Source organism: Gymnodraco acuticeps, unplaced genomic scaffold (genome assembly GCF_902827175.1).
Source record: "Gymnodraco acuticeps unplaced genomic scaffold, fGymAcu1.1, whole genome shotgun sequence".
In the NCBI taxonomy this organism is placed as follows: Eukaryota; Metazoa; Chordata; class Actinopteri; order Perciformes; family Bathydraconidae; genus Gymnodraco; species Gymnodraco acuticeps.
In genome coordinates this window covers 299,622-443,800 of record NW_022991578.1, presented here as the reverse complement: position 1 = coordinate 443,800, position 144,179 = coordinate 299,622, and the positions used below count along the sequence as shown (strand labels likewise).

The following is a 144,179-nucleotide window of genomic DNA, read 5'->3' as shown; positions in this document are numbered from 1 at the left end:
TCTAAACAAATGACATCAGAAATATTTGTAATTGTCCCTATAATCACATTGACCTTCTAAATGTTTTAAAACGGAATATGTAGAATGTATATAATTGAAGGTCTCGTTTTTTCACCTTGTTTGTATCTCATGTATGTTCAGTTAGTGACATTTGGCATCATGACCAATAATCATGTTTCCAATCAACCGAGCCCACATTTAATAATGTTTTCCATTGTTGGAATCAGTGTTAATAAATGAAGAATGTATTTAATTATCCTGTCACACATTGAACCCTCTGCAAAAAATGCCCTATCCATCAGATTGTTTAGTCAGCAGAATGTGCATACAGCGAGGTTCTGTCAATCCGTCTGTTTGACCTCTGACCCCCCAGAGTCACTGCCAGGTCCTCGATTAGCCTCTATTGGCTCATTGGACTATCAGGGAGCGCAGCCCAGAAAACAAGCCCGGCTGCCTGGATGGGGAGGCCGCTGCTGAGCGGGGCCCTCTGTCACCGGGCAGAGAATGATGGTCTATCTGCTGTTTGTCTCTGGCACCATTTTGTTTTCCAAGTGTGCTGTGGCTACAGGTCAGCGGAGCCCCAGCATCAGACACGCTCTGTCTCTGTCGCCCAGATCTATTTGTAAAATAAATAAAGGGGAAGGGCTTAGGCCTGGGTCGTGTTTTGACTTCATCATTTATATTTTGTTCATTTTCTACCCCCACACCACAACCATGTTCTGCTGGAGTGGCTGAGTGTTTGTGGATAAAAGAAGATCATGCTTCAATCACTGGGTGTTTAGTGAGGACTAGAATAAAGGACTGTACAACGGGGGCTGTCTGGCTGCTTAACATTTTAAAACATGGACGCAAACCTCTTTCTATACTTTAGGTAGCTTGATCAACAGTACACAAAATGTTTGCATACATGGATGTCACTTGGGCGTGCTACTTCTACAACTGCCTGTTCTGCTGTTTAACCTTCTGTAGTGTTCGGGACCACTTTACTACTTTGATCAATCATAAATATTGGGTTTTACATTTGATTGCCTCAAAGCCCTATGATATCCTCCACATGGCCTTTGAACATATAACATTGCTGATCCCCACTTTCATTGCATTTTTAGTGTTTAGTCAACTTTGTAACACCTATGGTGTTCCTGGTCTAAAATGGCCACCATAGAAATGTAATGGGTAACCCTAGATTATGTTCACCCATCAGAACACACCCAAACCAAGAACCATGTTCATTTTGGAATACATGTTCAGTGTCTTTTCACTGCAGGTATTCATGTTAACGAGTAGTTTGAGATATTGTTAAAAGAGTGTGAAATACAATTTGGTGAGGATTCATGTATTTTGTGTTAAAGTAGTTAAAACAGACCATAAGGAAGAAGAAGGGGGTGGGGGGACTAACACGACAGGAGGATTAAAGGCAGTTTCATGGTCTGGCCCTCCCTACGCTTAATGAATTCATCAAACAAAACCAAAACTCATCAACCAGAGCTACTGCCAGAGGGGATTGTAAAATACCTTATAGAACAAGTGCCTATGAGCAGTCAGCCTTTTCCTATGGAGCACTATTCCCACAGAACTAGGGAACATAGTGGAGAAAGGGTCATATCATTGTTTTACTTATTGGCTGTGCTTGTTAGCTTTAATCTGTGCTTATGTGTGTGCTTTTGTGTCTGTTGAATGTTAATAAGTTTGTATATAAGGGCTTTTAGTTGTGCATATGAGCTGTCATAGGTGCTGTCATTGTGCTCCTGTGTTTCTGTCTGTGCTTACGTGCCTATATATTGTTGCACGCATTCTTCATGCCATCAGCTTGGCGGTCTGCTGGATTGTAATTGGGCACATTTACATGATGGACTCAAGTGCTCATGTTAGTTAGTATGCATTTTCCCTCCATGTTAATAAATACAAATACATTAATGCAGTGTAACTTATTTGCATGTTAACAATGCACCCACTAATACAACAAGGTGTAGAGAGTCTGGCAAACATATTCACTAGTTTAGTTAAATCACCAGCTAAAAGGTTGAAGAAATAATAAGTAATACAACAATAAGTATAAAATGACTGATTGCAGGCATGATATGACTTACAGGTCTCAAGGACACACACAGTGTTTCTCCTCTCTTACACCCTTCACTAATTTCTAGGGCTGCTCGATTATGGCAAAAATCTTAATCACGATTATTTTTTGGTCAATATTGATATCACGATTATTAAATACGAGTATTCATTAACTTCAAAAACATCTGTTTATTGAACTTTAACAAATAAATAAATTATAATTTGAACAGTATCTTTTTAACAGTTGATTACCCCGAACTTTAAGTATAATTCAACTGCAAAGTATTCAGCTAAAGCCACATATTTTTCAACTTCCCCACGGCATTTGTCATATAGGGCAGGCAGTGCAGATCTGGTAAAATGATGCCGAGATGGCATCGTGTAACGCTTGTCCATAGTGTTAATCAGTTGTCCAATGTGTTAACCAGTTGTCCATAGTGTTAACCAGTTGTCCATAGTGTTAACCAGTTGTCCATAGTGTTAACCAGTTGTCCAATGTGTTAACCAGTTGTCCATAGTGTTAACCAGTTGTCCAATGTGTTAACCAGTTGTCCATAGTGTTAACCAGTTGTCCATAGTGTTAACCAGTTGTCCATAGTGTTAACCAGTTGTCCATAGTGTTAACCAGTTGTCTATAGTGTTAACCAGTTGTCCAATGTGTTAACCAGTTGTCCATAGTGTTAACCAGTTGTCCATAGTGTTAACCAGTTGTCCAATGTGTTAACCAGTTGTCCATAGTGTTAACCAGTTGTCCATAGTGTTAACCAGTTGTCCAATGTGTTAACCAGTTGTCCAATGTGTTAACCAGTTGTCCATAGTGTTAACCAGTTGTCCAATGTGTTAACCAGTTGTCCATAGTGTTAACCAGTTGTCCAATGTGTTAACCAGTTGTCCAATGTGTTAACCAGTTGTCCAATGTGTTAATCAGTTGTCCAATGTGTTAACCAGTTGTCCAATGTGTTAATCAGTTGTCCAATGTATCAGTTGTCCAATGTGTTAATCAGTTGTCCAATGTGTTAACCAGTTGCTTAAACCCCTGGTTGCTAACCGTGCTAACTGGGCACATGTCTTTAGCTACTGTATGTAGAATGTGATGGCATCTGTTATATCTTTGTGTCTTTGCGAGCTGGTTGAATCGGCTGTTGCACTGCAAAGCGCGTCCTTAATTGATGACTGTGATGTGGTGGATGAAGTCGAGGGGGCACGCTCGTGAACTGTCAATGGGGGGGAGCCTCTCTGCGGGGAAACTGTGGACCTCTGTCGCCTGTCAGCGCAAATGAAATGATGACGTTTAAAAGAAGCGGGCCGAGCCGGCCGTCTGTGATTCTCCAGAACAGAACGATGGTCCAGCCCCTGCTGCACTTCTTTTTGTTCCACCTCGGACTCCTTAAACTCAAAGTATTTCCAAAGAGCAGAATTAGTTTTACCTTTCTTGTTCACGAGGTGCTCTTGTTCTGCCATCTTCGCTCGTGCTGAACTCACACAACTATTGTCACTCACAACCTGGCTGAGAGGGCTTTTAGGGAGGGGCGTGTCATGGTTTTGGATTTATGTTTTCCACCTTTGTTTTGAAATGTTTTCCTCTTTGTATCTTGTCTGGTCCCTCTCCCTGTGTTTGCCTTCCTGTCGTTAGTTTCCCTGGTGTGTCTGATTGTGTCTCATTGTGTTCACCTGTTGCCCTTGTGTTTCTGCCTCCCCTGCCCAGCTGTGTCTTGTCCTGTGATTAACCTTCTGTGTATTTAGTCTTGTCTTCCCCTGTGCTCCGTCTGTTCGTCGTCATTTCATGTCCCTGCTACCTGTTGTCTATGCTTGTCCATGTCTCCTGCCTGTTCCCGTCTGTAAGTTTGTTCCTGTCTGTCGTGCTCCCCGGTTTTGTTTCTGTTAATTAGTTTCTTGTTTTTTCATGCCTTCGGCTTTTTATAATAAAGCTCGCTTTTTGATAACGAACCTTTTTTGTATTTTTTAACTGCACTTGGGTCCTATTTTCCCCAAACCTGACAGGGCGAAAGCGCACGCAGCAAAATAATTTTTTTATTGCGATTACGTCGTTTTCGTAATCACTGCAAGCAAAAATCATAATCGATATTAAAATACGATTAATTGCACAGCCCCACTCTTTTCACTCTCCCTCAACTCTAGGTGTCCACCTCCCCCCGGCTCTAAGTGTCCAGCACACTCTGATAATCATAGCCGATAGACAGGCTTTGGTACAGCCGCCTGAAGTAGAAATAGCTATTTGCACCTAGTTACCCTCTCTGTGGGGTATGTTAGAAGCGTGGCCCGTTGTTGAGAATGTCTGTGAGGACAACCGAGCCAGCCACAGGCCTGGTGTAGATCTTTTTAAATTACAGTCTGCATCGTGTGTTCCCTGACCTCTCACCTGATCAGCGTGACTTTAACATTGGGGTCTACCAGCATGACTTTAGCCGCGTTCACACCGCAGTAATTTTCCCACTTTAGTTCCGATATAGTTCCGAAATGTCGCGTTCACACTAAAAAGAGCCGAAACTAAAATTAGTTCATGAGAACCTTTTCACCCCCTTTTCCGTCCCTGCTAGAGAGCAGGTACTTTCGTGGGGGAAAAAGGTTCCTATTTCTGATTGGCTGGAAGGATTGCAAACCACGCCCCGTAAAACTCCCAAAAAGTTTTGTGAAGCCGCCATTTTATTATCCTCGCATTAGCATTATTAGCATTAGCATTAGCCCAGCGCAGAAATGCAGTGAGACTAACTTATGGCAACACAAAATAAAACATGGTGGAGTGATGAGGAGGTGTCGGCGTTCTGGCGATTTACTCGGAAGGCTTCTACTGAAGCCAGTCCCCAACTCCGGGGACTTCCGGCCGGGGACTTCGGGTGGCAGTATACGCCCTGAAGTTGTTTGCGGCCTGCCAGTAAACCCAAAGCAGAAGAAGTGACGTCAGCGGCTTCATTTGCGTAATCCTCCCTCAGGGACTTATTCCGGTGTGAATGCGATCTGTACTTAGTTCATGAGAACTAAAGAGTTCTCATGAACCTTTGTGGGAAAAGTACTGCGGTGTGAAAGCGCCTTTTGACTTTATCCTCGTAAGGTGGTCTACCGACTTGGCAAGCCCACCAGAAATGGCATGCCATCCGAGGGTATCTCCTCTTCTGCTGAGGAGCTCACTGATCAGATAAACCACATGAGAAGGGGATCAGTCTCGGTGCAAGGTGAGCTGGCTGATCTTCATAGTGAGATATAGTTGTTTACCTGTACACTTACAAAACTGAAACGTTGACTTTAATCAAATGTAATATTTCAACAGAATGCACCTAACTGTGTTAGGTTAGTAGTTGAAAGCGATAATATTAAGTTTAAATAAAAAACAATAGGTTCAACTTAATATTATTGCTTTCAACTAACCTGATACAGTAATGTGAAATGTGTTGAGATAAGTAATTAAAGTCAAGTTTAGTGCAGCTGCTCAAAGAGACTTTTAGGTGCTACACTGGATTGCACTGGAAGTCAATCACCAGGTAGATCTTGCCATGATTGTCATCTGTGACGAAGGTAACTTTGTCACTGATGGCTTCGGGCCTTGCATATGTGCACATGTGTATACAGTTTATATTATTGATTGATGTAGTGTTTATTGTATTTTATTTTGAAATGTGTTCCCCTTTCCCATGTCTGTTGCCATTGATTGTGTGCACCTGGTGCTCTGTGGTGTCTCCTCCCCCCTCACCTGTGTCCTGTTGGGTTGATTGGGTTGGGCATTTAGGCTCTGGGGTTTTGCTGTTTGGGAGAGAGAGTGTGTGAGATCCTTGTGGCTGCAGGCTGTGGTCAGGGACAAACAGCAGGATTGAGGCTGTGTGTCATGTGTTCCTGACTTAATAAATGCCCACACCGGGTTGTATTTCGGACATTCTGCCTCTGCCTCCTTGCTTGGTCGGGCCGCTCAATTGTCAGCTTCACAATTGGTGTCAGAAGTGGGATTGACCAAGTGAGGAGGTGAAAATGCTGGAGGGGAATAATCACAAGTTTGAGGAACTAACGGAGATGATGATGTTACTCATGCAGTCTCAGGCAGCCGGAGAGCAGCAGTTTTTACGGATACAGCAACAGGTATCTGAGATAGAAGAGGAACTGAGACTCCGGAGGCAAGACGGCAGATTGGCTGAGGAGCTCGACCGCATCAACGTCCGGTATGGGGACTGGACCCAAAGAGGGGAAAAAGTGATGCAGCAGATTAAAGAGTACCGCATGGAGCTTTGGGAGCAGGACCGTAGAAAACAACAGTAGGAAGAAACATATAAGCGGGAGGAACTGGTAAAAATCCTGGAGGAGAATAACCGCCAGATGGAGAGGGAATTTGAGCGAGCGGCCGCTAAGAAGCTGGAGAAGGTGAACATCAGCCTGCAGCGTCACCTGCAGCGCAGCACGGAGGAGAAGGAGGAGCGCGAGAGGGAGCTCATCCAGATGAAGCAGCAGATAGCCTTTCTGATGCAACTGCAGCGGTCCCGGGCGGATCCCGTTCAGCTAGAGAGGCCGCAGTCCCGGCTCTCTAAGAAGAAACTGGCAGAGGAGGAGCGGGTGAAAATGGCTGAGAAAATCCGTCAGGAGAGAGAGCGCGTCATGCAGCAGAAACAGCAGGAGCGCCGGGAGAGGAAGAATCAGATCCCGAAGAGGAAGAAAGGGAAGCTTCCTGTCGACTTCACGGCCCCCCTCTGAGAAAACCCTGCTGCACAAGGGGAAGCAGGTTGTTGCCGTGGGGATAGACGCCCCAAAGGTAACCATTTCAGACGCTGAAGCAGACAGTACAGCTGAGACAGAGAAGCTCCTGGTTGATGAGCGTGTCGGGAAGGGGTACGATGAGGATCCGGTGCAGAGGCCGCTGAGGCTGGAGATGGTCAGAGCCACTCAGCAGCACATAGAGGAGTCCAGGAAACACCAGGCGGAGTGGAGACCCATGGAGGAAAGCAAAATGGCCAAGGCCAGAGAGAGATGCAACCATGCGCATCGCGCGGTGGTCCCTTGCCTTGTAGCCATCCAACTTTGCGGTTAAGTACCGGCCAGGGAAGTAAAACCGGGTGGCTGACTGGTTGTCCCGAAGCCGAGACTGTTAAGACACTGTGCTTCCTGGGGAGAGGGGTAAGGAAATGTGACGAAGGTAACTTTGTCACTGATGGCTTCGGGCCTTGCATATGTGCACATGTGTATACAGTTTATATTATTTATTGATGTAGTGTTTATTGTATTTTATTTTGAAATGTGTTCCCCTTTCCCATGTCTGTTGCCATTGATTGTGTGCACCTGGTGCTCTGTGGTGTCTCCTCCCCCCTCACCTGTGTCCTGTTGGGTTGATTGGGTTGGGCATTTAGGCTCTGGGGTTTTGCTGTTTGGGAGAGAGTGTGTGTGAGATCCTTGTGGCTGCAGGCTGTGGTCAGGGAGAAACAGCAGGATTGAGGCTGTGTGTCATGTGTTCATGACTTAATAAATGCCCACCCCGGGTTGTATTTTGGACATTCTGCCTCCTTGCTTGGTCGGGCCGCTCAATTGTCAGCTTCACATCATCTGTTCCTAACTATGCTACAGCATGCCTTTTCATTTTAAGGCGGTGCAGAATATTTGGACCTAATGTGTGACGCCGGCACCGGCCACTTCATGTGGGTCAGGCTGATGGACGATAGGACCTGAAGTTCTCCTGTCCTCTCCTACCGGCTCTTGGAAGCTTCTGTGGGAGGAGGGGAGCGCACCATTCCCTGTTTTGGTCCCAGGGGGCTAGAATCTTGGTTCTAGATGGCATGATCCCATGGTTGGCAATCCTCACTCCACAGGCCAGTCTGAGCCCGGTGCGATGCACAAATTATGGAAAACAATAGGTGCATGTTCTGGACATGTTTAATACTATTTGATGTTATGCTGCATTTCTACCACACATGAGGATAGTTCTTCAGCTGTGATGCACTTCACAACTGAGAACAGGTGTACAGTCACAGTCTGAGACATTGCTGCTGATGAGCAGCATTTTATTTAAATGTTTATGGATAATTGATAACAAGCACGAGTAACACTGGTGGTTCCAACATGTATGAGAAAGCTCCCCCCACCTCAGTAATCATTGCCAATAGACAGCCTTCTGCACCCTGGATGAAAACTACTGGAAAATGCTGTGAAGAATTTGACCAGAAGTGAAATGTGTTTAAGTTATACAAACAGAAAATGCTGTTTCCCAAAAGGCCATCTGAGGCTCCAAAGTGGTTTCATCTTGTGTAAGGTATGATAATAAAAAAAAAAAGACAAAGGAAGACAAAACCAAAAAATAACATAAAATGTAAAAACCTATTAAAAGAAAATAAATAATACAAGTGCAAACCTATAAACAAAACAATATGAAAATAAAGATTAAAAGGCTACCTAAAAGTGGGTTGTTGTTAATAAAAGTGAATCTAAAAAGATGTCTGTCTTTTTTTTTTGCTGTCATTGCAAAATGTGCACTGAGTTGGCCTCTGATGGCCAGAGCCTGGTACGAATTTTTTTTATAAAACCTATAAGTCACGTCCAAAAAAAGTTGAGTTGAAAATGATACATTTCTAATAAAGTTGACATGTAGAGTAAAAGTGAGGGGGGAAAAACACTTATATACATGCAATATACAGTAGAGTCATTGTCCAATAATACAAAAATACTACAGTATTTAAAGTTCAGTTTTTTCCAATCACCGTCATCACAATAGAATGGACCCTAAAATAAAAATGGAATGCATTACTCAGCAGTTACAATATATCAAAGCTCAGTCACAGTCCCAAATGCCCACAATGTTCATATTTAGACAATGTTGTAGCCATTTATAAAACCTGCCTGCCACACATGTCAGAAAAAAAACAAATTAAGGTAAAGGAAAAAAAAGAAGATCAGAAACTACACTTTTTCAAGGACATATTTTTCTGATACCGCAAAAACACAGCTGTATACATATTGTTTATTTTATTGAAATGTTTGTTATTAAAATCTTAAAAATGAAACGTAAAGATAATACTAAGTGTAGTGCCGTCCTGTTTGACCTGCTGTCTATTCAGCATGATCCTGAGGCTTTCTCCTCTGCCAGGCATACTGTACATCATACAGTATCTGACCCCCAAGGCTGAGTATCAGCTCTACAAAAAGAAGTTATGTGGCGGAATTGTTTTGGTCACAGTGCTTTTACCCATTTTGAACAAAGCTTGTATTATGAATCTGACCTTCTGTTCTTTTGATGAAAGAGTAACTTATGATTTTGTCTATAGTGGCCCAATACATTTTTCACACAAACAACCTTTGAAATGAGCACTTCATGTAATTGAGAACTCTATCAAATACCACTGATCCGTAATGGGGCCTACTAATGCAATCTTCAACAAAGATTTGTTTACTAAATATATTTCAAACTTGTATACATTTGTTAATCCATACTACAGTAAAGAGCTGTTAACGAATGAGAGTGACCGGGCATCATGTTCCATAATAAGAAGGAGGAATAGTGAGATGTTGTGCTAAAACAGCATTCAGCATCCTCAATTCTGTCCTTGACTAAACCGCAGTGCAACCACAACAAACCACTTAGAAAAGGGAAATTAAATATAATGACCACAATGGCATGGTGAAAAAGCAGACATGGCAGGGGTTTTCCTCAGTATCATCCTACAAGGTCAGGAAAAAAAATACCTTATCTATCTCTCTGATATGTATATAACACACAGCTTCTCAAGAAAATGTATTCAGTCTATGAACTGACCTGTCCTAGCAATTCACTGAGTGATGGATGATTGAGGAGGATAATAAGTCATAGTTGTTCACTTGTCTTATTGACTAATGCCCCCTGCTGGTATACTTTAACCACTGACTAACACTGGTGTCTTACAAGAGAGATCAGACAATGTTCAAACATATAAACACCATGTAAAGACAGAAGTAAGTACAACTTATTAAAGGTAGGGAGGTAAAAATGGAGAAACCAGCTCGAGTGCGCTAGAATTTGAAAATACACAACCGGAGAAAATCTGCCTCTTCCTTCAGACTTCCTTACAGAGCCCCTCCTCCAACACACAAGAACGCGCACAAGGCCAATGGGGGCACGAGATAAGTTTGTGCACAGATGGAAGGCTGACAGGCAGGTAGGCCATCCAGTTACTTTAGCCGGGCCGGCTCAGATGATTGGTCGTGCTTTTTACAGCGCCTCGGCTTCCACAGATGACATTGTGTAATGTATTTATTGTCAAAGCATTTAATGTATTCATTGGTATCGGGACGTTAAGAGCATTCCATGGAATATAACAAAAGGTGTTTCTGAAGTGAATTACCTACCATACCTTTAACAGGACAAACAAAGTAAATTGCCAGGGTGGGTATATTACGAAGCAGGATTTTCGCTTAGGGAAAACTCGGGGTTTCCGGTCCTACGAAGCTGGTTCTCTTTTTAGCAGGCTAGATCGCATGGTAACTTATGCTTAGCGGCTAACCTGGTCGGGACCAGGTTAGGTTGCAGGCTAACGGCCCGTCTACACTACAGGCGTCAAAAAATGCTTTCAACGCTTCGCCCATTCATTTGAATGGGGTGACGTAGGATATTTTCAAACTTCGCCGAACTGCATTGTGGGTAGCATGGCAAGGCGTTGCAAGCATCGCGAGCGTCTATCGGCGTCAAAAGTTGAACAATGTTCAACTTTTGAGGCTCGAAGCTGGCGTCAGCCAATCAAATCCCGTTTTTGCAATTCCCGCCAGTACAAGCGCTAGCCAATCAAACCGCGTGCAAGCTGGGAGAGCCAGACCGCAGTTCATTTCCTCATATTCCAAACGAGAAATTACGGTAGCAAATCACCCGGTTCTTTCCGACCAGAACTATTTACCGGGATACAAACCGGAGGAACCAGGCATGGAGGGAGGTGGCAGAGACAGTGGGTGAAACTGGTAGGTTTTCGCCTGTTTGGGGATTTTATATCCAGTTTACTTCGTTTTAACATTGCTATTGCTTTGTATGTCGGGGGCGGGAGATTCATGTGATTGGTTGTTGGTGGCGTTGCTCGCAAAAAATCGCCAAGCTTCAGACACGCCCAGCTTCAAGATTTGTTGATGCCTGTAGTGTAGACGGGACGTAAGAGATCAACTCAGTGAAAGCACTGCCTGCTGACCAATCAGAGCTCAGTGTGCGGAGTTTAAAGCGATCAAGTCATATTACAGGAGAAAGGAAATACAGAAAAACTGCTGTTGCAGGAAAGACGGCCGGCAAAAATCACCGACTGTGTGAACGTGAACATGAATAGAATATCACCTCCCATCTTCAGAACAATCTGACTATTATAACATTAGCGTTAAGAAAGCTTACTTAAATATCTGCCACAACATAAGTAACCGGATCAGAGTCACATTAAGTACAGTCCGCGGCATATCACATCATAATGTATTATATATCTCCTGATCTGAGTCAGCTGAGCCGTATCTGGCCGTGCAACACTCACAGTGTCACATACTGTATGCAGAAGTATTATTTGAAGCAACACATTAAGTTGACGAAACACTCGAGTCAAATGTAATGAAAGTCAGATCGTGTCTTAGACGGGGCAGTGATATCATAAACCTGTTAATGTACGCATTCAAACACTTGTTCTGTTACCAGCTGTATTCACCTTGCAGGTGCAGCTATGTGGCTTTGATCCTGGATCAAGTGTTTAAGTCATGGATGTTTAAAGTTTAACTTCTTCATATGTCTAATATTATAGTTTACTTTTCATTCAGGAAGTATGACGCTGCGCTGTCAGTACGCTTCTCCATGTTTGTGATTGGTCGAATGCTCCAAATACCACCTCTTTCATGTGAACGCGCACCTAACTAGATAGGACACGGCTGGCTTGAGCGATCCACTTGATAACCAGCGTCGTAGGACCGCTTAGCGAGAGCGCGTATGTTTTGGATTAGGCCAACCGGCTAATTCAAACATATCCAGGTTAGGTTGAACCAGCTTCGTAGTACAGGCCTCAGGTGCCAGAAAGCCGGTATAATGGTCGGTAGAAAAAGTAGAAAGGACTATCCTAAGCTTGTGCTGTCTGGCTAGTTCTGGTTCCAAACGTCACTCCAGGTGTGTTTGTTAAAAAACAATTACAATTTCTCTTGAATTGAGAATGAAGCTACACATGGAACAAGGGCAACTGGGCAATAACTATCTAATCAACAGCTACATGCAATTTTGCTAGCAGGAGCCTAGCAACGTATGCTAACTAATTTCATGGAAAGCACCAGCTTACTCTGTCAGGACTGTTAAGGACGCACACATCGTCAACCACTGCTCTATTTCCTCTTGACTCCGGGCAATCCTTTGGTAATCAAGGCCAATAGACAGCCATCCTGTAACAACAGTAGCTTTTTGCACCTATAAATACCTAGATGGATAGTATTTAATAAAGCGTGACCGAAAGTGATCTGTAAAGATCTGAGAGTGTCTCCACCTGTGTCTTTTAGGAGCTTTGTAAAGGTCTTCCCCCTAAATGAGAGCATCCTGAGCACTTATTCAGCCTGACCGCCCACAGTCTTTATTAAGTCCTCTCCCTGACTCCAAGATGGTGGTGCAGCAGGTGGGTTTAATAGAAAGCTAATCTTTTTGTTGGCAATGCTCTTTTTTCAACTTTGGGGACAGCACAGCAAAGGCCTCTCATAGCTCCCTTTTTCTCCTCGGAAATGTGTACTAGAACAACTTAGCAGGACAGTGAACCTTCTCAGGGCCTTCAGAGGGAGTTAGTGAGTTGGACTTGGTGAGTAAATTGGTACAGGTGGTGATAATGTAGGTGTTTTCTGGTGTTCTCTATTCTTTAGACATCGCCCCATCTTGACCTGAGATGGTTAGCTTGAATTGAGGCACAAACCCCAGTTTCTGGCCATTGATCCTAGGTGATTGCCAACTTCCTGTGGGATCATCAACATTTCTGTTGCTGCCGTTAGACAGGTTAGATCCTCTGTGACTCCTGCAGGGTATACTAGGAAGCAAGGTCAACAGAAACAGGGTTGCTTTACTACCCCTAATACGAGATAACAAGTATCACAAAGGTGGTTAGCAACTGTCTTTGTTAACTGAGGACTTTTTCCGAATTCTCATAAAAGTGGGCGTTTGGAGCGTCATTTGACTCATGTACTGCGCAAAAGGGATTGATCTATTTCTGCCATAGAATTTTGGAAAATGTCAAGGCATATGGCACCCTGTTGCTGCCAATCATATAATAAAATGAAATAAATCTACGTATGTGACTCAAGTAATATATTTAATTTACAACCCATAACGTGCGCCCGCAGTTTTGCACATACTCTGGAAACAAGTGAAGAAAATATATAAATCGACATATTGTGTAATTATCAGACCATTGCAGTTAACTGTGCTGTGTTACACCATTTAAACTCTTATGTTTGCTTACACAATTCTTAGTCAGTGCAGTAATGCTAAGTGCAGTGTGTTCAATAGTATCATCACTTTTCACAATGCAATCAGAAGGCAAAAGTCAGTGTGATGTTTGTGACTGAATGCTGTCTGCGAGGGCTCTGAAGTCTGGCTCCAGTCAGCCGTCTGTGGGGCTTCTGTCAGTAAGGCAGCACCTGTACTTTCATTTGATTGTTTTCGTCTGTGTAAATTCCAGTTGGATGTTGTAAGTTAATCGAAAGTAGGCACTCACTCTTAGGGTGCATTCACACCAGCCTTTTATAGTCCGGTTGAATCGAACCCTGGTGCGTTTAGCCGCTTGGTGCGGTTTGTTTGGGTCGGTGTGAACACAGTCCGAGACCTCTTAGTGAACTAAACAACCAGACTCTGGTCCGCTAAAATAGGTGGTCTTGGAGCGCTTGCTTGCAAACTCTGGAGCGGTTCATCGCTGGTGTGAACGCAGTCCGCACCAAAACATAGGAAGCGTAGTATTTACGTGTCACAAGAACGCGAACGCCCCTCCTTACGGCAGAACGTCTCTCATTATATGTGCTATAATGTTTTTTAACGGACGTTGTCTGATTATATAATCATATGCGCGGGCCGCTAGTGTCTGTTGATCTCCAGATTAACAGCAGCATGAGAATAACCTGCCGAAAGTGCCGATGCTCCATGGCGGAGGCTCCGGTAGAAATTGCCGGGATTTGCGTTTTTACCCCCTTAATGTCTGACCAATGGTTGAACACAGGGACGTGCACAGGTACGGGCTAATGTTGCCCGGGCAACGGCCCTTTTGCAATTTTTGTCTGACCTGCCCCTCTGGAGAGAGCACGAGGTTTATCTTTTTTCTGTTGTGGCCGAATAAACATGATAAGCCCACAATTAGTATTGTAGCGTCTCGCTGCGATAAAACTCACCTTGTCAGCGCTGTCATCTGTCCCCAGTCACGTGACTTTGTTTACAATCTGATAGCTGAAAGCAAAGGACAGCCCTCCGGCCTCATATGGCTATGGTGATCATACCAAATGCCCACCTGGCTTTGGTGGCAAATCCCCGGGTAAATCTGTTCCCGGAAATGTCCCCGTTTTTAAATAAGCTTAAATTGATTTTGAGTTTTCTCATGGCAGTTAGAGTAAGGGACAAACCAGGGGACTTTACTTCTTCTTGACACCGTCGGTTATTTACACCCACAAATCTAAATAGGCTATACTTGTTATTGTGCTTCTGCAGTGTTCGAATTACCCATTTGCTTTCGGGGGAGCCCTATTTTTCAGCGCACATCCTGCTACTAAATATGTCACACGCACGCTCTGTTGACTGGCGCAGCAGCGCGGATGCGATCAATTGCTATAAAAACACTCTGCAATAACATTTCAGCCTGACTCTTATGGTGCTCATAAATCTTTTTCCGCAGGTTATTCTGTTGATCACAGCTGAGCTGGCTTTTCCCTGAATCTATTCTTGTGAAAGGTGCACTCCGGTGGATCTGCGAGCGGCAGGGAGATCAATATACTTTTGTTTTGCCTCTTTGCAAATCTCACATCCACATTTTTTTTGAAAAGCCATGGATACCTTTCATTCCACTCACTCCATCTTTTCTGTGTCCAGTTAAAAGGCAGGTCATGGGCATCGTCGGGTTCGCTAGCGCAGGCTGCGCCGGCGGCTGTGGCCGTTGTTGAAGCCTCTTCAGGCTCCGCATCGGCAGGCCTCTCCCTCGGTGTGGAGCAGTCAAACTCGACCTAACGGCCCGTCTACACTACAGGCATCGAAAAAGCTTGAAGCTGGGTGTGTCTGAGGCTTGGCGATTTCTCGCGCCCAAGGCGACCAACAACCAATCACATGAATCTCCCGCCCCGACATACAAAGCAATAGCAATGTTAAAACGAAGTAAACTGGATATAAAATCCCCAAACAGGCGAAAACCTACCAGTTTCACCCACTGTCTCTGCCACCTCCCTCCATGCCTGGTTCCTCCGGTTTGTATCCCGGTAAATAGTTCTGGTCGGAAAGAACCGGGTGATTTGCTACCGTAATTTCTCGTTTGGAATATGAGGAAATGAACTGCGGTCTGGCTCTCCCAGCTTGCACGCGGTTTGATTGGCTAGCGCTTGTACTGGCGGGAATTGCAAAAACGGGATTTGATTGGCTGACGCCAGCTTCGAGCAAGCATCGAGCCTCAAAAGTTGAACATTGTTCAACTTTTGACGCCGATAGACGCTCGCGATGCTTGCAACGCCTTGCCATGCTACCCACAATGCAGTTCGGCGAAGTTTGAAAATATCCTACGTCACCCCATTCAAATGAATGGGCGAAGCGTTGAAAGCATTTTTTGACGCCTGTAGTGTAGACGGGCCGTAACACCGCTTACAGCCGGCCAACTAAAAGTTGTTCCGTTCACGTTGTCATTGTTAGACTCCTTCGCTTCTTTGCTTGTGAATCCAAAAGCTGCGAGGCTTGGCTGTTTTTGTTTCGCCATATTTTTTTATTGCAAAGCCAGAGTTAAAAAAATATCAATATGAAAATGTAAAATACCGCGCCTCATCGCCTTACCGCCCCTTTTTCTAGTTTAGAGCAATAGCCCCTCCAAATGTCTGTGCACGTCCCTGGTTGAACAGCATTTCCGTGCACATGACTTGTGTTTAAAGTTTATAGTCCGTTTGAGTTTTGCCCGTGTGAACGCAAACCGAACCTTCTGAAAAATTAAACAATGTAACAAACTGTGGTCTGGTGCGCACCAGAGAAGCAGACTATTAGGTGTGAATGCACCCTTAGTGCACATACGGGGAGAAGAGTCCCCTAAAATCACTCTCATTTGACTGTCAGCAGGTTTTGTGATAAGCCGGACCTCAACTTTCCTAGCACGGATAGCATTCCTTAGCGGTAGCTTGTTTTTGTGGTTGTTGGTGTTGTGGTCCTGCTTTAGATTTCCTCTTATCAACTGTGTTTGTTTGTGATGACACAATTTAGATACACATTTGTCCTTAAGGTAAACATAATCCCTCTTACCATTTTGGATTAAAAATGTTACCTTTTAGTTTTGCTTTCGTGGAGCTTCCGCCATACTAGCTAACTTTAGGTCACATACTACCAGTGCTGTGTTTGATCTTTGCAACAGTTAACAGACCAGTCTTCTTTTATTGAATTAGTTGTGTTAACGGTAGTCTATGTATTTTATATATCTTTTTGGAGGTACAGTCTAAAAGATCTGCCAGTTGTTGAACATTGATCTAGAGGATAATCAAATGTCTTATATGTTTCTAGAAGGTAACTCTTCACTAAAGCTATCGGATAAATAAGGTGAGTATACGGGGTACAATATTTTCCACTCAAAAGTAGGAGACCTAGACTACCTCACTAGAATCCTACTTAAAGGGACTGAAAAACTCTCCTCTTCCGTGGTTCTGAACATATATCCGACAAGCACCAAACTAGTCTTACTACAAATGATGAATAGAACTATATTCAGTCCGACAATATAGGAAACATGTGTTTTTAACTGTTAGCTCTGTCAGCACTGGTGCCATTGTTAGGGCTATTAGAACGGCTGATAGCTCAGTCTGCTGTCAGCGTGGCTAGCACTGCTACTTACATTAGCTAGCTACTGATTGTACAGTACAGTGTGTATTTGGACTTGATTAAATCAATATTTAAATGTTGATTTAAAAAACTTTAAGTTGAATGATATTGACATTTGTATGGAGTTCAACATCTCCAGCCATACTCAACTACTGGCACATATTTTGCACATATTTCACTCTAATTTGAAATGATGTATTTATCTGGGAAGCTGTTACAGCTGGCTGCTAAAAATAAGCATTCTTTTATAAATTGGTAGCAAATAAGGTGGCATTTTTCAGTATTGAGAAATTCATTATCAGGACACTGAATGCCAAATCAATAACAGCACAAAAACATCATCTTGGCATGGACGCTGTCGTATGTGCAACGCAGGGCACTTGTGGAGCTATACAGTGTGGATTCAGGGGGGGGGGGGTTGGGGGGTACGTAACCCATTACACTTCTTCTTGCCCTTGACAAGGTTCCTGAGTTTGAACAGCCTATTGTTGGCAGTATTCCTCACTGAACTTGCCTTTTGTATTCGGTTAACAATAGGAAACTGTTGGCTGAACTCAGTTGCAACCTTGCCCGCTCTTAAATATATCTCCTGTGTAGTAATCCATCACAGTGGGCAGCCGCGAGTGACGGACCCACTTGATTTGGAAGAATTCACATGTGAAACTTTTCCTTATTTCCGCTCAGTGCTCAGTGTTTCATTACTAAATCATGCCTTTCTTAAGCAAAAGTGTCGTAGCCAAGGGAGCGGAAGCAGAATAAAACATAGAGGTTTTAAAAATAGAAAGTAGGCTAACAAGTTATTTAATCCAATGCTTGAATAATCAACATTCAAAAAGCACGAGACAAAATTAGGCTGAAATGAGAATGCAAATATTTACCCAATCACACACATATTCATATTATTGTATTTGCCTTCAGGATCAATTTGGAGTTCAGTAAGTCAATGACACTTCAAAAGGCGGATTGGAGGGACCTGGGGTTCCCATATTGTAAACAAATTGCATAAAAATTCAAATTAAATTAAAATGTCATACTGCTTTCTGACCTCCTACTCTCTATGTGACTCAACACCCAAGACAAGTTATTCCTACCAACAATGATGGCCTGGCCCCGGGGGAAAGTGTCAGCTTTCTTAATGCGCCACCTAATCATTTGGGCTCATCGAAAGGGATCATAAAAAACACACATATTTTGTCCTGATCAGAGCTCCTCTTCAAACAGAGATTCAATGAAGGATATAAGGGATTAACATGAAATGATGTTGCTCCTGACACCTCTGGGTCAGAAGACCTTTTTTATCCAGATCTTAAATTCCTGCTCACTTTCTTTGTTTCAAAACAACAACACAATTTGTGCACTCTTCTTTCTCTTCTGTGGATATACATGTTCTGCAGACTTCTACAGTATTGCCATAATCCATGTCAAACACTCATCTCACCCCTCTTCAAGCAGTCCTTGAATGACACTCCCCTTTCAGAATTTGGAGAGAGATCTTAAACGTTTTTGCATACATTTCATAACAACTGAACATTTGAAATAAAATTGACTCCTTTTGTTTTTCAAATCTCTATTTCTGACCAGATAATTGCTGCTCTTATCACTTTGTTGAACATTAATTTATTGCATTATGAGCATGGTGCGGAGAGATTTTATTATTTGGACACCAGATGTCCTATTCATTTTCAAGGCCACAGCAGGCCTGCTGCTGGTAATAAGCGTTCATAAAAGAAGCCTCTAAAAAACACATGCATGAGACTGTAGAACAAGCAGAACACTAAGGTGAGAAAGACCGTTTTTGATATATTTACAAAACACAGCGAAAAAAGGTGAACTAAATCCGAGTGAAGGAAGTCTGTTTCCTTGTCTGTTAACCAGTTTAACCCTGAGCCTGTTTTTCAGGTCTCAGGCTCGAAAATGACATTCCCAGAACAAATGACCATATCTTCTAAAAGGGTTAAATTAATAATCTTTTTTCTCAAAGTATTGATAAACCTGTGAGTTGTATGTAGAAAAGTCAGAATCAATATAAATGTTTTTTATTTTAAAGAAAATTCAGATTGAACACAGTAAAAAACTGTAAATTATAGTGTCCGTCCAAAAAATATTTTGTACTTATAGTGAAAACTACCCTTGGATTATGGGTTAGTAGACTAAAAGCTTTAGGAATCAAAAGTACAACATATAATAAGTACTCTGTATCAAGATTGATGCAAAACAAGTGAAATCTGACCTTTTTAGAGAGATTTGGCACACAAAAAAAACGTACTTCTGGGGTCATTTGGGTGGATTTTCCATTTCTCTGTCCCCCCTTTGTAGATGTTGCTGATTGACACCTCTTTAGAGCCAATATAATGGAAGGGGAATCTCCCCACACACACACATGGTAAAACAAAAAGGTGGGGGCTTTGCGCATACAGTTTTGCATCAGAGCGAACCTGTCTCGAGCTCTGACATCTGGAAACGGAAAAGCAGGTTTATTGCTCATGGATTATCAGAAATCATTTCAAAAGGACACAGACACATTGGATTAACCTATGGATTAACTTCAGCAGAGTTTTTATCGTTTTAATGCCATTGAAGACCACTTTTGACCAGACTGCCACACAGGTGAGCCATGTTAGCGTTTTTAGCTACCTAGCGCCATATATTTTGATGTCTGTTTTTGTTTATAAAGTCACGAGTTCTAATCATGGAGTGATAATGAGGGTACCCATCGATTCTGTGTCACCTCACGATCAGATCGATGGGTTGGATGTGCAGAAAGGATAAATAATAAGGTTTTATGAGTGAGTTTCGGTGCAGTAAATATGTTAGCATTTTTCGCTCGTTGCTAATTCAGAGGCTCAGCGTTAGCATTGTGGGTTTTATTTTGAAAATAAATAAATAAATGATCAGTTAGATGAGTTTCTTCCCGTTACATGGATATAAAACATTTATAGTTTATTAAATGCTAAGATGCCCTCAGACACTGTTTCCTGTAAGATGTTGCGGGAGGGCCCCGGTACCGGGGTCTCTCAGGCTTAACAGGATAAGGTATAGGGTGGGTGCTGCCCAGTTTTTATGTAGTCATTGAATACATTCACAGTCATGTTACAGGGGTGGTTTCTGTGGACACCTATAACACAGCCATAGCACAGTGAAAGCCCCGATGCCTGCATCGCTGTGAGACGTGAGAGAAGAAACCCTTGGTCAACAAGCAGGTGGAGACTTTTGATAGAGCAAATGTAAAATATTTTATATAAAGTTATTTCATCTGAAATGGTTACGCTTTTGTATGGCTGTATCATGCATTTGTCAGTAACTTAGAGTGGAAGGAGACATCAGGACACAGAGGGAGCTTTCAGGAGCGCCGAGGAAACGGCTGCAGAGGCTTTAGAGAAATGTGAGGAACAAGGTTATCCCTCTCTGGAAGTGTGTCAGTTGGCGAGGGGTGAGGAATGGCGATGCTGTTCTCCAGTTATCAGCGTCTAGGTCACAGCGGATCAGGGTCAAGGGGAACAAGATGAGAGGGAGAGGGGGGTTGGCGCAGGGGGAGGAGGACCACACCTGGTGGAGGCACGCTTCAGGGGAGTGGTGGAGCACACGCTCTGCTAACTCCAGCCAGGAGAAGCCAAAGAGGCAGGGTTTAGGCAGAGCTGCACAGCCAGTTCTAGCCTTGACATGCGTCTGAATGACGTAAATACAGTAGGCCCCAACCAAAGTGTGTACAACTGAGATGAAGGGGGAGCGGGGTCTTCTCAGTACACTCACACTACCCTGCTGAGTAGTGTTGTGAGAGGATGTTTAGCACCATTTGAATCTGGGGTCAGTCTATTTCAGAAAATCCTCAATGTATAATAATATTTGTTTCCCTAAGTTTCAGATAATACATTTCTCAAGTGGAATAATCTATGACTGAAGACAAATTAGTGATTTACATAGGCCTACTGTGTATCTGAAATAAACTTGTACTCCAACAACTGCTTTTTTAAATATCAATCCATGAAGTCCCACAGTTTGCCACAGCTGAACTTCCTGTGTTTCAGTTTCTTTGTTTGGGCTATGAGGTAAATAAATCAAATTGCTGTCATTTGCAATGCTCTTTGAAATAACACCATCTACAGATAATGCAAAGAAAGAATATGAAGAGGCATGAAGTGACATGTAAGAGACAAAGACACCACACACCTCTCCCATTGGAGCAAGACATAGCATTATAGCTGTTTAGTCTTTGTTGTTGTTGTTGTTGTTTTATATCTGTTTGTATTCATTTCGACCAACTCTGTAACTGGTTTATTTTATTTGTAGTTATTTCTTTGACTGTGATGTTTTTTTTGTCATTTTGTGTCTTTTTGTGGTTGTTTAAATGTTTCTTTGTGATCATTTGGAGTCTCTCGTTGTTGGCCTATCTCTCTTTGAGTGACACTTTCTTAGGTGATGTGGAATTCAACATTGTACAAAGATTCCATTTGTTCAAAGTCATCCTTCAGGCATTCTTCTCGGATGCCTCTCATACATGTGCTGAATGATGTTCTCCCCAAATGACATCTCCTGATAGATATAGAACACAACCAGAACAAATATTTAGAACATTGAAATCATGTTTTTTGGACGAATGACATTAAATCAAAGCTTCTGATTTGCAGTTATAACACATAGAACAAAATCTACATTTGGAAAAAAAGACACGACAGTAGACTTTTCTGACTTTCCTCTCGTCTTAATGAATAATCACCCTAACAGTGTTGGCCCTGGTGTATTCATGAAATGCTTCTTAATAGTGTGGTTGGAAGGTTTTCTTCTGTGATTAGCCTTGTTTTTGGTTTGGTTTTGTGCCTTTATGTGTGTGTTATGCTGTCGTGTGTTTGTCGCTACAGTAGTTTGATGCTTCTTATGATGGCAATGCAAACACATCCTAAAGTGTTGATTTGACCCACAACTAATGATACAAATGTGTTAACAAATATTTGTTACGCACATAGATTCCGATATCAAACTTTGTCAGGCTATATTTGCAGAATAATAACTGTATGCATGGTTCAAACCTGATTTACAGCAGGGCTGTCCAAACATTTTTCACTGAGGTCCACATGCAGACAAATAAATGAAGGGCTGGGCCCCTCACTAGAGGTGAGAAGTAAGTCATAAGTTAGCCAATTCAATCAAATATTCTTGACAATAGAATATTCTTAAAGGAAAAAAGGGTTTCATTTAATTAGTTACCAAAAATGTAAGGCGAAATATAAAGTGCATATTGTTAAGTTGTTATGGAAATAAGTTATTGGGCTTTTTTTTATCAACTAAGATTTGTTAGAAAATGTTTTTTTCATTGACTGAATTTATTTGAAAAGTGGGCTTATTAATACATGAATACTAACATATGTTTACATATATAAGGAGTACAATATAAGAAGTTTCAGGTGTGGGCCATATTCAGTTGTACTTTTAGAATTAGCTGCGTGCCAATTCAATATGGACCCCCTGATTTACAGCTTCAGTCCTTCAACATTACACATCAGCTAAACCAGAGTTAAACATAAAGGTATTACATGTTCTATCTTGATATGAGCTGTCCACAGACACACTGTGAGCTGTCCACAGACACACTGTGGTGTATTTATATAATGCCGTACAAAATATTCCATAAACTGACTGAATCAGCTCTTTGTGTTTTTAGACAGTACACAGATTTGATGTCAGAAGTGTTCCGTTGGTGAGATAAGTGACGTAAAACATTTCCTTCACTGACACAAGGTCATTCGCTGAAACAACCAATACATCTCCTCCGTAGTATGTATGCTACGAACTCAAAACATGATAGTAAAAACTTTGTTAAAAGGAAATGTGGTCCTGTTTTACTTCCTCACAATGCAGAAAGTTTAACATTAATACTTTTGCTATTTTTAGAAAAATGTCCATCCAGGATCTGTGCTGCCAGAGAGCTTGGCCTTCACAAGACAAGCCCGGTCTCACTTCTTATACTAACAGTCATGTGGTCAGTATCTAGACATCCTTTAGCATCAAATCTAAACCCTGACCACTATTAGACGGAGGTGGATCTGACGGAGGTGAGGAGGTCAAACAAACACAGGACCCAGGAGACCGCTGTTTGCCACTGGTTCATGTGTATACACGTTAACATTTTGTATACACAAAACCACTCAAATGTGTAGTGCATGGACCGAGAAAGACAAACAAATCAACGTAACACTGTAATATTACAGATGAACAACACAGATACGATTCTCATTTATTCATTTTATTTATATAATTAAATCAAAGTGTTTCAGGGTATTCTCTGAATACCTTGAAGGCCCCGACAGTTCACCACTGACGTTAACCTACTTTTGTTTCATAACTACTAATTATGAAATGTATTTTCGTACCTTGTGTATTTATTCTAACCACTACCACAATGTGACAAAGTAGTTGTCTTGCTTAGATCCCCAACAAGTTGTTGGATTGCGTAAGTAAACCTAAAACCTGTTTATTTTTTAAAGGAAATGCACATAATGACAGGGAACTTTGTGGTTACATAAACCATCATAGTTTAAAGCATAGGGCAACAGACCAACCCATCTGTACTGAACAAGTAAAGAGTGAGATGTTGTTTAATTGTCTTATCTTTGGATATTATTTATATTGATAGCAATAGAAGTGTTCCCACCATTACAGATAACTGCTGAGATCTGGCTAAAACAAGTCAAATGGGTGAACTGTGATCTAATCTCATATTTTCAGATCACCTCATTGATTTGTGTTTACACCACATCCATGATTGTGATCAAAGTCCAGCTCCAGTCTTATCCCTGTGTAGAGACGTAGAGACAGGATGTGGGACTTTAGGAGCAGATAACATAATCTCAGGGGTTGGCATATGTGAAGGGCAGCGTCTGTTTTGTGCCAAGGTGAGACCTGAAACACCAACACACCAGGAAAATAAACACGCTTCACACTGATACTCATTGCAGGTCCTGCCCTTTTATATAATCATGTACAAAATCCATCCTCCGAGCCCCCACTCCCACCCCAGCCCTCAGTGGTGTTGTTGTGCCCAGGGGGATCCGCAGCCTTGACGGGCTCTCTTCTGATTGGTGGCCTTTTCAGGGGGTGGAAGGGTTAGGACGGCCTGTCAAAGTCTCCTCCGTCAGCCTTGAGGAGATGAAGTGATGCCTCCTGGACCTCCGGCCTGCTCCGCACTCATGATGCAATCAGCAGCCCCCCCCCCAATCACGCACTGACAACATCATCTGTGTGTCCCGGCATGTGTGTGTGTGTGTTTAGGCTTGGACAGATGTTTAATTTTAGCACTGCACAGAGCCGATTTTGAACAATATGGGTGTTTAATCAAAGTCACAGGAGAAGGATGGTATTATATGTGTTTGCAGACAGGTAACTTTGTTTAGCACTAAAGATCACTCATTTCAGCGACACACACATACACCACAATTGAGTAAAGGTTTGATTCAGATTATTTCATGGACTCAGGGACTTCTTCACCTGTTGCTGCCATCTGTGCATTTGAATATTTGAGTTGCACTTAGGGATGTGTAGGAACACACATGTGAATCATGTGAATGTCATCGTTTTTTGACAGTTTAGCATAGACCACAATTTACTGAAGGGTTGGTTCTGATTATTTCAGGGACACTTCATATGAAAGTTGGATGGACCTTCTCCAGTAACTCACAATTACCTGAATGTCATCTATCTGTGAAATAGGAGCCCAGCAGCTCATTTCACCCGTGTTTCCAGAACGGTTTGATGTAATGATATGCTATATGTTGCATGCTGAGTGCAGTCCCTGTGTTGCTGGTCAAGAAATGTAAATGAACCTTATCATTTCCTCTACAATCATTAGAGTCAGTTTAAATGAATATTCTAAGCTGAAAGCAAAGGCAGTGATGTTCTCATTAAGCTGTCGGTGTGTGAAGGAAGCGTGAATACATCCTAGCCTTGACCCTGGACTGAGTGAAAGCTGTCTGATGCACCGCCTCATTCATTTCAACAGCTTGCTATATACAGCCTTATTTGACTGTTTGTAGATGTGACATTATCTTCCACATGTTGCTGCGATCTGAAGATGGAATATTTGAGTTGCACTAACCCAGTGGTTCTCAAACCTTTTCTGTCATTCCCCACTTTGAACAGGTGGGCCTTTTCAAGCCCCACCTGTTCCTCGCCGCTCCAATAAAATGGTAGGCCAAGCTTAAAATGGTCAAATGTATCGTTCTATAACAGGGGTCTCCAATCTTTTTTAGGATGAGAGCTACTTTCAAAAAATAAAACAAGTCGTGAGCCACTTTTACTCCTCTTTTTCTGTTTGTTTGCAGTGTATATATTTAGCACATGTTAACATTATTATATGCTTACCTTTAACCTTTGTGTGCTGTTTGGGTCTGTGGGACCCGTTTGCAGTGTTTACTAAAAGAAAATGTTTGCAATTTAATTATTTGAACCTGCTTTATTTGGTGGTGGACGTCACATCCTCTAAGGTCCGGGGGCATGCTCCCCCAGGAAGATTTTTTTAAAATGTTGAAGTTAAATGCATCAATCTGGTGCACTTTGAGCTAGGGCTGCTCAATTAATCGTATTTTAATCGCAATTACGTTTTTGGCTGCAACGATTATGAAAACAACATAATCGAAATAAAAAGATTTTATTTTTTTAAATAGGTTTTTCAGTTGAATTATACTTAAAGTTCAGGGTAATCAACTGTTAAAAACATACTTTTCAAATTATTTTCTTCAATAAATTGATGTTTTCAAAGTAAATGGTTAATCGTTTTTAATAATCGTGATATCAATTATTGACCCAAATAATCGAGATTATGATTTTTGCCATAATCGCGCAGCCCTATTTTGAGCCCAACATGAATTTATGGATACAGCCTCCCGTGAGTTACTACAAACTATAAAAGTAGATTTTTAAAAACGTTTTATAGAATAAAAGCTCACTGCAGGACGTTGTAGAAATGCGTGTGTGAACCACGACAAAGCAGCCTCATTCACTTTACATTGGGGTTGTTTGCGTGGTGCAGACACGTACATGTAGCAAAGTTCGTGACTCCACCACGCATGCCCCTTTCACACCAACGCGTTTTCAGCTCCAGCTCGGAGCTGGAGCCTGAAAAGTACCGGTTTTTCCTGTTCACACCGCAGAGGCTTCCAGCTCCAAAAAATTGTCGGTCTAGAGCATAGACTGTATATATAAATGGACGTAGGGTCCGTGAGGTCACCCATAGGATTCTGCAGAGTTGCCGTGAAGCCCTTAGTAGGCGGAGTCGGCCACTAACGGCTCGACGGTGTCGTCAGAGTCTAACTTCCGCCTTCTCCAAATAAGGGCAAAGAGGCGGAGCTGAGGCGGGACAGGGCGGGACCTGCTGCCAACGAGCGTGATGTTCGAGTCCTAGCTCAGGCTAAGAAGCTAAGCTAACATGCTCTCAGTATCAATCGAATGTAAAACATGATTGATGAAAGTAGTAAATCGGTCAGATTTGACCCGAAGACAACAGGAGGGTTAATGCCATATTCACTTAGTAACGCATGAACAACTTTTACAAATATTTCTATATAGTCTGTGTTGGTAAATGTCATCTAGGTTGCACATTTCCTGCTGAAATACATGCATACCAAGTCACTGCGTGGCACTTTGGTTTTGATAAAACAGTGTAGTTCCACTATATACACGTTACATTCATAATCAAACGAGACAATCTGCAAGATAATTAGCTATTTGGTATTATTCTTAATGCTTGTCATTCACACGTTAATAAAATAAAAATAAGTACCGATACATAGCAGAATAATTGTGGCGGTGTTCAGCTTAATAAGCCTTGCTCAACATCATTTATTTAGCTAATACTACAGCGGGCTGCAGGCGAACCAAGTCCGCGTTACGATGCATTCCTTGATCTCCAGTTATAACGCCGGACTCCGCCGCTGGCCGAAGCTAACGGAGCCCCAGGGTGCTAGCTACGGCCGCCGGGACGCGCTAGCGAGCTAGCACCCTGCAGCCCCGTTAGCTTCGGCGGCGTGGACTCCGGCGGCCCACCCCTTTTAACATTTGCTCCCGTTTAGCATTATGGGCGTCATAGCCATATAGTATAAAAGTCTTACCCAAGGCTGAATCATAAACTAAACTGTATATATGTATAAAGGGTTACGTCCTTAGCTGGCTAATAAGCTACATAATAGGCTAAGCTAACAAGCACACAAACACCTGCTAACGGGGTTAACATGTATAATATTATCATTTTACTCACCGAAAAAAGCTGAAAGTAGACTTCTTGGAAGATCTGTTAGTACATTCAAGCGCACAGCACGACATTTTAATTATCTGGTATTTGTAACAATATTCCCTAACAGGCACGATCACCACGAACACAGCTAAAGGATCAAGTAAAGTAACTACAACTAACTAACGTTGTAGCCTCTATGGTTGTAGCCTAGCAGATTGGACAAGTTGCTGTTAGCTGACAGTGAGGCACGTATCTGTCAATCAAAGTGACCACGCCCTAATGTATGCACAAACTTTAAGACCTCATATAAATATAAAGGGTCGCGTTAGAAAACAATTCACTCACAGATCCATAATCATGAAGGTGGAATCTAACTATATCGATAATAAAATATATGGAGCCAGGGGTAGAAACATGTTTTTTTCTGCTGTAAAATCGGGCATTTTAACATGGGGGCCTATGGAAATTGCTCCTTTCTGCAGCCATCGCCTATCGGCCAATATATGAACTGCAGTGTGTGGCACTTCCGTATTGGCTTCCCGGCTCTACCCCACAGTTTTCCGCTTGGTCTAGAGCAGTACTGGGCATTTTACGGCCAACGGGCCACATCCGGCCCGTTGGTCAGCCCCCGTGAGGTTGATCATAAATAATTAAAAAAACAGCAACCTTTTCAAAATAAAAGCAACACAGCTGTATTGTTTGCATGGCCTAAATACTTTTCTAACTGTGTTGCTTTTATTTTGAAAAGGGTGCTGCTGTTTTTTTATTTTATTTACGTAAACGCACGTGCCGTGAACACGAGTGATGCTGGCCGGCTAGTCCTCGAAATGTCCGCAAACGGCAAAAAAAAGAAAGATCGATACTGAATGCCGCGTTCAACAAGACATGGACCGCTACGTATTTATTTACAGAAGTGAAAGGTAAAGCTGTGTGTTTAGTTTGTGGTGCGCAGGTCGCTGTGTTCAAGGAGTACAATGTGAGTCGCCACTATGCTACCAAACACGCAGATAAATACAAGAACCTGTCTGAGGAAGAGCGGGCAAAGGAGTCGGATGCTTTGCTAGCTAAGCTGCAAAGCCAACAACAACTTTTCACAAAACATTCCACATCCAGAGATGCGGCTGTCAAGACGAGTTATGTCTTATCCCACAAAATTGCAAAAAAAGTAAACCGTTTTCGGATGTTTGTTGGACTCTGCCGCACTAATATGCCCGGAGAAAAAGGAGGCATTTGAGAAAGTGCCCCTCTCTCGACGCACCGTTACGAGGAGGATTGAGGACATCGCGGGAAATCTGGAGCTTCAGCTGCAGAACAGAGCGGTCAACTTTGACTTTTATTCCTTGGCTTTGGATGAGAGCTGCGATGTACGTGACACTGCCCAGCTACTCATCTTCCTACGTGGGATAACTCCGGACTTCAAAATCACGGAGGAGCTGGCAGCCATGCAGTCAATGAAAGGGACAACAACAGGGAGTGATTTGTTCACGGAGGTAAATGCATGTGTGGAAAAGTTGGGACTGAAATGGGACAAGCTGGCACCAGGGCTCTCGACTAGCTTTTTTCCACATCCTCCCGGAACCGTCCCGAAATACAATCTAAGCCGTCCCGAAATTAATGTGGACCGTCCCGAATTTAAAATGTTAGTTTTTCTACATTATCATTAGTTAAAATCATTCAAAGTGACCTTTAACATAAATAAAACATCATACAAATCATTAGATGATAATTCATCAACCTTTTTATTTGAGTAAATCATTCAATCACATAAACAAGGCCAAATATATTTAAACAAACACACAAACGAGAAAATTACTCTAATATTGACTCCAATCAAGTCCCATCCAATTAACAAAACAATCCAACACTGTGTCCTGAAGACAGAACCCAGAGTAACCCCTAACCAGGATGACAGTCTGTAACACAGTCAGGAGACCTTTACAAACGGCCCCGCCCCCTCGCACACAGACGGGAGAGAGAGATCTCGTCTGGATTGGAAAGCTCGAAAATACATCATAGACGCATGTAGTAGTCTTATTGCATATTAGAAACGGAGTTGGCGAAACTAAAACTGCGATATAATGTTTATGTAGCAATAATACATATGACATATATTTTTTAAATGTCTCCAGTACCGATAAAAAGTCCGATAACGTCGGAGCTTAACGTTACCACTGTCTTCAATAATTCCGGCCCGTTTAATACCGGGGCTCGGTACCCATCCCTACATGGGGAGAGGCGCAGCATATTGCTAAGGACTAAATACGATGGAGGGTTCTCATCTCAGCCTTATTACTAGGGATGCACGATAATTATCGGTCCGATAATTATCGGTCCAATAATTATCGGTCCGATAATAGGAATTATGACGTCATCCTGATAAACCCGATACCAGTATTAATAGCCCCGATAATATACAATATATTTTTTGGGTAAAAAAAAAGAAAAAAATACTGCGGCCCATGGTGGTGGTGGGGTTATGGTATGGGCAGGCGTATGTAATGGACGACGAACACAGGCCACTCGATTCACAGCATTATCCTAACCCTAACCCTACCCCTAACCCTTACCCCTCACACCAGATACTGACTGGTTTTCGGACCCCCCCAGACCCCCCAATAAAGCAAAACTGCACGTTTCAGAGTGGCCTTTTATTGTGGCCAGCCTAAGGCACACCTGTGCAATAATCATGCTGTCTAATCAGCATCTTGATATGCCACACCTGTGAGGTGGGATGGATTGTCTCGGCAAAGGAGAAGTGCTCACTATCACAGATTTTTTCAGATTTGTGAACAATATTTGAGAGAAATGATTATTTTGTGTATATAGAAAATGTTTTAGATCTTTGAGTTCATCTCATGAAAAATGGGAGCAAAAACAAAAGTGTTGCGTTTATATTTTTGTTCAGTGTACCTACAGATGTGAACAGACATTCTCAGTGATGAAGTTCAACAAATCCAAAAGATACAGATCCTCTATCACTGATGATCACCTCTCAGCTGTCCTTCGCATATCCACCTCAGACATTGAACCAGATTTCCGTGCACTTGTTCAAGCCCAAGACCGACTGGATTTTTCTCACTGAACAAGTCAAATTAACTGAAAAACAAAAATCAAAAGCACTCATTTATTTTTGTATAAAGCTGATTAATTTCTTATCTTTAACATACTGTAAAACACCTTTTCAGTATTGGTTTGTGAAGATTAACGTGTCAAATGTAATTAAATACTGATTCAATTATTGTTTTTACTGTTTATTACCTCTATAGGAGTATTTTCCTATTTGGCTCACTCCACAATTTCATATATTTATTGTAAGGTAACATTCTTATTATTTTCATTACCAGTAACAGCTCATAAAAATATGTAATATACTGCATTCTATAATGGAAGAAAATGTATATTGAGCAGAATTAAGTTCAACTTATTTTGATTCGGCCCCCCAACACAGCTCGAGTTTCTGAAGTGGCCCCTTGTACAAATAATTGCCCACCCCTGGTCTAGAGGCAAGAGCTTCGGAGCTAAGAGGCGGCGTCGCTTACGTCTCTCTTACGTCGAGGCGGGTTGAAGTAGATGCTGAAGCAGACCCGGCGCCAGAACAAATCTAAAGGGAGGGCATATGATTTTCATGGGAGGGCACACAACACCGTCACGTGCTGCGGGCCTGCGGCACAATATATCAAACAGCAAGGCCAACAGCATTGCGCAAAGACGCACACTTATCGCAAATACATACACAAATAAAGGGCAACATAGAAACCACTTTGAAACATTGTGTGCGTGGCAGCACAAACACTGGTAAATCACGAGCAAGGCACACTGGTTAAGGATGGCAGCTTCCTCATCGCTGCACTCGGAGAGAAATAGACGGAGACGATGAACTGCTGTTAGCTCTATTATGGCATTGTGCATGTCGTGAGAGGTGTATGTTGCTGTGTGGGGAATGCTGTCCATTATTTTGTACTGCAGCGTATACTCAAACAGCAATAGGAAGAGCCCACTGCCTGACTCGGACATGCTGTGGAGTGAATCGTGGTCACCTCTGAGAGGGAGTTGGCTGACACGTAATAACGGTTCCGTGCCAGCTGATCTGCACCAAAGTACTCATATCCTTATTTGTTTCCTCGCGTATCTGTCTCTCTCTCTCCACAAACTCTCACATGAAATGTGTTCTTTTGATGCGGCATGTCTTAGCAGTCCTTTATCAGTCTGTAATGCGTGTTTCCAGTCGCAAAAACCTTTGACAGTAAAAGCTGCATCAGATGAAGACGTATTGACTTTAAACTGTCTACAGGGGAAACAAAAGGCTGCGTCTGCTTTTAACGAATATTCAAGCCATGGTCTGTTGTGTACCATGCAGCGGCAAAAGTGCGCTTCTTTCCTGAAAACAATCTCCCTGGATAACGATCCAGTTTCACCTGGTTGGGTTTATTAACCCCAAGATCATCTGGGGCTGTTGGTCTTTGAGCGGTTGCTGGCCCAATAGTAGCTGTTGATGTGCTGCAAGGTAGCGTCTGTAGTGGAGGCACCGGCACGGAGCAGGAGGAGGAGGATGCTGGCGGGTGTGGTACAGGGTGTGGCAACGCAGGTGGTGACGGTGGGGCACAAGGAGCTGTGCCTCGGAGGACAGCGTTGGTGGCGGCCGCCTTGATGAGTCAGGGCTTGGGCTCGCTAACTCAGCCCCGGGGTTTGCCGAGGTCAAGCTTGTGACATTAAGGCGTGCTGCTGCACCGGCAGGTGCAGGGTCGCCAGCAGCTGCATCGGCTGCAGTTCTTTCATCGCTATTTCGTTTGAATAAATCCTTAGACCTTTTGAGCCAATTTCTGATGTCCATTTTGTAATTCAAACAGAAATGGGAGTCTACAGAATGCACAATCAACAATAAACAAATTCAGAATTGGCGGCAGAGTGTGACGCTGTGATTGGTCTTTAAATGTGGACAAATCACAAATCACAACAGACACATGAATTTATTTGACGTAGCCTGCGATTTTTTTGTTTTAGTTTCTATCTGACATCACATACATCGTAGCATAAAAGTTCACAGTTTATTTATAATAAAAAAAATATATATATTTTTACATTTTTATAAATAATAAAAATCGTGTTTATTGTGGGAGGGCAAGAATGTCCCTCCCACGGCGCCGGGCATGTGCTGAAGACCACAAAGAAGTCTTGCATTTCGCATGTGATGTTTGTAAAGTTCCAAGTAAAGTCGTCCCTTGTAAAGTCGTCCCTTGTAAAGTAGTCCCTTGTAAAGTCGTCCGATGCCTTCCATTTCGTTTCGTACGAGGATAACCAAAGCGAACAGCGCTTCAATACAATCGGCCATTGTTGTTGTTGTCGATGTGAGGGATTTCCGCGCAGTTTGGATTTTATGAAGCATGCACGTAAACAGTGACGTCATGACGCAGCAGCGGCAGCTCTGGGCGGTGTGAACAGAGCGGGAGCAGAAAAGGGAAACCGGAGCTGACCCAGAAAAGCTCCCGCTCGGAGCTAGAAAGGGAAAAGCTCTGGTGTGAAAGGTGCAGCAATGCGGTGTTAAGGGGTCGTGGTGGGGTCACGCATTCTGGTGAGATCAGGTTGCTCTGCGAGGTGAAGACAGGAGCTGATTGGACGTCCAGCTATGAATTCACAGAGGGCCAGCTATAGTAACTCAACGAGAGAGTAATGTGAAATGACAGTACAATTGACCAATCATATCTTCCCTCTAAATGGGTGGGCTTTATTATCGCGGACTTTATGACAAGTTCCGCCCGCTGTGAAACGTTTCTTGTTTCCATAACAACAACTGTCAACAGCGTAAACTCGCCTTCAAACTAAAAGCATGCCAAATTACACTTAAGACATACAACTGCAACGAAAGTAACAAACACAATGCAATATCCTTTTCAATTTCAAAGAACACAAATTGGGTTATTTACAGGTGTTGTTTTGTGTGGTAGAGGGTCGCTTTCATTTCATGGTCGCTTTTTAAAAAAAAATAATATATATATATTTTGTATTTTGCGACCCACCTATCACATCTCTGTGAGACGCCCCACACTTTGAGAAACGCTGCACTAAAGGATGTGTAGGAACACCTAATGCAACTCATTCTCACCCATGTGAATGTAATGGTTTTTGGTTCAGTTATGGAGCTGTAGGGCTTCGAACACACACTGAGGACATGGATACATTTATAGTTCATTTGGGTATTTTGATGGGACTTGACTATGCAAAAATATTAACTATTGCCAGCTTAAATAAAAATGTAAGTATTAAAAAAGCAGCACAAGTTATCTGTGGACAAATTGACCAGTCAACTGTTTCATGTTGGTCAATATGGTATTCTGTATGGACTTTGCATTTGAATATTTATTTTACAACACACACAATGAAATTCAAAGTTGCAAAAGATAAAATATGACCCAGAATGTTGGGAAGATGATTACAATAGTTGGGTGTCATGACGTTACATATCAGTCATTTAGGCTGGCAGCATTTGTGCAAAAGAAATGCAGATACAGTCAAAGATTGGATGGTTGAATGGAAAGTATTTTTATATCAGGGAATGCTACAATTAATGAATAAAATCAGCAAAATATTTGATATACATGTGAATATATCTGCACATCCTTATTGTTAGAAGTTTGAATCTTTATGGTTTTAATTGTAAGTCGTTTTGGGCAAAAGTATGTGTCTTATTGAACTGCAGCTTGTTGTTGTTGCTAGTACAGGAGTTCATTTGGCATGTTTAAAACAGATCACTGCCTCACAGGTGGAAACACACTTTGTGTCTATTTGAATGAGATTATCTTCCCATGAATAACTCATTGTGTTTGCTGAGCAGCGGGTCAGGGACACTCTCCGGACGGCACAACGTGAAGCTCTTAAGCACTGCCTGTAAGGAACCGATAAACATGCTTCGCACAGGTCATCACCTGCTGCTCTCTGCGTATCAAAGTCAAAGATGGACAGAAAAATGGAGGCCAGTCCAAGTACATTTGCATAACGTCCACATTTATTTGGTTTCAAGTTCTAACACATTCTAAACATGCTTTTAATACGTAATGGATCACATTCTTAACAGGTAGTTAAAGTAACAATAGCAGACAAGAGATTTCTGAAGAGAAAAGCATTTCAATTGTCTGTTCACAGGTGATGACGGTGTGTGAATCTCTTTCTTCCCTGAGATATGTCACGATTGTTCTTGACTTCTCCCACCCTCTCTCCTCGTGTGCTGCTGCCCCGCTGGACTCCAGCGGGGCAGGGGGCTCAGACCTGACAGCAGGGTCTGAACAGAGGAGCTTTGGAGCGCATGGTCATAGTAAGAGCTGTGATAGTATGCAGCAACTAAATGCTTGTTGCTGAACATTATGAATGTCATGACTTCGTATCGAAACATTCAACAATGACAAGCTCTTTCTGTAACCGAGTGCTGCAGAGCTCCTCTTCTCAGGTTTCTGACAGTTCTGACGTGGGGGGGCTGGACATGTGGCTTTGCCGAACTGGCCTGTTATAGGACAGCTGGATGATGGGTCCTCCCTGACCTCAGCAGCCAAATAAATTGATTAAAATAATGTACTTGTTTGTTAGGCTGTTGTTGAATTCAGCTCTTACCCTATTTACTTTCATTCATCAAGACTGGCTTTTTCCTTCACAGTGGAGGCATGTGAGAGACTTTCTTCATCAATGCAAGGTAACAGGGGGCGGGTCATTGACAGAGACTGTCATTTTAGGGTTGAAGTATGCCTTTAACGTGCTCCTTTACAACCTGCATCTTATCTTTGCAAAAATGCAAATCTGACCCAGAATGTTGGGAAGATTATTACAATAGTTGGGAGTCATGACGTCACACATCAGTCATTTAGGCTGGCAGCATTTGTTCAAAAGCCATCCATGTCCAACCCCAGAGATAAGACGGTTATCTGTAGTCCCGTGCCGCAGCGAGCGAGGCGCGTAAACACGGTGGATGATCCCGCACTAGCTGCATTGACCGAGTCTGATATGAAACAGCTAGCACTCCATGTTTTTCTTACCAATGAACAATCATGGAGCACAGAGGAATAACAGCCATTCACAGGGTACCAAGGCGTTTTCGGAAAAAGTCAACACAAAATAAAGCACTGGTTGCTGCAACAAGAATGCATTATGCCATGCTTCATCAGAACACTGACAGTCATTCTTTCATCATTGGTATTGGACTTACGATTAACAGGGCTAAAGTGAAATAAAGATGACGCTAATTTGACATGAAATGAATGAAAAAAGAGAGGAGAGGTAGAGGATGAGAGACAGCCAGAGGTCAGAGGAGATAAAGCTGCTGACAGCAGGCCAATCTGAGGTAGAGAGGATTATGAGGCAACATGTTTACACATTACAAAAAATAAACATTAAGAAAACAGGTATCCGAGCGTTTCATTCATCTGAGAGGTCACTGTGTGGACAAAAGAGACAGCAATAATAGAACATTGGTGCAATGAAACCAATAAATAAGACAACAAATGCATCTATTTGAAAGTAAGTAACATGATGACAAATAAAGAGGTAGTTTCAGTAGATAAATTGCAAAGGACATATCCCTCGACTGCAAAAAACAATACAGAAAATAAAAAAGAAGACTTCTTCAGCACGTGTTTCAAAATATGACAGGTAGGAAGTCACAGCTGTACATTAAAGAAAGACCCCCCTCCATATCCTCTTCCACTGTCAGATCTCAGCACTCTGATGGTCAGCATTCCTACAGTTACTTTGAGATGAAGTGACCACCCTGCTACAGCGTGAAGCCACAGTGGCAGCTCTCACAGTCTGACACCAACACCTGATATTTATTTCAACTTTTGAAACTAAACTGAAGCCGTATTCCCAACAGTGGAGGAGGATGTCTGGGGGAGCTGGTTCTGTTTTGAAGATACATCGCATCGCACAGACTTTCTTTTACATAAAGAAGATATCCCTGAGATTATGTGGTTTTTAGGTTCAATTCAACAAAAGACATGGACACTCAAATACTTTCTCACTTACCGGCAGTTTAACCTGGCGGTTAGATTTGGAGGTGTTGGTCTGCCAGTTTCTGCTTCCAGCCCAAAACAAGCTCAATTCCATACACCATCCATTTGTAGAGAAGATGGCAGGTCAAACTAAACCTGAAGGTGAAAACATATTGAATGCGTTGTGTCATTTAGGTGAAATGACCCTTAAACCTCAGAAGCCTGTGTGATGCATGATGCACATTTGACTAAATAGTGAGAGAAATATTGTCCACACCCGTCTTAGCTGCTCTTAGAATCCAGGTGGTAGAACATTAGTGTAATTTAATTCAGGTTTGGAACCACAGATGGCTCCAAAGCATCACTTTTGCATTGTAAAATGATTCAAAATACATAAGATGTCAAGTCCATGTGAGACATGGCTCACATGGCCTGTATATCACCATTTCATAAAATACGGTGGACAAAGGAATCAGTTACTAGAAATCATGTCCAAAAAAAGTTAAGCATTCATTCAAAATTTAGAAAATGACAAGGGCTGTCTTCACTGCCCTGTCCACACAAAAGACAATGAATATGTGAAAAACTACAAAAATCCAAAACATTAACATCATAACTAAAAAGGAACATGACACTGTATAAAAATCAAAAGATGAGAAGGGGCTGCAGGAGGCACCTCTCCGTCCATCACCCACACCCAGAGGAAAACTCCCCCTGCAGGTCTAATCTTCAAACTGCATCCACTGAATGAAGGGGGGGGGGAACACTTTTCTACTTAGGACCTACAATGTCCTGGAACCTACATCTACATCTACTAGAAGTACACCAGCATGGTCACTGAGGAACTCCCGAATGCAATACATAACACTAACTTTACCCTGTTTAGATTCAGGTCTGCAGGGACCTGAGAGAGGAACATGGCATGGCGGGCATGGGCCAGGGTCAAAGGTCAAGGTCTCCGAACCCCACCGTCATGTGCAAAAAAAGAGAGATGCAAAGATGCATTTCAAATTGTTCGTACATCATGAAATGACAAAGAACCCGAGGAGTCAAGGAGACGCCTCAGGCGGCTTGAAATTATCATCTCATACTTCAAAAATAAAAGACCATTTCCTATATGGCTTAAACAATGTGCATATCTGTCACAGAGGGTATGGAAGCCAGAGGAAAGTCACTTCAACTCTGAACCTCGACCCCAGTGAGACACTGCCAGAAGATGCATCCTTTAAACTGATCATCTGCAAACTTTTATTAGACAGTTCATTAAGGTTATTGGTCTTTTGGCCAACCTTAGCCAATAAACAATCGGACCTGAAGCTCAGCTCCACACGTTCTAGGGCTTCTTGGATCTGGATCCGGTCCAACTTTAACTGATTCTGGTCTTGGGTCTGTGCAAAAGTTTGATTGGACCTGACAAGACCCGAAAACAGTCCAAGTTCCTCTAAAACTGCCCAATGAGACTTTTGAACGGACCAGTGGTTTTTAATCTGGGTTTGAAGCTGGATGAGCTAACAGAAGCTAGCATTCTACGCCAAGTGTTTGTTGTCACTTCCATTTTGGTTCTAGTAGGTCAGGTTGACTTATTTGACCCATGAAGATCTCTACCTGTTCAAAACACCAAGCATTGGCTCTCTGACCTTTGCTTTGTTCTGAATAATTAGTCAAATCCAAGATTTCACAAACTTCCCCTTTAACCCAACAGAGAACCCTAAATAGTTTGTCGAGGCTACAATGCATCAAGGTCCTGGCACTGAAGGGAGCAGACGGAAAACAAGCCGTCTGAAAGAATCGGAGGGAAATACAATCTCATCACATCTGCTCTATGCATATATGTGTGCACAAGAATTTGTGCATGTTTAGCAGCATTTAGAATGAAATCCGGCAACACGCTCGTCTGCCCAGCAGGGGGTCTCCCCTCTGACACAGATTGATTCATTTCTTATCCTGATCCTTCATTGATAAGAAATCTTTTTTGTGGAGCTATTAGCCCCCAACCCATCAGTGGGGAAAAAAGCATTGCATAACACTTTGGTCAAAAAGGGAAAACAATACAACTAAAAACAGCAAACCTAACTACAATCCCCTTCCCCACAATAAAGCCTTACATCCCCAGTCTATGATTGTAAAAAATACCCGTATGCTCCTTTTTTCAATAAAGAACCCGCAGATCCAACTGTCACCTTAACCCATGGAATGTTAAACTGACACGACCGCCTCCCATGGAGCAGGATGACTGAGTCCATGCAGATAGAAGCTCAACTTTTGCCTTTTCAGTGAAGCTAAACACTGGTTCAATCTTTGATTATGCAGCTCCCGTGGACACTCAGTATCTGATTGGGGGAATTGGTTTTTGACCAGGGAACTCTTCATCTAACAGAAAGAAAAGGTACCTGAACAACATTTCCCTGAGGTATTCTCAAACACTCGTCACATATGTCTATCCGCCCCCGTCTGAATAAAATAAACTCTTTTAAAGTCTAGCTCTAACAATAGCAACACTGACACATTGAGCAAACTGGATACACACTTGTAAACTCCAAAGACCAATGCATCTACGAGCATTTGTTTTGTACAGAAGCATGTGCACAGTGTAAATCAGCATACATTCAGCTCTGTCGAGTAATAAATATAGAAAGAAAAAAGTTACAAAAAACAAACTAGCTGCTTGTCACATTCACAAGAGGGGAGACCAGTCCCTCGCCTCGGAGGGTCAGGGGGGGGTGTCTAGTTTCCGGAGGAGGCGGTCCCGCAGGGTGGGGGGGCGCTCCTCTAGCTGCTCAGGCTGGATTTGCAGGAGTGCAAGACTGCTTTGAACAGGAGGGGGAGCTGCTCCAGGGGGACGTTCACCAGCTTCCCTGCAAACAACAGAGGGTCAGCCTCACGGACCACAGAGGGTCAGCCTCACGGACCACAGAGGGTCAGCCTCACGGACCACAGTGGGTCAGCCTCACGGACCACAGAGGGCCAGCCTCACGGACCACAGAGGGTCAGCCTCACGGACCACAGAGGGCCAGCCTCACGGACCACAGAGCAGAGACGGCATACTGTTTTCACCAATTTAAAGATATCAACATTTAGTGCATCGTTTGAATGAGCAGGTACGTTTGAATAGGTCCCAAAGCCAACGCATGTTCAGCCTGTTAGCTAACACTCCCTCAGATGCAGGGACACAGAATGGATGAGGTTTGAAGTGAGGACGTGGGAGACCCCTATGCCAGTATAAGCTCCAAACCGTGTGGTGGGGGGGTCACTGTGCAATATACCCTTGCGCAATTCAAGCTGTATTTATTTTCACTCAATTTATTTACAATCGGCAAATAACATGTGCTAGTTTAGCCATTTATTGACTTTGTAATATGTAAGTGTATTATCTTCACTGTATCTGCACTATACTTCTGCTGCTGGAGCACACTTCCTCATTGTGGGACAAATAAAGGAATCACATTGTGACTCCTTTGGCAGTGATGGGTGAGCAGGATCATTCCTTTGGTCATCACAGCTGACAGTTCCATAACACAGAGTTACAGCCTGGTAGCTTTTTTCATCCTGCTTTTCATTTCAATGTTTTTTCGGTTTTCTCTTTTTAAAAACAAAACGGTTTGGAGCTTATACTGGCCCAGGGTTCTCAATGTAATTAGCTTTATAAGCATGACCATAATGACAATGTATTGCCAGAGTTTTGTACAATTGCAACATCTATACAAAAATATTAGGGCCGGGACTCGATTAAAAAAATTAATCTAATTAATTAGAGGCTTTGTAATTAATTAATCGAAATTAATCGCATTTTTAATCGCATATAAATATTTGACCTAAGAACAGTGAGAAGCAATTTTTTTCACATGGATTTTAGTATACCATTAGGCGCATTCACACTGCAGTACTTTTCCCACAAAGGTTCATGTGAATTTAGTTCATGTGAACTCTTTAGTTCGCATGAACTAAATACAGATCGCGTTCACACTGGAATAAATCCCTGAGGGAGGATGACGGCCCGTCCACACAGCGGCGTGCGTTGAAGCTTCCAACGCTTCTGCCCATTCACTTTGAATGGGGTGACGTCACTTTTAGCCGAACTGCATCGGGGGAAGCGACGTGGAGCGTTGCTGGCGTAGCTGGCGTCAAAAGTTGAGCAATGTTCAACTTTTGACGCCTCGACGGAGGAGTCAGCCAATGAAATCCCATTTATGCAAATCTGCCAGTACAAGCGCTAGCCAATCAAACCGCGTGTATGCTGGGAGAGACTACGCAGGTCATTTCCTCATATTAAAAAAAATGGAGGGAAAATTCATTATAGCGGTAGTGAATCACCCGGTGCTGTATGATCAGTCTCTGTTCATCTACCGGGATACAAACCGGAGGAGCGAGGCATGGAGGGAGGTGGCAGAGACAGTGGGTGAAACTGGTAGGGTTTCGCCTGTTTGGGGATTTTATATCCAGTTTACTTCGTTTTAACATTGCTATTGCTTTGTATGTCGGGGGCGGGAGATTCATGTGATTGGTTGTTGGTCGCGTTGCTCGCAAAAAATCCCCAAGCTTCAGATACGCCCACCTCCAAGCGTCAACGCACGCTGCTGTGTGGACGCTCCGTAGGCAAATGAAGCCGCTGACGTCACTTGTTCTTCTTCTGCTTTGGGTTTACTGGCAGGCCGCAAACCACTTCACGCCGTATACTGCCACCCGGAGTCCCCGGCCGGAAGTCCCCGGAGTTGGGGACTGGCTTCAGTAGAAGCTGCTGGGAGTCCCAGCAGCCTTCCGAGTAAATCGCCAGAACGCCGACACCTCCTCATCTCCACCGCTCCCATGTTTTATTTTGTGTTGCCATAAATTAGTCTCTCTGCGTTTCTGCGCTGGGCTAATGCTAATGCTAATAATGCTAATGCGAGGATAATAAAATGGCGGCTTCACAAAACTTTTTGGGAGTTTTACGGGGCGTGGTTTGCAATCCGCCCAGCCAATCAGAAATATAGCTCTTTTCTCACAAGAGAGCCGCACGAAAGTCCCTGCTCTCTAGCAGCTCTCTGCTCTCTAGCAGGGACTTTCGTGGGGGTAAAAAGGTTCTCATGAACTAATTTTAGTACCGGCTCTTTTTGGTGTGAACGCGATAAAAGAGGCTAACGTCCACGCTAGCTGCTATATGTTTTGCATTGAGGTGATACTTGAGGCTTGATGTGCTGCGGTGATATGCGAATTCCTTTTTGAATAATTTGCACACAACCGTGCTCTTATCGACGCTTCCAACCGTCCGTTTTTTAAAACAACATTTCCCACTGTTGTTCACTGTGGTTTGTTGTTGTCTGAAGTCATGAACGTTAGTTGGTGCTCCAGTATAATCGGTACGCCTGAAACTCATCCAGTGAGAAACGTTCCGCGGTGCAAAAATAAGTGCGATTAAAATGCGTTAATTTTTTTAACGCGTTAATTTTTGTGTAATTAATTAATCTTAATTAACGCGTTAAAGTCCCGGCCCTAAAAAATATACATTTGGAATGTTCCGTTATGTTCATAAACATTTTCAACAGATGCAAGAACAACACAGAACAATCACAAAAGATTAGTTATTGATTATTGTGCATGAACGCTCTGATAGTCACTTCATACAATACATTAATAAGACCATAATAATACATACAAAAGTATGAGATGTGTATCTGGTGCAGAAGGTCATTCTGATTCTCTCAGGTCATCTCCCACTACTCATCCAGGACACGCTAGATAACGGGCTGGCCTGCACCTAATGATGTGCTGGGATTGGCCAGGTGATATTCAGATGTACCAGATCATTCAAATTATGCAATTTAGTAAACGCTCATGTCAACTCTTAAGCAAAACACCATAACAAAAATGTATTGCTTTTAAATGAACATAAATCCTTTAAATGTAACTATTTGGCCTCTACGTGGCGCTTTCAGGTCTTCCAGTCCACCATATTAGAGTTAAGGACTATAGAAGCACTGAAGATCTATCCAGCTCTCAGGAGCCTCACCTGCGATGCAGCGGATCTCCGGGAGACACATCATAATCTCGGGGAAGCGTTTGGGCTGGTGCGGGTACTTGTACTCCGTGTAGTCCTGACACACGTACCAGTAGCGCTTGTTGAGCTGCTCCAGCTGCGAGGTGTTGGACAGTCCTCGGATATCTGCGGATAAAAATGTGAGGTCAGCTTTGATTTATTTAGAGGTTTCTACCTCTTTTATTTATTTAAAACTTTTATTAGCTACATTTCCTCTTTAACCTTTGTTATAACTATTACAACGTTTTATTATTATTTTACAGGTTTTTATATTTTACTGTATCTTTTCATTTTGTCTTATGCCTTCCTTCATTTTTCTGAGGGGTCATTATTTATTGAATTGTATTATCATACCTTTTACCCCCTTGTCTCCCAAACTGTTCAAATGTGATATGATGTGTCCATGTTTCCAGAAAGGTCTGTCTGATCTGAGGGGGGTTTCTTCTTCTCTCTTTTAATGTGTAATCTGTGCTATGTTGTTAAAGCACTTTGAACTGCCTGCTGTATGAAAAGTGCTACATAGTTAAAGCTTTATGTTAAGAGTACTGTTAGGGTTAATACAAGCTTGAGCTCTGTCAAATCAGATTGTTACCTTGGTTGAGGAAGTTGATGGCTTTCATGCAGGCATACTCCTCATTACTGATCTTCAGCTGGTGGAACTTGCGGAAGAGATAAATCAACCTCTCCATCACCTCCATCCCGTCCTCGCTGAATCTGAGGAGTCACACACAGACCGGCTCATTATGCTGGGAATACGTAGCGGTGAGGAACATTGATATCAAGATGCTTAGGGTTTGTCCCTCTGGATGAGGAAGATAGACTGGGTTTTAGTAGGATACATAGAATAACCATATCATTCACATTTAAATCCACTGCCAAAACTTTTTAAATCCCTCAAGCCCCATTATCTTAAACTGCTATGCTCCAATGAACACGGAAAGAATAAGGGAGGGAATACGTCAGATCTTCTGAAAGTGCTTAACAAACATCTTGCTAATCCCACAGCTGTTTAAAGGAGTTAGAAAAGGTTCACAAAGTGTAATTCCACTCATCAAAGCCCAATGCCCTGTCTCTCTGCCTCTCACAAACGTGTCTCTGTAAATCAGATATTCCCTCCTAAACTACAGGCGAGTCGACTGCAGCCGCAGAGAAGCACCGTATATTAGCAGAGTGTGTGTCATGAGGTCAGATCATTCTGGTGTGATTTACACAGATGCAAACCCCCACTCATCCTTTTCTGCCCGGCGTGGGACATGCATGTATTTCACATGTTAGACGGTGCTAGCCACAGCCCTGTCCTGAGGAGGCCCCCCCCGTTCACAGACCACTCCACTGGCCCTCAGCCAACTACAATACTTTCCCTGCCGTGATAAGGGAGACATCAAACGCCTGGAGATACTCATAAAGAGGGGAAACTCGCCTTTCACAGGACTGCTTTTTATTATTATCTTTCATCCACCTTTCTTACGAGTGAAATATTGGCTCCCAGAGGCTAAACATAGCAAGTAATACTCTGTTGTGTTATGGTGCACTAGCCACCACAGGCAGGAGACCTGAATCCCTTTACGGAGATATTACCAACACCTATGAATTAGGGACATTGATTCAGTTACTTATCAATATGTTACTGCATGATGGATTTAAAGTTGGCATAATTGAAAATTCTATCAAAATAAGTTATTTTTCATGCAAAAGTAGCAAAGAAAATGTTTTGAGCCTATGAAGGTTTTCTGCTTGTATCATTTAAAAATGAATACCTTGGTGTTATAGACTGACAAGACATTTAAAAGACACCACCTTGGAATTTGAGATTTAAATGTTACTTTTAAAAATGGCTTTTAGGGTAAACAGTAACTTTGTCCACTATTATACTGTGTTGGTTATCACACTCATTCAAACCATGATAACTGGGCTGTCTCCTTTGTGGCAGAGTTATGAGACCTGAGTTTATAGAACATCTATCCACAGCTTCCTGCCACTCACCCCTGCAGCTCGTCGTCAGACGGCGTGTACTTGGCGGTGACGTCGGCCAGGTCTCCAAAGATCTGTGCGCTGTAGATGGTGAGGCAGGAGAGCAGGATGAGCTCCTGCCAGGTGGAGCTCAGCAGGCAGGTGTAGTCCTCTATGGAGAGCTCGCAGAAGAACGGCAGCTTCTTGATCCAGGAGATCTGGCGGAAGAGCAGCTCGTCTGCCAGGCGGCACAGCAGAGCGAACAGCTCCACCTGGGTCACTTTGTACCTGTCAGACACCAGAGGGCAGGTAAGAACTCAGCAAGACAATTCAAAATACTGGTTTGTTGTGGAAAATAGATCCTAGTGGCCCAAGCTTCAGGTGTGGGCCATATTCCATTAGACTATTTGCTGAAGGCCATTTCAAAATGGACGACGGGCCATAGTTTGGAGAACCCTGCTCTAACATGATGCAGGTCATATTGTAAGTCACCACACTAACAACACGTTCTGGATTCCCTGATCTGTGTTGCATTGTAGTGAGGGGGCGAGAGCATGATTTGTTGCGTCTGCGTTGACTCACCCGTCTTCTATGAGCATGGGGGTTGCCAGGGGGGCCAGGTCTTCAGCGGCCACCAGCTGCAGCACCAGGGGGTGGGACTGGGGGTAGAGGCTGCGGGGCTGGGGGGCCAGCAGGCCCGACTGCGCGGCGTAGCTGAACAGGTGGGGCAGAAGCTGGTAGTGTGTGGACATGGAGTTGTTGATGTACTGGTCTCTGAGGGCCGCCGTGTAGCCGTTCATCTCCACAGAGCGGCTGGATGCACACAAAGGTCAGAGGTCAGACACACTTGAAAGGAATAATCGTACATTTTGTGAAATAGCCTTTACCATCCTTCCCTGAGATCGATATGTTTAATCACCCTTTTGTGCTAATTCACGTTAAGAGACCTTTTACATCTCCGTACATTTCAAGCATTAGTGTTGGGATATCAGATGCATTTACCGGCAGTTGGTTTTTATTTTTAACTTCTACTTCATTTATCTAATGGTCTTGTTGAGATATCGCCGACACTACGTACCGGACATACAGACTGACTCTTTAAACTTCCTAAACTTTAACACTTTGGTGGAGCTCCACTCCCTTCAACACTTGAAGACAAAACATTGCATTTCACGTTGTACCTGCATACCAAGCACATGCATTCTGTAATTGTTGTTTATTTCTGCTCAGATTTAATTTGATAATTCAAGAATTCTTCTGAATAGCTCTCAGGCTGTGTGGCTACGGTGATAAACCTTGTGTTTATACTAAAGGAGACTAAAATAAATACAGTCATGCAAGTAGCTAGACAATATCTGTCCTTGATGATTGCAGATAGACAATGCACTCGTACCATAGCAAGAAAAGCAGATAGCAGAAAGTTCTTTGTGTTTGCTATCATCTGTGCGTCGAGGAGCTGCACATTCAGGCATTCTTCAGCTGATTACTTACTTTAACTAAAGTCTGGCTGCGATGGGAAAGAGGTGTTAGACTGTCAGGGCCGGCTCATTATCTCAATAATGGGGTGAGTGCTGGCGCTCGGCGCTGAGAGGACGATATGAGCGACTCACTTGGAGGACAGGGTGGAGGCGGGGGACGGCTGGTTGCCCTCCGACGCTCCGTTGCTGGGCGAGCTGTGGTCACTGTCTCCGTTGTTGCCCCAGGTGTGCTCCGGGACGTCCTCCTTGAACTCCTGCCCCGACATGATCCGCTCTATCTCCTCCTCTGTGATCTGAAACACAAACACACACAAAGAGATGTGAGCTCATGGAGCTTACAGCACATCCTCAAGCAAAGGAAAGCCGTGTCCTAGTTGAATTGATCAGCATTGACTGCTTTTCACTCAAATGTTGAGAAGCAAGGACACAGTGAAACAGGAAGGTAGAAAAGGAAAAAAGAAAGGAAAGAAAGAAAGCAAATTGTGTGTGTGTATCTGATTGATAAACACACAACTAAAATAATATGATCCTTGCCGGTCCATGAAGGGAGAAAATAGACAAAGGCATTTTGAAAGGCATTAGCATGCCAGAAAATGTGGTGTCTTGTATCTGCAGCTGGGGTCGAGACACTTCCATTGCTATCATTCAGCACACAGTGAAACGGCAATTCATTCCATATAAATGACAGAGGTCCTGCTTCCATTAGGACTCGGAGATAAAGCAGTCATTTAATGGAAGCGGGCGTTTTTCAATGCATTCATGGTGAGTGAGCCAACTCTGGGACTGAGCCACAATAACATGTATAGACTGACTCTTAGCCGGCGGAAGGTCAGTGAATGTCACAAAAACAACATTTCTGGTATTCAGTGATGATGTACCTGAACAGGCCCGATGCTTTTGTTCCTCCCTCCTGGCATGCCATCCTCTCTGATTGCTGCATGACAAAAACAAAGAGCAGAAATCTCAATCTACACGTGGTCCATGAACACACCACGGATCAGGGTTAGTGTCAGAGCTCTACCTAGTGGCTGAAACTGATCCCACAGGGCTTTGCTTCATATTTTGTTTTGGTCCTTTTTCACTTTTGTTCCAACTTAACTTTTTGTTTTTGTTCGGCAGGTAGAGAGGTTTTTTTCTTGACATGGGATTGGTTTATTAGAAGCAAGGAGTTAAATGTATTTCAAGTGTCAGGACATGCCTGCTTTCATCACAGTATTTGAAGAATAAATGGTTGAAATTAGGCCATCAGGCTGAAGCAGCACTGAAGGGTTATTTACAACCAGCATCCACAAGGGGGCAGCGTGGTACCTGAGATGAACCCGTCTCTGTCCTGAGAGTCATTCGGGGACTTCCTCTCTTATTGCCCTGCATGCACAAGTTATGTTTGAAGTTTTCTTAACTACACATATTGTTAATTTAGTGTATTTAGAGTTACTGAAAAGATTGATGTAGATTATCAAAAAGCTAATCACAAAGTTATAGTTTTCAAAAATGTAAAATATCAATTGGTTGTCAATTGTAGCAGGAATTACCCCAGAAGAGGACTTGGTCAGGTCTGTTCCTGAACATGACAGGTTGCAGCACATGACCCCTGTTTTACTCACAATTACATTTTGGAACATTGACAGAGACTCAAGCGTTTAATAAATACAACCAAGCAAATGTTTTAAAACATTCAAATAGAATCTATCAAACCATTACCACCCTTTCATTTAATCATTTAGAAGAAGGAAAGGTTCATGTTCATGATATGTAGACATGTATAATTGCTGGCGTTTTCACATTATTGTCATCCATAAACAACATGTAACCAAAAATGTGAAAATATAAAATAGGAAATTCTCATAATCATCTTCATTTTTAATAGGTGGAGCCACCATAGGGTTAAAATATGTGACGTGTCCACCCGTTACCTTTGCGGTTCATCCCCATCTGCAGACACTTGAGCAGGCGGCAGTACTGGCAGCGGTTGCGCTGCTTGCGTGACATCTCGCAGTTCTTGTCGCGGCTGCAGCGGTACACACGCTTGTTGCAGATGCTCCTCTTGAAGAAGCCCTTGCAGCCCTCACAGGAGATGATGCCATAGTGCAGGCCTGTGGCACGGTCTCCACAGATAAGGCAAGTACGTTGGTCAGCTGGATCATCTGCAGAGACACACAACAGAAAAAAGGAAAGGAGACATTTAGAACCACTTCTTAACACTAATTCCTCCACATCGTGAAAAAAGTGGGTGCAAAAACCTCGCTGGAGGCACACGTTTTTAATTGAGATCATGGGGGCGGTTGGGGCTTAAGCACTAGCCAGGCGCTGGATAATCCAAAGAGTTCTTAAGCCCCAACTCTCATTTTGTGAAAGTGGAGGTGTAACAGGCAGCAGGAGGGAGACGTCTTGTGTATGTTTTATTCAGCAGCGAGCTGAAACCACACCACTGATTTGTTTACAGTGTCTCCTTTCTCTCCTCGAACAACAGCAGTATCACATGAAGAGGCCTCTTTCTGCAGAGACCTCAGACCTGTTCATCTCAAATGTTGCTCATATTTGCTATATCAATCAATTTGCGACATTCAATTCAGGGTATTGATTATCAATCCATTTAGTACTTTTAAAATGTCCTAAAACCTGTTCTTACAATTGGTCTCTTGTTTTTTCCCTTAAACGCCTCCAGGCCTGTCTTGGCCTGGATGTTCCACACAGGCGCTCTCTCAATTATTAGCCTTCTGTTTGCCAAAAACACACTTTCTGCTGATCACTCCAAATTGTGAAAAGTTGGTCGGACAGTAATATATTAGAGCTGTAACGTGGAACACATGTGAGGGCATATTTAAAGACCTGAGGAAGTGGTCCTGTGGCACAAAGTGTCCTGAACCAAGTACTAGAAATGACACTGTATGTGTTGCGGGTTTATAAAGGCTGGAAATGAGACCTTCGAAACAAGAAAAAACGAAAGTGATTTAATAAAGACGTTGGATGTATGGGAGACCGTACGTGTGCGAGGGGATCAAAGAGAGACTGAGGACCTTCTTCATGAAGCTACTGTACTAATCATGAAGGTGCTCTCATACTGTTAAGACAGCAAAGTGAGAGAGCTGCTGGAAATCTTCCCTAATCCCCATCTACCTCCAGGCTACATACCGCACATGATCAAACTCAATTAAGTGGGAGCGCATATACACACAAACACACACACACACACACACACACCACACACACACACACACACACACACACACACACACACACACACACACCACACACACACACACACACACACACACACACACACACACACCACACACACACACACACACACACACACACACACACACACACACACACACACACACACACACACACACACACACACACACACACACACACACACACACACACACACACACACACACACACACACACACACACACACACACACACACACACACACACACACACACACACACACACACACACACACACAAACCCCCGCCCCCTTGCTGACAGCCGCTGAGAGCAGATGGGTTGGACGCCATGGTTACAGAGAATAGCCTTGCAGTGCAAAGACAGGCTAAAGCAGGAATGTGGCCTGCCGCTGATCTGGGATCAGGTTGGACTGATACATGTCCAATATGATTCCTAAGAGTCAGTTTCTTTAAAGGTTCTCCCACTCTAATAGGAAGTCCTGAGCAAATACAGCATTTGCAATGTTGGTTGCATGAAATAGGAATTTTAAAAGAATAAATAGATTGCAATAATCCTTAACGGCAGCTTCATCAGGTACAGGTCAGACAGAGCCTTTGTGGGGCAGGGATCATTTAATGGGATATCAAAATAATAAAACCTTGAACCAAAGCTAATAATCAATAAATCACAAACAATGTGAAGGTGCATGAGGACGAAACAGTCTGAGGTGAGACACTTAAAGTGGACCTATCATGCTATATTGGAAACATATATTGTAGGGCCATACCTATACAAAACATGTCTGAAGTTTTTTGCTTAAAATACCAAACAGATCACCCATTGTAGCCATGCCTGCCTCATACTGCTCATACCCCTCTTTTGAAGCCCTGTTGCAAACCGGCTGATTCTGCTAGCCACGCTCCTTAGTAGAGTCACGCAGCTTTCCCTTGCTAACGGGAGAAGCTCAGCTAAACGCTGCGGTGATTAAATGCCATGTTATGCTCCTAACCACTAACCAAGCTTTATTTCTGAAACAGTATGGAGCTCAAACCTTTCTCTCAGGGTTTCTCAGGGTCTCGCAGGGTTTACCACAAGGACATTACGTTAAACATATTCTCTCCAGTAGCCTACAGCGTTAGCTCCATGGCTAGCTCTGAGTGTTAGCACGCTTGCTAATGTAAACACAGCATATTACTCCCAAAACACGCCGTGCATTGTTTCTGATACATCACATAGCTTGACATGTTCTTTCTTAAGTGTTTACCGTGAGAACAGTGCCATTATATGTATTATATATATAACAACTTTACTCTAAGCCTCCAGCAGACATCCTGCTGAATACACAGACACACAGCTGCACTGTGACGATAGGTTGGGACGTGTCACGTGTGCTGGAGAATATAGGTTGGGACGTGTCACGTGTGCTGGAGAATATAGGTTGGGACGTGTCACGTGTGCCGGAGAATATAGGTTGGGACATGTCATGTGTGCTGGAGAATATAGGTTGGGACGTATCACATGTGCTGGAGAATATAGGTTGGGACGTGTCACGTGTGCCGGAGACGATAGGTTGGGACGTGTCACGTGTGCCGGAGAATATAGGTTGGGACGTGTCACGTGTGCTGGAGAATATAGGTTGGGACGTGTCACGTGTGCCGGAGAATATAGGTTGGGACATGTCATGTGTGCTGGAGAATATAGGTTGGGACGTATCACATGTGCTGGAGAATATAGGTTGGGACGTGTCACGTGTGCTGGAGAATATAGGTTGGGACGTGTCACGTGTGCTGGAGAATATAGGTTGGGACGTGTCACGTGTGCTGGAGAATATAGGTTGGGACGTGTCACGTGTGCCGGAGAATATAGGTTGGGACATGTCATGTGTGCTGGAGAATATAGGTTGGGACGTATCACATGTGCTGGAGAATATAGGTTGGGACGTGTCACGTGTGCCGGAGACGATAGGTTGGGACGTGTCACGTGTGCCGGAGAATATAGGTTGGGACGTGTCATGTGTGCTGGAGAATATAGGTTGGGACGTGTCACGTGTGCTGGAGAATATAGGTTGGGACGTGTCACGTGTGCCGGAGACGATAGGTTGGGACGTGTCACGTGTGCTGGAGAATATAGGTTGGGACGTGTCACGTGTGCCAGAGACGATAGGTTGGGACGTGTCACGTCGGCAGGATGTCGCCAATGACGTTATAGGAGCGAAAATTCTGGATCTGCTTGTTAGGATCCCCCTTTTTTCTTTTTTAGAGATGTGGGTACAGAGGAAAAGAGAGAGGGTTTTGTTTTCTGACACTTTGTGAGTTCCCCGACGCACCGGGGACACATTTATGTATAAAAGACATAAAAGTGCATTTTGCATAATAGGTCCCCTTTAAGTTAATGTCTTGTTTTAATTCTCGACATTGAGCCTGGTATGTTTGTTCTAGGGAGGAAAATACAACATTTGGGGATATTTCACTTATTTTAGTCACTTAAAATAAAAATAAATAAAACAGTTTTGTTTTTCAAATGGAGTTGGATGTTGTTTTTCTTCTTTTAAAGCCCTGCTTATGCCTCAGTCTGGTCCCAAAAAGCAAAGAGCTAACATCTCATGTTATGAGGCAGGATTCCCCTCAGAGGAATTAGTTAGGGTCTTAGGGGTCACGTCTTTTTTTTAGGGAAATAAAGACGTGTGATGTTCTGCTCTCGATGTTGTTAAGACATGTTCAATAAAACAAGTAAACCAAAACTTGTTGGATGAAGTGCTTACAGGAGGGGCACAAGCAGACATGGCTGATGGGTCCAAAGCCCCCAATGTTCAGTGAGTGAGAGAAGGCTGCAGCGCATCCTCGTCCTCAGCTGTCTCTTCGTTTCAACACTCTCCCTTTGTCCCTTTAGGTGAGCAGGCAAACTCCTGCCATATAGTGCGTAAATATCAAACATTAAATAACTAGAATGATGTAACACTTGTGCTCTTTATTCTTTAAAGAACACTCAAGCCCATTTCCTACTGGTCAGAAAACCCACCAACATCTGGCTTTTGTCTTTAGTGGGAAAGGTTACCAGCGGCATTCATTCCTGGGACAAATGACTGTGCAGCAGTCACGCTATTTATCTGCTCCAGCTCTATGGGCAGTGATGGAAACATGACACCAGCTGGACTGCTCCTATGCTACAGGGCTGGGACAGCCGTTGGATGTGACTGAAGAATACATGAAATCAACAGGGATCTAAACAAATGTTTTAAATGTATGCTCGCCTCAAAAACAACCTTATTGCAGTCAGATAACAGTAACAACTTCGCCTTGCTGATCAGAACATCATCAGAAACTAAAGAAGACTCATCAAATGATCTTTATGAATGTTGGTTGGAGAGCTTGAACGACAGACTGAATAAGTAACATATATGAAAAAGAAGTACAGATAGGGCTCTGACGGTACTCACTTTCTGGTGCAATAAAGGACCTTAAATCTGACTCAAAGGAAAACAACTAAATAAAGTCACACTTGAGTACTGGTCATAGGAAAGGAGTCTATAGCCAGTATGTGATCATTTTGGTGGAACAAAGGGACTCATCAAGCTATAGTGATTGTTTTAAAGAAAGGAGATAAAGCCTCAGGCAGCACCACTGGTTGCTGGATGTGATGTTCTTCTGAAGAAAGGTGGTTGTCGTGATAAACACAAGTGATACTGGGCATGTGTTGGACAGCAGCTCATAAGGAGCTGGCACATGAGCGGCCGCAGAGCAATGCAGTAGACATAACAGGTCTGAGGCTGCGGTCCAGCAGTTAGTACTGAGCCCCAGATTAACCTGGACATCTGATTAATGTAACTCGTCTGTAAACACACACACACACACACACACACACACACACACACACACACACACACACACACACACACACCAACACACACACACACACACACACACACACACACCACACACACACACACACACACACACACACACACACACACACACACACACACACACACACACACACAACACACACACACACACACACACACACACACACACACACACACACACACACACACACACACACACACACACACACACACACACACACGACCTTTGCCCTGCCATGTGATTCTGTTGTTCCAAGTCACTAATGAAGGCAGACAGGTTTCCTCACTGACTGTGTTCCACCCCCCCTATAACTGACTGAAGGATTAGTCCTTCAGTGTGGAGAACGCTCACACTCGAGGACTGGCCAGGTGAATCATGCTGCGCTATCATACAATAGCAAATTCACATTGGTCCACACTGTGGTTGAAACATGCTTCTTTTGGTGACATTTCATGTGCCATTTTCTGCTCCAAAGAAAGTGTTATACCGCTGTTAATTGTAATTTTATGAAAGTAACATTTCATATTATACAATTTTCTTTACTTTAGCTGAAGATGACATTGAGTTTCAATGCAGGTGCTGTGTGTTTAGCAGCATGTGATCAAATGGTTCAAATATAATGTTGTTATGAATGTGTGAACTGACAAATGCATGATAGTTTTCCCTCAAGCTTTGTTCCATTTGGATCTTCTTCAGCAAGTTTCAACTCACATCAACATTTTAAACCTTCTGACTGATCTCAGATGCTAAATGCACGTTTTGTACTGTCTATGTTCTCAACAGAAAAATATATGTTGATGTTAAATGTTGTGATTCGTTAACCTTTTAAAGGGGGTCAATAAAGCAGCTGAAGAGCCCCCCCCTCAGATGATAGTGCTTATCTCACGGGACAGGAGGTAAACTGATATTGGGCCTATTGTCAAAAGGTTGAAATGGCCACGTACCGCTGATTGAAGACACAATGTTGAGACAATAAACAGGCCAAAGTAACATTGTCTTTCATATTCAAATGAGCAGGATTAGAGTTTTTATGTGTATATCATTTAAAGATCCAGCTCATCAGAAGCATGTGACTGAGCTGAGAGCTAAGCCTCCCAGATGGGGGGGTTCGTAGCAGGCTGCAGGGTTCATGTACTAACAGTAATTAGAAGTAGGTGGGGGTGTGCATGGCATAAAGCCTCTACCAGATAATGAATGGTGAATTGAGGACTTCTTAAGCCCAGAGACAGATTAACATTTAAATGGTGTGAGGTTTAAATGTGCTGCCGCCTCACTGTACGGAGACAATGGGCGTCACGCAGGGGGGCCATCCTGAGATTACAATGTGACTATTTTGGGGACTCTACAGCACAGAGGTTAAGGCGACTCAGAGGAAGACCTCACAATCAAATAACTGGCCTTGCTACTGTTGACTCTTGAGAGCACACGGCGGGACGACAACACATTAGAGGTGACTGACACTGTTCTATCATCAGAAAAGTCTCAGGCTCCTTCATCAATGCAACACACACTATTATTAAGACACTAGAAATAAAAAGGAAATAAATGAAGACTGAAATAGTTCAATTAAAAAGTGCATGTTAAAACTCTTTTCATAATTGATTATTTTACGTATTATTTTTGTGAGAAATTGTTGGCCTATAACATTTCAAACAAATGTAAACAATACAAAAGTAAGAATAATTGGGACATGTTGTGAGCAGAGGGAACACATTAGTGCTGCGTGTCTCGGCCTTGACTGGTTGGGATACAAAGAAAGATTACATGAACTTTCTAAAACCATGTTTGCACCGAGTATAAATGAGAGTTGAGCACAGGTTTAGTAAGAGTCCCAATAAAGAGCGTTCCAGCTACTTAGCTTCAGAATGAAGCAGTGACACCTCCATGAAGCCTGAGAAGAGGACTTAACCTTCTTCCTCACACAAAAGTGCATCTGGATAGCCTTTTACTGTATAGGGATCACCTCTACACATGTTACTGTAAGTAGAGCTGAGCATGAGGTCATATGAAGGACCCTGGCCTCATAAAACTTGAGGAAGATCAAATAAATGACAGCCACCTCCTCAGCCAGCCATTTGTCAGCCCATGTGCTCATTGAGGGGACACATTCAAACCATATATTCCTCCGGCCAGCCTATGTGAAACGCCCGACTTCCTCACTGAGGGAAAACACAATGGCTATTAGCTGCCTTCACTTGGCTTATTTGCCAAATCTATCACCCTGTCTTTCAAGTGCATGGCTACCATATAAACAGGATGATTCACACCTTCACACACTTGATCTCAGATTGTCACGTCCTATGACTCCTCCTCCTCCTGCCTGTAGATCACAATGAAATATTCATGACATGTTCTAACTTCCTGAAGGCCTGTCTGCTGCATGCTACGCCCACAAATGTATATGCAGAAGAATAAAGAAATGATGAGTTGGATTTAAGCGAGAGCCTAAATACATTTGGTTTTTAAAGAGTCATTTGACCTAAACACCTATCTCTCACATTTGTATAATCCCAAGATCCTGTGGTCAGAAACCTAATCAGGATCTTAAGACCGTAAGGTCATTGCAACTTTATCCATAGCAACCAAAGTTTGGACAGCATGGTGCGTTACTATTACCACGGTCATTGCTTTAACTCTACCATTTCAAACCTGATGGTCAGTTTGTCAATCATGACGAGTCCTATTAAGCCTTTTAGAACATTGGTGTGGCTCTAGAGCACTTTTGTACATGAGTTTTTGGCCATGTCACCACCACCTATTTAAATGTTCTTTCTGCAAATCTTCCAACTTTAACCACTTAATGACTTTGAGTTAAGAAATATGTAGTTTGGCTATATTAGGGTCATGAAATGAGATGTGAGGAGACCATGAAGAGTGCTTCATCTTGAACTCCACCCTCTGTTTCTCTATCTCGGGTGCAGAACCCCCGATGCTCTGTGTCACCCCTCACCCCCGCAGGCCCATTAAAGGCTGCATTGTTTCCCAGGGGTCAGCCTGGGTTTCATCCCAAACTTTCACGCAAACCATGAAATGCAACACACACACACACACACACACACACACACACACACACACACACTTTTGAGAGGCTGACAGAGCAACAAGGCCTGCTGCTTAAGGGGTTTCTCTTCAGGTTTTATCCCAGGCTTTCCATCACAATCATGCCCAGCTGACCCGGGAGCGGGGGATGGAGGAATGTGCTGTACTTTTCCGCTGCTAGCCCCCTCCCTACCTCCTTCTCTCCTAGCCTTTCTCCTTCCCCTCCGCATATCTCTTCTACTCTTCCTATCTGACTTATCTCTCCTACCTGGGGCTGAAGGGAGCACCCCCCTTCCCCAAGACTATGACTGGTATGTACAGAGACACCACACATCTAACACATTCACAGAGGTTAGGCATCTGAAGACCCTCCATGAGTCAGAGCCAGCATTCCTGCAGCCCACACTGTGATGCTAATCTTTAAAGTTGCCTGCATGGAGTTGCAGATTGGGCTCCTCCACGAGACAATGACGACCTGTTGACATTGCTGTCTTGATAATATACACCCAGGCTTAGAGGCTAAATCATTAGCATTGAGTGATACCACACCAAAGATAGGGCTGCATATGACTGTTATGCTAATGTGAGCCACATGTGATGTTACTTTGTTGAATCATGTGGGAAAAGGCAGCGACTGTAGGAGTCTGGCTCACTGTCAGCGTTGTTTGCATCTGAAAAGACTATTTACCCATACCTTTCCAATACATTACAAAAACATTTCATAAAAAAAGCAGCATATTCTAAAATGTGATCGAGATAAAACTGGCAACGGCTGCTTTTAAATAAGGAATAGTCTGACAAATTAAGAAATGAATATGTATCTTACATTTAATAGCAATTTGGTATTATACACTTTTGGCCACTAACTGCTACATTCACATTAAGGTCAAGACCAAATTAGCGTCAAGGGTTGATACTAAGCCCTTATTCAAGAAGGACACACCAACAACTTCTTTGACAGTTTTCCATTTTTCATACCGAAGGTTACTAAAGTTGGCCAAACAGAAGATTGGGATTCAATTATTTCCGTAGTTGTTTTACAACTGGAGTGAAACTGTACGTCTTTCTTCAAATAAATATGACACTTGATTTCCTCAAGTAAGTGTCATCACATGCTACTTCATTTGTTTCAGTTTTTAAGCATACTCTACATGACATGTTACATGTTAGACGCTTTTATCCAAAGCGACTTACATACTCAATACTGTGGTCAATCCCCACAGGAGCACTTTGGACTGAAGTGTCTCAGGGACACAACGACATGCTGACTGCAGTGGGGTTTGAACCTGTGACCCCCTGATCCCAACACCAGCGCACTAACCCACTGCGCCACACGCCACTCTATTTGTTTAGAATGTAAATATAGAATTTTGGTGAGTAGGAAAGAGTTTCTCAGTTCAATTAGTTTTCTAGTGTTAGTTACTTTCAATGATTTTCCATTAACCTTTTCTGTCATCATTTTTGTATAATTAAAGAAAAGAGATGATAAAGAGTAGTTATATATATTTTGTTTAAAACTGTGGGGTTATGATCAGTGATCAGGAGCCCGCCCTGTTCTTCAGTTGAAAACGAGCAGGACTGCTGTTGGTGCTGAACTCTTTTTTTTTTTACTGTTGGGGTCAGCACACACTGATATGAACCATGTGGTGAGTTTTACAGCCAACACCACACACACACACACACACCACACACACACACACACACACACACACACACACAACACACACACACACACACACACACACACACACACACACACACCACACACACCACACACACCACACACACACCACACACACACACACACACACACACACACAACACACACACACACACACACACACACAACACACACACACACCCACACACACACACACACACACACACACACACACACACACACACACACACACACACAGTTAATGAATGTTGAGTCTCCCCTTCATTACAGGAGGGAGGGGGCTTCCCAGAGACCGCAGGAGAAGCTCCCTCTGATATTTCCCATGGAGTAAATACTGTAAAAGGTCCACCAGTAAAAATGTGGAGCTGTTTGTGCCTCAGCTGATCATAAGAGACATATGTGCTACCATTAAGAAAATAACATTTGCAAACGTCAACCCTGTGAGTGTGTATGAGCTGTGGAGGGTGAATGGCAGTTGAAATAACACTCCCCTTGGAAGACAAAGATCTGCAACATGATGGACCTGTTTGTGGTGTTTGCTCGGACAAGGCTCTGTCCGGGGAGATGGATATGTTTCAGTGAAATTAGGAAAAAGGACGAGCATGACTGGAAAGAGCAGCCTCTGTCATTGACTATTTATAGTCAAGCATTACAGAGTCACGGGAGTCCCTGACCTCCCCCACTGTCACTATTGATCTTCACACTGCTGCTGTCCCTGCACCTACATCCACATAAACAACCTCCCATGCTCCCTTTCTCTCTCCAACCGCCTCTTCTGCTTCATTTCTGTGTGTTCCTCTGAATAACTACATTGTTTAACATCAAAACAAAAAGCTTTTCTGACGAAGCAGGTGATGTAGTGCGTTATAACAGTAGTGAGGAGTAAAGCCTCCCCCAGCTGGATCAAAACCAACGTAGCTTTCTGGCTGAGGGATTAACGGAGGGGGATGGGCTGAATACAGCAACATGGTTCCTCCACAGGCTGCACTCAAGTCCTTGAAGGAATATACATCCAACGAAGGACATACTAACAGAAATACTCCCATTGTCTCTTAACTTCCTGAGCCATTCTGTTTCGAGGATAAGCAAGTTAGGACTAAAGCGATGTGAGTGAACTGTACAATCAATAATAAGCAAGATAGGCGCTTATCAAATGACATTTAGTGATAAGGAGACCAGGACACTTTGCTTTGCCATGTGGGCAATATCTTAAGAGTTCGACACACAAGGGGAGGAAGAGGCTGGGTGGTTCGGTGGCTGCTTGAGGTGGGATGCAGTGTGAAAACTGCAAAAGGAAAGTTATTTTATTCTTGCACTTAAAATAATTCAAGTAAACAGCCAAATGAAGCAACAAAAGAAAGACGAGCTAAAAGCAAGCTGGGGAAAGCATCATTAACAAAGTTCAAGGGAAGGTCTCCTCTTAACAGTCACACATCTGAAAAAGTGCGTTGTGTAAAAATACACAATGATTGAAACCGCAACGAGGAAATAAGAAAAAAGGGGCAACAAATACAGCACTATGTGAAAGTAATCTCTGTTTTGGGCTGGTGGCGATGGTCCATCAGAGTGGAGCTCCATCACATCACCACTGTACAAACCACACACACATACCAAAGATCAATACAGATGGAGGCACACCACCGCACCAAGACATGTCATAACCCACACAAAAACAAGGCACTGGCATTGATCACAAGGAAGGCTGTAACAAGCTGCAATAGCTCATTAGCCTGGCCTGAGAATCATTACCAACTGGAAGCATAAAAGGCTAAGCCTATCAAATGTAGCACACATGGAAAAGCATTGTAGTATTTGTCTGCTCAAAGTGAAGAAAGGTTCTTTAGCAGTGTATAATGGAATAATTGGACGTTTTTCAATAGTGGTATTGCATCCATTAATGGTATTTCAAAGGCAATATACTCCTCAAATATCATCATGCAGACATTGGTAAAATATGTAGCTACAGATTAGCTACATTTTAATCTAACGCATATTAAAAGACACAGAAGCTAGCCTCATCAATCAAACAAAAAAGGTATACAATAGGAAATATTAAGATCCCAGAAAAGTGTTTAAATATATTGTGTTTTTACTAGCACATCTTTTCTCCTTTTCACACATAATGGTAGGTTTAAGTATGACTGATTAAGAGAAAGCAATACCCTCTTCTCTTACCTTCCCATGTATCCATTTCATGCTCCTCCCAGTGTGCCTGGACCCCATTCATACACAGACTTGGCTAAGAGAAAGCCAGTGGTCTCCTCATGTCTCTCTTTTCTTTCTCTGCCTCTCTGTTTCCTCTCCCAGCAACCTCTTTCATGGACAGCCTGCCCCTCTCTGACCACAGCAGAGCAGAGCCACACCACTGGTCACTTTACTGCCTGGTCACATGACCAGAGTTCAAGCCCCGGGGGTCACGGCTTGGCTTGAGGTCCAATGACAGCTAGGGGTTATCTGAGTGGAACTGATAGTCCTATTTTCGCTGCCGTTCAACAATACTGACCCCACCAACACCCTCCCACCCAAATTAGTCTCCCCTCCCCTCCACCATGCCTCTGGCACTTCTGAAGAGGACCAAAGTGCATGTCCAAGCATAAACACAGGTTCAAGCTGACAAAACAAACAAACATTAACAAATTGAAGTACTTGGTGCAACAGGGAAGAGGTGTAAAGCTAAAGTTTCATAGCTAGCTTGGTAACTAAGGTGGACCCGCCTCCTCTGTTCCGCTACATTCCTCATATGAAGCCAACAGGGCATTCAAATTCAAAGTTGGGAGTAATATCACCAGATAAACCTGCTTGAGCTTTAGTGTTCTCCATCAGCTCAAGTAAGCTCAAGGTTATTAGGAGCAACAACTACTGGGAAATGACTAATCGTAAATTCAACTTTAAGTCTTTAAATGTGTTCGGCCTTGGAGCTATATGATCAGGAAAACAACTTTAAAAGGAACATAAATGATGTACTGACGGTTTAGATATAGCGCTATTGTCCCAAAATAGTTGGGTGATTGATGAATCATTAAGTGATTCTCTTTTTATTGATCAATGGGATTCCTGGTGATCGGGTCTTTATTGCACACTATATAACTGCAGTGTTCCTGGTTCCAATCTGACAAGCACTTTTATTGCATGTCACCCTCTATCGTTGTGTTCAGTTTGCCACTATAAATAATTCAAAATAATCCAAAAAATATAATAAATAAACTATCTATCTCTCTCACTTTATGCTACGCTTCCATTACAGTTTAGGAACTGGGGCAGTAACTATAGTAACGCAGTGTATAGCGGAGCCATGACGTCATCTTCAATGAGAACCACAGAAAACCAACACAGCCGTTAGCTCTTAGCACTCAGCTCACAGCTCCTCATATCTGTTCAGAAACTAGACAAAAGTTAAATAAGTACAAACCACAGACTGTCTGTGTCATGGCGAATACAGTCGCTGCTTTATTTATGTCTGTAGGCCGTTGTTATGAGTGTGGACGGTCGGAGCATATGCTGCGTTAGCTTAGCCGATCTCCATTTAGAAAACACGTATTTTAAAAGGTTTTTCGCCTGCCGTCTGTCTGCAGACTTGTCAAAGCATTAAGTCATGGTTTTTACTATCCGGTATCAGTATGTTGTTACTTCGGCATCATTTTGAAACGTGTATTACAATTAAATCACGGTCAAATATGTTCATTTTGTTGTAATTGCCAGCGATTCTCTCACTAGTTTAGCATACTCAGCCCGGTTGTTGGCCCGGAAAGAACCTGAATTTGGAGAGCCAGAAAACTGTGAAATAGTACCCGCTAGCCGGAACTACGCCAAGTGGAAACGCAACAAATAACGGGCCGGGCACAGCACGGCACGCTTAAACCGCGCTCCGCATTGTAGTGGAAATGTGCCATTATCATCCAGTGGGTTCTCTTCCATCATCTCCCCCTGTGGCCTGGGGTCAGGGGGCCACAGTTGCCCCTTTCACACCAACGCGGTTCCCGTTCTAGCTCCGTGCTTGCGCTCTTCTGGTTCGGAACCGGTTTTACGTCACTGATTGTCTCCCCAACGGTGTCGGGTCGATGATCGTGTTTCTTTTAAACCATACGAAGCCAGATTAAATGAAATAACTACTTCTCAACCCTCAAACTTTTCTCCAAAGCGTGGTTCAGTGTTTATTAATGTGTTTCAGCGGCATTTACCGACCGCTGCAGTGCTGCCCGCTGTTTGGCATCACAACACTGTTATGAACGTTTCTCTGGTATAAAATGGGTGATGTTAGCATAGCAACCAAAGCTAAACTGACTATCTTGACTACTTGTTGCTATCCTATTGTGGCATAAGCCGTTTTCTACAGGCACATTTTACCGGGGTACTTTTCATTATGATTCTACTTGTGATAGTCGGACAGCACAACCTGTGCAGCCCATGCATTGATTCCATCTGATAGCTGCTATAATACACAACAAAACGTCTGCCTCTCTCCACAATGATCAATAACAGTGAACGGATGGTCAAAGTAAGGTACAAATAAACAGAATCACACGAAGCCTGGTTAGTGTTGCCTGACTTTATAAAGTGTGTGGTCGCGTTCTAGTCCCTTTGCTCAGCACTACTGCTTGTTACAACTTTTATTTACCGTACTCGCCATAAATTGCTATTTCTCAGGTTGATCCAGCCCCTGCCCCCGCCTCAGACGTAAGCGTGACGTATGCGGTTCTTGCTTCTAGACCAACAATGTTTTGGTGCTTAGTAAGCACCGGTTTTCGGTGCTTAGAGCCGGCTCCGCTGTGGTGTCAACAGGAAAAACCAGTGCTTATCAGGCTCAAGCTCCGAACCGGCCCTGGAACCGCGTTGGTGTGAAAGCGGCAAGTGAGGAGCGTCCAGTGTTTCAGGCTGTGATACATCCTGCTGCTGCGGGCCTGGCGCCACGAGGGGGCATTGCCCCCTCAGTTGTATTATTTGCCCCCTCACTTTGAGCATCATTCATCCATCAAAAAGTACAATAAATGTCACAATTATTAAATAACTTTAAATAATTATTTTCCCCAATACACGTTACTATGTTTAGATCAGATATGTGGGCATGCAGTCAAGCAACGTGTAAAAAAGCCTCAATCCCAAGTGAGCTTGTAGTCTTAATGTTAGCGTGAGCTGTAAACACAGTCGGATGGGTGACCAAAACGTCCCCGTTTTCTGGGCATAGTCTTCGTCATAGCTTCATTTGCACAGCTCTGTGAAAACAATATGACATCAACAAAAAAATAAGACAGACAACTACAGATAGCACCACACATGATGGTTACTTGTTATTATTTAGGGCTGCCTGTATGGATCAGGTTTTTGCCAAGGCGAGCCCTTTTACTAGAATAATAATATGTTATGTATTATAGCCTATAAACCGTATTGGTACAATGAGCGACATCTAGTGACGGATTTTGGAACATTGATTTGATTTTTCTCATGGCAGTTAGACTCTAGAGACAAACCAGGAGACTTTATTTCTATTAGTAATCTGTGTCTGTCCATTTGGTGTAGTATTCGATCCAATATTACATTTGGTTTTTATGTTAGTCACTTTCTTATGAAATGCCAGGTTTTAGGCCTTGGTTTGAACATTCAATCCTAAAAATAAAAAATCGACCAGATACATTTTTCTTTAATCCTGATATGACTAGAGTAGATAGTAAGTAAGTAAATCTGATAGGAAGACGAGTTAAGGGATAGAGGAGAAAAGGTTATGGTATAATTACAGAGCCTGTCAATTCATAAATTGGGGAAATCAATGTTAGTCTGTTAACCAAAGTGCAGCCATCTGATAATGTACTATCTGTTATTAAAGATCAGAGGAACAGAACAGAATGAGAGGGGTAAATCGGGAATACAAATAAAGAAGCAAAGAGATTGTAGAGCAGTGAGAAGGAACAAAGCTTGGTGTCTCAATTCATTACATTGCCAGTATTTTAGACAGTGTTGTATTTTTGTTGTGAAAAAAAAATCGCCCCCTCGGATTTTTTAACAGCCTCCTCAGTAATTTCATCCTGGAGCCGGTGCTGCTGCCTCCTCTCTACCTGACCCTCACCACACAATACTTCATCCTCTCCCAGCTCCAACCTACTAATACCACTTGTTCACTCTCACAGCACCCCACCCCCCGGGACCAAACCCCCCATGAGAATGCTAATGACCTGGCAGCATTAAGTCACATACTGTATAAGGAGCTTTTCACATTCAAATGCGACAGAGGGAGAGATATCTTATGTGAATACAGGCAGAGACAAAACCGTGCTTCTTGGCTCGGGGGGGGGGAGTGGAGCTGTCAGGCTGGGTGAGTGGGTAAGCAGGTAGAAATACGAGGACGTGTGTAACCTGTTGGTGTGATCAAATGCTGTCTCCCAGGTTACTCTGCTCTAATACCGTAAGAGTCTACTGCCATATGTCACTGTGTCAAAGGCAGGGCTTACAGGAAGGACCTGGCCAAGGTGTTGTAATTGTATCTGTGTTTACAAGCAGATGTGAGCATTAATATTCTTTACAGTTCACCAACAGCCTAAACCTTTTTAATGCATGCAGACATTCTTCAAGCTTCCAGAAACCTTGGCGACAGAAGTTCTCAGTTTACTAGCTTTTTGTTACATTCCTGTTAAAGCCCTCTTCACACTAGATTTGCAGATCACCGCCCCACATATTTCAGGCAGCGAATTAGAGTGGGATAAGCAATGTCTGTGTTTTGTTCTGTGTAACATACGGTAAAAAAAAAGATCACGCTATATCAATATTATTATGTCGGTCTTTATCTGTTAATATATTGATCACAGAGAAAACCAAAAACCTTGTAAGTGTTGCATATTGGACCTGGATAAATCTTATATTGGGACGCTGAATTTGTGCAATATGGATGAGAATTTGCACTGGAAATTTGGCTTGACAAATTACAAAATAACGCAGTCCTGTTTGGGATTAAGATCAGAGACGGCTCTTAGAATTATTACAAACTACTAAAGGTCACCTATGTAATAACAGTCTTGTGCCAATATAGGCATCACAGACTTTTTCAGATTATGGTAAACCCAATTATTTGAATGCAAATAATTTTTTTAATAACTACTCTATTATGGCGCTTTTCCACTGCAGGACCTAGCACGGCTTAGTACGGTATGGTTAGGCCAGGCTCACTTTATGCTGCATTTCCATTACAGTTTAATAACAGGGGTAGTAACTATAGTAACGCAGTGTAGGCGGTAACGCATTTTAAAAGGGTTTTTCGCCTGCCGTCTGTCTGCAGACTTGTCAAAGCATTAATTCATGGTTTTTACTAACCGGTATCAGTATGTTGTTACTTCGGCATCATTTTTGAAACGTGTATTACAATTAAATCACGGTCAAATATGTTCATTTTGTTGTAGTTGTAGCCCCCTTGCCAGCGATTCTCTCCGACCATTCAGCAGTCGAGAGTGTTTACGTCACTAGTTTAGCATATTCAGCCCGGTTGTTTGCCCGGTAAGAACCTCAATTTTGGAGGGCCAGAAAAAAGGTGAAAAAGTATCCCTGAGTAGCCCTGAGGTTGCCCCCCAGTCTCAGGTCGCCACCTGGGGGGCAACCTGAGACGGGGGGGCGACCTGAGACTGGGGGGCAACCTGAGACGGGGGGGCGACCTGAGACTGGGGGGCAACCTGGGACTCGGGGGCGACCTGGGACTCGGGGGCGACCTGGGACTCGGGGGCGACCTGGGACTCGGGGGCGACCTGGGACTCGGGGGCACTCAGGACATGTAGGATGAAGTGCTAGTACACCCATCCAACACTATGCTACAATGCTCATTCCACTCATTCTACTTCCTGTAATTGTATTGGGGGGCGACCTGAGACTGGGGGGCGACCTGAGACTGGGGGGCGACCTGAGACTGGGGGGGCGACCTGAGACTGGGGGGCGACCTGAGACTGGGGGGCGACCTGAGACTGGGGGGCGACCTGAGACTGGGGGGCAAGGCAAAGGCAAGTTTATTTATATAGCACTTTTCAACACAAGGCAATTCAAAGTGCTTTACAAAAAATGAAAGAGATTAAGAAAAAGGCATTTAAAATCAGTCATTAAAAAGAAAAGCTAATAAAATAAACATTAAAAGAAAAAATACATGGATAAAAGTTACAGTGCTGTCAATTAAACATTAAAAGAAAAAGTACATGGATAAAAGTTACAGTGCAGTCTAAGATATGAATAGTTCAATTAAAAGCAGCGACAAAAAGAAAAGTCTTCAGCCTGGATTTAAAAGTAGTAAGAGTTGCAGCGGACCTGCAGGTTTCTGGGAGTTTGTTCCAGATATTTGGAGCATAATAACTGAACGCTGCTTTACCATGTTTAGTTCTGACTCTGGGGACAGAAAGCTGACCAGTCTCTGAAGACCTGAGAGATCTGGATGGTTCATAATTTAGCAGGAGGTCAGAAATGTATTTTGGGCCTAAACCATTCAGTGCTTTATAAACCAGCAGCAGTATTTTGAAATCTATTCTTTGACACACAGGAAGCCAGTGTAAAGACTTCAGAACAGGAGTGATGTGATCCACTTTCTTAGTGTTAGTGAGGACTCGAGCAGCAGCGTTCTGAATTAGCTGCAGCTTCCTAATAGATGTTTTAGTGAGACCTGTGAAGACACCATTGCAGTAGTCCAGTCTACTGAAGATAAAAGCATGGACAAGTTTTTCCAAATCCTGCTGTGACATTAGTCTTTTAATCCTAGATATGTTCTTTAGGTGATAGTAGGCTGATTTAGTAACTGTTTTAATGTGACTGTTGAAACTCAGGTCAGAGTCCATGACTACACCTAGATTTCTGGCTTTATCTGTTGTTTTGAACATTGCACACTGAAGCTCAGCGCTAACTTTTATACGTTCTGCCTTGGCTCCAAAAACCATTACCTCAGGGGCGACCTGAGACTGGGGGGCGACCTGAGACTGGGGGGCGACCTGAGATTGGGGGGCGACCTGAGACTGGGGGGCAACCTGAGACTCGGGGCACTCAGGACATGTAGGATGAAGTGCTAGTACACCCATCCAACACTATGCTACAATGCTCATTCCACTTCAACTTCCTGTAACTGTATTGGTGGTGTCTTTGAGTCCTGAGGGGGGGGGGGGGCTCTCTGAAAAGACACATTTCTTCTTTATATTTTAATAACCATGATTGATTGTGTCTGATGTCAGGTAATGATAATATAATTGTATGTTATCAGTAAAGATTCTAAACCTCAGGTGTCTTGGTGAGCCTTTATTTACAGATGCAGTCTGAAAATAGAAAATATTATGCTTTACTATTTTTGGGTGGAATCGCAGTTAATCATACTATTTTCTTGACTATAGTTGACACAAAATCAGTGTTGAATTGTCTTTTCTAATTAAAATGCTGCACCAGATTACAGCTGATGTAGACTTTGATGCTAACATGAAAGCCACCTTTTTAGAAACAGGTCATCTGTATAGAAAAGGTTGTGAGAAAGCCACGTGACATGAAACACTTTAGAAATCGTGTTTTGCTTCAAAATGATCTGCCAAATAGTAACTATTGAGCTTCATACGCAGCACTGACAAATGAATAATCCTTTTGACACCGATATTAAAAGACGTAAAACCCTGAAAGCATGTTTTAGTCTCTCTCCGTAATGAAAAGTGTCTTTAAAGTGAAAATGTGATCTTAAATTAGCCTCAGGCAGTCCGAGCATTCCTGGCGCAGAATGTTTGTCCTTTAGTTCTGGACTTTCCTGCTCCCACAAATATGCACCAAAGCCCTTTAAAACAAGCCAACGTTGTTAGCTAGAATGCTAATTTGATACAATGTCAGCTTGAATTATCTGTTTTATGCCTTGTTTTCTGCATTTCCCTAAACATCAGGGTAACAAAGGGCATTTCTTTTGTGGGAGCTCCCCTCCCCCTCTGCACTGTCACAGGCCAAACCTTCCCCTCTCCAAACAAAGAGCTTCAAGACAAACAGGAACAGGCCTCCCTGCTCTTGTTCTCCTCTAACATTGAAATACATACGTTCTGATTTTCCAGAGCAAGTCACACCATTAATCTAGTTCATTGAGTGGAAATACAGCACTTGCTAATCAAAAAGGAGACTGGCGGTGCCAAATGTACTGTATCTAAAAGAGCGAGAAATCGAGTTAATGGAGGGTCTTCCCTTTCTTTTTCTTCCAGAGCTTTGGGTTGTGGGTCTGTCGGACAAAACTCAGAAATGAATTAATATCATGACTATAAATCACATGCACATATATTTTGTATCCACTCATCAAGCAGAACAACAAAACAGCAGTGCTTGTTGTTACTCCATATATTCAGAAAGAACTGGAACATCATAACATTTCTTTCTCAGTTGATGTTGAAATCATCAACGGCTGGGAAACCTCTAATTGTTATCAAGTTTCTTTACTGATAATATAATAAGAAATAATCTAATTGACTGTTTTCCACGAAAATGCGTTTGATGTATCAGCAGGAAAAAGGATGAATTTAATTATTGATACTGATTTTTAGTAGTAATATTCCTCGATTAATATATCCATTCAGTGATTTCTAACCGCCCAGGTTCCATTATTACACAAAATGTATACATACGTTTGTCTTTACTTTGTTAAATCTTATGGTGTCTAAAAATCCTTCAAATTAAGAGAGTGTAAATGGTTCAATAATATCCAGACAAAGACTAATGTCTGTGATGACGGAGCACCAGTAGACTGATTTGTTTTAGGGGGTTACAACTCGTGCTGGGTGGTATACCGTTTGAACTTTATATCGTATGATATGCATTTTTAAAATACCACAATACCGCTGGAAAAGTGGTGAAGGGCGCTCGAGCGGTGCGACAGTGAAAGGAGTTCCCTGGGGACTCCTTTCACTGCTGCACCGCTGAAATGCATGCTGGGGTACAGCGCCAAGCGTAGCAGCAACATGTGTGTGTGTGTGTTGCGTGTGTGTGTGTGTGTTGACCTCAGCGCTCTGCTCTTGTCCACTCCTGCAGATTAGATTTACAATGATCCACCTTACATTCCCTGGATACATTGGCTTTTTGGAGCGCTGATGACCAGCAGATCAATGCAGCTGCTCTCTGCCTGAACTTCCAAAGGGCAAATAAAACCAAGTGACCGGGCCACCATCTTAGAGTTAATGACCACTAAAACAGCCGCTCATATGAGCATCCCAACAGCCATTCATCATGCTCTTAATTGTCCTGACGGGGAGGAATTATCAATACATTCTATTTTTTTCTGGTTCCAATTATTGGAGAGTGGAGACAAATTCATGCAAGGCATTGGTGAGTATGCATGAGGAGGTGCGTCTATCTCTTGGAGCTTCATCAATGATGAAACTCATTTAAACCTTAATTTTGATGCTGACCATCTTTTCTCAACAGTGGATGTTTGAATTAAATCATCCACTCCATGATGAGAATAAAATACTGTTGCTTTTTATACAGTCCACACTGTAAGGCCTCATTCAAACCTAATAGTCCGCTTCTCTGGTGCGGCCAGACGACAGTTTGTTACATTTTTCAGAAGGTTTGGTTTGCGTTCACACGGGCAAAACTCAAACGGACTACAAACTGTGAACTCAAGTCAAGTGCACATTTACGACGCCACTGAACATACTTACATTTAAATGTGTAATGCCTGGATTCAGCCATTTTCCGCCAAAGATTTTGGAAATTGGCATTGTGGGGCTTTTAAGACCGCCGAGGATACACATGTGCATGCTCGAAATTTCCCGCAACGAAGGACTCAGTCCTCGGTAGAATTCCAAGGATCCTGGACATTGGAACAGTCCTTCGGTGGGATTCGATGATGTAGCATCCTTGAAATAGTGGCTCTGAAGGATCCTTCCTTGACATTGAGAAACACCCGTCTGCCAGAAGTGTTTCACTTCTTACCAAAAACATGTCTTGATGCTGCATTGCACTGTGAGGAAAGCGGCCTGTGTTTCTGAAGTGGATTGCAAATTGGCAAAATGTTAAGTTAAGAGATCTTTGATGTGATAAATCTCTTGAACACTTCATGATGTCAAATTCTTTTTTACATCAATAATGCCAGTTTATCCAGAAGAACAAGAAATATACGCCATCCAAAAGCAACACATGAAGTGTGTCTCTATGGTAACGCTTGATACATTCTTTACACTGTGACCTCTGACTTTTGTGCTTTGCTGTTATTTGTTCACAATTTGCCAGATTGGTGTTCAGATATTCACATTAAGGGTGTAGGATGTGGAAGACCTTTATTATTCCATGCATTCCCTTATAAAGAGTTCAGAATTAGATGTAAGCAGCATATTGCTTCTTTCCACCAATCAAATGGCATTGTTGCATGTTTCAAAATGACTTAGGTTGGATGTTATCACTTGAGGTAGGTGTGGTGTCTGTAATTGTATACAACATTTCATTTGATTTATTCCTTAAAAAATGTTTCCAGAGAAACCATAAAATACATGCTAATGAGTTTACAATGCAAACTTCATTTGAAATCATTCTAATTTCAGGAATAATTGTTTCTTTACATGCATCAGTTGTATTTAGACGATTTAAACAAATCACAACAGTTTGAATTAACTTTCCTAGAATTGATTGAGTCTGAGTCAGAACTGTGTGCCAAGTCAGCAGGGGGAACGGGGGGTCAAGGGTTAAATCCTGCTTTTGTCAAAAGACTGCCGAGAGAAGGGGACTTTCCTTGCTTTACAGTTTTAACAATGGCTTTCAAGCATTTCTCAATACAGACGTCATGTTTCAGAACTGCTCTCAAGAACAAAATGTTGCAAAGCAATCTTTCTCTCAAAACAGTAGTTCCTTCAAATCCGTATGTCATACACAACTGAATTGCTTCACACAAAATACTTTGACATGTACTATACGCGACCAAACTGTCACCTTAATGCAGTGTTTCTCAAAGTGGGGGGTGCGCCCCCTGCGAGAGACTAGGAGGGAAAATGGTTATGGAAAAAAAAATAATAATAATCATAATTTGAAAAATGATTGATTCGAAAATAATATGATACAGTACAACTATGTCTGGGTCTCTGTGTTTCATTCAAGCTCGGCTCTGTGTGTGTGTGGAACGAGCCATTTTGTGTCCGTGCGCGAGCGAGAGAGAGAGCGCACCGGTACCGGAAATCGTTGTTGTTAGCTTCTGGTGCTAGCGAGCTACGCTAACGGATATAAGGAGCTTTTCCACAACAAGGTGGAGGAGAGTCCTCTCCTGTCAGACTGAGAGGCTCAGTGAGCTAAAGGACTCTCTGAGTGTTTAGATAGTTCACTTTAGTCTAAGTTATCTCAGTGGGTCTCAAACGGTTTGGTCACGATTAATGGAAACAATTATTTCCGAGGCACACGTCTATATGATCATTATAGTTGTAAAAAAATAAGAGAATAAATGAAAAACAGTTATGAAATACTATGACAGTAAAACAAGAATACAGTTTAAAAGGGGAGTGATTTGTAAAATATGCATAAAGAAAAAGTAAATCTGTTTACAGTTGTTTCATATGGGTGTTGAGAGAGGTATCCATAGATCTCTTCATGTTGCTCTCAAAGTGCACCAGATTGATGCTTTCAACTTCAATATTTAAAAAGAAATATTCCACTAATGCTGTGATAAGAAGACACACTTTGCCAAATATCAGCATTTTCTTTCTTTTAATGTTTTTGCACAGATTGCAAAGTGGCAAACTTATTGTTCTAGCAAAGGGATTGCACAATTGTATTTATTTTTTTGAGCACACAGACTTATGGAGCATTGTTTTATTATCACTGTTCTAGCAAAGTGATTTTTTTTGTGTTTTTTTTTTTTTAAAGGAATGCTCACGTTCATATTGATGTATTTTAATAAATGTTAACTTGGCCCATTACTATTTGTGTTGGGGGGGCCCAACTTATTTTTTGAAAAAGTTTGAGAACCACTGACATAATGTATGTTTTGACATCACCACAGCACCACATTTCTCCACCAGAGGGCGGTGTCATACAAACATGGAGCCTGAGAGTGTTGTGTCAGCAAAGATCAGGAGTAGTCAGCAGCATGAGCTGACGGTCACTCACACCAAAGGTCAGTGTGGGGCAGTGAAAGGGAGAGAGGGGCAGAGAGAGGGAGAGAGAGGGAGAGAAAGAGGCAGAGAGAGAGAGGCAGAGAGAGAGAGGAAGAGAGAGAGAGACAGAGAGAGATGAGAGAGCAGAGAGGCAGACTGAGAGAGAGAGAGAAGGAGAAGAGAGCGGAGAAGGAGGAAGAGGAGAGAGAGAGAGATGAACGGAAGAGAGAAGAGAGAGAGCGAGAGAAGAGAGAGAGAGGGAAAGAGAACGAAAGAGAGAGGATGAGAGAGAGAGAGAGAGAAGAGAGGAGAGAGACGAGAGTGGAGAGAGATAGGAGAGGAGAGAGAGAAGAGAGGGGGGAGAGAGAGAGAGAGGAGAGAGACCCATTACTGCTGCCATTGCATGTAGGCTGGCTTCATAGAATTATATACGGTGGATCCTCAGATGTGAATCCATGAGAAATATCGGTGTTTGGTATTGGCTGCTTCTTTTCTTCCTCACTGGGTTCTCTTGAACCCAGTTTCGCAGCGAGGGCACCGGTGGCTATACGTTTATCCAGGGCCGCCCCTCCCAACACAGATCACACAGACAGCGTGGGGCCTCATCTTGCGGATGGAGCCTCATCTTATGCTCAATTGCGGCGCAATTAAGCGGCGCTCGCAGTTCATACGCGTGCTCCACAACCCCCCGGCGGCGGCGGAGGCGCTCGCGACACAGAGGGCCTCATCATATAACTTTGTGTGGGGCTACAAGTTGGCATGGGGCAGTCCTGCGTTTATCCCCTAACAATGCATCCATTCTTACGGCCACTTTGCAGCTAATGTTGGCTCATTTCTCTGTGCGTACTGCAGCGTGGACTGCTGTGGTGTTAAAATCAACAATGCTATCCCTAATCTCTCTACATACCCCCTGCAATCCCCTCAAGTACACATAGGGGTCCCGGTACCCCTGGTTGGGAACCACTGGCTAAGAAAACAGTGTGGATCGTCACGCAGGAACCATGAACAACATTTCCTAAAATAATTCTTCCTCTGGTACAAATGTTTGTCAGACTAGCTGAATTATTATTAAAAAGGTGGTAAAAACCCCTCACAGGGATCAAACAAAGGAAACACGGATTATAAAACAAGGACAACATATTTAAAGGTGGAAGAGCTATGCAGTGTTATCCCCTGTATGCATGCAGGTGAAAACACTGTAGCACAAGTAACATTAACAACATTGTATGTGAACAATGTATCTTTTGTTTTAATACTGAGCCTGTCCATCACTCTGAATATATTGCACATTTTGTATAACACTACCTCTTTAAAATCTGCAACGCATTCCACTTCAAAATATAATATACTGTATTTTGTCATATACCTGTAGTCACTATACTACGTTTTTTTGTATATTTATATTCCATGAAAAATGTTATTTACTTTTTAATGTTAAATCGTTTTTTGAAATATTTTGTTTTTATAATTGTTCTTTTCTCTTACGACTTATTTCCTTATATTGTGTTTATGTTCACACCAAGATAATTCCTTGTGAACTTACTTGGCAATAAATCTGACACAGATTCTGAATAATAAATGTGAACGATCTCCACATCATTTCTAAGTTGATCTTCCAAGTGTTGTTTCATGTAAGGACCATTACGCAGGCTTATGGATTCGCACATTTTCATATTTCCATGCGTTGAAATGTGCAGTGGCGTTTTTATATGTACAAAAGTGGTGGGGCACAAAAAACTTAGATGTCTATAAGCTTCTGCAATGAGGTTCATGGCTGGTGAGGCACTGGCTCTGACTCTTCAGGTTTACAAATATTATATTTTGACCTAAATCAAAATATAATATTATTTTCAAAAGCTTTTTTCATCTGATGCTTCGATTAATTTTAACAGACAGTTCAACAAAAGGATACCCAAAAAATGTAATTGTATCATTTAAATATTGAATTGTTCTCTCTCAGTAAGATCCCATTTTCAATAAAATTGTGGTCTTACCTTGACTTGAAGATGAAGTCCATTTGCCTATCCTTCTGGACAAAAATCCCTATTACTTTTTTGTAAAAGTCCTCCTTATCTTCTTGTAGTTTCAAAAGTCTATCATAAATCTAAATGATGGATTTATGATTCGAAAATGATAAAAGTAGGGTAGACATGTGGATATTATCCGGCTGAACAAAACGTACATTTATCTAACAGCTACGTTTCCCACAGATCTTATTTGGAGCTATTTTCTAAAATCCTATGGAGAAATCTCATTGCTTTTTTGTGGAGGGAAGCCATACGCAGCTTACTTCCTGGTTTTAGGACGCGTCTCTCGTCTCCTCTTCACACACCACACTTTTCGCGGCACACGTACTTACAGCCAATCAGCTCTGAATTATGTGAGATGACGTATGGTGGGGATGGCAGCACTATGCCCCTATGGTCATTATTTTTTTGCCAGACACATTAAATAGGAAAATACTCTGAGCATGTGCAGTGTAGTTTTTACAGTCACCGTTCACTTAGACAGTGAGAGGGAGGGGCATAATCGGGGTTTGTCCCACATGGCTCTAAACAGCTCAATAGGCACACACTGTAGACACTAATTAGAAGAACACAGACTAAAACAGCAATGTACAGACGAATCAGATGATTAAACATGATCTTAAAATATATTTTATAATTTATTTTTTGCATTTTTTTGTAATCATTATTTTTAATACTTTCTGCTGACACTAGGTGGGGCTGTGCCACCTGCCCCTAATGACCAGTCACCACTGGAAATGTGATAAAGTATACAGAACTGTGGACAATTATATTTCCATATGCAATGCAGCGACAATCGGACAAAAATCTTCCGAATGTGCTTCATAAGGAGGACGAAGCGACAGAGTGTGTCTGCCGTCGGTTCTGTAGCAGCAGGGTGTTGCAGAGAGCTGCAGCCTGGGCCTGGAGCCTGTCAAATTACAGTGGGATCCACCTCACCTCCCTCTCTTCCGTCTGTCTGCCATCTACTGCCACTCCTCCTTTTGTCTTTTGTCTGCCTGTCAGTGTTAAAGTAGCACAACTCTTTCTACAACTCGGAGACTCGCACAACGGAAATGTTCTTATATCGCCGTATCGGCAGCCGTGCTTCGCTGAATCTCGGAGAGACATTGGACAAAAATGGTTGTGTGATGCTTTGACATTATTTGGGGAATTCCCTCAAGACACTTTCTAAAATGGCGGGTGAGTGACTGTCCCACCGAGCGCATGGGAAGTGCTGCCCTCTCATGAATATTTGGTCAAATATCTTTAGACTAAATGATTGGCGGCTTGAGCTCCGGCCTTGAGGTGCTACACTTATTTGGAGAAACTGTTTAATATTTGGACTTTTAACACTGATAAAAAGCGAGGGCTCTCGGAGGCCATTTTCTACAGGGGGTAACAATAGAGGTCCCTACAGTAGCGCCTCTTTAGCCCTTCCCCTCCCATATCCCTCATCCCCGCTTTGTCCATATCTAGCTCATCCCCTATTTCTCTCTCATCCAACACCCCCCTCATATATTCCCACCCCCACCCCCTCTCTATCTCTTAATATCCACCACTCTCTTCTCTCTCTCCTCCTTTTCTGTCCAGCCCTCCTCTTCTTGCTCCAGAACTGTCAGATGGCATTAGCTGCGTTCACGCTCATGGCCTGTAGGAATAACAGCCGTGAACCTCGCCGCTCAGGCATTCTCCTGCTCCAGTTAGCTCTGCATCAGCACAGGCTGCTGCACAAATACCAATGTTATTCACGTTGTGCCCCTCACTTACACAACATGCCCTGCGAAAGGGCAATGGAAGGCAGACGCAAATCTCAGCGGAGAAGGTCATGGCGCTGAGTAAAGATGTACGTGTATTGTATAACATGGTCACGCTCGCTCATAATTATCAGCTCGTCCCCCTGACTCAAGGATCGACCCACAGCTTTGCTGAGATCGGGCTCACATGGATCAAATACGGATCCACTTCTTATCTACTTATGGAGCCACAGGCCTGAACATTTGTTAAATATATCATGCTCAGCTTATTTCCCATGAAGTTTTAGCTGCAGGGCAAGTTGTGGTTGGTATTAAAAGCCCACTGTGACCAATAAGCTGTAAAATGTGCAGAAGTGTTTTATTGTGCGGAGAAACAGGGGAAAATGGGTCCGATGCGGCAAACGTACACGTAACAGATGCTTCACACACAAGATGCTGATATAAGCCCAGAGCATGACCTGTAGTGACTGTATTCCACTCTAATTAATAGTCCATCCATCCATCTTCTCCCGCTTATCCGTGGTCGGGTCGCGGGGGTAGCAGTTCCAGCAGAGAGCCCCAAACTTTCTTTTCCCTGGCGACATCAACCAGCTCTGACTGGGGGATCCCAAGGCGCTCCCAGGCCAGCGAAGAGATATAATCCCTCCACCTGGTCCTAGGTCTACCCCTTGGTCTCTTCCCAGCTGGACGTGCCTGGAACACCTCCCTAGGGAGGCGTCTAATTAATAGTGGTGTATATATTCAACATCAACGTATTTATTGAAATGACGGGTTTTGAGAAACCGAAACACACCTGACACTGCTAGATTTCTACCTGTAGCTAAAATAACCGTGTCGTGATAATCTGTTCATCTCATCGCTTTGGGGGTTTGAAATATAAAGTATGGATATTTATTTATTTTAAGGTTAGCTTAACATAATAACTTTTGACTTTAGGACTACAGAGTCTTATAAGACATGTAAAAGAGTTGTGAAGTGTGGTTCTGAGAAGGAATAACTCCCTTATTAAATATTACACACAACAGTGGAAGAATGTGAGCGTGAGCCTGGAAAAACACTGCAAATAGGTTCTTGAGGGGGCGATCTATATGGGCGACACAATTATCAGTTTGACAAGTAAGCACAGATAGATTAATACAAATATGAGGAGAGTGTAATTTCTCATCACGTTGTACTCGACAAGCCCAGCATGGAAGAAAGGCTTAGAGGCTAATAATCACAGCAGATTAGCCGGAGCTCTGATAGATGCTACGCAAGCCTGCTAATCATCCAGTGATAACCATGAATCATCCAATCGCATAAATGAGCAGTGTGTTTCAAATTAGGATTTTGATGGAATGATCTCTGTGTCAGCGATCCATCAAAGTGAAACTCTTTGACTTCCATTTCCTCCTCTAGCCCATGTCGCAGTAATTCCTCCGCGTTAATATAGAATGTGTAAGTCTGTGCATATTAAGTGCGACAGGGAAGGGTGGGCGGGAACACTGGAGCTCAGAGCACCGGTACGACTGTGATCTCCGGCCCGCCTGCCCTGTGATTTAGCCTTGAAATGACAGACTTGCCCCTCATTGGGCTACGGGTGGAGAGCTAATGACATGCTGCGTGGGCTAACATGACTATTAGCCCACTCTGAGCAGCAGGAACTGACAGGAACACAATTCTGTCATTACGCCCCGAGGAGACCTCTAATCAGGAAGGCAGGGACACTCGGAGAGGCCTCCGGTTTGGAGACAAAGCTGTATCTGACTGCCGCTCTATGCCTCAACCTTAAGGAGGGAGTACAGGCTATGCTAATTATTTCCAGAGATGTAAACCTTAAGTTCACAAGCTGTTTTTACATGCCAATCAGCAGTATACAAATCAAGAATGTTTGACGTTGTTGTTGCTTTTATAAGTTAAGGTTAATAAAGATGGCAGAACATTTGTTTTCCAACCACTTTGATGCGTAGTCTCATTTGGTCTAGAATTACCAGTAGCTTAGCGTGGCTAACGCTAGCTACATTTAGATATAGCCTACTGTGGAATTGACATTCCGGAGTCAGTTCACTTCTCCATTTATGCTACATCAGAAAGCTGTAATATGAAGGCCATCACAATATCCTGAAGCAAAACCCAAAAATATTCATTTGAGACTAACATTTTCTTTCAATAGATTCATTTATGGTCAAATTGTTACAGCATTAGCCTATTACTGCATTTGTCCCCATCCAATTGGAATTCTTTTTTTTAAAACTGGTGAAATGCCTCTTTACTAAATTTGGAAATCTAAATGTAGTTTTACATCTTCAGATGACTAAGAACACGCCAACAGTAATTTGCAAAGAGCAGCCTGCTTACACCGGTGTGGCTAAAAATGAGACACACACTGAAAGGCCCGTCCTCTCAAAGCTGCCTGCTTCATGTTAAATAATAAACATTAGGTATATTGCACGTCTTATTTGGATTTCATCTACCAATATTTGTTAATTTGCTTTGATTGACTCAGATTTTAGTAAACACTTATTATATTTTAAACAGCAACAGATTAAAAAAATCATATATAGTTCTATCAATAGCCAATCATAATAATGTACTCGAAAAAAGGCCACATATAGACTTGCACTCAAGAGCAAACGTTGTATATAGAACAACAGCCATGTATTACGATTTCCCTCTCCAAGTAATATGCCGAGCATCAATAGCACATACTGGACACTGTGTGAAATGTCCTAATGCATTAAACCCCTCTCATCTTACACTTCAAGGGGATTCAAGCAAACCTGCAGTCGGTGAATGTGACAAGCCCCCATGTTGTAGCCCACCGCCTTATCACTGTGTATCGAACATTATAATCAGTACAGGCACATTCCTAGTCTCTGGGTGCTTGTGTAACTATATGGAAAGAGATGGGAAAATGACCGGGACTTTGCTCATCTGTATAAACCAGATGATGGATACTGTGGTATTTATTTTAATATGAATTATATTTCTGAGAAATCACTCAATTCAAATATTCAAAGTGGTGCCAGGGTTGGATGGAGGCCTACAGGTGACTCCAAGCCGGTTCTGGTGTCTTTAAGACTTGCTGAGCTCAACTAGTACTACCAAAATGTACGCTTCTAACCCAATGACTGAGCTCTATAGTTTATTTGTTGTATCCATCACTTATACAATCCATCATCTTGCTACTGGGCATTGTGTATCTACTTGCAACACACCATACGCTTGGGAGCAAACAATTGGCACCGGGGAGAAAAAACTTTTCTTGTTAAATAAATGTGAATATACCGAAACAGGTACCCAACATGAGTCTGAAGCTTTACATATCAAAACAGCCAAACAATACATAGACATTATTGGGTTTCTGTGACAAAGCAAAACCACTCAGTAGCACAGAGGTAGCAACGAAAGCTGCATCATTATTAATGTAATGACCTTCTGAAAAGGCCCATTCTTTATGTGTACTATTTCTCTTGTGTATATGTGGCTAAGACATCTGTACTTATAATTATGTTAAGCTATGAATTCAAACTGTTTGAAGTTAGTAAATATAGTTAGTTTTACAATGAGTACTATAAGCTGTCTAAAAACCTCTTCCCTCACTGAATTTGACATGCAAAGATTTTGATTACACCCACAACAACTCTTCGGTAGGTAAGATGATGACAGATTTCAAGGGTAACAAGTGACATACAGTGGGGCAAAAAAGTATTTAGTCAGCCACCAATTGTGCAAGTGCTCCCACTTAAAAAGATGAGGCCTGTAATTTTCATCCTAGATATACCTCAACTATGAGAGACAGAATTGGGGGAAAGAATCCAGGAAATCACATTGTCCATCCATCTTCTCCCGCTTATCCGTGGTCGGGTCGCGGGGGGTAGCAGTTCCAGCAGAGAGCCCCAAACTTTCTTTTCCCTGGCGACATCAACCAGCTCTGACTGGGGGATCCCAAGGCGCTCCCAGGCCAGCGAAGAGATATAATCCCTCCACCTGGTCCTAGGTCTACCCCTTGGTCTCTTCCCAGCTGGACGTGCCTGGAACACCTCCCTAGGGAGGCGCCCAGGTGGCATCCTAACTAGGTGCCCGAACCACCTCAACTGGCTCCTTTCGACGCGAAGGAGGAGCGGCTCAACTCCGAGTCCCTCCCTGATGACCGAACTTCTCACCTTATCCCTAAGGGAGACACCAGCCACCCTGCGGAGAAAACCCATCTCGGCCGCTTGTATCCGCGATCTCGTTCTTTCGGTCATGACCCATCCTTCATGACCATAGGTGAGGGTAGGAACGAAAATGGCCCGGTAGACAGAGAGCTTTGCCTTCTGATTCAGCTCCCTTTTCGTTACAACGGTGCGGTAAAGCGACTGCAGTACCGCTCCCGCTGCTCCGATTCTCCGGCCCATCTCACGCTCCATTGTTCCCTCACTCGAGAACAAGACCCCAAGATACTTGAACTCCTTCACTTGGGGTAAGGACTCATTCCCTACTTGAAGTGGACAGTCCATCGGTTTCCTGCTGAGAACCATGGCCTCAGATTTGGAGGTGCTGATCCTCATCCCAGCCGCTTCACACTCGGTTAGGAACCGATCCAGTGAGTGCTGAAGGTCGCAGACCGATGAAGCCATTAGAACCACATCATCTGCAAAAAGCAGTGGTGCAATCCTTAGACCCCCTTCCCCATGACTACGCCTCGAAATCCGATCCATGTATATTACAAACAGGATTGGTGACAAAGCGCAGCCCTGGCGGAGGCCAACCCTCACCGGAAACGGGTCCGACTTACTGCCGAGGACCCGGACACAGCTCTCGCTTTGGGAGTACAGAGATTGGATGGCCCTGAGTAGAGACCCCCTCACCCCATACTCCCGCAGCACCTCCCACAGTAACTCCCTGGGAACTCGGTCATACGCCTTCTCCAAGTCTACAAAACACATGTAGACCGGATAAGCGTACTCCCAGGCCCCCTCCAGGATCCTTGCGAGAGTAAAAAGCTGATCCGTCGTTCCACGACCAGGACGGAATCCGCATTGTTCCTCCTCAATCTGAGGTTCGACAATCGGCCTGACCCTCCTTTCGAGTACCTTAGAGTAAACTTTCCCGGGGAGGCCGAGTAGTGTGATGCCTCTGTAATTGGCACACACCCTCTGATCCCCCTTTTTAAAAAGGGGAACCACCACCCCGGTCTGCCACTCCTTCGGTACTGTTTCCGACTTCCACGCAACATTGATGAGACGTGTCAACCATGACAGTCCCTCAACACCCAGAGCCTTCAGCATTTCCGGGCGGATCTCATCCACAGTGGCTTTGCCACTGTGGAGTTGTTTGACGACCTCAGTGACCTCCCCCCGGGAGATTGGTGTTGATCCCCCGTCATACTCCAGCTCTGCCTCTAACATAGAGGGCGGAGTTGTCGGGTTCAGGAGTTCCTCAAAGTGATGCACGGATGAGGCTGCTGCCCTTCGGGCCTGTCGGTACCTTGCAACTGCCTCGGGAGTCCCCCGGGATAACAAATCCCTGAAGGCCTCCTTCTTCAGTCGGACGGCTTCCCTGACCACCGGTGTCCACCAGGAGGTTCGAGGGTTACCGCCCCTTGAGGTACCTAGGACCTTGAGACCACAGCTCCCCGCCGCGGCTTCGGCAATAGAGGCTTTGAACACCGACCACTCTGGTTCAATGTCCCCAACCTCCACAGGAATGCCCGAAAAGCTCCGCCGGAGGTGCCTCCTGAACTTGGGCCTCCTCCAGACGTTCCCAGTTCACACGAACTACACGTTTGGGCTTACCAGGTCTATCCAGAGGCTTCCCCCGCCACTTGACCCAACTCACCACCAGATGGTGATCAGTTGACAACTCCGCCCCTCTCTTTACCCGAGTGTCCAAAACATACGGCCTCAGGTCCGATGATACGATAACGAAATCGATCATGGACCTTCTGCCTAGGGTGCTCTGGTACCACGTACACTTATGAGCATCCTTATGTTCGAACATGGTGTTTGTTATGGCCAATCCATGACTAGCACAGAAGTCCAGTAACAAACCACCACTCCGGTTCAGATCAGGGGGGCCGTTCCTCACAATCACGCCCCTCCAAGTGTCTCCATCATTGCCCACATGTGCGTTGAAGTCTCCCAGCAAGATTAAAGAGTCCCCTTCAGGAGCCCCATACAGGACTCTTTCCAGGGTCTCCAAGAAGGCCGTATACTCTGAACTGCTGTTGGGTGCATAAGCACACACAACAGTCAGAGTTTTCCCCCCCATAACCCGCAGGCGTAGGGAGGCGACCCTCTCGTCCACTGGGGTAAACTCCAACAACGAAGCACCTAACCGGGGACTTGTGAGTATCCCCACACCTGCCCGGCGCCTCACACCTTGAGCAACTCCGGAGAAGAATAGAGTCCAACCCCTATCCAGAGGTAAGGTTCCAGAGCCGACGCTGTGCGTAGAGGTGAGCCCAACCAGATCCAACTGGTAACGCTCCACCTCCCGCACAAGCACCGGCTCCTTCCCCCCCAGAGAGGTGACGTTCCACGTCCCCAAAGCCAGCTTCTGTCGCCCGGGTCTGGTCCGTCGAGACCCTCCGCTTTCACTGCCACCCTTCTGGCAGCGCACCCGACCCTATCGATGTTTCCCGTAGGTGGTGGGCCCGCGGGACGGAAATCACATTGTCTGATTTTTAAAGAATTTATTTGCAAATTATGGTGGAAAATAAGTATTTGGTCAATAACAAAAGTTCATCTCAATACTTTGTTATATACCTTTTGTTGGCAATGACAGAGGTCAAACGTTTTCTGTAAGTCTTCACAAGGTTTTCACACACTGTTGCTGGTATTTTGGCCCATTCCTTCATACAGATCTCCTCTAGAGCAGTGATGTTTTGGGGCTATCGCTGGGCAACACGGACTTTCAACTCCCTCCAAAGATTTTCTATGGGGTTGAGATCTGGAGACTGGCTAGGCCACTCCAGGACCTTGAAATGCTTCTTACGAAGCCACTCCTTTGTTGCCCGGGCGGTGTGTTTGGGATCATTGTCATGCTGAAAGACCCAGCCACGTTTCATCTTCAATGCCCTTGCTGATGGAAGGAGGTTGTCACTCAAAATCTCACAATACATGGCCCCATTCATTCTTTCCTTTACACGGATCAGTCGTCCTGGTCCCTTTGCAGAAAACAGCCCCAAAGCATGATGTTTCCACCCCAATGTTTCACAGTAGGTATGGTGTTCTTTGGATGCAACTCAGCATTCTTTCTCCTCCAAACACGTCTAGTTGAGTTTTTACCAAAAAGTTATATTTTGGTTTCATCTGACCATATGACATTCTCCCAATCCTCTTCTGGATCATCTAAATCAGGGGTGCCCAACCTTTTTTGAACCAAGAGCTACTTTTAAAGTTGCCAGTCTGCCGAGATCTACCAGTCCAAATAAAGAGGCGTAGCCATTACTGACAGCCTACTACCAGGTAAATACACACTTCTACTTGTATAAAACTGACCTTTGTACGATTAATACTTCATAAAATACTGCAGATCCTTTATTTTACCTCTTTCTAATCTACACACATACAAGTATTTAACTGAAGTTACACAACTGTTGTTGATACAGAGTTGGAGTTTATTCACACGTCACATACTACAGTGGGTAATGTTTTCAAGAAACCTTGAACAGTGCTGCCACATATGACACAGGAAAAAAGAAAATACTCTGAACCCTTTCTTTGCCATTATATAAAAATAGTGTTGCTACAAAAGTATAAATTAGGCTTACTAATAAGACAACTCAGATCTGAAGCTACTCAGGAATCTGCTGCCGAAGTGCAATAAAAAAAGATTATCTAAAAAATTAATAGAATCAAACCCTTTTTTTGTAGCATTTTAGTAGATTATAAAAATAAATGCCTTTAAAATAGGATGAAAGCAACACTAGTTTCTTAACCTGAATTGATAATAGACTATAATAAATTTAAGTTTGCATTCTTATACCATTTTGTACAATAATTATAATGAATAAGTTCAAACAAACTAAAACTTACAGCTGATTAATAACGGTATCTAACTTGAGTTTTTATTATATCAAAAACCTGTTGAAATGCTACTGTTATTTTTACTGTCCCCCAAAAGCGCGTCGGCAGCCTCCAGGAATGTTTCTTTCACAACTTCGCCGTCTTTGAAAGACTTCATGCATGTGTTTCGCAAGAACGTGACTGACACGATAAGATGCTCTGGTAGCAGCCTTGCTCTTGTTGTTGGGCCTGGTGAAAATGGACTGCTGTGCATTTAGCTGTCCTTTCAGGCCCTCACCTTTTGGAGCGTAGGGCAGAATTAGGAGGGAGTTCTGTCTCGTAGCGTTTGTGCACTGTTTTGAAATGCCGCTCCTAAATTACCCTTCTTCGATAAAGCCACGCTCGCATTGCAGATGAGACAGATGGACTTTGAATTGGAATAGATACAAAAATAATCATCCTCCCACTCGGAGTGAAAATTATATATTTGGGCTTTTTTGCTTCTGCCATAATTGCGGTGTGTGAGGACTGTCACTCCTGTTGACACCATAGGGTTGACACGGACAACGTCAGCAAACTAGTGCACTGCCCACCAGCCATGTCCCCGACACATGGGCTCACGCCGGCCAATCACAAAGCTTTGATGCGTTCAAGAGCATTATTCTGGCACAGGAAGATTATGTTATAGGACATTAACGATAAAACCGAATATTGTTGTTCTATTTTTAGACACATCTCGCGATCGACTGGGAATCTCATCGCGATCGACCGGTCGATCGCGATCGACTGGTTGGGCACCCCTGATCTAAATGCTCTCTAACAAACTTCAGACGGGCCTGGACATGTACTGGCTTAAGCAGGGGGACACGTCTGGCACTGCAGGATTTGAGTCCCTGGCGGCGTAGTGTATTACTGATGGTAGCCTTTGTTACTTTGGTCCCAGCTCTCTGCAGGTCATTGACTAGGTCCCCCCGTGTGGTTCTGGGATGTTTGCTCACTGTTCTTGTGATCATTTTGACCCCACGGGGTGAGATCTTGCGTGGAGCCCCAGATCGAGGGAGATTATCAGTGGTCTTGTATGTCTTCCATTTTCTAATAATTGCTCCCACAGTTGATTTCTTCACACCAAGCTGCTTACCTATTGCAGACTCAGTCTTCCCAGCCTGGTGCAGGTCTACAATTTTGTTTCTGGTGTCCTTTGACAGCTCTTTGGTCTTGGCCATAGTGGAGTTTGTAGTGTGACTGTTTGAGGTTGTGGACAGGTGTCTTTTATACTGATAACGAGTTCAAACAGGTGCCATTAATACAGTTAACGAGTGGAGGACAGAGGAGGCTCTTAAAGAAGAAGTTACAGGTCTGTGAGAGCCAGAAATCTTGTTTGTTTGTAGGTGACCAAATACTTATTTTACCGAGGAATTGACCAATTAATTCATTAAAAATCCTACAATGTGATTTCCTGGATTCTTTCCCCCCATTCTGTCTCTCATAGTTGAAGTGTACCTAGGATGAAAATTACAGGCCTCTCTCATCTTTCTAAGTGGGAGAACTTGCACAATTGGTGGCTGACTAAAAACTTTTTTTCCCCACTGTATATGCATAAAGCATGTACACGATCACAGGTACATGGAGAATGAGCATGTGGCTTCAGTCAGCTGTCTAAGCTAACACAAAGAGGATCATCGTTTAAAAGTGTCGGCAACACGAGTGTGAACTACACATGTTGAATAACCATCATATATACAGTTACTCAACATGTGTCATTTAATACATTCCAATGTTTCTAGACTAAAGTAAACTATGTTTAGTGTTAAGATGACGATGTATAAACTAAACACCATCGCGCCGAACATTAGCCACCTTAAGCTTAGCGGTGATGCACAGAATGTTAAGTGGTTCCTTTATAATGTTAGCTTTTTACTTCTGGCGATTGTGTTTTTGCTTTGAAAATCATAAAAGTAGTGTTAATGGAGTGGCGAAGTCCCTCCCTTTCCGGGGGACCTCTAATTGTGCCACGAATTGCACATATGATGTTTGTCAATTTAAAAGATCATTTTCAAACAAATAAAAATGTGTCGTAAAACTGTGAAGTAACACATTTTTTGAGTGAAACGCTCAATGAACTACAACTCTGGTCTCGCACACGTCACCAAAATGGCCGTCACGCTGGCACATTTCACCTCTTTCTTTCAGAATGAGGCGAAAAGTATTAAAAGAGGTGAAAATCACTACAAGTCTGGGCATGTTGAGAACTGTACATTAGTGCTGTAGCGACGCGTCGACGACTTCAAAATATCGTCGACGACATATTTCCGCGTCGACGCGTCGCCACCATAGACTGTATATATGGTCGCCACACACACGTGGGTCACCCAAAGCAACAAGCAGTTCGCAATCGCACTTCAAACACAATGGAGACTGAAACGGCTACCACCTCCTCCTCACAGGATTGCGCACGAAGCCCTTAAACGAAAACATCTCGCCCTAGGTCTTCAAAAGCATGGGAATATTTTAAAGTTAGTCCAAAACGCAAAGATATTTATATATTTATATCTCACTGAGACTGCTGCTTGACCGGAAGCAGCAGCTAGCTGTGGTGGCAACCATTAGCAGCTAGCATTTGCTCTCCGATTTTTACATAAAAATGGAATTATGGATTATAAATTCAATAATTTTTTTATACATAGACGTTAAAACCCTATGGATTAACCGATTCAGCGGCGTTTTTTCTCATTTGAATGCCATTGAACACGTATTTTGATCAGATTGACAGCTACGGCGGTGAGACGATCTCCCTAGAAGCTCTGTGAAGGTACGTGTTGTGATGACTGTATTTGCTTCCCCTGTCGCGAGTCCGGATCACTCAGTGATGATACTATGTACCTACATAATCTGTGGAGTCTCAGCTTTAATCGGATATCTTGTATGTGCAGCTACGATAAGTAATAAGGGTACTTTTATCTTGAGTTCTGTGCCATTGTCCGTTAGCATTTTTCGCTCAGGGGTCATTTAGATAGCATTTTAGTTTGCTTCTTATGAGACTTGTGTTTTGTTTTGTGTTGGTAAACATGGTTTGTATCGTCAGTTAGCTGAGATTATTTCCGTTAATCTGGTATAACACATTAATAGGTTCTTAAATATTAAGATCCACTGAGACACAGTACTCTACGCACAGCGTCGGCTCTGGAACCTTACTTCTGGATAGGGGTTGGACTCTATTCTTCTCCGGAGTTGCTCAAGGTGTGAGGCGCCGGGCGGGTGTGGGGATACTCACAAGTCCCCGGTTAGGTGCTTCGTTGTTGGAGTTTACCCCAGTGGACGAGAGGGTCGCCTCCCTACGCCTGCGGGTTATGGGGGGGAAAACTCTGACTGTTGTGTGTGCTTATGCACCCCAACAGCAGTTCAGAGTATACGGCCTTCTTGGAGACCCTGGAAAGAGTCCTGTATGGGGCTCCTGAAGGGGACTCTTTAATCTTACTGGGAGACTTCAACGCACATGTGGGCAATGATGGAGACACTTGGAGGGGCGTGATTGGGAGGAACGGCCCCCCTGATCTGAACCGGAGTGGTGGTTTGTTACTGGACTTCTGTGCTAGTCATGGATTGGCCATAACAAACACCATGTTCGAACATAAGGATGCTCATAAGTGTACGTGGTACCAGAGCACCCTAGGCAGAAGGTCCATGATCGATTTCGTTATCGTATCATCGGACCTGAGGCCGTATGTTTTGGACACTCGGGTAAAGAGAGGGGCGGAGTTGTCAACTGATCACCATCTGGTGGTGAGTTGGGTCGAGTGGCGGGGGAAGCCTCTGGATAGACCTGGTAAGCCCAAACGTGTAGTTCGGGTGAACTGGGAACGTCTGGAGGAGGCCCAAGTTCAGGAGGCCTTCAACTCACACCTCCGGCGGAGCTTTTCGGGCATTCCTGTGGTTGGGGACATTGAACCAGAGTGGTCGGTGTTCAAAGCCTCTATTGCCGAAGCCGCGGCGGGGAGCTGTGGTCTCAAGGTCCTAGGTGCCTCAAGGGGCGGTAACCCTCGAACCTCCTGGTAGACACCGGTGGTCAGGGAAGCCGTCCGACTGAAGAAGGAGGCCTTCAGGGATTTGTTATCCCGGGGGACTCCCGAGGCAGTTGCAAGGTACCGACAGGCCCGAAGGGCAGCAGCCTCATCCGTGGCCGAGGCAAAGCAGCGGGTGTGGGAGAAGTTCGGAGAAGACATGGAGAAGGACTTTCGGGCGGCACCAAAGTTGTTCTGGAAAACTGTCCGACACCTCAGGAGGGGGAAGCAGGGAACCATCCAAGCTGTGTACAGTAAGGATGGGACGTTGTTGACCTCAACTGATGGAGTGTTAGGGCGTTGGAAGGAACACTTTGAGGAACTCCTGAACCCGACAACTCCGCCCTCTATGTTAGAGGCAGAGCTGGAGTATGACGGGGGATCAACACCAATCTCCCGGGGGGAGGTCACTGAGGTCGTCAAACAACTCCACAGTGGCAAAGCCCCGGGGGTGGATGAGATCCGCCCGGAAATGCTGAAGGCTCTGGGTGTTGAGGGACTGTCATGGTTGACACGTCTCATCAACGTTGCGTGGAAGTCGGAAACAGTACCGAAGGAGTGGCAGACCGGGGTGGTGGTCCCCCTTTTAAAAAAGGGGGATCAGAGGGTGTGTGCCAATTACAGAGGCATCACACTACTCAGCCTCCCCGGGAAAGTTTACTCTAAGGTACTCGAAAGGAGGGTCAGGCCGATTGTCGAACCTCAGATTGAGGAGGAACAATGCGGATTCCGTCCTGGTCGTGGAACGACGGATCAGCTTTTTACTCTCGCAAGGATCCTGGAGGGGGCCTGGGAGTACGGTTATCCGGTCTACATGTGTTTTGTAGACTTGGAGAAGGCGTATGACCGAGTTCCCAGGGAGTTACTGTGGGAGGTGCTGCGGGAGTATGGGGTGAGGGGGTCTCTACTCAGGGCCATCCAATCTCTGTACTCCCAAAGCGAGAGCTGTGTCCGGGTCCTCGGCAGTAAGTCGGACCCATTTCCGATGAGGGTTGGCCTCCGCCAGGGCTGCGCTTTGTCACCAATCCTGTTTGTAATATACATGGATCGGATTTCGAGGCGTAGTCATGGGGGAGGGGGTCTGCAGTTCGGTGGACTAAGGATTGCACCACTGCTTTTTGCAGATGATGTGGTTCTAATGGCTTCATCGGTCTGCGACCTTCAGCACTCACTGGATCGGTTCGCAACCGAGTGTGAAGCGGCTGGGATGAGGATCAGCACCTCCAAATCTGAGGCCATGGTTCTCAGCAGGAAACCGATGGACTGTCCACTTCAAGTAGGGAATGAGTCCTTACCCCAAGTGAAGGAGTTCAAGTATCTCGGGGTCTTGTTCTCGAGTGAGGGAACAATGGAGCGTGAGATGGGCCGGAGAATCGGAGCAGCGGGAGCGGTACTTGCAGTCGCTTTACCGCACCGTTGTGACGAAAAGGGAGCTGAGCCAGAAGGCAAAGCTCTCTGTCTACCGGGCCATTTTCGTTCCTACCCTCACCTATGGTCATGAAGTATGGGTCATGACCGAAAGAACGAGATCGCGGATACAAGCGGCCGAGATGGGTTTTCTCCGCAGGGTGGCTGGTGTCTCCCTTAGGGATAAGGTGAGAAGTTCGGTCATCAGGGAGGGACTCGGAGTTGAGCCGCTCCTCCTTCGCGTCGAAAGGAGCCAGTTGAGGTGGTTCGGGCACCTAGTTAGGATGCCACCTGGGCGCCTCCCTAGGGAGGTGTTCCAGGCACGTCCAGCTGGGAAGAGACCAAGGGGTAGACCTAGGACCAGGTGGAGGGATTATATCTCTTCGCTGGCCTGGGAGCGCCTTGGGATCCCCCAGTCAGAGCTGGTTGATGTCGCCAGGGAAAAGAAAGTTTGGGGCTCTCTGCTGGAACTGCTACCCCCGCGACCCGACCACGGATAGCGGAAGAAGATGGATGGATGGATAGAGACACAGTATCGTGAAAACATTTTTTTTGACATTACGTTTTTTTTACATTACGTTTTTTATGAATTGAACAACAGAAAAATAATCGTTCGATTAGTCGACTAATCGATCAAATAATCGCCCGATTAATCGTTTTCAAAATAATCGTTTCCCCCCAGCACTACTGTACATACACACAAGGGGAGATAGTCGGTTCCGTAAGAGCCAGCATGCGGGACCGGCTTTACAAGGTGTTGGTGAGTAACATGAGTGTAATGTGTAACGTTAATGTATGCGACTCAGGGATTTGTAGTCTTTCTAGTTGCATATTTTTCATCGTCTTATATTTCAACAGTTTTACGACAAACTGACTTTTTTGACATGGAAATTATTTTTTAAGATTGACAAACATCATATGTGTAATTCATGGCACAATTCAAACGGGATCGAAAGATAATCTTTCTCTCTCCATTGACTTCAATACATAATTTTTCCGAAATAAGGTCCCATGGGGCGGAAGTAGATGGGCGAGACTTCACCTCTATGTGCAGAGATTATCAGGCTCAACAAAAGGATCGTGTGTTTACCAAAGATCTTATTTTATGCAGTATTCTGAAAAAGTCCATTGTTTTTGGTTGAGGGAGCTCCTATGATGCTAACTTCGGGGTCATAGCATGAATACTGGTAGTAATAAAAAGCACAAGGCTAAAGCATTTTAATCTATTGGGAATGTAATTGTAATCTTTCATCAAACAGCACTTTATAAGATCAGAAGAGTATTTCACTTCCCTAGATGACTGTCATTGTTCAGTGGTGTTGTGTCCATGTGACCTGCTGAGGTCTTGCAGGAAGCAGCTTCCAGTACAGCCATGTTCCCCATTTCATTTACTGAATTCTGAAATGCATATATTTCTAACTATTGTGTTATGTGTTTGCACTTTGTATGTCTTATTTGGAAAAAGAGCATGTATATTTTTAACTGTGCTACAATGTATCTAACAAGACCTTAAAATCATTGAGTGGACTTAGGTGCATTGATGCCACTCTAATGCAGCCACACACACACAAAGACTCAATCCTTAGTGGATCCAGGAAGATTAGGTAACACAGTTCTTATTTAATGTGTTCAAGTGTATGTCCCTAAGAAGTCTGCCTGAACGAGTAGAGTGGAAGTGATTGGAACTGCATAGTTGAAATAATAGATAGGGTGACCTCATGTAAGCACATCAGGGGACAATAGTAATTATTCTACAATTGACCCAATGTAGCACTCCCCCCACCACCATAACATTATCATACAATAACAGGACATGTGTGAATATTTATAAGTGGGTAATAGGAGTCTTGAAAACTGCACAGAACAACCTCGGTTGACTTATCTGATTATTCCAAAGGCTACAGTACCCCTGCCCTGCTCGTCAGCAGCTTAGCCAAATGTTCCTGACATCCTCACACCGAGCGCCCAGAGCGAGGCAGCCTTACGAGGCAGAAATGGTGACATCACCCGAACAACAGCTAAACAAAATAGGCCACAGCTGTTTGCTTCTTTAGGCTATAAATTAGACTCAATGTGTCACAGAGCATCAAATCACTGGGAGGACTGCAGGAATAAGCATCGAGTGTTTTCCATGGCACTGAAAACTCTTTCTGCCTGCTGACTTTCTCTGCGGTTTTCAGACGTATAGACACAGCAGAGTTCCCGTTAGCCGGACTACGACCGGTAAAATATGCTGAAGACCGGCAAATCTAAATCTTTCCGGTCAAATCGTCCGGTCAAAATATATTTCCCCTTAGCGCAATACCGCATCAGTTGCGCAACTTGCGCCACTTATGTGACAGACAAGAATAGTCAATTCTAATGTCTAACACGTAATGTGGAGAAAGAGATGTCCTGTATGTGTTGATTGTGCGTTGATCTTTTGGTAATGCCTCGGGGTTTCGGTGGGCATGTAAACAAATGCATAATGCTGCGCTATACTTTGCGGCCTCATCCGGTTGCATAGCGACGCTTATTGTTTAGGTGTCTTTTAATAAGCAGGTAGTCACATCATTAGCTAGAACTAGCTGGATCTGATCGATATGGACATAAACTCGAGTGAAGTCTAATCTGACGGGAGAGAGAGATCAGCTGCTGCTGACGAGTCGACACGCAGCTCTGCATAATCACCTGCAGCGGTGAGCGGACAAAACACACACTTCAGGTTAGAATATCACACGTAGCTATTTTAATTACCTCTCAAACTACCTAAACTAGTTATAGATATGTTTAGTTTCACTGTCGGGTCACTCATTACTGATCCGCGAGCTGCATGATACTGGCGGGTCAGGAGAGGGAGAGCGCTCCATTTATTATTGTAAATTAATGTACACTTTTGAATAGTTAATCTACTATTATTAGTTTGTTTAATATCGAATCATATCAATTTGTTTTAAAGCTCAATAAATAACAAAGAAGACCTTTGACCGGCACTTTTCAAATTGTGTCCGGAAGATTTAAACTTTAACGGACATGTTGACCGGCGAAAAAATATTCTAACGGGAACTCTGAGATACAGAGCTCATACTCATTTGTACTAGATGAAGAACGAGCAGAGGAGGGAGTATTGGTGGGGAATGGATGAATTATAGAAGGATTTAAATAATAAATAGACCCTCTTCATCCAGACGAATCTTGAAAGAGGGGGGTACTCAGGGAGGTAGTGGGACACTTTGTGGAAGCCATAGTCTCTCTAAAGAGATCTGGGCTATATGAATTATACCTTACTGGGTCCATTATCGCTTATCAAAGCATCAAATGAATTATTCTGTGGGGGCCCTGTATATAGAGCTGCTTCAGTTCCACTTCAACAAGAAAACTCAAGGATGGAGCGATGCTTCCATATGTGTGCATATGGAAGCAGAGATAGAAACACCTGGGAGGAGGCATTTGGCTGTCACACAGACATGAAGACTTCATGTATAAAACAGTTCATGAAGATTTTAATGATGCAGACACAGTATTGAGGCCACATGACTGAGGAAACAAAAAACATCTTTACATTCATCCTCTGAGAAACGCTAAGCAATCCTTAAGGAATCTGACGAGTCAATCCGGAGACAGATGAAACAAAAGGAGAGGATAAAATGGGGACGAGGGGAATGTTGGAGGATCAGTAGTGAAAAGGGAGTCGTCGTCCCCCCATAAGTATTTCTCAGACCTCCACTTAGACTGTAGTCTAAAAATACCCCAGCCAAGCTCTGTGGGCAGGCTTCCCCAAAAACCAACTCAATATTTTACCAGCAGCATGCGGAGAGTTTCAGAGAGAAAATAAGAATCAATGAGCGAGTTACGGCAGCTTCCTCTCTCCCTGAGTCTTCTGTTTCTGCCCCAAAGGTAGACAACATACAACTCTCCTCTTAAATCGAATTATTTTGATCAAGGCCAGTGCTCAATGGCATTTCAAACGCATTCCATAGTGAGTTTTCAAGTGACCAGGTTAACATGAATTATATGATCTAGGAGTGTAACGGTATACGTATACCGAAATTATTCGGTATGGGCCCTTCGGTTTGGTACACATGTGTACCGAAGTCTACCGAAGTGTACCGAACGAATATAACGTTTAACGTAAAAAATTGAGAACGTGAACAACTTTTTGGAAGTAATCTCAGGTGCTGCGTCGCAGCATTCAGTGTAATTTCAACACGTCATAGAGCGACCAAGTCATTTAATTGGACGAGAGGCATACTATGAGAGCTGGTCACAGGGATGCGTTCAAATGTAGTCAGTAATTTGAGGAACTGTCGAAATGGCGAACGCAGATAAAGTTGAGCTGAAAATCCTCCAGCATCATTGAAGTCTCCGGTTTGGGAACATTTTGGTTTCGCAGTTACGTACAAGGATGACGGACAAAGACAGGTGGACCGAACCGAAGCTGTTTGTCGGCATTGTTCAACTAAAATCAGTTACGCGGCTGGCAATACATGAAACTTGCACACTCATTTGAAAAGGCATCACCGAACGTGAATATCACCGGTACCAAAAGAAAAAAGACTGAAGTGCAAACCCAACTCCCGCTAGCATTTAAGCCTCCACCACTCGCAGAGAGTTCAGACCGAGCCAAAGCTATTACAAATATCCTTATATTGCCATGTTAGCAAAGCGCTACCTGGCTGTATCTGCTACCTCTGTCCCTAGAGAGAGGGTGTTCTCCACAGCAGGAGACATTGTTACGGCCCCTACACACGGCGGCGTGCGTTGCCGCTTCAACGCTTCTGCCCATTCACTTTGAATGGGGTGACGTCACGATTCGCCGAACTGCATTGTGGGAGCAAAGCGTAGCTTCTCTCGCGGTGCTCGCTGCAAAAGTAGAGCAATGTTCTACTTTTGCCTGGCATCAGCCAATCAAATCCCGCTTATGCAAATCTGACAGTACAAGCGCTAGCCAATCAAACCGTGTGTATGTTGGGAGAGCCAGACTGCAGTTATTTCCCATATGTCAAAAAATGGAGGAGAAAATTATCGTGGCGGTAGGGAATCACCCGGTACTATATGACCAGTCCCTCTTTACATACAGGGATACAAACCGGAGGAGCCAGGCATGGGGGGAGGTGGCAGAGACAGTGGGTGAAACTGGTAAGTGTTCGCCTGTTTGGGGAGTTTATATCCAGTGTACTTCGTTTGAATGGACAGCTAGCAAGCATAGCCAGTATATTTAGCCAGCATGGATGTAGCATGAATGCTTTGCTTTGTATGTCCGGGGCGGGACATTCATGTGATTGGTTGTTGGTCGCGTTGTTCGTAAAAAATCCCCAAGCTTCAGACACGCCCACCGCCAAGCGGTAACACACGCTGCCGTGTGTAGGGGCCGTTAGTGCCAGCAGATCTGCCCTTTCAGCAAGCAATGTGGACAAGTTCATTTTTCTTTAAAGAAACATGAAAATACAATGACAAGCAAGTCCTAATGTCAAACTGGCTGCTTAGGTACAGTACAGTTCAAATACAGATTATTTCAGTTCATCGACATGCTGCACCTTAATGTTTATTTTATTATATTTTGTATTTATTTGAGTGAATACATTATTCACAGTTTAATAATATTAATACAAAAATATATATATATATTTTATGTTTTGTGATCATTTTTTCTGCTGTACCGAAACGTGACCTAAAAACCGAGGTACGTACCGAACTGAAATGTTTGTGAACCGTTACACCCCTACTATGATCTGAAACAAAGATTCTTTGGTCCTGCTTTACACGTTACTGTTGTAGCCTCTACTCCATTGTGAGCATTTATCTTTTTGCACTGATGTGTCACTCTTCAATTATACTGCCATAACAGCAGGTGGTGGTGTTGTATCTTTGCAAATGTCTTAAGTGTCTTCTAAGCCTTCTTCACCTGGGCAGCTCTAGGCCCGGTTTTGTGACGATTCTTGGTCACAATTTGCGACAAAGAGCAGAACGTTGTTGCAGAAGCAGCAGCCCCGAGATAGCATATGGCTTCAACGGGATCACACATTAAAAACACGTGAGAAATTAAAGTTAAGTGTGACATATTATATATTTTTAGCTAGAAAAACTACCCGTTTTTTATCCTTTAACTATATAGCACTCTAGCCATTTATTATTTGATTTAATACCGGTTATCAGGTGTAATAAAATCAAACAAAAGCTTTCATATCAGACAATCAGAAGATAGATCATGGTGAAGAAACGTACTCATAAAAAGGATTTATAGTAAATATGTGTAATGTTCAGCGATGTATAATCATATTCCTAAACAAGTATTAATTTGTTTGTTGGCACTTATTTTTGTTATTGATAAGCCAAAGTACCTTTGGTCTAGCTAACAACATATACACTGCAGGTCTCCCTTGAAAAAGAGATCTATGATCTCAATGGGACCAATCTGGTTAAATAAAGGTTATTAATGAAATGATACGTAATACAAGTGAAACTTCACTCATTAGCCTCACAGTTGCCTCAATAATGTTGGATAATCGGGTTTAAGAAATAGTTTCAGGCTTTGTTTTATTTTCCTGAAATGACTGCTACAAGGTAAGGAAAGGAACTATTTAATGACATGTTTTGTGCCATTTGAGATAAATGAGCGGGTAAGTAACCATCATAGGGTAGGGAGATAAGAGTCTGCAGGAAAGTCACAAAACTCCAACAACTACAATTACAGCCTCATGGCTGTATGTCTCTGTGGGGGAGATGAATACATTCCAAGTCATCATCAACACAATCAGATTAATGCCGAAAGTCATCCAACACGACATTACTAAAGTGTATGTCAATGTTGAGTCAGTTGGCTCTTCGTGCACTAGTACATGCACTAAAAACTGATGATCCACATACAGATGATCTCCTAGCCAGTTTAAAAAGCCACATCAACGGTGTAATGGGTTGTGCGCTGGTGTTGGGATCAGGGGGTCACAGGTTCAAACCTCAGTGCAGTCAGCATGTCGTTGTGTCCCTGAGACACTTCACCCCAAAGTGCTCCTGTGGGGATTGCCCACAGTATTGAGTATGTAAGGTCGCTTTGGATAAAGCATCTAACAAGTGACATGTGATGTAATCAAATCTGTTAATAAGTTATCTATATAGATGGAAATGTGTATAAGGGAAACAATTTAAACAATCATAAACATTTTACCTGAGCTGAATAAAATGTTGCTGTTTGTGAGAACACATTCGAAGAAGTGAGGGAGTTTGGAAGGTCAAACCCCGTCATTTAGATTATTTATTATCCATATTCCATACATTTTGACATTTATCCAAGCCACCCGATGCACCTTGTTATTTTGGTATCTGGGTCTTTTCCACACACATCTTTGAATGACAGTGCTGAAATGAGAGGACATCTTTTTTATTTAGCAGGAGTTTGAGAGTGTTTCATGTTATTGCTCAAATGATGGCTTTTAATGCCGCAGCATTCATAACCCGTGCTTCTTATCACAGCTCCCTCCAACACTTGATGGAATTTGCCACGGCACAATGGTTGGAAAAAACACTTCAAAGGCAAGACGCATCTAATCTGCTCCACTCTGCACATTGCAAATTTGCTGTGATAATAAGATCCTGCCTTCCCAAGCGTTCTTAGGGATCTGTACCAAGGATGAGAATTTCATCTCTCGCTCTCCTTCTCCGCTTCTTTCTATCTCGCTGTCTCCCAGTGTGGGCGTCGCAGGGGGTGGTGTGCTGCAGTTTCAGAGAATCTCAGAAACAGCAATACTGCATATCTGTGGAACCCATCACACACACACACACACACACACACACACACACACACACACACACACACACACACACACACACACACACACACACACACACACACACACACACACACACACACACACACACACACACACACACACACACACACACACACACACACACACACACACACACACACACACACACACACACACACACACACACACACACACACACACACACACACACACACACACACACACACACACACACACACACACACACACACACACACACACACACACACACACACACACACACACACACACACACACACACACACACACACACACACACACACACACACACACACACACACACACACACACACACACACACACACACACACACACACACACACGACCTAGTTTACTTGTGGCCCAGAAAGATCAAGCATGACTCCCTCAGAACTGCTCTGGGCACAGAAACCTGGTTCACTGCCTTCAGTGAGGCCGGTGCACATCGGTGAGCAGCCAACCCACCAATCTCCCCACAGCAGAGAGCTGTGCTGCTTTAACCCCCGCTTGCTATGCGGAGACCTTCTGCTGAAATCCTGAAACCGCAGCACATCCTGTCCAAAGTCAAGACAAGAAGAACTACAAATGGAAGGCAGCGGAAGCCCTGCAGGTAGCAGTGTGTTGTGTTGAGTCTGGCGGAGGGCATGTTGAGGACAGGCTTGTCATCATAGGCACAGCTGCAGGACATGCTGCAACAGCACCCTCTCCACCCCCCACTACCCGAATCCCAGCGCCCTACATACAACCGCTCCACCCCCCTCCAGGTTATCTGTACATGGAGGAGGTTAAGGATGGAGATGCTATCACAGAGCATGCATTAGCACAACAAAGAGGTGTTTTAGAGAGAGGCCCGCCAGGATAATAAGCTGATCTCTTACCAAGATTCCGTGTTAGATACAGAACAACATGCTAATGTGAAGACATGGTGTAGAGTTTTAAGGGAGGAGACGCAATTTGAGCCATGGCCATACAAAAACAATCACTGTGAAATTGTGGATTCCAACAAACAACTCATAACTTCGTAACTATTCCTTAGAAGAAACAGTAAATTAGAAGCAGATGAGAAGATCTCAGTGTCCAGCATATAGATAGTCTAGGATGTTTTTAGCCTAGCTTTGCAAAAGGCTGGGATGCGAGGGGAAACTACTAACCTGGTAAGCCAATAAAAGGTGAAAAAACTATCTGAAATCTAATGTCAAGCAAAAACATTTGGAACAAGAAACCCTCCATGTGTTCAAGTGATGTGCGCACTCATGCCAGTACTACGTTTCTTCTCACTTGTGTGGCGTTGCCATTACTCTTATACCACATAGCTGACTAGGAGTAAAGGTTTGACTATTTTCTAGTTAGAAACACTAGTTACAGACATACATAAGATGAATATGGAGTGGTGGAGAATGCATTTGATATGTATTGAATGGTGTTCCTTTTGATTTTTGTTACGTTTCGGCTTAGCCGGCTAACTTCAGGGAGAAAATCCGGGGTTTCCGGTCCTACGAAGCTGGTTCTCTTTTTAGCAGGCTAGATCTCCATGGTAACTGATGCTGAACGGCTAACCTGCCCCGGAGCAGGTTAGGTTGCAGGCTAAGAGATCAACTCAGTGAAAACACCGCCTGCTGACCAATCAGAGCTCAGTGTGCGAGTTTAAAGCGATCAAGTCATATTACAGGAGAAAAATCACCGACTGTGTGAACGTGAACATGAATAGAATATCTTCAGAGCAATCTGACTATTATAACATTAGCGTTAAGAAAGCTTACTTAAATATCTGCCACAACATAAGTAACCGGATCAGAGTCACATTAAGTACAGTCCGCGGCATATCACTTCATAATGTATCATATATCTCCTTATCTGAGTCAGCTGAGCCGTATCTGGCCGTGCAACACTCACAGTGTCACATACTGTATGCAGAAGTATTATTTTAAGCAACACGTTAAGTTGACGAAACACTCGAGTCAAATGTAATGAAAGTCAGATCGTGTCTTGGACGGGGCAGTGATATCATAAACCTGTTAATGTACGCATTCAAACACTTGTTCTGTTACCAGCTGTATTCACCTTGCAGGTGCAGCTCTGTGGCTTTGATCCTGGATCAAGTGTTTAAGTCATGGATGTTTAAAGTTTAACTTCTTCATATGTCTAATATTATAGTTGACTTTTCATTCAGGAAGTATGACGCTGCGCTGTCAGTACGCTTCTCCATGTTTGTGATTGGTCGAATGCTCCAGATACCACCCCTTTCATGTGAACGTACACCTAACTAGATAGGACACGGCTGGCTTGAGCGATCCACTTGATAACCCGTGTCGTAGGACCGGTGCTGTGAAAGTCCACGGCCCACCTATGCCAGAGCCAGCGGCCCACCAACGCCAGCGGCCCACCGGGAAAAGTCCCGAATCTCCCGATGGCCAATCCGAGCCTGCTCACACACACACAACTGAAACCAAAGTCATTTGCAAACATATGTAAAAATCTCTCATACACACATGTGAAACGCTCTCTCACACACACACAACAGCGTTGCAGTCGGGAAGAAAAGCAATGTGGAGCGGCACCTCACCACTTCATAAGGAGTTTAACCGTGACACTTTTCGAAATCCCGTTTGTGTCCCCCCGCTTTACAAATAGGCTTTTGTTTATTATTATCTTTTAACGCAAGCCATCATCGCCATGGAGGAGCACACAGCCTCTGTGAGCGAGCGAGAGAGAGAGACAGAGAGACAGAGACAGAGACAGAGACAGAGACAGAGACAGACAGAGAGAGAGAGAGAGAGAGAGAGAGAGAGAGAGAGAGAGAGAGAAAACACACCTTTATCTATTTAATATAGCCTAGTTGTACAAAATAAAGTAAGAAATAATTAATTTGTCGCTTTGGATAAAAGCGTCAGCTAAATACAATGTACTGTAATTAATAATAATACATTATATTTCTATAGCGCTTTTCTTGAACCCAAAGATGCTTTACATTTGGGAGGGAGGGTAGACAAACAAAACAAAACCAAAAAGAAACAAAACAAAACAGAAAAGCAGTCAGGAGGAAGTTGGTTGAGAGATGGTGGGGGGCTTATGGATACAGAGTTGAAGAGGTGGGTTTCCAATGTGTACTATAGGACAGTAAAAAGAAAAGTTTAAAAGCGGAGTGATTAGTAATATGCATAAATAAAAAGAAAGAATGCTAACTCGGTAACATAAGATAAGAATAAACAAGTTTAAATGATTTGTTATTGGTTGTGATCATATTCTAAAGATGTTTGGATTATTGAAAAGTATACAGCTCCCTTTCATCTGAGTGTTGAGAGCTGTACTATCCATACATTCATGTTGTGCTCAAAGTGCACCAGATTGATGCTTTTAACTTCAACATGTAAAAAAAAAAAATCATACATGTTATTTTATGGCGCGTTTCCACTGCAGCGGGTAGCTCGCTTTAAGCGTGCCGAGCCGTGCGGGGCCCGTTTTTGGTTGCGTTTCCACTTGGCCTAGTTTTGGCCAGGGGCTACTTTTTCACCTTTTTTCTGGCCCGACTAAATCGTGGTTCTAGGGCCAGGAACAACCAGGCTGAGTCGGGCTGAGTATGCTAAACTAGAGAGAGAATCGCTGGCAAGGGGGCTACAACTACAACAAGATGAACATATTTGACCGTGATTTAATTGTAATACACGTTTCAAAATGATGCCGACGTAACAACATACTGATACCGGTTAGTAAAAACCATGAATTAATGCTTTGACAAGTCTGCAGACAGACGGCAGGCGAAACACCCTTTTAAAATGCGTGTTTTCTAAATGTAGCTTGGCTAAGCTAACGTTATGTATGCTCCGACCGTCCACACTCACAACAACGGCCTATACAGACATAAATAAAGCAGCGACTGTATTCGCCATGACACAGGCAGTCTGTGGTTTGTACTTGTTTAACTTTTGTCTAGTTTCTGAACAGATATGAAGAGCTGTGAGCTCGGAGTGCTAACAGCTAACGGCTGTTGTTTTTCTGGGGCTCTCATTGAAGATGACGTCACGGCTCCGCCTACACTGCGATACTATAGTAACTGCCCCAGTTCCTAAACTGTAATGGAAACGCAGCATTAAAGTGAGCCGGGCCTAATAAGGCCTAACCAAACCGAGCGAGGCCTGCAGTGGAAACGCACCATTAGTAAACACTGAAAACGGGTCCCACAGACCTAAACAGCACACAAAGGTTAAAGGTAAGCATATAATAATGTTAACATGTGCTAAATATATACACTGCAAAAAAAGAGGAGTAAAAGTGGCTCACGACTTGTTTTATTTTTTGAAAGTAGCTCTCATCCTAAAAAAGATTGGAGACCCCTGTTATAGAACGATACATTTGACCATTTTAAGCTTGGCCTACCATTTTATTAGAGCGGCGAGGAACAGGTGGGGCTTGAAAAGGCCCACCTGTTCCAAGTGGGGAATGACAGAAAAGGTTTGAGAACCACTGGGTTAGTGAGAGCGCGTATGTTTTGGATTAGGCCAACCGGCTAACTCAAACATATCCAGGTTAGGTTGAACCAGCTTCGTAGTACAGGCCTCTGGTCTGAACGGACACATACATCAGCCACTCAATCTTAGTCTGGAACTGAAAGATTCACCGCTTCTTTTAAAAAGAAAATTGCCATAAATGGATGAGTTATGATTACGAATCCTCCAGTCAACATGCAAAACACATACAACATTCAGTAGACTTCATTGTGTCCATTCACTCATTATTCAGCCATTTGATTTGATTGGCAAAAGTTGTATGTATACAAGTGTAGTAATATTATTAATAATATTGAAATATGATTGGGATTTTTCCAGTTTCATTTGAATTGGACAGGTTTTAAATAATGATGAAAAACATCTCTGTTATCCTGCAACGCAGCTGGAGTGAGCGCCCGGGAGGAGAGGGACCTGGAGCTGAGGTCAGGTCTCACACACCAACATCACATGTTTCCCTGATGTCCAATGATTTGGTGTTAAAGATGCCAGCTATATTACCTGCATATAGAATTGCAAAACAAAATGCACTACTCTACTTGTTCTGTTTTGTAAAGACCTCGGTTTGTATCATAATGAACTAAGCTACAACTACATTCAGTTTTGCAACTCCATGAAAACTTGATTATGTAAAAATCCAGCTGCAGTTTGACTTAATCATCCCGGCAGCTTCGAATACAACGCTGCTTACACGCTTCTGAAAATCCTGACGTCTCTAGCTTAATGTCTGACAGCAGAAATATGACAAATCTGGGTTTGTGATTCGCCGCCCTAACCTTGCTGACACTGATGAGTGAAGATCGGTAAGGCTCTACATTTAGCCAGTGATGTGAGTAAACCACATGCATGTTCTTCACATGGAAGTGGAAAGGTGAAACGACTGGCGTCCTGACACTCGCCCAGGTATCTGCTTTAATATCCCCTCAGTTTGTGTTGAGGACACAAGGCTCGTGTGGCCGCGTGCTGCCCAGCTTGCAGCGCTGCATGTTATCCAGGTCAGAGTGATCTAATCAGGTGTGAATGAAAGCACTTGGCAGCGCTCCAGGCCTCGCTATGCCGTCATCACTCAGGGGGATGTAAAAAAAACACACATATTTATCTTACTGCCGCTGTGAGGACACCAAGAAAAGAACGACTTCCATAAGGCTAAAGCGTGTTTCTGATCCAAAGCATGTTTCTGATCCACACTTCAGAGAGCGCTGGATCCAGTGTGATCACAATGATAACACGTCTTTGAAAACCTTGCTGTGTACATTATGTATGCATGTCGGATACAAACACGGTCAATTTAGTTGGTAAAAAAGCAAAATGAGGAATTCATTTAAAACGAGACATGCAGAGCATTAATGAACTTGTAGCCATACCAAACTGCACAGTAAGCAGATCCTACGTAGAGTAAAAACAAGATTTAAAAGAGTGTAAAATATCATATTATGTTCAATATATGTCACAGAATGTGACTCAATTCATTATAATTCCTAAATGGAAGCAGACAATAGTGTATACTGTATACACATCCATTTACCTCAATATTGTTGAGAAGTCTTTTCAGAATGATCTTAATTTAAAAAGGCGTACAATATTGACCAGGACAATTAGCTAGTCAAAAGAATCAAGCCATAAATGCAGTGCTTTCAGCTAACGTGATGCCCATACATACACACTACCTCCATACTGCCCAACCACAGCAGTTTGAACTCCAGTAGAGACTCTCAGGATGTTTCCTCAGTGTCACCTAAACTCCACCCAGAGAGGCAGCCATTCAATAGAAGAGCCTTCTACTTTCAATGGTCTGAGCTCAGACCAATCACAGCACCCCCTGCCCCCCCCCTCAGCTCCCAGGCCTTCAGCCAATCACGGCAGCCCTCCTCCACACATGACTGTGCAGTGCTGTCCATCAACTGCCTCATATATAGTGCAAGCATGAAAATGTGAAGCAGTTCACTAACTCTCGTCACAGCCAGGTCTGTGTGTGTGTGTGTGTGTGTGTGTGTGTGTGTGTGTGTGTGTGTGTGTTGTGTGTGTGTGTGTGTGTGTGTGTGTGTGTGTGTGTGTGGCTCATGCATGTTGGAATGCATGTGCTTGTTTACCTATGTAGTGGCACGGAAGCAAAGAGAGGGAGGGACAGCAGAGAGATTTGTGAGGCGCTTGTATTTGCAAACTACTGGCTGAGTTCCCACTAGAGGCAGGAGAGCAGACTGAGTGAGACAGAGAGAGGGGCCGTTCGACTCACTTCAGCAGCAACTTTCCAGTCGCTACATAAGGTTTCCCCGAATATGGAGGCTTTTTCACTCTCTCCTGTTTTTTACCACCCGGTCACCACAGATTCATCCTGCCGAACTTTTGGCCACGATTTAGGTGAGTATTTCAACAGTTCTTCTCATTTACAACTTTACTGACTAAACACACTTCTTTGCCACTTTGCCACTATATTTGTTTGATTTATACTAATGTATGAATTGTTAAAAATGCAATAATTTCATGGAAACACCACAATTGTTTCCAAAATGAATGAAAAGTATTTTGTTTTTCTTCACGTAGAGCAGGCGCACAGACATCTATATGTGTGTGTGTGTGTGTGTGTGTGTGTGTGTGTGTGTGTGTGTATGTATGAAGCCAGACAGGGGCTCTGTGTGTGGGAGAGTTTTGAAAAGGATGTATGTGCGAGAGAGAGACAGAGAGATTGTGTGCGCCGGACAAAGTGTGCCAAGTGTGAAAAGTGTGTGCATGCGGAATGTGGATTGCGGTAGCCAGTAGTGATGTTTCACTGGGAGGAACTGAGCCAGACAGGAGACAAAAGCGAGCGTCCAGACAGGGCAGGTCAGCCATTAGAGGCCGAGCAGGGCAGGTCAGGCAGCTGCTCCGCCAGGGGGGAGACCCCGCCTTCAGCGCCAGGGTGAGGGTTAGAGTTGCATTGGAGGTTAGGGGTCACCCCCGCCTCTTAAAGTGCTCACCTTGCCTTCTCCCACTTTGAGTAGCCCGGCATGCTCTGCAGGTTGAAATCCTCACGAGGCATCAGTTAAACGTGCCGAGAACCATTTCTCCTCAAAGTGAAAATATTTCAAATTTGGCCAGTGATTCTTAAAAGCAGCACTGGTTCCGACCATAGGTTCCGACACTAAAATGATAAAACCTGCCATCATGACTTGTTAGAGTTTATAAGAAATGTGAAGGTGAAGGAGGAACATGCAACAAAGGCAGTGCAGATGTAGGAGGCGGTTAAATATAGACGCTCTAAAAGAGAGACTATAAATCTCACAGATGTTATTTTTTCTATTCCCTTTTTCATTGGTTTTCCCCGCCGGCTTGCGTGGGGGTCGCTGGGTTTGGAATGTATTTAGTGACAGGAAATACTCGCCGCCCCTATTTTTTTTTTTGTCCCGGTCTGCTTTTGTCCAAAGCTCTTAATCCACTGCAAAAGCGGAGAGTGTGAAGGAGTAGCAACACTCAAGAAAAACATCGCCCCGGATCAGAGATGGCTGCTGCGGGGAAACACATTCACACACACAGCAGAGAGGCTTAACATCAGGAAGAACAAACAACACGGACACAAACAAATAGGTCTGGATTGATATCCGAATGCTGGTGATGACAACAAAGCATCTCTTTGAAGCCGCACACAGATGCTTTAGGAACTGAAAAACAAGTGCCGTCACTTAAGGTCACAAATTCAGATTTATAAAAGACAAAACAAAAACAACAGTATTGGCTGTTGTTTGGCAAACATTAATCCCCAAAAAGTGTGTGCGTGCATACAGCCCATCTGAGGCTCTCACACTGAAAGCAGAGTACAGCTCGCGCTCAGAAATGCCTGTACATGTAGAGTCTTGTTACTCGGATACACATCAGCCTTCATCACCGGCTCTGAAGCCCTACACTCCATAACCCAATCAGCAGAGCCTCTCAGTGAGTCCCCGCTGAAACACACGCTTCCAAACTCTGCACTCCATCCTACATGTTCATACAAAGGATGAGTCTCAACAAACATTCTGCTTTTACAAACGGGGTGACAGCACGGGCATTGCCAATTGTTTGAGGGTTGCAGAAAGTCCTTAGTTGACAGAATGAACCTGGTATCTGTGGTGGTGATTTTAGGGGCTCAGATTTTTTTTTTTGGTTCCTAAAATGGCTACACAGTGTTTTGGAAACCTTGCTGGTTTGTGAAGTCTAGTCAATCAATCAATGTTTATTTATATAGCCCAATATCACAAATGTTACATTTGTCTCAGTGGTCTTCACAGTGTGTACAGAATATCAGTATGACAATACGACACCCTCTGTCCTTAGACCCTCTGTCCTTAGACCCTCTGTCCTTAGACCCTCACATCGTACAAGGAAAAACTTCCGGAGAAAACCCACAGTCTAGTGTCACTTGTTGCTGGTGTGTGAGATCAGAGGCAGGTTGTGTAAGCGGCTCCTGACCCAGCACCCCGGCCCGGGCTCAGGTCTTGCTGGACTTTGATCCCAGGCGTGGAGCTCTGTGAGCCCCTTTGCACCCCTCACTCCAGGCCTGGGTGTACCTGGATTTGAATAGAAACCAGACAGCGATGCCGCCGCCCCCCACCCCTCTGTCACCACTCTGGCGCGGGACAATGAGGATTTGTTAGTGCTCAGCCGCGAGCCTGCTGACACAAAGCGCAGAGCCCCAGTGTAGCAAACTGAAGCGAGGCGGGCAGCACACCAGCAGGGGGGCCAAGAGTGGGGGTTGGTGAAGTTCAGCAGTTTGCAGGGGTGGGATTAGCAGACAAGAGCTCTGGGTTGGGGGATGGGGGCCTGAAACGAACAGGAAATAACTGCCTTTGATGAGGAAGAGGCAGATTCGCACAGGCTGAACTCCTTCGGGCCTCTTCCCTCAGCCGTAAAAACCAGTTTGAGCAGAAAATGTCAAAACACTTCAAGGCCCCCATGTGTCACTTCCCTCTGGCTACGATGGAGTTGTTAAGTCCATACACAGGTGCTAAACAAACACTCGCAAAAGTTTGCTCTCCTTCTCCTCCACGTCGCTGCCTGCTGTTCCCCTTCCCGTCCTTCTCCCCGACCAGGGAATCCCATTAAGCCATGCATCCCTACGAACTATTTTTACCCACGTTAAAAAAAAAGAATAAAAGAATGATAGCTCACTCGATATCACCCTGAAGTGAAACTACAAAATTAATATTTAAATATAATTAATATAAAAAAAAAAAAATGTAAACCAAGAGGGTATGGAAAATGTCAAAGGTAAGGGGGCAGAGACCGTAAGATGCGTTAAAGAATCACATCTTGATTTCTTATTCTTTTTATCTATTTAGATTTGTCTTGTTTAGGTAAAATTAAATGTTGATATTTGTATAAAAACTATATGATGTCTGATTGGGCCTTTCAGCCATGTTTATCTCAAACAGCATCCACTACATGTACGTTTCTAAAATGTCGCCCTTCGTGCCGCGCGTGTTTGCGTTCCTGAGCGTGAGGAGAGCTATAATGTGTGCTCAGTGAATATCAGGGTCGATTAGAGAGTCTCGTCTGGCAGGGCTGCAGAGATTAGACAGGCGGAGCAGATGAAGGCAGCCGTGGGCTGCCGTCTGCCGCTCTGACCCACATCGCTCTGATGTGCACGTCACTTCCCATTACACTGACGACTGGACGCAACATCAGCTGAGCACCGTGATCTGCATACCCTCCCCGCGGGCCAGGTCCTGTTCACCATAACCTCATTCTGTCCTACTCTACCCTGGGCCGGCCCTCCGCCTGGCTACAGGAAGTGGTAGATGAGTCACGATGAGGCATCTCCATCACTGCTCTTGGCCTTCAATATCTAGGAGGTAGATTTGCCAAACTAGCAAAATGTTGACCTTGATGCCAATATAATAATATCCAAGCTTCAGGATGTCAAGTCGCTAAAGTAAAACGCTTGTGACAGCCCTTCCTCTCTGCTTTATTTTAGGCCAAATGCAGCATGTAACTAAATGAGTATCAGCTCTCCACATCAGGGACTGTCCAGGACAATCATTCAGATCGAATACCTAAAACTAGTTAGAAGCATCAGACAGGGTTTTTATATCAGCTGGGTATTTCTTCCTGTGGTCTCTCTGAGTGAGGGAATGCCACGGCTGGCTCCAGTGTATCCAGCAGTTTAAGTGTCCTTGATGGACAGGTTTCCCATCCCTCTCTTTAAGCTACCGCTCATCACACTCGCTCGTCCTGCCCTCTGATGCTGAAGGGCTGAGTTTAAGCTTTTGTTTGAAGTGCAGAACATACCAAATGCAATATTGAATTTGATCTCTCAATCTCACATTTCAACAAGTACTTGGACCAAAAACACACTGGTGTGTCTGTGGATGCATGCACAGTCCCAAAGAGCCTGAGAGGCCTCCGCTCCTGCAGCTGGCTGACAGAGACAGGTCTCTTTGCATGCTGCCTGAGAGATAATTGGCAGCCATGGAGTGAAAAGCAGGCTCAGCAACAGATAAGAGCCGTGTGGAAAGCTCCATAATCATCACGGATTAGCAAATGATAAATCATGGGTTCACACAAGTATGCTGTCACTGCTGGAAGAGCCGGAGAGAGAGGGAGGACAGAGCGGCTGAGGGGAGATATGGAAAGAGTGGGATAGAGAGCACGAGGAGAGAAGAGAGTGAATAAAAGGGAAGATGGGGATGTTTTGCTGTAATTCAAAAGAAAAACACAATAATACCATCCATCAGGTCAGCAGGAGAGGCAGGCTGAGAGGGGGAAATTAAAAGCTCTGCCAACACTCGGGCTAATACAATCTTCTGCCTGTCAGATTACCTTCTTTAATCCAGAAAGGTTTAACGCCTCTTAGAAATCTGAAAGGAGACATGAATTCAGCAGAGATTTCCCTGCGCTAGAGAGGAGGAAGGAGCCGAGGAGGAGGGTTAAGTCTCTGAACAACTCTCCAAAGCACTGGCCTCAACAACTCTCTCAAAGTGCTCTGCAGAGGATCAGCCCATTCTCACCGCCGCAGTGTTCCACGCAAACATCCACAACCTATACTGCTGTGCTCGCTTTCACCGACAGCCATACATGTATGCATATCTTGAAATATCATACATGAGCTCCATGTGTTGAATTCACTGCGGAGTGAATAGTCTTTCATACATACAGTAGGACAAAAAGAGGAGCTTAACTTTTGCTTAGGCGGAGCCGATTAGGTCAACAGAGCACAAAGCAGTGTACAGCGCATTGAGGACACAGTGTCCCTGCTGGGCAGGGGGACATGCTTTGTAATGTTGGTCACACTAACTAGGTGATGTGGCTTATTGGAATAAAATGGTACCGCAGACAAAACAGAGGAAAATTAAGGCCATGGTTATCCCAGAGGGTGCAGAGGGCTCAAATGTCAGTCTAGGAAAGGAAGGTGCTATAGTTCAACACAGCAGACAAGTGGAACAACTAAGCAGTTCAAGGTTTGCAATGTTGTTCTTTGTGAATCTCCCATTGTGTTTGTTTATTGCAGCAATGGACACAGATTCTTTTTTACAGTGCACCACGATGACTTTCCAAGAATTACTCATTTTCGTTATTTTACCTAAACACAAGTCAATGCCACTCAGATCAACAAGGTCTGACCGTGAGGTGGCAGAGGCAGCAGTCAAAGGTCGATCAGTATCCAGGTCATCCTCATGCTGGCTCACCCTGCTGGCTTCCACTGATAACAGAAATGTGAAATCAGAATTCCTGCCTGTGATTTTCACTCATCTGCCTCCCTGCACTGTGCCATTTTTAAATCTCTCAGTGTGAGACATCTAGGTGGATGGGGAGGGTGCAGGAGATGGTTGGGTGTTTTGAAATGATGGTGATGGCCTGGTTCCCTGCCCCTCGCAGTTTATTGCTGCAGTGCGGGGTGCAGCGAGTTCGAGTGGCGTGCATGCGAGGGAAACGCTGATCCTCGCGCTCGCCAGCAAACCTACCACTGCATTGCGTCGCCTCGACAGATTAAAAACACGGATTATGTGCCATAAGTGAGCGTTGTATAACCCTTTGTTTAGGTTTCTTTGGGGCTACATTTGTTTGCGTTTGACAACATATCTGCTTTTTTTAATGACTCAATTAAGACCTAGAGATACAAACCGACTTCCTGAATAACAAAATATGATAGTTGGAGCGAGGATTCTAACAATGCCAGCGTTCAAAGAGGGCCGCAAGTCTGACCTGGGGATAAAGTCTGTTGAAGATAAGAAATGGCAGCAAGCTCCAGAGAAATGTCACGGTTAAATCCTGAACAACCATAAAGGGTCTGCTTTGTTCGAGATCCTCAAAAACTGCTGCGAAAAAAGTCGGGATACATATTCATCAGCCTCAGCGCTCACTGAAATGAGCCGACAAAGCTTTAGAGAAGAGAGCAGTGAGACATACAGTGCGGTTCTCTGAGGCGTGCTGCGGGTGTGGATGAGTCAACTAGAGCCAGACTGACATGATGTGATCAAGAGCATCAACGGAGGGTTCAAAGGTGCACAGCGCAGAGAGAGAAGGCAGGAAGACAGGGCAGACACGTCAATCAGTGCCGGGGGGGGGGGGGGGGTGTTAGAGAAAAAAATATGTCACCATCAAGACAGAGTCCTGGGTTAATGCTGGGAGAGGAGCTGGCAGCAGATGCGCTGGCCATAGTTAGTTGGTGAACCTCGCGCTGGCAGCTCCTTGTGGAGGAGGAGGCAGCGTGCCCCTGGTGGAGGAGGAGGCAGCGTGCCCCTGGTGGTGGAGGAGGAGGCAGCGTGCCCCTGGTGGTGGAGGAGGAGGCAGCGTGCCCCTGGAGGAGGAGGAGGCAGTGTGCCCCTGGTGGAGGAGGAGGAGGCAGCGTGCCCCTGGTGGAGGAGGAGGCAGCGTGCTCCTGGTGGAAGAGGAGGAGGAGGCAGCGTGCCCCTGGTGGTGGAGGAGGAGGAGGCAGCGTGCTCCTGGTGGAAGAGGAGGAGGAGGCAGCGTGCCCCTGGTTGTGGAGGAGGAGGAGGCAGCGTGCCCCTGGTGGTGGAAGGAGGAGGAGGCAAACAAGCGTGCCCCTGGTGGTGGAGGAGGAGGAGGCAGCGTGCCCCTGGTGGTGGAGGAGGAGGAGGCAGCGTGCCCCTGGTGGTGGAGGAGGAGGAGGAGGCAGCGTGCCCCTGGTGGTGGAGGAGGAGGAGGCAGCGTGCCCCTGGTGGGAGGAGGAGGAGGCAGCGTGCCCCTGGTGGAGGGGAGGAGGCAGCGTGCCCCTGGTGGAGGGAGGGAGGCAGCGTGCCCCTGGTGGTGGAGGAGGAGGAGGCCAAGCGTGCCCCTGGTGGTGGAGGAGGAGGAGGCAGCGTGCCCCTGGTGGTGGAGGAGGAGAGGCAGCGTGCCCCTGGTGGCTTGGCGCTGTGCACTGAGCTGTTTTGATGGCACTCCCAGATGAACTTAATACACTTCGACCTGTCAAAAGTATTACGTTGCTTTTAACAGGGCAGGGTTGCTTTCATTTGGAGTGCTGTATCATAGAATGAAAGCTGTGCTCTTATTCTGTGTCATTGAAGATATCTGCTTCCCCTGTCCAATAGAGGCAAAGATAGGCCACAAAAGCAATGATTACATTTGTTTTAATCTTTTGCAGTATTCCCTCTCTTGGTTGATTCGAGAATCATTGTAACCTCTGCAAAAAATAATAATCACAATAGAACCTTTTCATTTATACCACAACTCCACAACTGGATTGAATCAAACCAGTTGAAGGTGTTTTAATATACTGGAACGTTTGGGTTCATTCTGAAAATGTAACCAATAACCACAAGTCAAATTGTTTGCATCATATCTGAAGAACATTACTGCTGCTATCCGCTGCACCTCTAACTCTTATTAAAAACTTAATTCAAACAGATATTTCAATCTAAATGTAAGTCCAATCTGAAGTAAAGCCTAACTTGTGATTGGCACAGCAATTATGGCATATTTGTTGAATTTGTCCAAGAAGAGGATCACTCACGACGTGAGCGATATAAGCTGCTCTTGCTCTTCCATTAGGGGATATCTCGCAGCGCCAGTGGATTATATAGTTATATCATTTTCAAGAGGCATGACCGGATGGGAAAGTGTGTGAGAGCATGCACTGGCATCCTACCAGAATGAGTATTTGAGTATTACAGTTGTGTGAGCAAAACTGTCATAGTAAATGAACAGATATCCAGCAGGGTTTATCCAGGAAATCCACGCTACATATTGGGTTTCCTAAATCAGATTCCATCTCTCTGCGGCCATCTTGCTTGTGAGTTTCTGTGAAATTATGTAAATGAAAAAGTGAAATAGAGAAATGTTCAGGCCATGACAGGAACAGGGAAGTGCTTTTATATTTCCATTCATATCCAATCCAGGGACTTCCAGGTCAGTGGAAGTCTAACTAAACCTAGCCACAACTCTGTAGGTGTTCTAGTGCACAGCCTGTATTCCCCTGGGGTTCTGGTCTGAGAATAGATTCCTTGAACATAACATGCACGCTACACTGACTTTAACAGTTCCAACTCATTTTGCTGAACTGTGTTCATGTGTGTAGCCGGGACCTGGCTGCAGAGCGACATAGAGAACACTGTGTGCTCCTCATTGTCCAACCCCTGGAATGTGCTGACGATGCAGGGTTCACACCGGTTCAGTCACACTGTTGCACTATTCACTCGTCCGCTGGCTCATGCTCGCTAACCTTTTGTCAGTTATGCAACGTTTCTGGAGACCACACCAGGAGAAGTATTATCAGAACCATGATAGAAAAGTACCACACCTCAAACCTATGAATAAGACAGCGTGCGTGCTACGAGTTAACGTACATTTCACACAAGTACTCCCAAGTGCAGGGAGAGCGGAAGTCAAGTCAGATGAAAAACAAGCGAGGGGAAGGAGAGGGAGCGATATTTGAGATGAAAACAGCCTCTGTGTGTCTCGGGCACGCAGCCAAACAGCACAAGTGCCAGCGAGGGAAGCCATTGAAGTCAGAGCCAGAGCCACTGAACATATATTAATTCCCACCTTGTCTGCGAAGGGAGAAGCAGAAAGGAATTAGGAACATGTGGAAGAATGTATTCTAGATAAAAAACAAATGTCTGAAAAGGAATAAACTGGCCGTGACTTACACACTGACCCAAAAGTAGATTCAACAAGCCATTGTTCAAAAGCCAACAATGAAAATAATAAATGTAAGATGAAACAAAGAAAACTTTAGAATCATATTGTGGTAATAATCTCCAGGGTCAGTGAACTGTGTCAGAGCAGAGTCGATTGTGCCTCACTCCACCTTAAGTGATCATTCATAATGCAGGAGTGGCTCTCTTCCAGCCTGTGATGTGTAGAGAACTGCAGATCAAATCCTTTCATTTGAATCAAACAGACAAATAAGTTGCATTATATTTTCCCAACCAACCTACAGGTTTTAGTAAGACTTCAAATCAAATCCTAACTGTCATAAAAGGCCACGTGAAAAGAGGATGCAGACCAGACTAAATACAGTGTTCCCAATATGCTTGACTGTGTTAAGGGAAGCAGGCTAAACAGGGGAATACAGAAAAGCAGAGACAGAGAACATTAATAAAACATGACTGCATGATTTTCCAACCTCAAAGAGGCGAACACAGGAAGGCGCGCTCCCTGAGGTTCAGCACAGGGTGAGGGAACAGTCATCTCTAACTAGCTCCACACTGCAGTGCTCTAGTTAAACTGGGGGCACAGCAGCGAGCTCTGATCACACATCTGCCTCCCTCCAACACAGACTTCATCTCTGTGCTTTTATTCATGGTGTTTCTGATGCCTTCCTTTTTGTGCTCTTCTGCTGCAGGCTGAAGGTGAAAGAAGCAGAGACTTCGGAGACGGATGAGAGTTTCAGTAGTTTGAAACAAGGTGAGGATGGTGAGGCATTCCACGTCTGCAGGGCTATTTAAAGAAGCCCAAACCATTGCATCAGCGCCTCTACTCCATCTCGCTGCATGGCTTCCTATCAAGGATGTTTTAACGCCGACACGGATACACACAAAGCTATTTTTAGCATTACAAATAAGCATATACCATTGTTTCAACCATCTAAGGTGGACAGATATCACACTGGTCTGACAACATTATGGTTTTTAATTGCAGGTATTTTAAATACATGGTATGGATGTTAAGCAGCAAGCAAAGTAATGGTGACTTTCTGTGATGGAGTCCAACTGCAGCGTCAATGAAAACCGAGCAGTCATGTGACTATTCCTTTAAAAGCAACATATAAGTAACAAAATCAAACAGCCAACAGAAACACACGGTTCTGCCTGGTGCTCACGGAGAACATTCAACGCTGTCGGTGAGTTTGAGCTCTGACCAAACCATCGACCGTTGCATGTACCCTGAGGGACGCCACACACCGCCACACACACACACACACACTCCTCTGGAAACCATGCGCAGAGACATCTTTCCGTTCTGCCCTCATGCAGGGCAGATAGCAGGACCACAGTCTGCGGGGGGGGGGGGGGGCTACAGCTCAGGCCTGGGACCCTCTGGCTGGACACGCCAGTACTCATTTCCTCAGACAGCAGATCAGCTGTGGTTCTTAAGGCTGCAATAAACATTCATTGCTGTCGGTGGGTTTACTTGAGAATAACTCACTGATCAATGAATGCAGACTGCGGTTCAAACCTCTCAGGAACCGGCTGGCCACGGGTCCAAGAGCAATGATGATAGCACAAACTGGATACAACGCGCTACACTGATGTGTAAAAGGTTATTTATGGACACTGGGCTGGTCAATCCGGGCAGTTGTGTTTGGTATACTGTTAACATTGAAGTGCATTTGATCAAATAGTTACGTTCAGCTGTTCTTAAATAATGATGATAAAAACATGTTTCTCAGTTCTTTCCAGAAAGGTATTTCATTTGTCCAGGATTAGAGTTGTTTAGTTCCGAAAGTTCCCATATAATCAAAGTAAAAAATAATAAAATGTTCAGGTGCTCATACCCAAAAAGTTAATAGTAAAGACTGATTCAAGAAATACTGTGAGTAAGGAAACTTGAGGTGATGCTGCATTTTGCATTCTTTTTTTTATTCTGCAAGTATTTTGAAAAAGTCTCTTTTGTAATTAAAAGTAGTATTGTTTTAAATGTGTAAATGATTCTGTGCGCTATCATACTTTAATTTGGTATACATTTCATAATAATGCTTTATTCAATCAAATGTTCTTTTGGGGCGGGGGTCAGCATGTACCCTAAAGCAGGTTTCCCGCCATGACCCATATGACAATTTCCATGACTTCTCTCAGAGAGCTTTTCAACACCAAGTGCGACCGCTTCACAATGTTTTGTGTTCTTGTTTGCTATCGCTTGAGCAGAAAAAACAAACACTGCAAATAAATGGTTAAAAAAGAGCTTTGTCTTATGACACTCCATTGTGATGTCCCTTCACTGTGCATGTCTACAACCAATCTCCAAACTGCAGGATAGTCCAAGAAGAGAGGGATCTGTCGGGGCACTTCAATCAGGCTGCGGGGGGGTGGCTGTACCTGGGACTTTGGTAATAACCAGACAGTGACCCACATGTACTATTATTAATATGTATTATTTTAAAAAGTGAAATAATCTGCGCCCTTGATTCTTGGAAAGTGAACCTCTTTGTGTAATCGGAGAAATAGGCATATGGAAATAATCCTGCAGTAACTGCCCTGTAAGGTTATATGAACATGCTGGAGGATTTCCCACACGCTGATGTTCTCCAGCCACAGCAGACCCAAGTTACTTTTCTTAAATGAGAAAGTGATGGAGGAGAGGAGGTGGCTTCTGGTCTTCAGCTGTCTTTATACACACACTCACATACTGTCACACAGAGAGGAAGACTGAGTCTATTCTACTGTATTTATATACAATTATTATTTTAATGTCATTATTTAAATAATTTCAAGGGAAAATGATTGGAAACCTCTAAACCTATATTTCTAGGAAATTCTGATCCCTAAAATCGGCAGCTTTGTAAAGCTCTGGAAAGTTGTGATACATTGACTTTAAACTAAGGTTTAATGTAAAATAAGTGAATTATGACTTCATAAAATGTGGGCTTGTAGTGCAGCGGTATAGATGGAAACTGTTTGTTACATATATGAGCGCTACACAAAGTCTGCTTGTGTATCCCTGTGGAGTCAGGCTGTCATCACACACTGTGAACTTATAGGCTCTGACACTGGGAACGGCCTGACCTACTTCTGCCTGACCTGGGAACACTCCGCAGGCTGACCCGAGTCTCACGCCAACGCCAATGGCATCAGGCGAGAGAAAAAGAGACAGTTTATCACATCTAGGCTAATCATACATGATTAAAGGCTCAAATGAAAGAAAAGAAAGCATGGAGGTCAGCAGACACTCTGCAGCACTAACGCCATGTTCAGAGTGCACACGGCTGGCCGAGCAAATGGAGAGGAAAGCCAAATCAAAAGAGGAGAAGGCTACGAGGGGCATTTCATTCTTCACCATCTGTACATACCTGAGAGAAACACAGGTCTTACTAACAGCAACATCTACTTTCAAAACACAACAAAGAAACTAGAGAGGGGTCTGAAGCGGGAAAGGGACTGCGCTGAGGAACATTACACTTGGTGATCTTAAATGACTTTTGGAGCCAGCCATATAAAGTCAGCCCGGTTATGTGAGGACAAAGAAAAGGCACGTGCTGGGCTGCAACCAAGTACTTCCATATGGGTGTTGAGTTCACTGGGTCCAGGTGGCACTGGGAGCATCACATGTAGGCAGGGGCGCCGCCAGGGACTCTGGGCCCCATGGAAAGATAATCACATTGGTTACTTCAACATTTTTTCGTCCTAACTGTTCACCCCCTTATGGCGGCCCTGCATGTAGGTCCTGCATGGACCTACTGCCCCCCCGTGGCCTGGAACGTGCAGTGCTGCAGGAGTCCGGCTGCTGAGCTGATACACAGGGGGGGGTTACATAACAGATACATGTTCATGAAACTACATGTTCTTCAAAGACATCATTTCTTTCAAATGAATACATTTCCTGGTGTTTCATATTTAGCTTTTAACTTGACACATGTCCTTTATTATCAATCTGAAAATGGAACACAAAAAAGTAGTTGTATATATATAAAATGTATTATTCAGTCTATGCCCACTGTATACATCTCCCAAGAGCTCCTTCAAATGTAGGGAAGCTGTGTAGCTGTAGTCTGAGGAAAACGTCTTGTCCCAGCTGCTAAAGATTCACCATGGAACAGAGGCAGCCACTAAAGACCCCTGATAACCCTTTGGTCATCCGTGTAGTTGGACTTAATGGTGGGGAGGGGGTCAGGTCAGCTCAGAGCTGACGGGAGGAGGATCCATGGAGGCCAAACGTGTCCCAATACAGAGAACTAACCGGTTTATTATGAAGGATAGGACTTATTTGCTTCTAGGTACTTGAATTAAACTTTTTATAAAGAATCAGGTATGAGGTAGTGAAAACTTAACTTCTTGATTCCAAAGGGTTGCGTAAAGGAATAAGTGTGCAACTACAGCTTTTATAGACTTTTTAATGAATGTTACCACCCAAGCGAGCTCCATGGCTGCACAGGACTCTGCACTCTCATAGATTTAGAACCCTATGAACCTCTAATCAATACCCAATGAATGACCTTCTGCACGTTAATGAAGATGGTCATGGATTTTAGAGAGTCAAGGAGAGAAAAATGTACTTTCTCATTTTTAGATATTAAAGTTGATGTGGAGTCATCCAAAGAACCTGAGTTAAAAACAGCTGTTGCAACTCAACTATTTGGCCCCTGACCTGGGTTTTTTGGTCACTGAATGGGGGTCTCTGAATTCCCACCCCTGTCAGGGCATTTACAAGCCCAGGGAGCCATGCCTCAGCCCCCCATGACCCCCGCGTCACCCTTGCCCAATGCATGCACCGAGTCCTCTTGGCAGGAGAGCAGGGCAGCGAGTGGCCGGGCCGCGAGCCCACCTCGTCAAGTTTACAACCCAATCAGGCTCAGCCTCATAAATCCACACCTCCTCCTGCAGCACGCAACAATGCTGGCCATTCACTGTGTGTGCAGGTTTAATAGTTCCTCTCCGGCTTCCTTCCACTTCTTAGCGACCCCACCCCACCTCCTTTCTCCTCTCACAACTTTATAGAGGGAGCAGTGAGAAAGCCCAGGCCGGAGCAGAGCTGCACACAATCAGGTCAGCGCAGAGTCACGGCGAGGTCAGTGCTTTCTGAACTATGTCCGACCTATGACCCCCCCATGGTGCCACCTGGTGCTGAGATGGCAGCCAGGGGAGTCCCGAGTGAACTTCGCCTGAACCTGGAACTTAACATTGGACCACTGCCTCACCCCTGGCCCTTTGCTCCCTGTTTCCTCCGGACCAAGAGCCGCACATTTCTAAAATGTTTACATCTGACATTTTAGCATATAACCATGACGAGAGCCACTTCTGCTGATGGAATGAAAGATGCAGCTTTTCTTTAGAGGTAATGTTGTCATCACCCACATCTAGACAGACTGAGGATATCATATGTAAAATAGAAAACTAAAACATGCACTTTTCTACCCAACGCAGGAAACAATTAATAAACTCAAAATTAAACTCATACGCACACACTTTTTCCACGTTATTGCCTAAGAGTCAGCTGCTTTATTATTATTATTGAGATTATACTCCCCTCTTGTGGATAAATCATTCAATGAAGTTACAGCGCGTTACTTAACCACCAGATGGAGCTACTATTCAACAAGTGTTTTATTGGCAGACTAGGGCTGCACGATTTGGAAAAAAAAAAAAAAAAAAACTAATTGCGATTTTTCTGACAAATATTGCGATTGCGATTTGCGATATTTGTTTTTAAGCGACCCAACGGAAGTTTATTGTAAAATGCGGCCATATCTCCGGCTAGGAAGGTCGTATCAACGTACTCCCGTCTCTAGCACCCCCGCAGCCCGAGCTACGAGTGAAAGAACTAAACTTACATGAAACTTCCGTTGGGTTGCTTTAAAGTCAAGCTTCAGTTTAAGATTCACCCTGTAATACAGCGTTTCTCAAAGTGTGGGGCGCGCCCCACTGGTGGGGCGCAGAGATGTGATAGAACCAGCGGCCCACCAACGGCAGCGGCCCACCAACGGCAGCGGCCCACCAACGGCAGCGGCCCACCAACGGCAGCGGCCCACCAACGGCAGCGGCCCACCGGGAAAAGTCCCGAATCTCCCGATGGCCAATCCGAGCCTGCTCACACACACACAACTGAAACCAAAGTCATTTGCAGACATATGTAAAAATCTCTCATACACACATGTGAAACGCTCTCTCACACACACACAACAGCGTTGCAGTCGGGAAGAAAAGCAATGTGGAGCGGCACCTCACCACTTCATAAGGAGTTTAACCGTGACACTTTTCGAAATCCCGTTTGTGTCCCCCCGCTTTACAAATAGGCTTTTGTTTATTATTATCTTTTAACGCAAGCCATCATCGCCATGGAGGAGCACACAGCCTCTGTGAGCGAGCGAGAGACAGAGACAGAGAGAGAGAGAGACAATGAGAGAGACAGAGAGACGGAGAGACAGAGACAATGAGAGAGACAGAGAGACAGAGAGAGAGAGAGAGAGAGAGAGACAGAGAGACAGAGAGAGAGAGAGAGAGAGAGAGAGAGAGAGAGAGAGACAGAGAGACAGAGAGACAGAGAGACAGAGAGACAGAGAGAGAGAGAGAGAGAGAGAGAGAGAGAGAACACACCTTTATCTATATAATATAGCCCAGTTGTACAAAATAAAGTAAGAAATCATTCCAATGTGTACTATCGGACAGTAAACAGTTTAAAAGGGGAGTGATTAGTAAAATATGCATAAATAAAAAGAAAGAATGCTAACTAGGTAACATAAGATAAGAATACACAAGTTTAAATGATTTGTTATTGGTTGTGATCATATTCTAAAGATGTTTGGATTATTGAAAAGTATACAGCTCCCTTTCATAGAGTGTTGAGAGATGTATCCATAAATTCATGTTGGGCTCAAAGTGCACCAGATTGATGCTTTTAACTTCAATATTTAAAAAAAAAAAAATCATACATTTTCTTTTCACTGAAAACGGGTCCCACAGACCCAAACAGCACACAAAGGTTAAAGGTAAGCATATAATAATGTTAAAATGTGCTAAATATATACACTGCAAAAAAACAGAAAAAGATGAGTAAAAGTGGCTCACGACTTGTTTTATTTTTTGAAAGTAGCTCTCATCCTAAAAAAAGATTGGAGACCCCTGTTATAGAACGATACATTTGACCATTTTAAGCTTGGCCTACCATTTTATTGGAGCGGCGAGGAACAGGTGGGGCTTGAAAAGGCCCACCTGTTCAAAGTGGGGAATGACAGAAAAAGTTTGAGAACCACTGGCTTAATAGATGTAAAACATGTGATGGAGCATTACTAACCTGACTCAGATGGTTTGTTTCACCAAACCATCTAAAGCTCTATTGCAAGCCATTTGGAAAGGGCAGGCACTTTCAAAAGCACTTGGCAGGTGATTGGATCAATCTGTCCATCACCTTCTATCATGGGCCACTTCTGATTGATTAACAATGGCTGGTACATGTGGAGCACAGCACTTCTGATTGGTGTGGATGACTGACACACAAGAAGAAGAAGAAAAAATAAATAAAAATAAATTGTAATAAAATAAATAAAAAGTTTTTTTTTTAAATCGCAGGCTTTGCGATTTCATAATCGCACCATTTCAAATCGCGATTTCGATTTAAAATCGATTAATCGTTCAGCCCTATGTAATATATTGGAGGCAGTCAGTGCCACATGGCAACCCAGTGACTACAGCAGTTCACCTACATTCACTGAAAACCTACAGTTCCCATCTGAGTATAAATAAATGCTTTTCAACTCACCCATGCTGTCGTTCCGCTCAGACTCCAGTTGATGGTTGGTGTAAAAGCCTGGGGGAGGAGGGGCAAAGGTTAGCTGCTGGAGAAAGTCAGATACAACTTGTCAACACTGTAGACACAATAAACATTTGACAGTTTAAAGATACATATTACGTGGAGACGAGCGGCGAAATAAGAAAGGGGCTTCTTTCTATTCATATGCAATTACACAACACAAGTATGTGTCAGATTGGATCAGGAATATTTGAACAAACAATGCATGGCATGATTAACCAGGGCAAACAGGAGGATAAAAAGACCTTTCTGACCAAATATCTCAAGATACAGGAAGTAAACGTGGAACCAAAAGTCCCCTCTCCCCCACATCTGAGGCACCTTGAAGGGGCACTTTGGATTAGGGCTGCACAAACATCAACCATATAATATTACATGTCATTTGTTAGACGCTTTTATCCAAAGCGACTTACATACTTAATACTGTGGACAATCCCCACAGGAGCAATTTGGGGTTTAGTGTCGACATGCTGACTGCAGTGGGACTCGAACTTGCTATCCCCTGATTCGAAGTCCATCACACTAAACACCACTGAGCCACAGCCACCCGATAATAAGAACTGGATACAGCGTGGGAGCAGGGGTCTTGTTCGCATATGAGAGCTGCTCATTGCAAGCTGCTCATTGCAAGCCCCCAGGAAGTGCGCCGGACTCAGATGAAAATATTCGTGCTGGCCAAACGGCGGTACTACACTTTATTTAGGTTGCTGGGCCCGGAAACACTTTTTCCCATTGACTTACATGGGGAAAGAGTGGTCTGTAAATCGTTGGATAATTTTTTTTAAACTAAATAAACTACCCAGTATGAACACTTGTATAGCCCTTATTAAAAACATTCGTTCCTCAAGTTGTAAAAATGTGCTAATAACGTTATTCTGAGAGTTATTTCCCTCTGCATTATGAACGCGCATCTAACCCACGGGACCGCGCTGCCCGGCACGTTCATGTTACGTGTTCTGCACTATATGCGTTTATCTTTACCCATGGATGCACAATAAGAACGGACCACATCGCCTTACTGCCAGCCCACGGAGCTGTAATAATGGATATATTGCACATGTTTGCTGTAATTCATTATTATTAGGGCTGTCAGTCGATTAAAATAGTTCATCGCAAATTAATGGCACATTTTTTATCTGTTCTAAATGTACCTTAGAGGAATATTTTTCAAGTTTTTAATACTCTTATCAACATATGAGTGGACAAATATGCTTTATGCAAATGTTTATTATCATTTGAACAATGACAAATATTCTCATGAATATTAAACACAACAACCTCTGAACATTACAAATATTCGCCTCAATTCAACCTGGAACCTAATACAATAAAAATGGTGTGTGTGTGTGTGTGTGTGTGTGTGTGTGTGTGTGTGTGTGTGTGTGTGTGTGTGTGTGTGTGTGTGTGTGTGTGGTGTGTGTGTGTGTGTGTGTGTGTGTGTGTGTGTGTGTGTGTGTGTGTGTGTGTGTGTGTGTTGGATCGTTGGAGCTATGTGCAACTCAAGGCATATGCTCGAACGGGAGCTGCCTGGACGCTGCAATCATGTTGCGCACTATCCGCGCTGAGTGTGCTGACTTTTCGTACAATGTCCCACTGTCTGGCTTCCTGCATAAAGTCAAGTGCTCGTCGCAGTTGTGGCGAAATGTCGCTCCTCTGTTTTCATTTAAACGGCTCCATATCAGTTAGCGCAGCTAGCTAGCACCAGATGCTAACAACAACAATGCACGTAAGGTCTCTCTCTCGCTCGCTCGGGCCACACATACACACACCCTCCCGGTCCTCCCAACAGCCAGTCGGTGCCTGGCGGTGAGCGTGGAAGTGTGGTCTGCCACAAGCGGGCGGCAGGAGCGGGGCTGTCAGCATCAGCTTGTAGATGGTATTTTAAACTCGATGCGCTCTGAAACTACGGGGCGGCCGAGGAAAAAAAATACACATGCGTTAATCGCGTTAAAATAATTAGTGGCGTTAATTTTTTTTTGCGTTAACGCGTTATTAACGCGTTAACTTGACAGCCCTAATTATTATACTACATGGGCTGTATGATTACATCTTGTACCGTAAATGTTGTATTAAATAAAGTTAATATTACCGACGTTAGATTAACGTCCCTGTAGCTTCTTATTGCACTAAGAAGCTTATTGCACTGTATATATATATATATATATATATATAATAATTCTTTCATGCTAAATAAAGCTCTGTTGCTTGGATATCACTAGATCCTGTTACAGCGTAATATAAGTACATAACGATTGATGTGTACCAGAGTTCCCGTTAGCCGGTAATTACCGGACTACGACCGGTAAAATATGCTGAAGACCGGCAAATCTAAATCTCTCCGGTCAAAGTGTCGTTACAAATCATTTCCGCTTAGCGCAATACCACATCAGTTGCGCAACTTGCGCCACTTATGTGACAGACAAAAGAGTATGTGACAGACAAGAATAGTCAATTATAATGTCTAACACTTAATGTGGAGAAAGAGATGTCCTGTATGGGTTGATTGTGCGTTGATCTGTTGGTAATGCCTCGGGTTTCTGGTGGGCATGTAAACTAATGCATAATGCTGCGCTATACTTTGCGGCCTCACCCGGTTGCATAGCGACACTTATTGTTTAGGTGTCTTTTAATAAGCAGGTAGTCCTATCATTAGCTAGAACTAGCTGGATCTGATCGATATGGATATAAACGCGAGTGAAGTCTAATCTAACGGGAGAGAGATCAGCTGCTGCTGACGAGTCGACACGCAGCTCTGCATGATCACAGAACAAAAACACACACCAGGTTAGAATAGCACACGTAGCTATTTTAATGACCTCTCAAACTACCTAAACTAGTTATAGATATGTTTAGTTTTACTGTCAGGTCACTCATTACTGGATCCGCAAGCTGCATGATACTGACGGGCTGTCAGGAGAGGGAGCGCTCCGTTTATTATTCCCGTGTTGTTGTAAATTACTGTACACTTTTGAATAATGTAGTTAATCTACTATAATTAGTTTGTTTAATATCGAATCATATCAATTTGTTTTAAAGCACAATAAATAACAAAGAAGACCTTTGACCGGCACTTTTCTCATTTTGTCCGGAAGATTTAAACTTTAACGGACATGTTGACCGGCGAAAAAATATTCTAACGGGAACTCTGATGTGTACATCATAGCATAATTACTAGCTAGCCGCTAGCTGCTAACTGCCGCCTGGTTAATATCAAATCCATCATAATAACAAATCATTACCATGCTGTCATGAACGTGCGGTGCTGTTACGTGTACGCAAATTGACGTGCTTGATGTGAACGAGCATTTTGGTTAAAGTTGCGCATGCGCTATGAGCGCACATACGGGTACTTCTCAGGCATGCTGGGTAATCTGTGACGTTTCACTCTCTCAAAAGTTGGGCCATTTTATCATCATGCGCTAATGAGCAACTCTCATAGGAATGAATGAGGCCCCGCCTCCCACGCTGTATCCAGTTCTTATTATACATCCATGGCTCATTGGCGCAGGAAGACAAAATGGCCCAATTTTTTAGAGAGTGAAACATCAGATTACCCAGCATGCCTGGCTGTCAGAGCAGAAGAACCCGTATGTGCGCTCACAGAGCATGCACCCCTTAAGCTCCGCCCCCCGAGATCCCGCTCTCGGCTCAGTAGAATGAATGGAGACAGAAAATAAATCTAGATTCGGATTTTAGTGCATTTTACAACATTAAAAAGGACTTAATGATTGTAATAAGGGCAATAAAAGAGCTCATACTGGGTAGTTCATTTAGTTTAAAAAAAATGATCCACCGATTTACAGACGTCTCTTTCCCCATGTTAGTCAATGGGAAAAAGTCTGATACGGAAGATGCAGTACCACCGTTTGGACACTATGAATTTGTTCCTCAGAGTCCGTCCAGAGCACTTCCTGGGGGCTTGACATGAACGTTTTGTTGATAGCAACATTTCCATAACAGAGTAAGGGAAATATTCAGTAAATGCAAAATATGTTCAAATAACGAATGGGGCATTGTGGAGCTGCAGAGAAGTCCCAGCCTACAAATTGTATTTTACAGACTTTTCTTGTTGGGAAAAAAAAAAGAAGAAAAATCACACAATTACCATTTTTAGATTTTTAAACATTAATAATAAAGTTCCAAGAGTGATAATTCTCTGAAATATCTCAATATCAGTCAATATAATCACAATTGGGTTTTTTCTTCTTCAATCGTGCAGTCCTACTTTGGGCCTCAAATGCGTCTTTGTTATGCGCCTTTCACACCATCGCTTTTCCCTTTCTAGCTCCGAGCGGGAGCTTTTCTGGTTCAGCTCCGGTTTCCCTTTTCTGCTCCCGCTCTGTTCACACCGCCCAGAGCTGCCGCTGCTGCATCATGACGTCACCGTTTACGTGCCTGCTTCATAAAATCCAAACCGCGCGGAAATCCCTCACATCGACAACAACAACAATGGCCGATTGTATTGAAGCGCTGTTCGCTTTGGTTATCCTCGTACGAAACGACATGGAAGGCATCGGACGACTTTACAAGGAACTTTACAAACATCACATGCGAAATGCAAGACTTCTTTATGGTCTTCAGCATCAACGCCGAATCTGCCCCTGCCCCCGCCTCGACGTAAGAGAGACGTAAGCGACGCCGCCTCTTAGCTCCGAAGCTCTTGCCTCTAGACTGACAATTTTTTGGAGCTGGAAGTGAACCGGATTCCGGAGCTAAGAGGCGGCGCCTCTGCGGTGTGAACAGGAAAAACCGGTACTTTTCAGGCTCCAGTTCCGAGCCGGAGCTGATAAAGGGACATGAATAACCATGTTGGACTTTTTAGTTTTAAGGGGAAATAAAAGTTACCGGTGAAATGGTCATTAACATTTTCAAGTTGAAATGACTAAAGTCACCTAATGCTGTTCACAGGTGCCCAAACATGTAGCACAGAACATTATATAATATAAACTATTCTAAATAGTAAACAAGTTTAATCTCAATACAATTTGTATATGCATTTATGAGCAAGAAGTCCAACAGTGAAACAACTAACACACAGGAACACCAAAGAAAGGGGGGATAAACTAACAGGACAGGAGGGGTTAAACGTGAGCACCATCAGACTCTGGAAAGACATTAACCTTCAACAATTCTAATCACAATCTGAGTGATATCTTACAACTGTGATGGAATACTTAATCATAAATATGAGTGAATCACATCGGCAGGACTAAATTAGATTTGAATTCAAAGCCTGATACCATGTGACTTCTCTAAGGGTCTCTCCATAACCCCAGAACAACCTGCTGGCTTCATATTGGTTACCCTCTTGCTGTTGGAGCTTTATTTGAAAGCCTCTTTTTCCCCATCTCGCCTCCATCAGCAGCCTGGCCATCTGTGAGCGGCGTCTGGAGACAGCGCTCACTTACACCGCCCGGCAGCTCCATCACTCACATCCAGACGGAGCAGAGAGCGGGCTGTGGGGCGTCAGATCTCCCGCTCTGTGGCAGCGTACCACCCTGCTATCAACAGCTGGAGACCCCTGACCCGACACACGCCAGCTGCCCCCCCCACCAACCTCCACCCCTGCCCCACAGTCAACACCAGCATATGTTCTCCCTGGAGCATACAGCGACACACACATGCTCTGTTCCAACACACACGTGCCTCAGTCAGCGGCTCCTGAACAGACACGCACACACTTATATTGACGTATGAACCTCAAACACCCATAGACCAGGACCAGAGTCTGTTCGCATTCAAAAACATAAATCCATTTATTTTCACTGCAGAATTGTAGATAAACTATTTAATCCGTAATATAATGTTGACTAGCTAACAATTATATATAATTGTATTTTAATACTGTTTAACTTCTTCAGTATGTTTACCAACTGTCAGATTAGGACCATGCCAATGCTATACGCGTTTAAACCCATCTACTTCTTACCTGTTTTTAAAGCATGTTGCAGTTTTTTCTAGCTTACCTAAATTACAATGACCTATTTGATCAGGTCATGAGATATCCCTCTCTGAGCTTTCTGCCCCCGCCCCAGCCAACAATGGAGGTGAATGGTATTTCATTTTAGCAAGAATAATAGTCAATAGCGACACTAGCTTCTCTGTACTGAGGACTAAATGCTGACGTTGGGATCCTAACATGCTCACAGTGACAATGCTAAAGGATTGAAGAATTGCATATTGATAATCGTTTTAAAATAAAATGCTTTATGGCAAGCTCTCTGTAAAAAGGGGGCTGATCTTTCTGTACTTTTGCTGAACAGACCCTTGTATTGTAATGTTAAAAAGGTTTTCTTATATCTTCTATTCATTTGGAAAGTGAAGAAACAACTTGAAAGAAAAAAGCCATGTAAAGACTTCAAACTTGAAATAATCCTTAGTAATTCATCACAGTGGACACAGCTTCCATGGTCTCAGATGGGTTGGAGATGTGTGCTAATACTCTGCAGAGGACCCCACCCCCACAAGCCCTTTCTATGTTGGCTGCCTGGAAGATAACATCTCAAACACTATAGCATGTTTTTGGTGAATGATCAGCTCAAATGTTGCTAGGACACAGTGTGAGGGCACAAGTCAGTCAGTCCTACTTAACAACATGCTCCAGTTCTCTCTTCACCTCTTAAAAGTGGCATTTCTGGGATCAGGATTAAGCCTTGTTTAGGTCCATGCTCCACCCAAGCTGCAGTGTTGGCTGATAATGGAGCAGCAATAGAGAAGAATGGAGGTCCCACTGTGTGGTCTCTGTTACTAATCCTCATGACAGTGTATTGACTATTATAGCCTGAGGCCTGGAAGGCAGCAGCAGCCAATACAGCCGGAGCCTGCTCCGCTGTGGCCCATTGTGTGTTGACAAAGAAAGGCTGCATCTTTAACCTTTCACCTCTGAAACCTCCGACGCAATCAGCTCTCATCAAAATAACACACCGCTCTGTCCTCCGCCTGCCTCCTGCATAGAGACATGCCAAGCAAGCCCAATATGAGGATGTTATTATTTAAACCTTTTCTGCCCGTTACATTTGTGTACAACAACAACATGTCTTCTGTTAAGATGCACATGATCCATTAAAAGAAAGCCGAGTGATCAGAAAGAGCAAGCGAAAGGTGATTTATTCTCACCGATGAGACATCAATTAGAAACTGACAACAAGCCGTGTAGGACAGAGAGTGAATACACAGACTATACAGAGATGCTGTGTGAGAAACCAATGTGAGTTTGGAACATTGAACAGTATAAATCTATTCTAGTAGACCTCAACAATGGAATCATGATCAGTAGAAATGGCCATGACATGGGACCTTTAAGTGTTCTGTAGTTTGAGTTTCTCAATTTCACTGAGCTTTAGTTTAGTCTATATTTTAGGTTTTTCTACCATCTGAATTTAATTTAGCTGGCTCCAAGTATCCTTTAGATCTGAGGTAAACTAAGCTCCGATATTCAATGCATCTATACATCAATTATTTCTTATTTTGTTTCTCTGGTCAGTAACGGAATAAGTATTCTGCTACTTTGCAATGCTTTTAAGTTGAATAAAATGAAGAGTATTAAGTATGAATATATATTAAATAAAAGAATGTGGCTGCAAGTTGCTAAATTACCACACCAAGTAATTATCTGTAATAAAGAGTGACGTTACTCTTGTTCTTGGACAACGCTCATGAGCCTTGTATTTCATCCTTTTTCTTGACAGGTATAAAGGAGAAGAAGTCAAAGATAATGCACCTAAAACAACAGGGACTGGAAAGAACTCAGAATCTCTAATGATGCCCAAAACTTGACACGCCGCTGTGGTCCATAAGTAGCCACACCCGACGCTGAAACATATACTCACATTCCTTACTGGAAAGTGCCATCTGGCTGGACCTGTTGGAGCAGGACAGTGTGGAGGCTCCGTCTAACGTACAGTCAACAGAAGTACAGGCACACCCAGCTGCCCCCAGGAATCCAGGGCCTGAAGCCATCAGCAGTGCCCAGGAATTCCTCCAATGGTGATCCCCGCTCTCAGTCTGTCCTCGGCCCCAGATGGCGGGGTTCCGCATGGCCAGCGGAGGGCAACACAGCCTGTTATCTGAGCAGGTCAGCCCCTACATGCCAGCCCTGTTCTTATCTCAGCACCATCTATCACCCCCCCCCCCCACAGTGAGGGGGAACGATGATGGAGACGCAGCCAGGAGTCACTTTGACACTTCAGTGGCTGACTTTAGATGCCACAGTAACCTGGCTATTGGCCATAAGACCACTGAAGCCTTAGTGAGTTCAAACTGGTGCTGTGAACCTCTGACCCCCCCACTGCGTCTCCCTGTTACAGTGAATAAACCCATTCTGTCTCTTTTTCACTGAGCAGTAGGAATAGAGACAAGAAAAAACTATTTCAATGAGGTTATTAAAGTCTTGTTAACTGGATTAAATAAATCCAAAAGAGAATAAAACAAAGAACAACCACTTGACTAGTCCTCCCCACAGCCGGGGGGGCTACTTTGCTGGGACTGACCTACTGAAACCGTTGTTTTTCTGTACATAGCAGTCATTTCATAATAATGTTAAGCCATTGATATTTTACATTTGTGCTTCTTGATACAATCGAACGGGCAACCTAAACACAATCATCAACCTTTTTTGTATCTGACTCTTTACGACACCGTGACTGAATGAGTCACAATGGCTGAGCACAAGAAGCTCTGCCGAGAGAAGAATTCAACTTTAAAAAAAAAGGTTTTAAGAAGCCAAACTTCTCCCACAGCCTCTCTCACAGGGCATGGCTGATGCAGAGAGGACAGATGGGAAATGCTTTTTCACATTACAGTTGTGGTTTTTGTGACGTCAGCTTTTCACTCTAGAGGCGCGTTCACACCGCAGTACTTTTCCCAGTATAGTTCCGAAAATGTCCATTCACACCAAAAAATCCGAAACTAGAACGTAGTTCATGAGAACCTTTCCACCCCCTTTTCAGTCCCTGCTAGAGAGCAGGGACTTTCGTGGGAGAAAAAGGTTCCCATTTCTGATTGGACCTGTAAAACTCCCAAAATATTTTGAGAAGCCGCCATTTTATTATCCTCGCATTAGCATTATTAGCATTAGCCCAGCGCACCAACGGAGAGAGACTAACTTATGGCAACACAAAATAAAACATTGGAGCGGTGGAGATGAGAAGATGTTGGCGTTCTGGTGATTTACTCTGAAGGCTTCAGTAGAAAGACTTCGGGCGGCAGTATACGCCGTGAAGTTGTTTTCGGCCTGCCAGTAAACCCAAAGCCGAAGAAGAAGTGACGTCTGCGGCTTCATTTGCCTAATCCTGCCTCATGCACTTATTCCCGGCGTGAATGCGATCTGCTCTTTAGTTAATCAGAACTCTTACTAAATTCTCATGAACTAAGTACAGCAAAGTACTTGGTGTGAAAGCGCCTATTCAAACAATCAATCAGTCCCCCCTCCCCACTGTGAGATGGACGTGAGGAAGCAGCAGCCACAAATACATCATTGTTTTCACTCTGTGGCAGAATAGATGAATCCTGTGAAAGGTCAGAGCAGAGAAGCTCTCCCCTTTGGGCACCACTCCATCCAAACCCCCCCCTTAGTGGAGACTACCGAGCATGACCGTCAGGAGTTAAAACCAAGTGTAGAGGGGAGATGCTGTGATGCCACCACCTGGCACCATGTTGCCTTCAGTGGGTGTGAACAGGTAACCCTGAACCCCCCTCTCTGAGCCCCTCTCCACCAGGGGTCTGATTAGCAGTGTGTGTTTAGCTCAGCGCTCATGCTGGATATTACATGTGACACAATGTGAAGGAACTCCAGTGTTGGCTTCACAGGCCGCCGCGGTCGTCCCTATGACCTCTACACCTGACCCTTGACCTCTGTGTGCAACACGGCGCAGCACAGTATCTACTCTTCCACCCCCCCGCTGCTTCAGGCTGACAAATTAACCACAACTTTTACACTATCAGTTTTTCAAACAGAATACAATCTGCATCATATAAAAAACATACATTGTTTAATACATATAATGTAACCCATCTGCTCTGCAGACTGTTAAATCCATCATTACAAACACATTACTCAAATGTGGCTCTTTTTCTTTTTTCTTTTACTTACAGAAATAATGTGTTAAGAAAGGGAGTAAATCTCAACATTTAAGTAAATCAGCTCATTTGCTTTTCTGGAATAAGAAATCTAATGGTTTAATATTTGTGTATAAAGATTGAGTGTTTTAAGTTTGAATGTCAACCCTGCCTCCTGCTCCGCCCTGAACACAGACAAGACATTGAAACAGATCCATGGAAAAAATGTAATGAGCAAATAAGAGCAATTTTCAAAAGGTTGAACAATTCCATCACATCACAAAGATGCCAAACTGCAATCCCAAAAAGAAGTAACCGATTAAAAAAATCAATGTTACTTGTTTGGTGTATTCATGAGCATTACCTAGCAGTCGATTACTTCAAAAACTCTGACAAATAGTCAAATGGGCCAAAATGCATTCATTATGTATATGGGGCAGCCCAACATTTGGAAATACACTGTAAAAAATGACAGTGCATAATGATGTGCATTGTTTTACCTTAAGTATTTTTCTGAAAACAGGATAAATCATTGAGTTTAACTGACCCTCACTAACATACAGCTTCAGCTTATGTAATGAGAGCGATGGCCGCAGCCTTACAGATCAAACGGTGGGCTTCTATCAGGCACTTATCAGGGCATGTTATGTTAGGCTCATTAATGTACGTCTTTATCTGGGATGATCCCAGCGGACGGGCGGCCGGGCCGAGGGTCACACTGTGGTCAGAGGGGAGGGGGCTCCGTCACCGCCACTTGACACGCTCAAAGGAACAACTTCCCTTTCATCATACCGGGGGTCAGAGTTTTACTACCTCACAGAGCCAGCCAGCGCAGTGCACTGCGCAAACTCAGGAGGAGAGAGCCATCTGATGATAATCACCGCACAAAACAAAAACAAAGCAGGGCATCCTTCAGCTCATTTCACGGGGCCTCAGCACAGGGGGACATTTCATTTAATTTCATTTCAAACCTTTATTTACCCAGGTGTATCCCATTGAGATCATTGATCTCTTTTTCAAGGGAGACTTACTCAAGTAGGTTCCACATTAAACAATTACAATTTACATACAGTGGGGCAAAAAAGTATTTAGTCAGCCACCAATTGTGCAAGTTCTCCCACTTAAAAAGATGAGAGGCCTGTAATTTTCATCCTAGGTATACCTCAACTATGAGAGACAGAATGAGAAAAAAAAAAAAAAATCCAGAAAATCACATTGTCTGATTTTTAAAGAATTTATTTGCAAATTATGGTGGAAAATAAGTATTTGGTCAATAACAAAAGTTCATCACAATACTTTGTTATATACCCTTTGTTGGCAATGACAGAGGACAAACGTTTTCTGTAAGTCTTCACAAGGTTTTCAAACACTGTTGCTGGTATTTTGGCCCATTCCTCCATGCAGATCTCCTCTAGAGCAGTGATGTTTTGGGGCTGTCGCTGGGCAACACAGACTTTCAACTCCCTCCAAAGACTTTCTATGGGGTTGAGATCTGGAGACTGGCTAGGCCACTCCAGGACCTTGAAATGCTTCTTACGAAGCCACTCCTTCGTTGCCCGGGCGGTGTGTTTGGGATCATTGTCATGCTGAAAGACCCAGCCACGTTTCATCTTCAATGCCCTTGCTGATGGAAGGAGGTTGTCACTCAAAATCTCACAATACATGGCCCCATTCATTCTTTCCTTTACACAGATTAGTCGTCCTGGTCCCTTTGCAGAAAAACAGCCCCAAAGCATGATGTTTCCACCCCCATGTTTCACAGTAGGTATGGTGTTCTTTGGATGCAACTCAGCATTCTTTCTCCTCCAAACACGTCTAGTTGAGTTTTTACCAAAAAGTTCTATTTTGGTTTCATCTGACCATATGACATTCTCCCAATCCTCTTCTGGATCATCTAAATGCTCTCTAGCAAACTTCAGACGGCCTGGACATGTACTGGCTTAAGCAGGGGGACACGTCTGGCACTGCAGGATTTGAGTCCCTGGCGGCGTAGTGTGTTACTGATGGTAGCCTTTGTTACTTTGGTCCCAGCTCTCTGCAGGTCATTGACTAGGTCCCCCCCGTGTGGTTCTGGGATTTTTGTTCACCGTTCTTGTGATCATTTTGACCCCACAGGGGTGAGATCTTGCGTGGAGCCCCAGATCGAGGGAGATTATCAGTGGTCTTGTATGTCTTTCATTTTCTAATAATTGCTCCCACAGTTGATTTCTTCACACCAAGCTGCTTACCTATTGCAGATGCAGTCTTCCCAGCCTGGTGCAGGTCTACAATTTTGTTTCTGGTGTCCTTTGACAGCTCTTTGGTCTTGGCCATAGTGGAGTTTGGAGTGTGACTGTTTGAGGTTGTGGACAGGTGTCTTTTATACTGATAACGAGTTCAAACAGGTTCCATTAATACAGTTAACAAGTGGAGGACAGAGGAGGCTCTTAAAGAAGAAGTTACAGGTCTGTGAGAGCCAGACATCTTGTTTGTTTGTAGGTGACCAAATACTTATTTTACCGAGAAATTAAAAATCCTACAATGTGATTTCCTGGATTCTTTCCCCCCATTCTGTCTCTCATAGTTGAAGTGTACCTAGGATGAACATTACAGGCCTCTCATCTTTCTAAGTGGGAGAACTTGCACAATTGGTGGCTGACTAAATACTTTTTTGCCCCACTGTAATCCACATGAACAGGTACCAACAGCTTCCGATTGAGTAGCATCCAACCGAGCTTTAAAAACATTTAGTGGCACCAGATTGCTCAGTTTCCATTTTAAATTGCAGACTATTCCAGGACAGAGGAGCTGCACATCTAAAAACTATCTTCCCTAAGACAGTCCTAGCAGTTAGACATGTACCCTCCATCAAAACTATTACTATTAGTGCAGGTTTTGCACATGAGCATTAGCTGCTTCCATGTCGTTTATATTATAGTAAACTGAATATATTTGTGTGTTGCATTGATGTAAGACAGAACAATGTGAAAAATGCGATATTTTAAAATATGTTCCAACACTTTGCAGTTAAGCATTAACAGATAAAGAGCAGTTAGGGGCAGCCCTTTAACGTGCGTGTGTGTTCAGCTAATGAGAACAGTACATGTTTAGCAGGTTCCTGTTGAAAAGCCAATGTGCTCAGCTCTGTGTATCTTTTCTGTTGACTGTGGAATGACTGCTGATGGACTCCGTCTGTGCTTCAAATTCCAATCATCTTCAACGGTTTCTGATCTGGCATCCAAACACCAGAGAGAACACTTGTGAGCTGAAGTAATATTCTACAAATATTCCAATCTCCAGGTAAGTGACACCTAGCTGTAATGACCGCTGACAGAAGGGCCTGTTCTTTCCCTCTCTGAAATGGAAATAGTGGTTTTAACTGAATCCTCTCAGCTGCTATTTTACAACCCCCCACCTCTGCATCCTCGAGCGCTGCAGTTTCACAGGAAGCCATCCCTACTCTACATACAAGTTCAGTGTTTTACAGCTGCCTGTTTTCCTCCGGCCAAATTCAAACTCAAATTGAAGACGTTTACAGCCCTCTGGCTACGCTACGTGTGGAATATCACAGAGGCCTGACAAAAGCTAGGCTCACAGATCGCTAGTGTCACTGTACCAACTGTCCCCCATACTAACTGTAATGTATTCACCTTCAAAATATGCTTTATGGCAGTGTGTTCTCCCCTGCAGCTCAATACCAGCTGTTAGAGCCTCAGGTTGAGCCACGTCAAGCCAGCAAATATCTCAGCCTGTAGCTCATGGATCAAGTGGAGGCTGTAAATACTTCCCTGGGTTACAGGGAGGTCAGCAGAGAGCGGGCCATTAATGTTTCAAGAGCAACATCCCACTGACCCTGGTCACCGTTCCCATAGCGCTCACTGCTACCTCCCCCACGTGTCCATCACAATCCACACAACAACACGAGCACAAGCCCCGCCTCGGGACACTGAGCTCAGGGAGAGGAGAGCCGTGAGCTTAGTTTATCAGTCATTTGAAGGCTGAGTTAACCTTAAGTGTATCCATTCAGTTTGGTTTATCGTTCTCTACACCTAATGACATTCTTTTGTGAGTTCCATGAGTGATATGTAAATATATGTTTGGTATAGCTGAAACAAGGTAATTCATAAATAAGACATTGGAAAATAGCTTTTCTGCGTTTTATCCAGAGATGGAAGTAATAAGATTGTGTACTTACTTTTAAAGTAGAAGTACCAGGGTGAAATATGCTGCGGTTTCCAGGCAACACACTTCAGATATAGTGAAAGTAGCGACAGTCAAAGTATTCATTGTGCAGATTGGTCCATTTCAGAATAATATATATGATATGTTTTATAATGATTGATCATGAAAGTGTTCTCAAAGCTGGTAGAGGTGCAGCTAGTTTGAAGTACTTTGTATACTGCAGGGTAGCTGGTGGATTTACTCCAGGTGGAACTAAAGTCTGATTCAACACTTGATTATATTTCACATCATTCATCCACATCTGTGAAGTACCTAAAGGTATTAAATACATGTAGTGGAGTCAAAGTACACCATGTACCTCTGAACTGTAGAGGAGTAGAAGAACAAAGTAGCACAAAGTTGAAATACTCAAGTAAAGTACAAGTAACTCAAAATGGTTCTTAAGTACAGTACTTAAGTAGATGTACTTTGTTACTATTTTCATAAATGATATTTCTTGTCAAGCAAATAAGTGTCAGAATGATGCAGAAAGGAGGAAAGCACCCGCCCCAACAATAGATACAAAAAGGCTGAAGGATGATGAGAATGGTCTGGATTTGTTAAAATCACGACACCTCAAATCTAATTCCTAACCTCTCACAGTCAACAAGGCAGCCCAAGTTCTTCCAAACACTGAAGGATTTATCACAAAGTGTGATTGAGTCCTTTCTCACATAGTTGTGAGTGTAGTGCTGATTGAATGATCTGAAAGTGATCAGAAGCTGCACCATCACCATGTGACCCTCTTCATTGTCAACACGCCTGTTGCCTGGAAACCACAGCAGCAGGATGAAGGACACTAACCCTTTAAAGTCACACAGAGGAGACCCTTCCTCATCAACACTGCCTGCCCAAAGTCTTTCAAATGTATACAAGTGTTTTTGAAAGGTTATAGAAAAAAAGCTTTTCTTCTTGAAGCTATCTGAACGGAAAGACAATACAACCCACTGAATTAACACAATACATTTTCAGATTATTTAAAAAATGTAAATCATTTTGAAATGTAACATGTGCTGTGTTTAATGTCACATGAAGCAAAATCTGTTTTAAGCCATGTACAAGTACTTGTGAACATTTCTATTTGCAGGTTTTTTTGTTGTTTTAAACCAAACAAAATCTGTCTATAAATCAATCAGGCCAATACTTCTGTAAGAAAATGTGAATAATGATATGGTATGGTCTTAACAGGAAATGTTTCTATAAGGTGAAAGGATGCTCAGTGAGTTGTTGTTCCTGCAGCCTCTCATCCATCAGCATGGAGCCTTTACGGTGAGGCCATCTGCTGAGGAGCGTGCTGGCAGAGAAATCACTTTGTTTGAAATGCTAATCAGCCGGGGGGAAGCGTTTCCTCAATGAGACGATCTTTGACTTGATTAGTCCAAATGTTTTATTTAGAAAGGATTTGAAAGAACGAGAGGCTTTATGTCTTGACTGAACAAAGATTCATCTGCAAAATATAAAAGCATCATTTAACATGAACTATTGAAATCATTTGTAGGAATATTCTCCAACACGTTGGGTGTAATTCAGGCCTTGAGCAGAAACACACAGGAGGGATTATTAGAGCTCAGACGGACATAAATATACACATCATTCATTCATGCAAAGATTTGCTTAATTCGTTTGATGAAGAGTCAAATAGGAACCAACACAAGAGGCCTAGCAGCCATGTGTGAGAGGAGAAACGGTTAGACAGCACTTGGTGATGAATGGATCACAGAAGAACACACTTCCACTGTGTTTCACAAGCAACGCCTGCTTCTACGTTCATTTGAACACATCACCTGAGCTCAAATCAACTGAAATAATGATCAGATCTATTTATAATAATGGAATCTTAGTTGCCCTTTTTGTTGTGTTCAACATCTTCGCCAATTATCCTATATTTTGTTCATATTTTAGGAAAATAACACATGTCTCCACGTGTGTCTTTTGTCCTAAGAGCACAAAAGCACTTCTAGCTCTTTTCATTGTGACAGAGTCTCTCGCAGATCCAACTAATACAGTGTGTGTGTGTGTGTGTGTGTGTGTGTGTGTGTGTGTGTGTGTGTGTGTGTGTGTGGACTTTACTGTGCTGGTGTTTACACAGATCTACTGATAGGGGAGGGAGTCAAGTTAAGAAGAAATACACAACATGATGGATCACATCTGTCTCGCGTCAGCCCCCACCCCCCCCTCCTCCTTTACTGTATTCCTCCTAGCTCATCATTCAGGCGTCACAGCGGGGGGTTCACATCCTGTCACTGCCCCACCCACTCCCACCCGTCCCCCTCACCCTGCCCCGAGGGAGGACAGACCCTCGGCCGGAGCAGGCGCTGACAAAGCATTTTCTTTCAGCCTCTGCCCCACCGTGCCAGCCTGCAAACCCCCGACGTTCCTCCAACCAACCGCCCCCCCCCTCCCTTTATGCCCCTTCTTCTTCCACCTAGTTCAATTACATTAAAACAAGCACACTTCACCGAGCAGGGAGTGGGAGGCGGGTTAAGCCAAATTCCTGGTCAATTCACAGATCAATGCAAATTGAGTTTGTTCTTTAACTGGAGGAGCAGGCACAGGCGGCTTTTCTACGCAACAATGTGACAGAAAGCTTTTACCACTCAGTGATGGGTTAAGCAGCTGGACTTTCACATCTTCAGTGATTGATCAGCTCACTATGTCCTACATGTTTCGCCTGTGCGAAGACAGTGTCTGTGTTCGGAATTTTCAAAAAGCTCTTGTTGTAACAATTATCTTGATACCGTTTTTGTCTATAAAATCACATGAAAATAGTACGATATGCCATAAGGACATCTTTCATCCCCTCAACCCAACACGGTGTGCATAACTAATGACAGAGCAAATGTTTTCAAAGTACAATGTTTGGTCTTTTTGCTTGTAATATAACTTAATTACATTTAAATGATCAGAATTGTTGATTGTTTTACTGTTGCTCAACGTATAAACAGACCACTCATGTCCAGCCTTTAAAAAAGGTTTATTATGCTGGATATTAGAACATTTAGAAAATATGGGGGTTTTTTTAAAGGAGAAATTCTCTAAATTGTGTTTTTTGATGATTCGTTTAGACATAATTACAATTGCTGGAATTCTAAAAACTAAAACATTTTAGAATCCTTATTAAGGACTAATAGACTTTATTAATCCCACATTGGGAAATTATGTTGTTACAGGACCAGTGTGCTCAACATTAAAATAAAAATACTTAAACATTGGAAAAGAGTTAACAATTACAAATAAAATGAAAATAGGATATCAAATATAAACAATACACAAAATAAATTAAGTTTTGAAAAACATATCAAGCTTTCTTTGGTTCCTTTATTAGGTTAGAGGATGTATTTGTTTGTTTTATTTACTGCTAAGAAATGCAAAAAAAAGCTTACTAAATCTTTAAAATTATTTATTCATTTATTCAGCCCAAATAGGGCTGAAACCAACATCCTTCATTTAAATCATTGATTCATCTTCTTTTTTTGTATTCATCGATACATTTTTGTTTAACATATCAGTAATTGCTTAAAATGTTTTAGTTTGTTCAACCAAAAGTCAAATACCTAAAAACAGAATGGATGCAGATGGTTAAACTGGTGAATCTGGAATATGAGATTAATGGACTTTTTCTGCCTCGTGATTTATTCAACAAAATTGTTTTTTTTATAAAATCCGTAGCTATGCCTAAACATGTGGTGTTCAGAGGAGCAGGAATTGTAATCTTGGGACTGGCGCCTGGGACAGACTGCTACAAGGCATTGTGGGGCACAGTTTAGACCTGGATCTGGGCAAAGTATGCAGACGTGATCAACTGTCAGCAAACTGAACGAGAGCCTGACTCAGTGCGACCTCCATCTGTTCAGCAGTCATGGAGTCCGGACAGGGGAACTCATCCTCCTGCCTAACCTCTCCCTCCGCTGTGGCGCAGGGATTTTGGGGACCAAACAGCTAATGGCTTCAGGGCGTTTTCCAAGTTCAAAAGTTCACCTTTTACGATCTCCCGGGAGCCTGACTGACCACCTCCAAATATAAACATTCCGACCTCTGTTCCCAGCCAACACACACAAGCGCGCGCACATGCACGCACACACAAAACACATGTCCTTAATGTCCAAAACACAGAACAACCAAAGCACGTAACAATTAAGGACAATACGCGCTCACTCATGAAGGCCATGCCCTCCTGGTGTTTAGATGACGTGGGTCCTTCTAAACTTCATCATTTGTGCAGAGACATCACGACACACTCTCCGCTCACTCTCGGTCTATTTTCTGTGTCACTGCGCGCATCACTTCAGATAAGTGTCTTTAAGCCAGGTAAGGGCAGTGATGGAGCTGATAATTAAAAACTAGTGCAGCCATGCTGTGTGTGTGGAGGTGAGGAAGGTGTTTCAGGCACGGACAGCAGCAGCAGGTGTGTGTGTGTGAGTGTGTGTGCGTGTGCGTGTGCGTGTGTGTGAGTGAGAGAGTGAGAGTGAGAGTGAGAGTGAGTGTGTGAGAGAACTTTCAGCATGATGCTCCGATTCGTGTTGCCTACCGTTAACGGACTTGGCGGTGTTTCTCTCCGGGAAGTCGAACCCATTCGCCCTCTTCTCTACCTCCATCCTCCTGCATGGGCTGATCCCGAGTCAGTCCGACGTCGCCTCTCCCGTCTCGGAAAGCCTGCACCCTGTTGCTGGTGTGGTGGTTGTGTGGTGTGGAGCGGGTCGAGCTGCCTGTGTGTCGCTGTCCCCCGCCTCGTCACTGCTCGGTCCGCCGTCCCATGTTTTTTTGCCTACTGTTGCTGGTCAGCGGGGAATAATAGGATCCACACCCCCAGGGGTGGTGCGTTCAAAGCCCGTGAAAAGGGTGGAGGATAATGGTTTTCTTTCATCCAATTAGAAAGCCGAAAAAGTAGCCCAACTCAAAATGTGAAAAAGACTACCCTGTGTGGCTTTTGAAAGAAGGACTCGCGTGCGCCTTCACTTACAACAATGAGGGTTGAATTTCTAAGAGATGATCATTAATAATCATAATAACTAGCCTAAATGCAGAACTAAAACCAACAATCACACGCCCCCAGCCCCCACTACAACAACGGTTTCAGCTAGCCTTCATTCGAATATGTAGTTTCTGTTGAAGAGAAGGGAAACATTCACTAGGATGTTGTGACACGACAAATATTTTAAGTAGATGTGATAACTAACTCCTAATTGTGATATGTTATCGTCGACGCTTGATTAATTCCACAGCACTTGAAGGCAACACGTTGAGGCCGGCTGTTAACAGCACACATTCAGGTGATCCTGATTAGTGATGTGTCGGTCGCGAACGAGCCGATTTTTTTTGAACGGCTCTTTGGTACGAACCATAGACTGGTATGAACGAGGAGAACCGAGTCATACTTGGTGAGAGCCGTTCTTGTTATCGTTCAATCGTTGGTCCGCACCAAGCGGCAAACTGTGGGGTAGAGCCGGGAAGCCAATACGGAAGTGCCACACACTGCAGTTCATGTATTGGCCGATAGGCGATGGCTGCAGAGAGGAGCAATTTCCATAGACCCCCATGTTAAAATGCCCAACTTTACAGCAGAAAAAAACATGTTTCTACCCATGGCTCCATACATTTTATTAGCGATATATATAGTTAGATTCCACCTTCATGATTATGGATCTGTGAGTGAATTGTTTTATAACGCGACCCTTTTATTTATATTAGGTCTTAAAGTTTGTGCATAGATTAGGGCGTGGTCACATTGAGTGACGGCTCTGTCAAGTGCCTGCCGCTGCTAGCTTCTTGTCTCTCTGCTACCTGCTCCGTGAAGCTAGCTACAGGGACTCTGCCTGCTCTGTTCAAACAGGAAACACAACTTGTAGCCGGTGTTGCAGTATAACGTGAGTCATGACAACTGGCGACATTCTATTATTTTCGTCATAGGAATCCGGGGCGTGTACATTGAGGACCCATTGTTGACTTACCATGTCGATCGCCTCGTTTGTCGTTTACGTTCATATTTTGCTATATCTGCCTTCCTAAGATCACTTTGATGCACATTCAGTACTCGTATGTGAGGTTGTGGGTGAGAGGTGGATATCGTGACGCTTACAGGGAGGTATCGAACATTACAAAGTAGGTGACTGTGTGGATGCCTGTTCAAAATATTGCAAACTTGAATAAATCATTTAAATTATATATTTGTGTCCGACTTTCATTTGTACATCGTTCTTAATGTGATCTATAGTAGCTTTGATAGCTGTCCATACCTTCAGACAGCCTAAAAGTAAAACACAAGTCGTTTATTCACAGCCCGAACGCTCATCGACATGACTCGATCACTCATGACAAGTTGTGATCAGCTCCGATTAAATTGTGATATAAATGCTGTAGCTATTCTCCAGGGAGCACGTTTTTTTAATGAAATACCTGTATCCCTCTCATCACAACAAGACTCTACACTGTGCAGGAAAAACAATTACATACATGAAAATAACCTTGATGCATGGGAATGAAATACACAAACTATCTTCCGTGGCTATACTGATATGTCACAGAACGGTAAACTACAGAAACGTAAGTCCAGCGGGGCACAAGTTGAATACATATAAAACATTTGTACATCGTTCTTAATGTGATGTATAGTAGAACAATACACATAGCCTTCCTCAGGCAGTGTGTTTGTACCGGGGACAGGAGACCCCCCCTTGATGAGAAACTGTAAGAAGTGAATGGGGAATCCCCCCGGTGTGGAGTCATGACGACTGGATCTGAATTATGTTTTTGTATTTGGTGGTTTGTGTCCCAGCTGTCGATCAGCTGTGCGCAGCGTCTCCACTGCAGCAACTCTATATCCACCAGTTAAAGGAAATACAACTAATGTGTTGTGTTATATCAGCTGTACAATTGACCACATATGGTGTTCTTAGTTTCCATACCTCCTGTGTTTTATGAGCGACTTATCAAGTCTTAGCAAACGGCATAAAACACGATTAAACGTGATAGTATATAAAACCATGCTCGTATCTACAACCTATAGAAATGCAAAACGGCGTCAGTTTAGACGTAATTCTGTCCTCCTGCTTGCATTCTTTATCACCATAACCCTGACCTAAATACGGTGCTTTTCTACAGATTACTTTATTACTGCACTGGTAAGGTAAAATTAGGCCGATTAATAAGATGTGAAGTGCTTTGTAACTTCGACCCGCTTGACTGAATACACAACAAACAATGAAGAAAGAGTTTTATCTGGGCTGCTTCGCTGCCAGCTGCTCCCCCCGGGACCCGAAAGTGGCGTATAGCCTGCACTTCAACATCAACGAAAGTGCTCGATATATGCTATATTGAACCAATAACACAAACTAACTGTATCACTATAACATGATGATGATGGTGATGAAGAATGCATCTAACGTGCCGCTGTTCATTATAATACAAAAACAGAGCATTAAACAAACCATCATGCTCTTACTTTGAAATCATGCGGAAATGTCGTCATCAGCAGGCCATCACGTGGTTTCCGAAAATAACCGAGTGACACGAGTAGATTTTAGCCGAGACCGGCGGAAAATATGTCTCAAAATTCCGTGTGTGTAAAAAGACGATCCGCGAACAGAGATTTGAGATCCGCAAGCGCATTTTTGGTCCACAAATACAAAATGGATTCACAAATGCCTGATCGAAAGGTGTAAATGTTAAAGAGATATTCACAGATCTTTTTTTATTTGTGAACATATTTAGCGTATTTGCAGATCCGTTTTACACTTGCAAATGTATTTGTGAGTTTGCAAATCTTTTAAATGCATTTGTGGATGTTGTTTTACATTTACAAATCACATATTTACACACATTATTTTTATGTTCACACAAATAATTATGAGACATATCTATGCCCATACTCCTCCAACACACACGAACGCGCACATAATCTTTTTGTATGTATTTTTTGTCAAAGCACTTAAGATATTCATTGCTATCGGGATGTTAAGAGCATTCCATCGAATATAACAAAGTGTATCTCGAGCCGGTTACCTTTAACACATACAAAGGGTACATTCAAAGTAGTACATTCACTGACATGAATGACATAGATATGGCGCCACCTTGTGTCATGTTTACAATGCAGATTATTGACATTAGGTCTGGCAATACAGTCAATCATTATCCTGGTGATTATTTCGCAGATAAATCTAGTAACCCCGCTCCCTTTTTTAAAAACGGCTCTTTTGAACGGCTCTTTGAAAGGAACGGAGCCATAATTCCCATCACTAATCCTGATCCCTGTGATCAAGCTATGGGGCCTCATTTATAAAGCCTTGCGTAGGATTCACGTGGGAAGGTTGCTTACGTAGGACAAAGCAAATAAATACGCACAGACATTTTCCAATTTATAAAACACTGCGTACCGGCGTAGGACTTGCGTGCGGCACGTCCTACGCCGGGTTCCCTTTAAAAGTCACAATCAACTCGAAATGCGGCGTAGCTTTTGCGGACTTCACGTAACGCATATTTGCGAAATGCCCCGTATTGATATACATTTTTTACTGACTGCATGAAGAAGATGCAGGAAATGACGGCAGAACAGCTAAAAAAAGACATCTCACACCGTGTTAGATTGTGGTTCTTTTGGGAAGGTGGAGACAAATCACATTGTTAGGTGGATGCAGTTTGAACCAGAGTAGCAGCATGAAGGTCGGATCGTCACCAAAATAAATAAATATGTGGTCCGAAAAAAGTTAATGACAAAATACACATAACCTTCCTCAGGCAGTGTGTCAGTGTGTTTGTGCCGGGGACAGGAGACACCCCCATGATGAGAAACTGTAAGAAAGTATCGGGGGATCCCTGCGGAGTGGAGTCAATTAATGTTTATTTTTTATTTGGTGGTTTGTGTTCCAGCTGTCGAATGGAGCGTTTCCACTACAGCGCGGAGCGCCGTTTAAGAGGGCTGTGACGTCAGCGGCCCGCTTTTGGTTGCGTTTCCACTTGGCCTAGTACCGTAGCGGGTCCTAATTCACAGTTTTTCTGGCCCCAAAAAATCTGGGTTCTAGGGCCAGGAACAACCAGGCTGTGACCTCACTCTCGACTGCTGATTGGTCAGAGAGAATCGTCGCAATATATGCGACGTGTCGCATATAAATATATATATATATATATATATATATATATATATATATGTATATATATATATATTAGGGCTGTCAAACGATTACAATTTTTAATCAGATTAATCACAGCTTAAAAATTAATTAATCATGATTAATCACCATTCGAACTATGTCCAAAATATGCCATTTATTTATGCATATTGTTGTGGGAATGGAAAGATAAATGAAAGAAGGCGGATATATCCATTTAACATACAGTATCTATGTTTATTATAACATTTTTCTGCGTGTCAAAATGAAAGACAACCCACACCTATCAATCATCAAACCGTGGGGTCTTAATTCATTACGTGTTGATTTCTATCAACGGGGGAGTACTTCAGGAAAGTAGACGGGGGGGGGCGGCTAGTGGAGTACTTCGTGACCACAGAGTGTGAACGTTGTGATCAGCTGTTTTAGCGCAGTTCTCCAGTGAAGGGGGGGGGGAGTCTCCCTCAGTAGCCGGTTGGCGTAGTTTTGGCACAATTCCGTTGTACAGACCGACGTTAACAGCAGCCCTGTCTGTGCACACGGAGACCGACTCTGTCGTCCGGTGATCTAACCGCCTTCTGGAAACGCTTCACAAGTAGCCTACGTCGGTACGCAAATGCGCTTTGTGACACAAGTGATGGTACGCATTTCAGAGAGATTACGCACATAACCTGCGTACCAGTTATGTGCACCCCTGTACTACAGCAAACGTATAGAGAGGCGAAGTCCCTCCCCTTCCGAAAGCCTCCATGGGACCCCGGAAGCGGAAACTTATACATTGAAGTCAATGGAGAAAGAAAGGTTATCTTTTGATCCCGTTTGAATTGTGCCACGAATGACACATATGATGTTTGTCAATTTAAAAGAACATTTTGCAAGTCAAAAAAATAAAAATGTGTCGTAAAACTGTGAAGTTACACATTTTTTTGTGTGACACCGCTCAGTGAACTACAGGTCTCTCGTCTCGCACAATACGCGTCACCATCACAAAGACGGCCG

General features: G+C 43.6%; 1 protein-coding gene across 3 annotated transcripts; it reads right to left on the bottom strand.

Annotated features, from left to right (window-relative positions):
* Nucleotides 1-34,229: 34,229 nt before the first annotated feature.
* Nucleotides 34,230-127,889, bottom strand: LOC117533698 (nuclear receptor subfamily 6 group A member 1-A-like). 3 transcript variants are annotated; one of them, XR_004567092.1, is made up of 11 exons: nt 127,650-127,889; nt 119,770-119,817; nt 47,575-47,805; nt 46,540-46,595; nt 45,794-45,954; nt 44,766-44,996; nt 44,217-44,471; nt 42,826-42,947; nt 42,207-42,359; nt 36,255-36,376; nt 34,230-35,667 (listed from the first exon to the last, which is right to left on the bottom strand). XR_004567092.1 is itself a non-coding variant. In XM_034197597.1 (10 exons), exons 1-10 carry the CDS (start codon nt 127,855-127,857, stop codon nt 38,990-38,992), a joined length of 1,551 nt encoding a protein of 516 aa, XP_034053488.1. In that variant the 5' UTR covers nt 127,858-127,889; the 3' UTR covers nt 34,230-38,989. The 3 variants fall into 3 exon arrangements, 2 of the variants coding, with proteins under 2 accessions (XP_034053488.1, XP_034053489.1); XM_034197597.1 differs by having other exon boundaries at nt 34,230-39,075; XM_034197598.1 differs by having other exon boundaries at nt 34,230-36,376.
* Between the last annotated feature and the right edge of the window lie 16,290 nt (nt 127,890-144,179).

Coding starts and splice junctions, on each gene's coding strand:
- LOC117533698 (XM_034197597.1), bottom strand. CDS start 127,857: ATGCGGAACCCCGCCATCTGGGGCCGAGGACAGACTGAGAGCGGGGAT. Junction 46,596..47,574: donor GATGGGGATGAACCGCAAAG/GTAACGGGTGGA, acceptor TTTGTCATGCAG/CAATCAGAGAGGATGGCATG. Junction 39,076..42,206: donor GGAGATCCGCTGCATCGCAG/GTGAGGCTCCTG, acceptor TGTTGTTTGCAG/GGAAGCTGGTGAACGTCCCC.